Here is a 108,025-nt window from a genome sequence, read left to right as displayed (position 1 = left end):
TGTGATATTGCTTACTTGTAAAAATTATTAAGCATAATTAAGAATACTGGCCGACATGATAAAATCTAGATGAAACTATAACGTACCTAGGATATTTATCATAAAACCAAGATTTTTCATTCCTAACAGTACTTACAGTCTGAAGACGTTTAATTCCCATGAATTAATCAAACTCAGACCCATCTAAGGTCCGGCACTGGACACAAACATAATCCAATTCCATATCTGACCACACGTTCAGTTCGTGTTCAGACATGATGTATCGAATTCGCCTGCCTTCGATCAGATTGTTTATAATAGTAGAGTGTAACCATTGTTCTATACGGCCTCGTCCTCTTACAGTTATTCGGATAAAATAGATCGGACGCTAGCATTTCAATTTGGGTAATACACATATTTATATTCTGAAATTAATAAAACAGTTTGTATTATTGCCTTACAATATAACTTTGTTACTGCATGACTATAATTGGTAACTAACTAATGTAAATCGAACATTGTTTAATAGTATCCCATTGCTGTTTCATAAGGATGAAGTAAATTAGTTTTCACCCATTTTGTAGAATAGTTTCGTCTAGGGTATCACGTGACTTGTCTGTATATAAACAGTGGTTTCTCTGCATAAGGATGATTTCGAAGTTGGTTCTCAAAGCGTACACATCGAACAATACTAGGTAAACAACTGTAGCTTTTCTGTCTACTGAGTAATTCCACATTGTGGTCGGAAAAGTGACAGAACTAGTTGTTAGCTTGTCTGCTGAGTAAACCAAGGTGGAAAAGCGACAGTCTAAATCTAATACTAACAGTTTAGGCTTTGACGTTCGTCTACGCATAGTTTTAGACTAGTCTCATCCATAGTCTCAGACCAGTTTCATGCATAGTTTTAGACTAGTATCATCCGTAGTCTCAAACCAGTTTCATCCATAGCCTCAGACTAGTTTCATGCATAGTTTTAGACAAGTATCATCCGTAGTCTCAAACCAGTTTCATCCATAGCCTCAGACCAGTTTCATGCATAGTTTTAGACTAGTATCATCCGTAGTCTCAAACCAGTTTCATCCATAGTCTCAGACCAGTTTTATGCATAGTTTTAGACTAGTATCATCCGTAGTCTCAAACCAGTTTCATCCATAGTATCAGACTAGGCTCATAAATAGTTTCAGACCAGTTTCATCCATAGTTTCAGACTAGTTTCATCCATAGTTTTAGACCAGTTTCATCCATTGTCCCAGACCAGGCTCATCCATAGTTTCAGACTTGTCTCATCCATAGTTTCAAACCAGTCTCATCCATAGTTTCAGACTAGTCTCATCCATAGTTTCAAACCAGTCTCATCCATAGTTTCAGACTAGTCTCATCCATAGTTTCAAACCAGGCCCATCCATAGTCTCAGACCAGGCTCGTCCGTTGTTCTTATTAGCTTGTTATATTGTCCCGGTTTTGTTGATTTCTACTGTGATTTATTATATGCACCAATCATTGTTCCAAATCCTTTGTTTCTAATCACACTGGTAAAGCAGCCAGGCGAAAATATTATATATCCTTTGCCAGCGTGAATTTCAGTCTGGTTTAAGTCACCTTGCACGTTACAATGTTTTGGTATTTAATATGAAACCAAGATCTACATGTAGCACAATACAGACAAAACTCTGAACATTTTCCTTTACAGGTACCACACGGGTATCTAAAAACACGAGCCTTACTTAAGCCGGCCATATCTATTGCACAATATTATCTTTAATTTTACACGGACAAAAGTTTTTAAAGCAGTTTAGTTAAGCACTTTGTTCTCTCAAGTCTGGTGTATATTGTAGTAGTAGTATATCAGAGTTTATTGACAGGTCTTACACGCCCCTTCACGAGGTCTTTGAAGTCCGACCTGCCCCTGTGACCTTTCAGGGGAAAAAGATTATTTAAGAGCCAAAGTAGGTCAAATTTACCCCGGCTTCTCGGGTTTTCGCCAAAGATATAATTTAGAAAATAAACCAGTGCACGGTGGCATTTAGCAGATGGCACTTTTATTGCCATGTGGTGAAAGGGACCCCAGTGGTCAGCTCTGGCTAATATCCCTTATACCCTTGAAGTTATGAAAGTAGGAACTGCTCAAGTCCGGGAGGGGGGTTGCTTAAAATCTCAAATAAAATGTACGATTCACTAACCTTATTTACTCAAACCGATAAGTGTGACAAACAGCTGGCGATCTCTATAAAACTCTTTAAAAAATTGGAAAAAATCTCGGTTTGTTACGGGGAAAATGATTGGTTGAAAATTATTCCAAACAAACAAATGTAACAGCAGGCATAAATATATACCAACAGTCATAATTTGTCACCGCTGTGACAAAATTGTTACCGCAGTGACAAAATAGATATCAACGCGGAGACAAAAAATTTACCGCAGTGACAAGCAGTGACAAACTGTATATATATATATATATATATATATATATATATATATATATATATATATATATATATATATATATATATATATATATATATATATATATATATATATATACTCTTAGCTGTTGGCGTATTTGTACTTTTGACACAAATGGTACGGCACATATTGCTATCATGGTCATTATTATCACGTTTTATCATAATGAATATTACAATCAGGGCAATTTTAACCGGAATTTTTAATATGTCAATATGAAATTGTGTGCTTCATTTAATATTTTTACTCAGGTTTAAGAATTTGGAGCGGAAAACACAATTTCTGTTTTCCTGTCTTTTTTTTGGAGCGGAAAACACAATTTCTGTTTTCCCGTCTTTTTTTGGACAGGTAATGTCACCTTAGTGCCACCGTAAGTACTGCATATGAAATATAAAAAATCATTGTCGTTCTTACTGTTTTGAATTGGTTTAATAAACGCTGCACTTGGTCCATTGTAAAATAATTGCGTCAACAAGCTTTTTAAAATTTTAGCGTTTATTTATTTTTTTTACATATGTTTCTATTTCTGATACAGAAATTACACTGACAACACGTTGCTGTCAACCGAAGCATAAGTAGGCACTTTATGGTTATGAACACGGTATATTGTGTTCAATATTCGTTGTTTGTGATTCTAAATTAAAAATGGATACTTCTCATACACACCCTTCTTTTTTCGTTATCCTCATCTTCGTCACCATCATAATTATCATCAGAACATCGACATCATCATCAACAACAGCAATAACAACGACGAACACACCACCCGTCATTATTATCATTATTAAGAACAACACTATCACCGTTATTTGCTTCATTGTCTTCAACATCAAAGGTGTATCGTCATGATCATCTTTAGCGTAATCATGTTACTATCATGTTATCAGCACTATCAGGATATAAGTCAGTAACTAGACATGAGAATACCCTCGCTTTCCATGATCACATGGTTTTGTTCGATGATTGCAATAATGATAACCTGAGGATGAGAAAAATTCTGCTGACTGAACTCATCCTAATTATGAAGGTTATGATGATTGTGGTGGTGACGATGTGAAATGACAATGCTGTTCAGTCTAAAATAATAATGAGTATGGTTATTTTGATGGTGAATAATGATTTAGAATCATGCCATTTACCAAAATGACGATAAAAACGGCGATGATCATGATATTCCAGGCACAACCAATGTTTGTATCGTATACATCGTGCCACTCCAACGAATAATAGTGTTTACCCAAAAGCGAACGCTATTTGCTTTTGAAAACCGAAATTGTGTTTACGCCGTAGTGCGTTTCTAGAGTGATCTGTCTAAACAAAATAGAGAACAACTGTTTTGTTTGATGACATAAGATGATGAAAATAAAAATATTTATTAGAAATACGACATTTGAGCATAATAGATAAACAAGTGGGTAATCGATATGTAATCGAAATTGTTATGATGAGTATGTTTTCAAAACAAGAGTTACAGAAGTAAATAATGTCATAATAAAACAAATTAGATTAAAATCGATAAAGAACAAAAATGTACAAACAATTATTAAACTTAATATTTTTACATTTATTTAAACTCCGTTGTAGCGCCATACTTCTCTAAATATTTTCTTAAAAGTAACTGGTTTGACGTTCTTCGTAGGGTCGTAACCTCAAGAAAGATATCAAGAACGTTTAGAGATTGTATTTATGGATATGTTAATAGCTGCTGCAAAAAAATAACAACAACAACAACTTATTAGGGTTGTGTATTTTACATTCGAATGAAATTAACTTATTCAGAAAATCCCTTTGCGTATAAAATAACAGTTTTTTTTAAAGATTCATTTAACAAGTTTGTTAAGTAACAGATTATCGAATACAAACTTGAATTATATTCCTTATTTCCATTTGAGAGTGACTCATTGTCCTTTTTAGAAAATTTAAATGACGTGGTGTATTTTCTGTCGATCGTTAATATATGTATGTGTATCATTTTGGAATTAAATATAAATTATAATGCATGTGAGATATTATATCTTTTTTTTCAAAGGAAGCAATTGCGATTTTCTTTTTTTTACAAATTGTATGTAGTTTCATTTACCACATGCGGGTGACCCTTTCAAATGTTCCAGTTTTAATTTTTTGTTTACGTTGCAAGTATTCGTCGTTTGTCATATTACACATCCGTTCAGTTGTTACATGCGCATTGTAAACTGCAAGTTACATAATTATCATGAAATGCGTCTTAAAAGCGATAGTTTGGAATCAAGCTTTTAACATGCATTATTAACATGAGCTTCCAGTTTAAATCTTGTTTAAAGTTTGTTTCCAGACTATCACCTTTACAAAAGTGTTATAATGAGGATTTTTTTCATGAATATATTAATATTACTATCACGAAGGAATTTGATAATAAACCCCGATATTAAAACTACTTCGAAATCCTACCAAAGGTTTATTTTGAACAGATTTAGCAAGATTCTGTTTATGTTCAAACCTTTATTTGTAACACTTTTTAAACAAATCTTGATTTTGAACATTTCTGCCAGGCGAAGAAAATCAACAAGGTGGTTAAGACCCCACCCCGCCCACCCACAAAAGGAGTATTTTAATGCCGGAAAAAGCAGTCAAAAATATGACCCCAAATTGGAGAGCATGAATACAGAAATGTTAACCCAGGGCCGTTAGCCGACATAACTGATTTATTACCAAATAATTCATATATGCATATGTATTGCAAGCCCTTCCCCAATCGTAAGGACTTAGGTCAGCTCTTCTATCAATCAGTGAAGTATGCATAGTCGGGTACTTCATCCTCTTCGAGCTTTGAAACATGTAACATGTCTTAACAAGCAACGTTACAGTGGATGAGCTATGGTTCATTTTTGTAACAAGTGTCTGCAATTACAGAAGGCAATACGTTGGCAATCGGACACACTTTACGTTAATTACCTTTTGTATAATTGGAAATGCCAAATAAAGATAAATATCTGCAAGAGACAGAAACCGCAAACGCGTTTTCTGATATACTCCTAGCCTTGGATAACCGGTATTTCGCCTTTGTCACTTCAAAATGGCTGTCTATTTGGAAACCATATGTACTTATCTTGCGTATTTGCAACGAATTCCGATGCAATATAGATTATGACAGCTCTACTTTAACCATAGCTTGAAAATACAGAATGATAATAAATTGCCAGTATTGATTGCAGAAAGGAGGGGATGTTAATATTGGGTTGTGCATGGAATTACAAATGTAGTAAAATAAACAAGAAAGCATACTCAACGCACAGGTCGCAAAAGAAGAAATTGTAGTCTCAATCGACAATAGTCAACATAATCATGCCGAAGAAGCTCATATACAAATTATGTAATGTAATAAAAGGAACTAGAGCTTTTAGGTTTAATGTTTAATGTTTCTTAAGGGGTTAATACCTATGTTAACATACTCCTCATATTTTGCATGGGTTCTCTGACTACAGAGATAGTGTTCAGTACTGCATGTGTGAGTATTCTGTACCAGACACCAGGTGGCAAATAGTTGCAACTTATTTTATTCCTGGATCTCATGACTCTGTTCCACTGACGTGTTGCTTGTGGAGGAGTTGTCGGAAATTCTCGTATATGTTATCAACCGTGAGCTGATCGTCAACGCTAGATTAGTTCATTCTCCTGTGATGAACTCTCCATTCTCCATCCACGGTCGTTTCCAGATTTGACGCGCTCTATAATCCCGGAATCAGAAAAACTGATGGATGTTTGTAGTTGGAACAAATCTTGCTGGGCCTTAGCAGCCACAAACTGCAACATAAGGCGTTGTATGTCTCCAATTTAGACAAAACAATAACTTATACTAAGCCTGCTCTTTTTATATGGGCTAATTGAAATATCTCCGCAAAGCTCAAGAGGTTCTTAATTATTACCAAGAAACGTATATGCATTGTGATGCGTTGAAATTTGAATTGAATTAGAAACATACACAAATGTTCGCTACATTTCATAATAGTTCGTAAATTACATAGATTCGTTAAAGGATCGTTCTCGGTCATTTGCTACAAAGATAATCTGATTTCGTTATTCTAAATCATTATTCACCATCAAACTAGCCATACTCATTATTATTTTAGACTGAACAGCATTGTCATTTGACATCGTCACCACCACAATCATCATAACCTTCATAATTAGGATGAGTTCAGTAAGCAGAATTTTTCTCATCCTCAGATTATCATTATTGCAATCATCGAACAATACCATGTGATCATGGAAAGCGAGGGAATTCTCATGTCTAGTTACTGACTTATATCCTGATAGTGATGATAACATGATAGTAACATGATTACGCTAAAGATGATCATGACGATACACTTTTGATGTTGAAGACAATGAAGCAAATAACGGTGATAGTGTTGTTCTTAATAATGATATTAATCATGGGTGGTGTGTTCGTCGATGTTATTACTGTTGTTGATGATGATGTCGATGTTCTGATGGTAATGATGATGGTGACGAAGATGAAGATAACGAAAAAAGAAGGGTGTGTATGAGAAGTATCCATTTTTAATTTAGAATCACAAACAACGAATATTGAACACAATATACTGTGTTCATAACCATAAAGTGACTACTTATGTTTCGGTTGACAGCAACGTGTTGTCAGTGTAATGTCTGTATCAGAAATAGAAACATATGGAAAAAAAACGCTAAAATTTCAAAAAGCTTGTTGACGCAATTATTTTACAATGGACCAGGTGCAGCGTTTATTAAACCAATTCAATAAAGTAAGAACAATGATTTTTAATATTTCATAATGCAGTACTTACGGTGGCACTAGGGTGACATTACCTGTCAAAAAAAAAGAAAAGAAAACAGAAATTGTGTTTTCCGCTCAAAAAAAATAAATACAGGAAAACAGAAATTGTGTTTTCTGTTCCAAGAACAAATAAAAAAGACGGGAAAACAGAAATTGTATTTTCCGCTCCAAACAAGACAGGAAAATGTTTTCCGTTCAAAAAAAAAGACAAGAAAACAGAAATTGTGTTTTCTTCTCCAAAAATAAAAAAGACAGGAAAACAGAAATTGTGTTTTCCTGTCTTTTTTGAGCCGAAAACACCATCGCTATATTGTGCGCACAAGATAATGGGCCAATCACAGACGCGGATTATATGGAGCCATTAATCAGCCAATGAAAACGTCCTAAAGGCAAGGCTCTGATATAACATAACATACTACTACTACTTCTACTACTACTACTACTACTACCACTACTACTACTTCTACTACTACTACTACTACTACTACTACTACTACTACTACTACTACTACTACTACTACTACTACTACTACTACTATCGCTACTGCTGTTACTGCTCCTCCTCCTCCTCCTACTACTACTACTGCTACTGCTGCTGTTGCTAGTAGTAGTAGTTGTAGTAGTAGTGATAGTAGTAGTAGAAGTAGTAGTAGTAGTAGTAGTAGTAGTAGTAGTAGTAGTAGTAGTAGTACTAGTAGTAGTAGTAGTAGTAGTAGTAGTAGTAGTAATAGTAGTAGTAGTAGTAGTAGTAGTAGTAATAGTAGTAGTAGTAGTAGAAGTAGTAGTAGTAGTAGTAGTAGTAGTAGTAGTAGTAGTAGTAGTAGTAGTAGTAGTAGTAGTAGTAGTAACAGTAGTAGTAGTCGTAGTCGTCGTCGTCGTCCGTCGCTCGTCGTCCCGTCGGTCGTCCATCGGTCGTCCCTCGTCCGTCCGTCGGTCGTCGTCCATATGTCGATCGTCGATCGGTGGTCCATAGGTCGTCGTCCCTCCGTCAGCCGTCCATCGGTCGTCCCTCGTCCGTCAGTCGTCCATCGGTCATCCATCGGTCGTCCCTTGTCCAACCATCGGTCGTCCCTCGTCCAACTGTCGGTTGTCTTCGTCTGTCCGTCGGTCGGCCGGCCGTCGTCGGTCGTCCTCGTCGTCGTAGAAGTGGTGATCGTCGTAGTAGTAGAAGTAGTAGAAGTAGTAGTAGTAGTAGTAGTAGTAGTAGTAGTAGTAGTAGTAGTAGTAGTAGTAGAAGTAGTAGTAGAAGTAGTAGTAGTAGTAGTAGTAGTAGTAGTAGTAGTAGTAGTAGGAGTAGTATCAGTAGTAGTAGTAGAAGTAGAAGTAGTAGTAGTAGTAGTAGTAGTAGTAGTAGTAGTAGTAGTAGTAGTAGTATTTGTAGTAGTAGTAGTAATAGTAGAAGTAGTAGTAGTAGTAGTAGCAGTAGCAGTAGTAGTAGTAGTAGTAGTAGTAGTAGTAGTAGTAGTAGTAGTAGTAGAAGTAGTAGTAGTGGTAGTAGTAGTAGAAGTAGTAGTAGTAGTAGTAGACTAGTAGTAGTAGTAGTAGTAGTAGTTGTAGAAGTAGTAGTAGTAGTAGTAGTAGTAGTAGTAGTAGCAGCAGCAGCAGCAGCAACAACAGCAGCAGTAGTAGTAGTAGTAATAGTAGTACTTAAAGTAGTATGTTATGTTATATCAGAGCCTTGCTTTTAGGACGTTTTCATTGGCGTATTAATTTTAGGGAACAAGATAATATCTTGTTCCCTCGATATAATCCGCGTCTGTGATTGGCTTATTATCTTGTGCGCACAATATAGCGATTGTGTTTTCCGCTCCAAAAAAAAGACAGCAAAACACAATTTCTGTTTTCCTGTCTTTTTTTGGAGCGGAAAACACAATTTATGTTTTCCTGTCTTTTTTGGAGCGGAAAACACAATTTCTGTTTTCCTGTCTTTTTTTTTGAGCGAAAAACACAATTGCTGTTTTCCCGTCTTTTTTATTTGTTTTTGAAGCAGAAAACACAATTTCTGTTTTCCTGTCTTTTTTGGAGCGGAAAACACAATTTCTGTTTTCCTGTCTTTTTTTGTTGACAGGTGAGGTCACCTTAGTGCCACCGTAAGTACTTGTAATATTATTATTATTTTAAATAGACATTAATCAGTGGCATATTTATTTACACAAAATATAGACGACAAGTTCTTGCACATTTCATGTAGAATGTATGACAGATACACGTAAGATGCATTTCTTTGGTATATAATTTGATTATCACAACGAGACAGTTTAACTTCAATCCTTGTAAAACAATTGAGCATAGACTAACACTTTTAAGTCTTTTGCACGTTTTAAGTTTACTGCTCTAAATACTTTTGTTAAATTCAGACTATATAAATTCTTATGTATGAGTACAATGGCCATAGATCGTGAACATATATCAAAACCCAATCGTCTTGATGTTCGTGTTAATACTAGCAACACCATGGTTTGTATTGCATTAATAATGGATAGATATGGCCTGTGTCTGATTTTATTTCACCTAGCAATTCACCTAATGTTTTACAGTAAGTGAACAGCACATTAAAGGGAGATTATACGATTTTTATATGTGTTAAATTATTATATATTGATAAAAAATATGTTTCAAAAACACAAAATAGGCACGAAAAATTATACATTGAAGACGAATTTCATAAAATGCAGCAAAGACAAATTAGCGCCCGAGCCGATTGTGACGAAGATATTTCGTACATATTTTCCTACAATAACCGAAGCATTCGTCTTTTTATTAGGATCGGAGTTAGTGTACGTGTGTCGAATGAATAGATGTCGTTGAAGGAAATTGAAATGATCCGTTAAAGTAAATTTAGATTCACATCGTACATACATGATATACATGCTGGCGAATTCGACTGTTCAGACATTATCGATTTCAGAATTAAATATCTGGCTTATGTCGCATTTTTCAACACATGTTCTTCTAAACTTTATTTTTAATTTTCATGGAAATATATGTATAATAAGTTTTTTTTACACATTTTATATACAGTAATTTCAGAAATATTTGACAAAATCGTATAATCTCCCTTTAACCGAATGAATGTCTGTCTTTAAAGGGATATTCAACAATTAAATTTACGAAAACTTCATTTTTATCAACTGTTAATACAGACAAAATAATAAATTTAAATTACATGTATATAAAATACATTTACTGTGTGAATATTGTAAAATTTAACTTTTTTTGCAAAGCGTTCGAGTGTTTATGTGGATTTTGTTGAATATTTCTAAAATACCGGCTTAATTGTACTGGTGCTTATGCAGCTGAAATTCCCCCTCATTTTTATTTTAAGTCCTTCATTATCGCAATAAACGATATCGATAGTATAATAATGATCGAGAAACACTATTCAAAGGGTGTAGAATGTGCTTGGTATACGTGAAATGTATTTAACTATGATTATTTTTTCCAATGTTATATTAAACTTTTTTTTTATACGTACACAGATGTGACTGATTAAATTCTTAATAACTATCAGTGCTGTCAAAAGTGTGTATTTTTCCGTTATTTATCATTTACTCTCATACCAAAGGTATGGGTGTGTTGGTTTGTGATATTTTTCTTGAACGATTGAACGGTTAAGAGGTGTGTTGAATAACCATAAGACAAAGCACTATAAAAGTCGAAGCACATTAAACTATTTAAATTTTGTGTTAATTTTGATTTCACGGTGTATTTACATTTAACCTATACAGTAGATGTTGTTGTCATGGGCCACTTCTTAAATTAACTCACAAGATGAAACTCCTAACGAACGAACGAATGTTTTTGCGGACACTTACAGGTGGCTGACATGCTAAAGCTATACAAGTTAACAGGGGAAGATTTAAATTGCGTCTGTTTTAAGGCGTCTGGGATTGACGACAGTTACCACACCGCAGCCACTGCACGTCGACACGCGCAGGAATTCTCAAACAGCTCAGACCGGAATATCTTCGACGTTGTCACGTGGTACTGAAATGTTACCAATGTACTTCTCACAAAGTCACGGCATGTTCGTATGTGTGGAGCGTGCCCACACAGGTGCAATAATAACACGGTGAGGGCAACTAATGACACATATAAAAATTACTATTCTCATACGAGTGTTACCGGAATCTTGGCATATCTAATATGCTATTCTTAATCGCGAGAGTGTTCAACTTTACAGGTTTACTTCATGAGTATAACGAAATTAGTATAAAGAGACATTTAATCAACATTTCGAGGGACATATGCACAGCCAATACGGCATTATATTTTCGAAAGTTGTATCATCTGTTAAAATTAAAAAATACTTATTAGGTGATTGCGAAACACATAGGTCTTCTTTTTGTAATCGCTCAATAACAACAAACTTGAGCAATATAAACATGTATATATAAATGTTTTGAAGGCGCATGAAAATCGGCAGTCGTAGTTATACAATTTCGAGATTTGATATATCGTACAAGAACGTGCACGCCCATTGTTGAACCCGTTCCTGATGGTCATTGCCATTGATTGAGGGCCCGTTTATTTTGGCATGAGGAAGCATTTTAGGAGAGGAAAACGTTTTATGTTTTCTTTTGGCATCGCATTATGTTTTATTTAATCAGTACATCAATCTATCAGTAAAACTCAATAAATTTATGCGAGAAAAGTGAACATGTCAAACTTACATTGATCTTTATTTGAATTATTTGACGATTTTTCTAGGAATTATCTTGGTTGCGCTTTATTTATTTTTAATGGATTTATAATTTCTTGCTTGCTGTGTACAATCGATATTTGCTCTTGCGTATGAATTTACCCTAAAATGAATGTCCGATCTCTGCATAGTATACTATTTTCTCCCGCGATTGTGACTCATATGTTGATTATGTAACACTTAAAAGAATCTAAACAATCTTTCTATTTTGAAATAGTTTAATGCAAAGCATGTTCTAATGAACTTCTTTATCACCAAGATGATTGCGTTTGAAAAATTATTATCATGAAAAGCAATTAGACGCTTTTTGGGGTATTTTCTGTATCATAATTTACCATAATTTCTGTACCATTATAATACTCTTACGAAAATAAAGAAAGTGAAAGAAAGTGAGGAAAACAAACAATATTATTTTAAAATATTATCTCGAAATAATTATACCGTAAATAATGTTATTTTATTTATTGAATTTACGGAAATTACGTTTGATGGCAGTTTTAATTTAATTCTCATTGCACCTTATTTGAACCTAATATAAGTGCGTTTATGTTCTTGTTGTTGCTTTAAGCATATTATTGCATAATTATTAAAGACGAGAAAAACATTCGACATCTATTAATTATTCTGTGTTTTTTGTATATGTTTGAGAAAGTTTTCTAGCATTACCACAATCAATCATCCCAATTGTATAACAATGTATGATTTTGAGTAGTATAATCATGATGTACATACATAATGCATACAACCAGATATTTATTGAGAAAAACAAATACAAAGATTGGTTAGTGTTCTGATTTGATTCATTTGAACTCACAAAAGGCTTGAAATAAAGTGGTGCAAATGCATTCAATAAAATCGCAGGCAACAATTTACGTGTTCAATAAGTTTAAACTAAAGTACTAAGTCGCGCATCATGCTGACGTTAAACTATTCTGTCTGACTGCTGATGATGTTTAGCACTTAAGACGGAGACACTTTAAAACGACTTCAATCTTTGAATGTGCAGATGCATCATTTATTAAAATTCGCTATATCTTGTCGGAATTTAATTAATCGTAAACCATACAATATTACAACACAATTTAACATGGATAAATTATGTGAAGCATATTTTCTTGTAAATATTTAAAGACATGCGAGATGAGCATATTTCTGTCTTGATATAATTAAGAAATTTGAAAAGCATTTTTTTATTTTATAAAAAAAGAACTCAAATTAAATTTATTTCAGTAATTTTATATCTGGCGTATGCCATAAACCAAAACCGTGTTCGTAATAGCACCACATTACCTTTTAATTTCAACAGAGCTAACGAAAAACATTTTTGTTTCCACGACAACAGTGTATGCGTAACCTTATTTCTTAAAGTTAAATATACCCTATATTTGACATGTATGACAGTATTAATCCGATTATTGCAAGGAGTTTGCAGCACAAACACCTTCGCGAGAAAAATGAAGTTGCCTAAAAATTACGTCCATGCTTCAAACGTTAACGAAACGTACGTCATATACCGTATATTATTCACACGGCAACGACCATTACGCGCTTCATACGTCACATACCGTATATTCTTCATACGGCAACAACAATTACGCGCTTCATACTGCACATACCGTATATTCTTCATACGGCAACAACAATTACGCGCTTCATACGTCACATACCGTATATTCTTCATACGGCAACAAAAAAACGCGCTTCATACTGCACCTACCGTATATTCTTTATACGTACACAACCAGAATGAGCTTGTTGCTTCCATAGCCAATACGTGCTTCATTCGTCCGCAAACAAAACGTGCTTTAAATGTCCTCAACCAGTATTGGCTTTAAACACAGCGTGTACGTGATATTTAAATGAAAACAATGTGCATTTGCTTCATATGTATATCACCCGTACGTGCTTGAAATGTGTACAGCTTGCACGTGCTTCAAGTGTAAACAACCTGTACGTGCTTTAGATGTACACGACTCGTACGTTCTTAAAATGTCCACAACCTGTACGTACTTCAATTGTACACAAAATGTACGTGATTTAAACCAACAAAATCTGTTCGTGCTTCAAATGTATACCAGCCGTACGTGCTTCAAATGTGCTTTTTTTTAAGGTTATTGTGTAGACAAAAAACGACAAATGGATAGACGTACAGACTGACGGACTGACAGACAGACGAACTGAATCCATTCCATTCAATTTTACAGTTTCTCATCTCTATCCGATTCCTGGTTTTTGATATTCATACTTTCTACAGCTTTAGTTAAATTTTGAAACAAACATTGTGTATTCTTCTTATTGTCTAGGTTTATGTTCTTCTTTCAAGACCTACCTTCGCAATGTGTTTTTTCGGACGCTTACAGGTGGCTGACATGCTAACGCTAAACAAGTTAACAGGGGAAGATTTTAATTGCGTCTGTTTTGAGGCGTCTGGTATTGACGACAGTTGCCACACCGCAGCCACTGCACGTCGGCACGCGCAGGAATTCACAAACAAATCAGACCGGAATATCTTCGACGTTGTCACGTGCTTCTGGTATGTTACCAATGTACTTCTCACAAAGTCTCGACATTGTCGTATGTGTGGAGCGTGTCTGGTGCAATAATAACACGGTTAGGGCAACTAATGACACATATGAAAATTACTATTCTCATACGAGTGTTATCCGAATCTTGGCATATCTATAAATATGCTAATCTTAATCGCGAGAGTGTTCAACTTCACATGTTTACTTCATGAGTATAATGAAATTAGTATAAAGAGACATTTTAACAACATTTCGAGGGGCATATCCACAGCCAATACGGCATTATATTTTCAAAACATCTTTTAAAATTAAAAATACTTATTAGATTATTGCGAAACACATAGGTCTTCTTTTTGGAAACGCTCACTAACAACAAACTTGAGAAAAATATTCATGTATATATAAATGTTTTCAATGCGCATGAAAATCGAAAGTCGTAGTTATAAAATTTCGATACTTACCATTTCGTACAAGAACGCGCTCGCCCATTGTTGAAACCGCTCCTGATGGTTGTATATTGCCATTGATTGAGGGCGCTATTTATTTAGGCATGAGTTCGAATCTCACAGGAAGCATTTGAGGAGAGGAAAACGTTTTATGTTTTCTTTTGGCATCGTATTATGTTTTAATTAATCAGTACATCACTCTATCATTAAAACTCAATCAATTACTGCGAGGAAAGCCTAATTTCAAACTTTAATAGATCTTTATATGAAGTATTTGACGTTTTTCTAATAAGAAATAGTAATAAGAATAATCTTGGATACGCTTTATTTATTTTTAATGGTTTGATAATGTCTTGCTGGTTGGGATGTTAATTCTGCAGGCAAGTTAATTAAATTCGGAGATTCATCAAAGTATAAACACTAAATCATCAATATATATAGCGGAGTACCTCAACATGTCCGATACGGTGTCCATCTATCAAACACGCATGCGCCGTTTCCCCGCTTACAAAAGTCAAATGAGTGACAGTATTAAACGACGATACTGAACTAAGAGACGTTATGACTACCCCCTAGTATTCCATATGTCCGCATCCGTATCCGCATCCGTATCCGCAAAATCATAATACGGACGCTATATTCCATTTATCCGCATACGTCGAACGTATCTTTCTCTTTTTTGAAAAAGAAATATGGATGAAACTGAACATTATAATTGAGATAATTATGAAGGACAAGCGTGAATTTAAGTAGATATAAGGTACAAATCATCATTCTGATTGTTAAAGAATACAAATGGTCAATACCTGACACATGTTCGTCTAGTGTCTTGGCTATGCTTTTCCAAACATTTGAAGTGAAATCAGAGTCACGATATGCAGAACTGCGTTGGTTGTATAATTCCGGGTAATTTTTCACGAATACGATTAGTTTTTCAGTTGATTTATGAGATAACAGCTTCCTTCATTGTGCTAAATGCCGTCCGTATATACTATGAGCCTTGTTCTGAGAAAAATTGGCATAATGCATGTGCGAAGAGTGTCATCCCAGATTAGCCTGTGCAGTCCGCACAGGCTAATCAGGGACGATACTTTCCGCCTAAACTTGATTTTCGGTAAGGAGGGATTCTCTTGAAACTAAAATACCATAAAAGCGTTAAGTGTCGTCCCTGATTAGCCTGTGCGGACTGCACGGGCTAATCTGTACAACACTTTACGCACATGCATTAAGCCACTGATGCGAGATATACAGTGTAAACGCTCTCAGACTGAATAATTACGTGATAACACTCAAGGCGGAAGAGTATAACTAGACAGACTAAATGTCTATAATTCAGTAACATGGCCAGTTTAACCAAACATTCTAACAATACATATAGCAACAGTATGACATTACTTACTACTTTGAATGATGAACTACGTTACAGATTGATTGTAACGAATACAGAAAAATAACTACACTTTTGATGGTCTAAATGCCATACAGAATAGATTGCAAAAGAGTTGCCAGTGAATTTGCAGACGAACTTCCTATCACCAAGTAAGTAAATATTTTTGAAAGGCCAAATTTCTATTCGTATAACGCGGACATACTTAAGATGATATCGTATTGAAGGATTACATAACTTGACTAATTAACTGACTTTTATAAACTTAGGTGACAATGACAAACATCTTAAAGTGAAACTATTTCGATATTGGTTACTTGGTCGATAAGGGAGGGTGGCAGGCCTAATGCGGCTATTCTTAGGTGTCAGTCTTTGAATTATCTCCTAACCTTCATTACCAGTCCCCAATATCGACCTGCTCTCTTCAGTGTACTGTCTATGTTTCGCTATTGGAATTTGCTTATAGCGCAACGATCAGTCTCAAGTGATGCTCATTGTGTTTACATGATGATCAAATCGTTCAAACTAATGGATAAAGGATGCTTGATTATTAAGGAAACTGGCTGTTGGTATCGCTAGCTATCTTGTGGTGGCTGTAGTCTTCAAATACTCGATTTCTTCACGATAAAATCAATGCTTGAAATTCAATCCAGATATAGTACTACTCGGTTAGCATGGTGATAAAAACGCGATAATTTGAAGAGGTTTGCTAAAATTTGCGGGATTACTTGAGTAATGTGAAAGATATCCACAGGCCTTTCGCAGCCTAATCCGTATATGGAATCAGCTATCTGGATACGAGACAGGGAGCGACAACATTCGCATAACCAGGTGGTAACTGTTCTCGCGTCTGTGTTGAATATGGACTAAAATTTTGATAGGATATTATAGGATATATTTATGATGTTCGACTTCCCGTTGGAAGTTTTACGGGACTGGTACCTCCGCCTGGTGCTGTTACAGCTCCTCGTGCGATTTCCTGTCGGACACTCGAGCTTTTATCAGTGCCCGACCATGTGCAAGTGTGAAGCTGCGCAAAAGGAACCCCCTGGGGTATACGTAGATTGCACGGCAAAGAACCTCACCAGAGTGCCGCCAGGGCTCGGACCCGACACCATCAAACTGTGAGTATCCCAGCATACTGCGCAGCTTTGTTGTTATAAAACAACACCAACGTTAAAGGAAACACATGATAAAGTAGTACAACCTATAGCCATCCTAATTCATACGGTTTTCTTTTTTGTGTTAATACATTCGTACGCAAACATGCATTGGCATTAATCAAATGCGAGTATTTTACTTTCTTTTAAAATACTATTCTATTATGTGTTCTTTAATAGGCCATATATCAAATCAATCGATAAAGCTCGCGTAAATTTGACAGTTCCCATTGAGGACTACGATTGTTTCTTCCCTGACACGTCTCATGGGCATTCGGGTGTAAAATGTTTCTTGAAATTTGAATGTTAAAGAGAGTATGCACGATTTTGTCAAATATTTATGAATTTATATAATATATGTTTAAAAAAAAATATATTATACATATATTTCAATATAAATTAAAATAAAAGTTAAGAAGAACATCTGTCGAAAAATGCGAAATAAGCGGGATATTTAATTCTGAAATCGAAAATGTCTGTACAGTCAAATTCGTCAGCATGTATATCATGCATGAACGATATGAATATAAATTTAGTTTTACGGATCATTTTAATTTCATGCAACGATATCTATTCATACTACACAATAACACTAACTCCGATCCAAATAAAAAGACGAATGCTTCGGTTATTGTAGGAAAATATGTACGAAATATCTTCTTCGCAATCGGATCGGGGCGCTTATTTGTCTTTGCTGCAATGAAATTCGTCTTCAATATTTATTTTTTCTTGCCTATTTTGTGTTATTGTAACATATTTTTATCAATATATTACAATTTAACACAGATACAAATCGTGTATATTCTCTTTAAAGTAATGATTCTTAGCACTGGTACATGTCAATGACGCCTAGCTTGTTTTCTACTTGTGAATAGATTACAGCGAACATAGCTTTTATTTCTTTTACGTAATGAAAATAATTTTTCAAAGAAGCTTAATACTTTCTTAGTCGTTTTATACTACATTTTGGCTTTTCCGTTCACTTTCCATTTAGGACGGTTATCTTACTACTAAATAAATATTGAACATTTTTTTTTAAATCTGTACTTTTATGATGACAAAAATTAAATTTCACATGAAGTACGTATGTACCTTTTCACTTTTCACATGCAGATCAACGACCTACAACAAAAAGATCGATATGGGCGGCTAAGACATTTCTGAGTTGCACCTTTTTACCTCCTAATTCTAATTATCGGGAAAGTTTAACAGCAAATCTATAAAGCAATAAATACGGAGCATCAAAGTTGCGAGATTTAACTAAAAATTGTGACACAAGTAAAACAATATTACGCGTGTTCACGTGTTGCTTTACTCATTGTACATTGTGTTTATTCAATAACTAAATGTGCAACACTCTGACAGAACTTAAAATGTTATATAAGGTGACTGATCTACTGTCTCGAATTTTATTGAATACTAGTACATAGGAAAGTAGTTTGAAAAACCCTCTGCGCGTATTACGCGTTTGGTAATGCACAGATTTCGACCGTCTGATCTTGAAAACGAACGTGAAAAAAATACAAACAAATGCAAATTTTGTGTAGACTTTTATTGAAATCTGAGAATTAAATCAGCGTATCTGGATAATTTGTTTAATTTTCAATCTAACAACAATTTACTTTGTCGGGTATTGGGTGAATGTAAGCGGAACAAACCATTTTCTGAAAACGTCATTCCCCGCGTTATATGAATAAAAAGCCAAATAAACCAAACGAACATTAACGTCACCTTAAATAACCTAAATGTTCCGGATGCTTTAGCTATTCATAGTAAAACATAAGGAACGAAAACTAAAATAAATTGTATCATAATAACCAGAATCATAAATGTTCTGTATATATACATGTAATATATAAACAGATGTGTCGCTTGAGCACAGTATGACAATTGTGATAATAAAAATGGTAAGAATACTTGAAGTTACTCAGAATTATGGTTAATGATTTGTTGAAGAACTTAAGTTGTGGGATAACAATTTAAGAGTAATCTTTAGAAGAGTGAATATATCTGAAAAACACTTTGTCATGGATCGCACAAATAGCTAGGGATTTCTCAACACCGCCTCCTCGACTCATCATAAATTCACTTTTCTGAACAAATATATTTTGAAAGGTGTGCGACATTTATCGTTGAGGTTGCTACATATAACGAACGTACACTTGATTGCAACAGGTAGCGTTTCTCTAGGAGTTGTGTGACATTAATGCTTGGGTTAGACTTGTGGGGTCAGCCATTCAACGTGAAGTGCATCCTCAAGGGTCGACGCGACATTATCTGTTCTTGCATGGCCAACCATCATATCCACTATTTTAACCGATTTTATTTTGTTTAAAATATGGACAAATGAATACAACATTTTTTTACACCATCAAATGTGAAAATTGATAGTATATCCTGTTGCCGGTTTGATCTTATCTATTAAAGATTTAGCCGGTTTTACTTATATAAGACCAAATTAACTTTTAGTTACGTTCACTTTTTCGATGAAAGGTTACGCATGCGCAAATAAATTAATTGTTTTGTTTTTAACTATGATATGGAAAGTTTGATGTCAAGGTTGATGATGTGATAGATCACTACACATTTTTAATAACTTGATGACACGTTAAGGTTACGCATGCCCAACTAAATTCCTTCCTTGTTGCATTTAAACTAAGCAGTATTTGATGTCAATGCTGTCTGTACGATATATCATTATACATGGTTAGTAAGATTAGGCCGTTCACGTTTTTAAAATGTCATAAAAATAATTGGTATACGTTGTAACTGTACCAAAGCAATCTCTTGCACGACGGTTACATTACATTCACCGTACATATATGTGAATGTATGTGAGAGCAAGGAACGACAATTCTGCATGGAGATTGATACCAGAAAGGGTAATCACGGCATAGTCAAGATGGCGACATCCGCGCCGAGGCATGTATTTTTCGCCGTGTTAACCTATAAGTACTTGTATTTTTTTTTTAATGACACTCACTCTCCAGCCATATCAGCATGACAGTTACTAGCGTTAATTTAGAATTAATATCCGCACTTCATCATCGACCTAATTACAGCTTCACGAAGAAAATTCGCGGGGAGTTAAAGTCGAGACAGCTTATTTTAATACGAAATAAACCTTAATCAAGGTTTAACTGATATGGCTGGAAAGTGAACGCATTTTAAAAATTAAACAAAAGTACTTAAGGATATAAAACGGCGAAAAATAGCTGTATCGGCATGGACGTCGCCATATTGACTATCACGTTATTACCTCCTCTGTGTACATTCTTATTGCTTAGATGTAGATCTTTAATTTGCTACCAAACTACATGTATATCATTTAAAATACATCATGCATCCAACTATTAATGTTTATTATAAACCTGGAAGCATGTTTCATATCTCTCTGGACTTCCAATTAGACGCATGTTTAACCTTTTTGTTGTTCCAATCTTGTGTTTCTCAACCAACATTACTGTTGCCAATAGATACATTCTTAATGGGAGAAACAGTTTTTATAAATTTTGGTCAAGCAAACGAAATAATAAACTAGAACACAGCTATGTGAACAGTGTTGTGTCGATAAGAATAATGTAGGTTATATTACACTAATTCCGATTCCCATAGGGTCCCATTATAAAACTGACAACTTTCACAGCATTTTTCTTGCCTTTTCGACGTATCAATTTTTCCGAACCTGGTATCGTTTTAAAGATGGATCTGTCCTCTTCCAATAATTGCAATCAAAAACATACCGTCTCGCAACTTCTAAGAAAGTAAATCGCTGTCGAATGAACCCACCGTAGAAAAACGTGTTTCGGAATCCTAATTTCGACAAAAGCCCCACACAATAGAAAACACACCCTCAAAAGTCCATCTTTTAAGTTAGCTTCCAATCCAACGCATCAAAGTACTCCAGACACATACAGGATATTACAAATAATCACAAAAGACATGTCTCACATTGTTAAATGGCTTATATTCAAGAAGAGAAAAGGAACTCTTTAGAAATAGGCACTACTTTCGAATGGACCACGGAGGGATACACAATGATTTAGTGTAATGTAACCTGTATATGAATTACCTCTGTACGCATGCGCAATATCAATATCGATACTCTCGTAATGTACGATTCTTATTCGAAAAAGGGCATTTTTTAAAGATGTACATATATTTATGGGAATGGCCTTCGATATTTTACAAGGAACTTCATGACAATAAAGAATATAGAAAGGGAACTTCTTTGTTAACACAACTTTACGAACTTCATATTAATTTCGTTTGTTCAATGCACGCGTTGACAGAGCTTTATGGTTCTTTGCATACATTTATGATTGGCTTCATACATACTAAGTGCATGTAACGTTGAAGTGAACCTGTCTTGCGGCAAAACGCACTTTCAACTTCTAATATCATAACAGATACCACGCCAGAAAAGCACTCTTTTTAAGTATGCATAAATGTACATTTCAATATACCTGATACCATAAACAAGTAAGTATCAAAATGCTTGTATCATAGGCTCCCAGCTGACCGCATATTGTCGTCGCGTTTAAACATGTTAATACATTTTAATCATTTGTTCGCTAGTGCGTCAATAGATGGCATTGTAGTACCGCAGTTTGGTGTCAACCCAACTTCGGTTTCAAAAACCATACTGCTTTTGCATTTTGGTAAACATCATACTACGTTGAAGTGGAACATTTAGATACACAGAGTGAAACAAAACGCACTTTGGTAATGCCATGGAATATACACATTTCGTTCCATCATTATCATCATCATCATAATCATCATTATCATCATCATCATAATCATCATTATCATCATCATCATCAACATCATCATCATCTTCATCATCATCATCTTCATCATAATCATAATCGATTTTGATAACATGATACTGATATGATGATGTAAATGCCGACCTTGATCACGAAGACAGTATAAAGAATAGCGGGGATAGTTGTGCTGTTAATGATGCTGATTGTCGGAGTTTTGGTTTTGTTGTTGAGGATGATCAGGAGGATTAGGATGATGACTGAATGGTAACATTGTGTGGAGGAGGATTAGGATGATGATTGAATGGTAACATTATTTGGAGGAGGATTAAGTACAACTGCAATCCAATCATATTTTTGTGGTCGCAAACAGCAATCATTGCACATAATGCACGGTGTTCAATACTGCAGTCTAGTTGACACCAAAGTGGATTGCGGTAACGTACTTTGAAGTTGGACACCAATGATAAATGAAACCTAAACGCAACAATTGAGATAGGCTTGTTGACAAACTTAATGTAAAAGGTAGTATGTGCGGCGGATAATTAATGCATTCATTGTCCTGATCACTGAATAGCGGCAAAATTGGGAGCTAATCATGCCTCCCTGGCAGGAAAGTGAGACCAAATTAATGACTTCCCACCTAGAAGAGGAATGTCATATTCGCTGTTTGTAATATTACACCAGTATTATTCGTAATATAAAGGATACATTCTAATATAAAAAAATGTTTAGTTTTAAAAACAGATACTATAAACATGTTTTCCCTGACAGAAAGAAAGAAACAACTATTTTAATATTCCTGGTTTATACATAATCCGACAAATTGAAACATTGATGCAATCTATCATGCACTGATAAAGTCTCACCGGAATAATTGTTCTGCCTGTGAACTTTCGCTGTACAGAACGTAATATGTTATTGACATAACAATGGTAACGTATCTTGAATCCATGTTTCGCTATTTTCTTCGTGCAGACTATGCACTGTTCAGTTGCGGGTGTTTTTTCACTTTGTTTAGGCGAAAATCACTTTATACTATTTTCTCGTATGTGCGACAACATAATATGGCTTCTATAAGAACCGGCGTACTGGTTGATGCACGCGCATCTCACCTAGGCGACCCGGGTTCAATCCTCGTTCCAGTAGGTATGTGAGTTTGATTCGTTGTCACTTTACCGGACAGATGGATATTTTCCTATGGGTTTTCCGTCTTCTCCTCGCAACGTGTGACAAAAACAATGGAACAATTTTCAGTTGAAACAGTTTGAAATCCTAGCTATGTTCGTGCCAACGTTCGTGAGTTAAGTTAACTAGAAAATGGTTCTATGATCACTCCGGGTCTACACACAATGCAGCCTCAGGACCACGAGGACATAATAAACTTCGAAATGCACTCACTCACATATTAGAACACCAGGTAATAAATCTACGCTGTAAGCACGCATTTCCTCACCTCAGAGGGGATTTACGTGGCTATAGAAATGGTTACATGAGTCTTCAATGTAGTACAGATGTGCACTGTCAGCCTTAACGCTTCCAGTGCGAACTAAATCACTTTAATCATGATTGATTGTGCGCAACCTATTACTTAATAAAGCTACCGACTGAGGTACCCTTCTCCGGATGATAACACAGTTGATGTTCATTTAAAATATATTAGTTATCAGATATACCGCACATGGGATTTTATAAAGAAATCCATTTTACCCACCCGTTGTATCATTTTAAGTAAACGTTAATATTTGTTTGCGATTCTTATCAAAATTCACATATTTCATGTTTTGCCCCAGACCTTATTTATTGGTCTGTTCCGAAATAGATGCGCTTTTATCGGTTTTGCATTCGAATGTATTTGTCGTTATCAGCACGACGGTGGGGCCACATTAACCGACCTAAATGGATTGAGAACATCCTGTCCGCTTATAGAGGTACCGGTAATCGACAGTTATTTACACGAAAACAAAATTGATAAATAACCCATCTAAAATAGAACTTATATTCCACATTTCCGTATGTCATAAAATATCTAAAATTGAAAATTGTTTTGAGGTCAGGTAATGCGGATCTTTCTCACCGTATCATATGGTTGTTTTAATTATTGACTCATCAGGCGAGCAACTGTTTAGATATTTTCGTTTGAAATTAAATATAAAAATACACCGCATTAATTGTTATACAGAACCATAGTATCAATGTCACATAATTCATGCGCACCGGTTGCTAACGACCATTTTCTAGATAAGCCGAATGCCTTGTTTTCAATTATTCAACGATTTTGTTTTATTTTGTTCGGAAAAATATCAGATGAAATATTATGAAACGGTGTTGATAAGATTTATGTAAATCGGACAGTCGGTATCCAGATAGATAAAATGGAGGAATTTCATTGACGCAATTTCCAACGCGGAAATGTTGTTTTGTCAAGTGCAGAAATATGGTTTTGACAAGTGCGAGTGGAAGCTTCAATGTGTAGAATAGCCAAAATTACCAAAAGCCCCCTTACAGAAAATTATTTATTTCAGGAAGTGAAAATGTCATATAAACAATATCAAGTATGCATTGTATCACGTGTACCGGTATATGTAAACTAATAGGGAATATTGCTATTTGTGTAACTTAACGAAATCACCGTTTAAAATCGCTTTTCATGTGAGAAACAAGTGACAACTATTTTATACTACTATTTTAATAAATACTTATCGATGCCACCGATTTGTTTTTCTGCACGTTCAATTATAATGATTGTAAATGTCCCATAAACATTTTTTATATTATTAATATCACTTTTACAAGTAATAACATAGGAGATTTCGGTACCCGCTCGTCAATAGAAAGCGTCTACAACTAAAGCGAAATTTCAGTTATACAGCGCTATTCAAGTCAAATTCATGTGGACAAAATGTTTCGTTAGTATTTTCGTTAATAAAATGGGTAAATACCAGTGTAGAGGTGTTAATGTATTACTACCATTACACGTAATGATAGGTTAGAATTCGGTAGGCGCACAGATATTTGGGAGCGTGTTCAAAGTACCGAAATACCCGTTATACAGTGGAACCCCTCTTAACCGGACATCCCCGGGACCGAGAGGAAATTCCGGTTTAGAGAGGATTCCGGTTTAGAGGGGACATTGAATATTTTACTTTCAGAAGATCAATTACATAGTCTAATTGGGAGAAAACAACACTTTCAGCAAATTGTAATAGTTTATTTACATATAATATTCATTCATACTTCATCATATATAACAATACATGTCACTTAATCTGTTGTTTCGAAAGCACAACATAAATCAAACAGTGCACCCTGAAAAACAAACAATGGTATATTTATGCATTTGTTAGTTTAATTTAGTTCCTTATTACTCTGAAAAACATGTCAAGAACGCCCTGTATTTTCAAACATCTACCACGCATAATAGTCTTCTCCACCTTGTTTATCATAGCCTGAATGGCTTTCTACATCAAAAACAAAACACACTAAAGAACTCTTTGTTTGTTATCAGTAATTATAATCAGTATTCCCACCTCTATTGATCGATATGTACATCACAGAACAAGTATCTTTAAATTGTTTTGCGATATTTACAGTTTGCAAATTTTTCGATCACCTTTATCAATTTCACGCGTCTTTAATCCTTCTCAACTTGTTGACACTAGGTCTGAGGTGCGATAAACCAACACTGAGCGGTTTAGAGAGGTACAATTACGTATGGAATAACCTAATTTTGATCCAAAGAATGACCGGTATTCGGAATTGAGGGGATTCCGGTCTTGAGGAGATATTTTACGCATATTTTTATAGGAAAAAATTTGGGACCGGACAATTTGTACAAACGGTACCATTTCAGCAATTTAGCAATTTCTAATTTCCAATCGAGCTGAATATATGCATGACTGCGTTTGTGTGTTTAATCAGAATGACGTGACACTTATTGCACTTGATTGCATCAATGGTCGGTGTTCAACAGCAATCCTACCATGTGTATTATCAACTGGTAGTTCTTGCGTTACACAATTTTTGTTTAGAACGACTGCAAGGATAAAGCTGACGACTATCGGCATAATATATAAATTGTATATTTTTTATAGAAGACGAAATTGCAATATCTCAAGTGAAACGAATACATAAAACTCAGAAAGATTAATATGTCCTCCAGCGTTCCGGCCAGACGTCTCGACGCCATGGTCTGAACTTGCTGATGCCGTAGAGTTGGTCTTACTTAGACTGTCAAGTTTCTAAATTGTTCGACTTTGTCAGAAATGGATATGATTTCATTTTAGTTGTCCCTTTAAGGTGTTCTTGGTTGAACTTCAAACTGCATTGACAAAAGCAAATAATGTTCACTTATAACAATGAGCATGAAAAAAGAAAACAATTAAAATGAGCAGATTAGTGAATGAAACGGCCATTTAGTCAATCAACGCTGAATTTTTAGTACATCATACATTTGCCCTGTTGGTGCAAAAAGGTACCATGTGCCTTCTAATTGCAATGTCACACAGTACCAGTGTGCACCTAGGGGGTGATATTTTTTATGAATGTTATTCAAATACTGATTTTTGCCCTTCGTTAAGAATGATTTTTTGCATTATATACTAAAACTTCAATACCCAAAGGTTTGTTATTTGGCATGTAATATGTTATAGTAGCCTTCTGCTATATTTATTCAAATCGTGCCACTTAGGTCTAAACTTGTCACAAACTGGAGTGTAAATTACTATAAGGTTTATATAAATATAGTTAATAATCTAAAAATTCTTCTTTTCTGAACCGGCAAGGTTATGTTTATAATTACTTGTTGTATGACATCAATTGGTGGTCGTAAACTTAGGTTTCTGAAGTCACACCCATGTGGTCGAACTTAGACCCACCCAAGAGTTTACTTTGTAAAAACTTTTTGTTTGAGGATTAAACAGTAAAACGTTGTTATAATATTGTCTAAGACCATATAAAATCTGTGTCAAACAGTGTAAAAAAACGATATAAAAGCCGCAGTTATAATACAAACATTACAAAATTTGAACATACTATTTAAGTTTCTTCATGTTTCAGATTATCCACCTATGCCTTTTTGATTATTATGACATTTAACAGATTATTTTGAGTCGCTGTATAATTATCTGTCTTACTAATGCAAATGGGGTCCCTTCAGCTTGTTGGCATGTTAAAATACACGTTTATGGCATTCAATAATATAATGGAAACGTTCTCGTAAGCTGCTAATAATTCTATGAATATTGAGGCGTCATTAACCCATATATGCCTAGCGTCTCGAAAGAAGGCCTTGGCAAACAGCGTAGGCCCAGATGAGACGCCGCATGATGCGGCGTCTCATCAGGGTCTGCGCTGTTTGCTCAAATGAATTTCTGTAAGTAATATTTTAAATATAGAAATAAATATACTAGACATACCTAATTTTGGAAATGAATTGATCCAATTAAGAAGGATGGGAGAGTCCACTAGGCATAAATGGGTAAAAGTTTGCAGCGAAGCATACAATGATACATTACTGAATAACAACACAGTGTAACGTAACAGTTAACACGACACTGATGGAGTTCTTGCTTGATTTTTCTAGTTGCTTTGCTTTTTTACCAGACGATTCATTATCATGTCTGCGCGTATTACAAAAAACGATTCAAATAAGTAAACTAATAGTCTTTCCAGAAATTCTTCACAACTGGTGTTCTATATGATGTAAAGATGGTGGTGAAATCCTTTTTATTTACATTTCTCTTTCTCATGCTTTTTTGTTGTAAAATCTGTCCTGTATTGACCCAACGTAGATCAGGTGATAGAAATTAACAGTAATCTTTTTCCCTTTTTATGTATTTTCGTACATTAACTCCTCGCTAAACTTTCAATGGTTGACTTGTGATTATCTGCGCGCGATGCTGTAGTTTCTTGATATACTCTTTTACTGTAAGATTGTTAGATGCGGTTATACGTATTCAATGGTTTCTTATACTTATTGTACCAAGCAGGATTTATGTTTATCACGAAATGAACGTTCTATGAAAATGTATATTGTGGAATGAATGTGAGCCTTTTCTCAAATTACGACATTAAATTGTCTACTGCCATCATTCTAAGAAACAACGTGGACGATAACTAAACTAGATACGATTGAAAGAAGATCGAAAGTGACAATTACATGAGAATTTAACGTCTCTACGAAAGCATGGTTATGATAATATATTGTTTTAAATCTAAAAGCGCATTTGACAAATGGAAGTTCGTCCTCCCTACAAATAAGTGCACCCTAATTATTTATATTTCTGTTATTTATTCCATTCATTATTTGTTGAGAAAACATATGGGAAGGCTTATAACTCGAGTGATATATGTAGAGGAAAGCATTGAGTCATTAACAAGGATACCATTCATTTTGCTACGCATCAGTGTGGTCTGCAATTGTTTTGTTATCACTTTAGTAAATTTTTTCAAGATATCTTAAAATTCCTATAAGAACACTTTTCCATTGGTGACATTGACTGTGCTTGCGATTAAAGTAAGCGGGAGATATATTGTGTTCGCGTTCATTAAAACGTATCAATGGAAGCTATGAAGTGTCAGGAGTCATTGAGTGTCTTCGTCGGCATTCAAGTCTCCTTATCAAGATCATCGTATTTAGCACATCCCTTTCATATTTATATAGCATGTTATAATTTAAGTTGCACTTCTTTACGAAAATTCGAAACACTGATATGCACCATTTCGATAAATGTACCATTTATGATTTGCCTTAGCGTTTTAGACGTATATTACTGTAAGAGTGTTCCCTGCCGACCAACCTAACTTTACGATACATATTTATGATCGTCTAATGTGAATACAGTGTATCAACGTATTGACAGTCTCACCATATGTTGCGATTGCATTTTTCATCGTAAAAACACACATTACTTGACTCATTTTCTAGTTCGTAGTTAAAACTAGGTAATCGTTTTCTTACAGACGAAAATACTTAAAGGTGGAAAGAAGCAACATCTTTCTGTTCTGTCAATAGCAATATTATTCGTGGTGATTGCATTTTTCCACAAGTGATTTGTATTGGAAAGATTGGCATAAACTTACCCAATTACATTCTAAACTTTGGAAAATACGAAACAAAGTAAAAGTTACTTTACTCAAACGTGCTCATTTGTGTAACTTGCATATTGATTCGAGTGTTTCCGACAATTACGAATCTTCGATTACAAATGAATTGAGCAGCAAAAGGAGGCCAAATTTCTTTCTTTGCAAAGGCGTACGTTTGGATTCTGAAACAACAAGCTATCAATTATGTGAACGCTTACTATTATCCTAATAAACGAGTAAAGCAACCTATTTTCAGTGATTTAATAAGTGTTGGTATACAATTTTTATAGTATGTTTTCATCGCGCTATAATAGGACACGAATTTAATCAACACTTACTTCCCCGTGTATTAAAAATTAAATGCCACTTGGTACACATGTTTCTTATTCTGTGAAAACTGGGCATAATACATGTGCGTACAGTGTCGTCCCAGATTAGCCTGTGCAGTCCGCACAGGCTAATCAGGGACGACACTTTCCGCCTAAATGGCATTTTTCGTTTAAAGAAAGTCCCTTTTTACCGAAAATCTAGTTTAAGCGGAATGTGTCGTCCCTGATAAGCATGTGCGGACTGCACAAGCTAATCTGGGACGACACTTTCCGCACATGCATCATGCACAGTTTTCTCAGAACAAGACACACAAATACGTGTTGTATCAACATTTTTGAAGCGATATTTCCCGCGCTGTAACCGGTTTCTTACTTTAAGATCATACCTTAAAGGATACTTAATTTGTAATCAAGTATAATGCACAGATGACAATGTTGATTACGAGACGATGTTTCACGCACGAATCAAGTCTTCTCCTATATTCACTGCCATTCTAATTGGTAAAAGGTCATAATAAAGTGCCTTCTTGCTGTATGTCCGATCTTTTAATGCTATGTGAAGCTTAAAGAGGATTATATTACTTAAGAGTTTTATTTTCTCGTTATTTCCAAAAAGCATGATACTCTTAAATTTAGCGGAATATTTTTGTTGTATCAAGCTTTTAATAAGCATGTGTGTTAATTGCTCTTAATGAATCTTAGGACTAAGATAAGAAATTGGCCTCTATTTTTGTTTCCAATAACAGCTCGTACATAAGATAATTTTGGCTATCACAAATACATTGTTTTTCCCAATAATATCTTATTTCTGAAGTATATATTGCCTTTTGTTACCAACACAGACTTGAAATAGCCCATGACAAACAGGATTTCATGAAATAGCCCATGAGAAACGAGATCTCATGTCGATACTTCATAACTGAAACTTGTGGCGCCCCCGTCAGACCTCCCGGCACCGGAGTGGGCACAAACCTGTCACGAGCCTGATTCATAGGCACCGGAATATTATAGATGGTCATATGAATGCTGTCCAATTTCCGACTTGTCTAAATTTGCCATACTGGGAAATTACTTCTTTCCTATTTATCATATCAAAACGTCTTCCTAGCTTGCTTAGCAAATGAAGTTGTGTTGGAAAAAGTTTCCCCATTTTTGGGTATACTTATTATCCTATTATATCAGGAATTTGTTCTCAAAGGATTTGCACCCCTTCTTGACCCGTGTTTTATGGGATTTCGCCTTTAAGTGATAGGATTTATTCATTGTGGATTTCTAGCCGGAAATGATTCAACATTTAATATTATGTGAGATAACACAGATATTATCCAAGTGAGCTGCATCCACTTGCTAAAAAACTTAAAAATAAGCGAATGACCGTCAACTTAAGTTGTAATTTCAAATCGAATCAAAGATTAAAATTATAATAAATAATGTGTAAATTGGTATAGTTTTCAAAGGTAATTTTTTTGTTGGTTCTTTTATGTAAAGCAATATTTATTTTGATAATAAGCTAAGTAAATTATGTTTGTCAAGTAATAATCATAAGCATTTAGCATGGAATATATTCGTTTCAACAAGAACTTCTCTTACTTATGTCAATTTCAATAGTTCAGTACCCCTACTTATGTACATGGTGTCAAGGAACACCATGGGTTCACGTTTATATACATGGCTTCATACATTAGTCCATTGTCCGAAGTACTATAGGAACTTCCGTGCGATGTTGTGAGCCTTTGTGTAAGGTCATTAATGGACTGAGAAATTAGCACATTAGCAATTATAATGCTCTAAATCAACCTACATGGTGTTCATTGGTTAAAAACACTATACAAAATACTTTATTATATATGTTTGTAAAACAAAACACCTTTATTTTAAACAGTTTTGTTTCACAAGGTAATTGATTCTCCTGTCTAAGTGTCTAACGGAAAGCTATAAACGCGGCGGAATTAATTGCTTAACCAGAAAGTCTTGAACAAGGTTGTAAGCTATGATGTGAAGTCGCTTGCAAAACTATGCAAAGCAATGTTATGTATCCTACTTTCTTTTTCTGTTCTTTTCTTATATAATTACCTGACACGAAATGTACGACAAAAAAGCTATGAACATAATTTCACAACTAATAACTGTCTACGGGTAATTTAATATTTAACTCCTCTTTGAACATGTACCAGTATATGGTTGTGCTCTAAAAGATATTATTAACGTCTGATTGCGATATTAAAGATCATAAAAATAATATTTGATTTGGTAAGATATGGGTAAATGTGGTTAACCCATTTATGCCATCAGGGTCTGCGCTGTTTGCTCAAAGGAATTTCTGTAAGAAATATTCTAAATATAGAAATAAATATACTAGACATCCCTAATTTTGGAAATAAATTGATCCAATTAATAAGGATGGGAGAGTCCATTAGGCATAAATGGGTATAGATCTCTTGCGGTTAATGATCTAAAACATCGTTAGGAACATGTATTGCAACAAACCTTGAAATAAATGTCAAATGGAAATGGTATATTAAATATGGTGTGTTGCTGAAAAAGCTGTGTCTTAAATGTATATTCTATAATGTCTTTTGCAATTATACTAAGAAATAGCATGCTTAAACGAATCGCTAATATCAATTTCAACAAGGCATTACAGTTGTGATAACTTAAGGTAAATAGCGAAGCAGACAGCATCTGCTTGACAAGCATTAACACTATTGATCTCATTTGACATTTCCGTGTTTGTCCTCCATAACAACGGGTGCATTCTGTCACAACTCTCTGGACGATCTAAACTGTCATGAACCACCACATGCCGGTTCAGTATATCTATAAAGCACATAGATCTTAAATCAATCTTCTTTCTCTGCATGAACATGTTTCATCGGCGAAAGTAAGCCGAGACACGGTGAGAATCGCGAAGAATGAAATGTCTTTTTTCGGTGTCTTTAATTGTTGGGAAATTTTCCATTGCTGACCTAATTTTCTTGGGCGTTTATTTGTTCGTAAACATTACATCGCACACCCTATGCCATATTTTCTCTCTTTTCTCTCTTATATGCATTCAGTAAGTCTACTATATACATTCAATGATCAAACGATAAACATTCAGTTAGCCAGCGATATGCATTCAGTTAGCCTACGATATACGTTCAGTAAGCATACGATATACATTCAGTGATCAAACGATATATATTCAGTAAGCCTACGATATACATTCAGTGATCAAACTATATACATTCAGTTAGCCTACGATATACATTCAGTAAGCCTACGATATACATTCAGTGATCAAACGATATACATTCAGTTAGCCTACGATATACATTCAGTTAGCCTACGATATGCATTCAGTGATCAGACGATATACATTCAGTTAGCCTACGATATACATTCAGTTAGCCTACGATATGCATTCAGTAAGCCTACGATATAGATTGAGTTAGCCTACTATATACATTCAGTAAGCCTACGATATACATTCAGTAAGCCTACGATATACGTTCAGTTAGCCTACGATATACATTCAGTTAGCATTGGACATGTACTCAGTATTGAGTTAGCCTACGATATACATTCAGTGAGCCTAGGAGATGCGTTCAGTTAGCCTACGATATACATTCAATGAGCGTAGTTGAGTTACATTCATTTAGCCTTTTCGATATACATTTGGTAAGCTTAGTCGTAAAGTGACCCACATAGTTTTATTACGTGCGAAACAAAGCCCTTATGAGACTGTAAATATATTTTTAGAGACTGTTGGTGGAAGTCCGTTGTTTTTAAAGAAACCGTATTTTGGTTTTACCTTCTGTTTCAGCCGTTGGCAAACGTTTAAATGACACTTGTTTGTATGGCATAATGTAAAATAGAAAGCACCAAATAAAAAGCGTTGTTTTCATCGATTCAATTCCTAAGAGTGGTGTCCTAGAGACAACGGAAAAAGAAGGTTGTTGTGATGTTCGCAATTTAACGACTTATAGTACAATTGCAAAGTGAACGATGGAAAGTAATGGCTACCGGCTTCCATAATAAACGAGTTGTATTTAGCGAGGCGCGTTCTACGAAAAAGCGCACAAAAAGAGAGCAATTTTGCAAGACTTACAGTTCCATTAGTGAACTCAAGAGGAAATAGAAAAGGTAGGCAACATAATGTTTCAACGACTAGCGCCACAAAGTAATCGCGTATGAGCGATTCATTTCTTTCCAGCGATCAACCCGTCATTCGAACACAAAAGACGAAGAAATAAAATTGAGGGAAGGCATCTTTCCCTATTATTCAGAGTTCTTAATAAAATAACTTCAATTTACGTAACTCTCATCCCTGATAAGGGCTTACATGGTTCTGATAAAAAATATTCATAGAGGGGAGGCAGCTTGATTTAAGGTTCGAATTATGTGGCTTATAAAAATACTTAACGCCATGTTGTGTTTTCTGTGAGATATTATATTCCAGAATGTCGTGACAGACTCTGTCAATTGGTAGGTAGAACTAACTGTTAAACAAGATCTCAATCGAAACAATAAGTAATTTAGTGTCGCGAATAAAAGCAAGGCTGTATCAAATTGAATCCACGATATACATGCAAATTTATCGTTCATTTAGTTCATTCAGTAAACATCCTTATTTGGACATATATACCCGTCAGAGAGTATTAAGGACCGATTAAATTTGAATAATTAATGAGGATAATGATGACAAACATTCACGTGGCAAAAACAATAAGACGAACGAAATATATATTGTCGTATAAACTGCAATAGAAATTCCGACGGACATTTTTCCGAATGTATCATTGCAGTTAATATGCTTTCGGTTTATGAGCACGATTCATAGACGCTATGCAAGTCGGAGCATGACAACAAAATCAAACCATACGCTTGACATTCACTTGGTCAACATGCTGTTGGAACTATGAAGGGAGCATACTTCGAAAAGCATGATTATCTTAATGTTTTTTAATCCACGTTTCATGTAAATATATATCTTCGTTGTTCGTGTATAAGTCATAATATATGTGCGTGTATGTGCATAATTCGTAACGAATCGGACGTTAATTATCAGAAATGTATAAACAATCATTTCCTTTTTTTCCTTTGATAATCCGTGTATTGGATTGTTTTGATTTTAACGAACACATTGTTATTTCTGAAGAATATCTTGTTTATGAATAATACATTTTCTTTTATGACCACAACGGAAATGAAATACTCCAAAGAAACGAGATCTGATGTTGATACAATTTAGCGTTCTGGTTAGACCTTCCTTCATATTATTATGCTCCAATTCAACAAGATTGATTATGTAATAAAATAAAATAGACATGTCGATAAAGCCTCTGGAAATATTGTAAATATTAATATAATATCAATTATGGTAATAATAACTATTTTACAAGGCACACATTTGCACAAATTTGCAAAGTGTCAACATTCCCAATAGATCCCACATAAAGTGTCGTAAATCCAGTTTAGCTTATTTTCTATGACATTGGAAGGGGCAATATCAAAACCATATTTTTAATGCCACAAAAGCACTGTAGATTTTCAGGCAAGTGATTTCTGAACATGTCAGCCCCAATTAATAACCCGATGAGTTTGTAAAATGCAAAGTCAAAATAGATCATTTGATTTGAGTGCGCGTTTATTCTATTTATATTCTTAAAGCTTAAGCAGAAAGGATATATTATGTACGTTCAGTTCATGCTTTAAGTACATATATTGCAAAATATAGCTTCCATGATAAATTAATCCGGTTCATGCTATATATTTCATCATGTAGCTTCGAGGATATATTTCTCAATGTAGGCTTTGTATTTATTTAATTACACAGCCTCCATGACAGATTATCCCAGGCCATGCTATATATTTTCCCTCCTATATCGTCGATGTTAAATTATTATAGTTCATACTCTATTTATTAAACCCTATAGATTCCAGGATATATTATTCCAGGCTATGGGATATACGCATTCAATCATATGGATTCGAGGATAAACATGTATAAGCCAAGTTAACTCGACCAAATTGCAATACAAAGTTAATATCCTTTACATTCATAGAGTTTTAATGTGAATATTGGCCAATTATAATGTTGTTATTCGGGTTGAAATGTACCAACATAGGGTTCATAAGCTTTAGATGTGTCTATATTTCTGAACAACCCCATAGTAAAAAATATCAGTTTACAGAAGCGGGATAGAATTCTGTGTTCATTCCTTGTTTTACTTGATAATTTATTCTTACGTGAAGTGATTTATGGAAGAAAATAAACGCGTTAGAACTAATTGGCTAATCATTATTTCTTGAAAACTGCTGAAGGCGATGATGTTAATATGTCACATAAAAGTACGTTCTGAAACGTTGTAAAATCTATTTACATATTGTCCGTATCTCTTTGTATTAGATTGTGTATATTAACTCCTCTTTCAATTAGTGTAAGCGTTTACTAAAAAACATGTCATTGTCTGATTGCGTGTGGTTCTAAAGGTTACTGTAAGTGTAATAGTGCATGGTATTTTAAGATACGGGTAAACGCGGTTAATGATCTCCGACACTTATATGTCAACAGTAAAAACAATCATAAAGTATACATTTCATATTATACATGCACAACGACGCGAATTAAAAATACCTTTAAATTGAAAAAAATCAGTTTAACAACGTATTATTTCTTTTTTTTTAAAAGAACACGATATCATTGTGAACCATCTCCCCAAGGGCGCTACTCAATGCGCCCCCCCTCCCCCCCCCCTCCCCGTCACGAAATTGTGGAAAATGTCAACTGACCGTAACCAGACACACGCCTCTTTATCTCTATAAAAAAATCTCAGTATGGGCGTCTTTTATCAGCGCCATGTTAAGTCACAGCACAGAGGCAAATCAAAACGCCGACGGCATTGGAAGAATAATGGGCAAGAAACAGGGAAGTGTTTGCTGAAGTACATGTCAAAGGAACAATTGACTGAATGAAAATCTAAATAGATATACAAACAATATTTTTTTTAAGAATAACTACAAATAAATAAAACAAGAAGTGATGAAATAATGTAATCCATACAATATATATAGGAAAATCAGAAACACGTATCAACGGAGTTTGTTCGAGCAAGTGAATGCCCGGATTATATTTCTGATTGGTTGGACATTTATTTATGCTCTTGTATTTTTTTAATTTGGAGTAGAAAAGTTCCCTTAAGGTTTGTCCGTTGTTTGTTTACTTAAAAGATGAAGTCAATATTTCTCATAACTTGTACATGCTCCTTTAAACTTTTTTTACCAGGTTGTAAATAACGTTATCATTATATCGTCATCTTTTACGAGACTGATCGACATTCATTTGGAAGCTGAGGTCAAAGTTGTACCTTTGTTTTGCTTTTTTTCTTTGGTTTCGTTTGCTTATGCTGTTACGATACTTTCCTTTTCATTTAAACAGAAAGGAACCATTTGTTGTAGTTGTGTTGTTGTTGTTATTTTTAACGAAAACGTTACTTACGCAAAATAGTTTATGGAAACTGAATTTCGGAGCACACGCACTAAGGATTTCCATCCTTATTCAAATTAATCAAATACTTTCAAATTATATGCAAAATATTTGCCGATTGATATCAAAATACTTTAATTTGACCACCCTCTCTCGCCGCCCAAAATCGCAAGGTAAATGTTTGCCGTCACATAGTTAAAAGATGTTAAAGTCATCAAAAATTCGCCAGTCTTCTTCAAGAAACAAGACAATTATTTATCCGTTAAAACATATTTCATTGAATTCATGTTTTACGGGAATTGTTGACAAAATTTCGCTTTAAAAATGTCATTTAATATGCTTTTAATATATAATGTTTTTAATAGTCTTAGCTAATTTGAATATGTAAAGCTGAAAGAAAAACTTGCGGTCGCCAGGAGCGTATGCTCGCAGATCTACATTTGCGCCACGCAAATTTGTATCGTATGCGTCGAAACTTAACACCTATAGTTAACATTATATATTTCTGCCCATGCTATATTATGTATGTCGATTTCGGCATCCGCGAAATTGACTTCAATAATTTTCAAATACTTACCGAACATTCCAATAGATGATCTTTAAATTTAAGTCAGTGTATAAAACAGTCACGCAAAATATTTACTCCATCTGTTCAATGAATAACTACGGAAAGTTCTGTAGGAGACTATTTTCTTTACATAAAACCAGGCGCTTTCATAAACGTCCTGCATATCAGAAACAATGGTAACATCGGCGCATGTTTGCCGGCATCCGAGCATGTTCGGACCGCAAACATCCAAAGTGACTGCGATACGTGTTTCTTATTTCCAACTAAAAAATATGTTGACATACTGTCAACAGCTAAAAAAATCTTTATCTCAATGCTGTCAATATTTCTAAATTTATATTGGAGTTTACTCGTTTAAGAGTATCTTCGCACAGACTTGAAGTCGAAGCAGGGCGATGCCATAAAGCCTGAAAAGACACCAAATGAATCTATGATTACAGTAAATGTAAACACTGTAACATTCTCAAAGACACGGCCGTTAGTCACGAGAGCCACCTCTTTTTTGAGATGCATTAATAAATGGGCCAGTGCTACTTCCGAGGTGGCGCTCAGGCCCGGCTGTTTTGAAATTTAACGGATAATTGTACAGGGTGATAAGGTTTTATATGTTTGTCAACACATTTCGCATTATTTTTAAAAATCTGCCAATGTAGTGAGACTCAGCGATTCTAAATTCATCAAAAGAATTGTAGATACATACAAGCACTACCCATTTCGGAAACGTGAGGACATTTTTAGGTTGTGGCATGGTAGAAGTCGTAAAAGCAAATCGATGTCTTTTCCTGTGTGACGAGCAAATTCCCAGCTGATTTTAAAGCAGCTTAACTGAGAACTGCATTGTATTATCAATAGTTTCTTTCCATAATATTACTGTCTATTTGGAGTCATAGCAATGTAAGCTATATGTAAACACATTCTTAGAACATTCCAGTTAACTTCAATAAGATACGACACTACAATATGCATATTGTATACCTACCTTAAATAAGTACGTTAAGGTGAACAGTGTTATAAATATATATGTACATGTTAAAAAAGCTGTTTATTTTCAATATGCATGTCGTTAGAGTTGCAAATTCTTTTAATTGTTAATGTTAAATTTATTTTGCTAAAATGATACATTTATATGCCTTTATGTCATTGACCACTGTTGACTACATTGTGTCTTATATGTATGTGCTCTCATGGTCTTCAAGCCTAGTGTATTCTGGAAAAAAATTGTATTTAAAACCATATGATGCAGCTCAAAAATCTAGTTGGAATCACAACGCGTCTTTTGTTTAGCGTTTTCAGCCTCGTGACGCTCGAGAAACACATCATTATAATTATGTTGCATTGTGTCATAAATGAAAAAAGTTAAATGTTATTAGTTGGTTCAACGTTCACAATCATCTGACATTTGAAGAACTAAACATGAATGATTTATAGCTGTATGTTTATATCTTACCGACTTCTAAAGTTATAATGCATGTCATTAATCGCCCGTAATGTCCCAACGTTATCAGCCTCTGTCTCTCTCACATAACGCTCAGTGCCATATCCGGTACAGTCATGTCTAGGAGGCTTACTAATGAATGCGTCCATACTGCGTCTCGGTCAGACATCTTGATGGTTTGAATAATCCAGACATACTTTGCTGGCTTACGCACGAGCTCTGCAGCAGTCTAATTCGCCTTGTTTTCAATGATAACGATAGGTCTTGTAAAGTTTGTGCTCAAATATAGTGCCAAGAGCAATTATTCTCATATGGTTGGTACGATCCATGGTCTGAAAAACGTCGTGTGTGCTATGTAATATTAGTTATCAGTCATCGTAGTAGCGCGAGATGGCATTCGTATAAAAAAGAAATACGCGCCTCCCACTGTCTTTTACAAGGCTCGGGGTACCGTCGGCTCCACCGGACACTTTCTGACTTTCATGCATTGGGATGAGACATGTCGTTTAATATTATAATGTTTATCATAATAGTATTTTTGTTACGAATTTTTTTTCTGATTGTTTTCAGAGGCCTTAGTATGAACAACATCAGCCAGCTACCGGATCGTGCCTTCTCACACCTACCGCGTCTTGAGCTGCTGTAAGTACCCCTATTTTTCTTTCATTACGATGATGCTAGTAACAAATGCTCTCATAAACCTGCTGTAAGAAAACACTTTTTTCATTACGAAGATATAAGTACTACATATCCACATTTAGTCGTTATAAGTACTACATATCCTCATTTAGTTGCTATCAGAACAACATATCCGAATTAAGTTGATATAAGTACTACATATTCACATTTAGTTGCTTTCAGGACTACCTATTTACATTATGTTGCTATAAGTACTAAATATCCACATGTATTTGCTATAAGAACTACCTATCCACATGAAGTTGCTATAAGAACTACCTATTCACATTAAGTTGCTATAAGAACTAACTTTTTACATTTAGTTGGTATAAGAACTACCTTTTTACATTTAGTTGCTATAAGAACTATCCATCCACATTTAGTTGCTATAAGAACTACCTTCCCACATTTAGTTGCTATAAGAATTACCTATCCAAATTTAGTTGCAATAAGAACTATCCATTCACATTTAGTTGCAATAAGAACTATACATCCACATTAAGTTGCTATAAGAACTACCTATAAACATTTAGTTGCAATTAGAACTATCCATCCACATTTAGTTGCTATAAGAACTACCTATCAACATTTAGTTTCAATAAGAACTATCCATCCACATTTAGTTAGTTAGTTTAAACCTATTTATTTTAGCTCGATTGCATCGAAAGCCTAAGGCTTATATAAACGCTCTCGAGTCCGTTTCCTGGGCCTAGAACCAGTACTTGGTGTCTTTGGGGGAGATCTAAAGAACGCTCCCGCGGTGGGGATCGAACCCGTGACCTCCCGGTCGCTAGGCGGACACCATATCCATTACACCACGGCGACCCACATTTAGTTGCTATAAGAACTACCTATCCGCATTTAGTTGCAATAAGAACTATCCATCCACATTAAGTTTTTTTAAGAACTACTTATCCTCATTTAGTTGCAATAAGAACTATCATCCACATGTAGTTGCTATATGAACTACCTATCAACATTAAGTTGCAATAAGAACTATCCATCAACATTTAGTTGCTATAAGAACTACCTATCCACATTTAGTTGCGATAAGAATTATCTATTCACATTTAGTTGCTAGAAGAACTACCTATCCACATTTAGTTGCGATAAGAATTATCTATTCACATTTAGTTGCTATAAGAACTACCTATCAACATTCAGTTGCGATATAAACTTCATATCCACATTTAGCTGCTATAGGAGCAATCTGTCAACATTTAGTTGCGATATGAACTGCCTATCAACATTAAGTTGCTATAAGACATACATATCCACATTAAGCTGCTTTGAGTAAACACTCAAATAAATTAGCTGATGTTATTCCTCAATCCTTCATTGGGATGATTCAAGTACCAACTCCCCTGTTTAAAGTGTGACATTATTCAAAAGTTTGATAATGTGATTGTCACCGATGAAGAAACCAAATCCATCTACATTTTAAATATTATAATTTTAAATAATTGTATTTCTCTATATATCATAATTAATAAAATACTTACGAGTGTGTGTTTTTTCTATAACCTTAGTAACAACATTCCCAAAATATAACTGAACACAACAATTACTGAAAATGCTTGATCTCTGATAAATACGCCTGTACGTATAATGGTTGATAAATACCATAACGGGCGAACAAAGTAAGCATATAATAATGCATCAACTCTGTCAGCAAATTGCATGCAGAGCACGTGACTGTAAGAGCGCATTATATGATTGGATATTTGTTAGTATGGTATACAACAACGGATTTACGTGCGCGTGGAGATTCGACTGCGGTTCCTTTGAAAGGACGAGGAGGTAGGTCGGCCCTTTTTTTATCTGTACCTTAATAGTAATGTGAATTTAATTTTTTACATTATCCTCCTTTTTAACAAGAAGAGAAATCGATTGATTTTAGTATGTATACAATGCTTAAGCCTATTTATTTTAATCGATATTTTCACAATATTTTTTTATTCGAGGTAACTGCAATTTTCTAGCGCATGTTGTGTGTTCCGATGCCTCAATTGGTTATTAGTATTGGTTGTGTCTAAAATGTGATTTTAATTTCATCTTTACGAATAGTTGTACATTTACGTAAGTCGACATAGTAGTTTGAAAAAGAATAACGTTTTTGCATCCACTGTCAAGAACGCAGATCGAGGACGCGAGTTTCACCCATTTAAGCGTTTTATTGCAGCATGCTGGAGAACAACAAGTTGACGGAAATCCCGCGGGGCGCTTTTGATGGCCTCCACAAGCTCTATTATCTGTGAGTACCTTGCGAGTAGCGCTGACTACTGATTGATATATGTTTGTTCACTCTGGGTATCTGTGAGTGCAATGAGATATCTGTGAGTACACTTCGATTATATGTGATGACACTGTGGGTATTTGTGAGTACATTAGGAGCATCTGTGAGTACCCTGTGAGTATTTGTGAGTACAATGCAACTATCTGTGAATACTTTTCGCATGTATATTACTTCCAAGCTAGTTTATTTGAACAGTATGCGAATATCTGTGATAATCATGCGAATATCTGTGAGTACACTTCAAATATCTGCACGAACTCTGTGAATATATTTGAGTACACAGCGAGTATATGTGAGTACACTGCGAGTGTCTCTGAGTGCACATCAAGTATATGTGAGTACACTGCGACTGTCTGTGATTGAACATAAAGTTTACGTGAGTACACTGCGAGTGTCTGTGGTTACACAGCAAGTATATGTGAGTACAATGTTAGTGTCTGTGAGTACACAGCAAGTATATGTAAGTACACTGTGAGTGTCGGTGAGAAATTAGCAAGTATATGTGAGTACACTGCGAGTGTCGGTGTGTGCATAGCAAGTATATGTGAGTACACTGCAAATTTCTGTGGGTACACAGCAAGTATATGTGAGTACACTGCAAGTGTTTGTAAGTGCACAGCAAGTATATGTGAGTACACTGCGAGTGTCTGTGAGTACACAGCAAGTATTATGTGAGTACACTGTGAATATCTGTGAGTGCATAGCAAGTATATGTGAGTACATTGCGAGTGTCTGTGAGTACACAGCTAGTATATGTGAGTACCCTTCGAGTGTCTATGAGTTAACGACAAGTATATGTGAGTACATCGCGAGTGTCTGTGAGTTCACAGCAAGTATATGTGAGTACACTTCGAGTGTATGTGAGTGCATAGCAAGAATATGTGAGTCCACTGCGAGTGTCTGTGAGAACACAGAATGTATATGTGAGTACACTGTGAGTCGCTGTGAGTGCACAGCAAGTATATGTGAGTACACTGCGAGTGTCTGTGAGTACACAGCATGTATATGCGAGTACACTTCGAGTGTCTGTGTGTGCATAGCAAGTATATGTGAGTGCACGGCGAGTGTCTGTGAGTACACAGCAAGTATATGTGCGTACACTGTGAGTATCTGTGAGTGCACATCAAGTATATGTGAGTACACTGCGAGTGCCTGTGAGGACACAGCAAGTATATGTGAGTACACTGCGAGTGTATGTGAGTACACAGCAAGTATATGTGAGTACATCTTGAGTGTCTGTGAGTTCACAGCAAGTATATGTGAGTACATCGCGAGTGTCTGTGAGTGCACATCAAGTATATGTGAGTACACCTCGAGTGTATGTGAATGCTTAGCAAGTATATGTAAGTACACTGTGAGTGTCTGTGAGAACACAGCATGTATATGTGAGTACACTGCGAGTGTCTGTGAGTACACAGCAAGTATATGTGAGTACACTGCGAGTGTCTGTGAGTGCACATCAAGTATATGTGAGTACACTGTGCATGTCTGTGAGTGCATATAAAGTTTACGTGAGTACACTGCGAGTGTCTGTGAGAACACAATAAATATATGTGAGTACACTGTGAGTGTCTGTGAGTACACAGCAAGTATGTGTGAGTACACTGCGAGTGTCTGTGAGTACACAGCAAGTATATTTGAGTACACTCTGAGTGTCGGTGAGTACACATCAAGTATATGTGAGTACACTGCGAGTGTCAGTGTGTGCATAGCAAGTATATGTGAGTACACTGTGAGTGTCGGTGAGTACACAGCAAGTATATGTGAGTACACTGTGAGTGTCGGTGAGTACACAGCAAGTATATGTGAGTACACTGTGAGTGTCTGTGAGTACATAGCAAGTATATATGAGCACACTGCGAGTGACTGTGAGTGCACATAAAATATATGTAAGTACGCTGTGAGTGTCTGTGAGTGCACATAAAGTATACGTGAGTACACTGCGAGTGCTGTGAGTGCGCATAAAGTTTACGTGAGTACACTCTGAGTGTCTGTGAGTACACAGCAAGTATATGTGAGTACACTGCGAGTGTCTGTGAGTACACAGCATGTATATGGGAGTACACCTCGAGTGTCTGTGAGCACACAGCAAGTAAATGTGAGTTCACTGCGAGTATCTGTTATTGCACATCAAGTGTATGTGAGTATACTGTGAGTGTCTGTGGGTACACAAGCAAGTATATGTGAGTACACCTCGAGTGTCTGTGAGTGCACAGTAAGTATAGATGAGTACACTGCGAGTGTCTGTCAGTGCACAGCAAGAATATGTTAGTACACCTCGAGTGTCTGTGAATGCACAGCAAGTTTATGTGAGTACACTGCGAGTGTCTAAGAACACAGCAAGTATATGTGGGTACACTGTGAGTGTCTGTGAGAACGCAGCAAGTAGATGTGAGTACACTGTGAGTGTCTGTGAGTACACAGTTAGGATATGTGGGTACACTGCGAGTTTTTGTGAGTGCACATCAAGTATATTTGGGTCTACCTCGAGTCTCTGTTAGTGCAAAGATGGTATATGTGAATACACTGCGAGTGTCTGTTTTCAATCGAGAATCTGTAAGTAACCTTTGGAGTATATGTGATTTAAATCGAAGAATCTGTTAATACAGTGGCTGTCAGTACCATGCGAGTGTCTGTAAGTATCTTTCGAGTATCTGTGTATACCGTGCGATTATCTTTGAGTACGCAGCGAGTATTTTTGAGTATTCTATCGGTCTATATAAGTTCCTATCGCGATTGTCCGTGAATATGTCTTCAAGCATAAACGTGCATACTGCTAATATCTATAAATACATTGCCAGTATCCGAAGAGTACCGTGCGAGTTTGCTCTGTGACTATACAATTAGTATCTCGTGAGTATCTGTGAATACAACATTAATATAAATGTGAACACAGTGAGTATCTGTGAGTACAACATGAGTAGTCAATGAGAAAACAGTGAGTATACGTGAGTAAAACATGAGTATCAGTGTGAACATAGTGAGTATCTGTGAGTAAAACATGAGTATCAATGAGATAACGGTGAGTGTCTGTGAGTACAACATGAGTATCAATGATAAAACAGTGAGTGTCTGTGAGTAAAATCCAGTATATGTTTGTGCCATGGGAATATCTGTATCTGTCGTATATCTGTTTGAAAAATTGGCACATCTGTTAGTAAACGTTGCATATCTGTGAGTACATATCACATGTATGTGAGTACCTGTATTACATATGTGAGTTCCGGTCTCATATCTGTGAGTACATATCACATGTATGTGAGTACCTGTATTACATATGTGAGTTCCGGTCTCATATCTGTGAGTACATATCACATGTATGTGAGTACCTGTATTACATATGTGAGTTCCGGTCTCATATCTGTGAGTACATATCACATGTATGTGAGTACCTGTATTACATATGTGAGTTCCGGTCTCATATCTGTGAGTACATATCACATGTATGTGAGTACCTGTATTACATATGTGAGTTCCGGTCTCATATCTGTGAGTACATATCACATGTATGTGAGTACCTGTATTACATATATGAGTTCCGGTCTCATATCTGTGAGTACATATCACATGTATGTGAGTACCTGTATTACATATGTGAGTTCCGGTCTCATATCTGTGAGTACATATCACATGTATGTGAGTACCTGTATTACATATGTGAGTTCCGGTCTCATATCTGTGAGTACATATCACATGTATGTGAGTACCTGTATTACATATGTGAGTTCCGGTCTCATATCTGTGAGTACATATCACATGTATGTGAGTACCTGTATTACATATGTGAGTTCCGGTCTCATATCTGTGAGTACATATCACATGTATGTGAGTACCTGTATTACATATGTGAGTTCCGGTCTCATATCTGTGAGTACATATCACATGTATGTGAGTACCTGTATTACATATGTGAGTTCCGGTCTCATATCTGTGAGTACATATCACATGTATGTGAGTACCTGTATTACATATGTGAGTTCCGGTCTCATATCTGTGAGTACACGGCGAGCACCTTTGAGATTCCATCGAGCATATTAAAATGCACTGCGAGATTTTGTAATTACCAAACGATTATGTGTGATCACTCTTCGTTTGCGGTGAGCTAAAACAGTGGAAGTTAAAGGTTAAATCTCGTTCGTTTACAGTGATGTCTCATTACAGCACATTCCAAGGAAACAAGCTTAGGTCGTTTCCAATGAGTGCTCTCCGGCAGCTTACAGCCCTGCAAACCCTGTACGTACCCAGCATTGCGAACGGTGATTTATTTCAAAGCTTAATCATGAAAGTGGTTATAACATAACATGAAATTGAGATACATGTTGTATTTCAATATATTTTATTCATACATTTTTTCACTTGAAAAGGATCGTTATACTTTGATTTTTGACGTATGTGTTCATACTAAAATATTGGTTGAAAAAATATAACGATTCTTTTTGCTTGCGAATGCGCCACTTTATACCGCTATCCATTGTTTCCCATATATATAAAAAAATCATAATGAAAATGCATTCTTATTATAAACATGTTTAAACTAAAATGTTAACGTTTTCATTGACTACTTTTAAAATTAGCAATCGTTCGGCCATTTTGGGGCGGAATCGCGTCAAATAAGTGGGCCCCTTTAAGAATGTATTAACATCTTGACCAAAGCATTTCTTTCTAATAATAAAACATGAACTCTTTTAACAAATATGGTGTGAAATGACAACTCAAGTCATTTCCGACGTAAAATACCACGTAAAATAAGCAACATATATCGGATGGGCTCGGGTTCGATTCCTACCATTGGAGTGTCCTTAAGATCTCCTATCAAAGACACAACGTAATGGTTTTACTTTGTACATTTGGTGTCTGATTTATCCTTATGCTGGCGACGCAATCTAACTTATACATGTATATGACAACTAAACCAACAAGCGTCACATTTGTCACCAACATTGTTGTATCTCAGATACCTGGACAACAACGAGATCACGCACGTGCCTGACAACAGCTTCAAGACACTTGGCAACCTAAGGCAACTCCGGCTGGACTTCAATTTGCTCAAGGAAATACCGTCTGCTGCACTCAACAAGGCGCATGCTCTCCGTGCACTGTAAGAAGTCGCTTTATATGATGCAAAATAATCTAAATCAGTTTAATAATAGCTATGATTTTGATGGGGAAGGTATACTTCATCATCCAGTCTATACCTAGCGCCTCAAGGTGATCGAAATAGGTCATGTGCTTTGTAAAGTAGTAACTCGAATCAATCATTGTCAGACAATGTCTTGCGTTTCTGTCTGCACAAATTTACTTTCCAAGTAATTGTATCCATTTAAACCGGTCGATTTCATAACAACGTTTGATTTAAAATAAAGAAAAACGATTAAGGGCTGCTTTATTAGGTTATTATACCAAGGCGTTGACCGATAGTCTGAGGACGTTATTTATTCTTTCATGAGAGTATTTACACCTGCTCGCAAAACTGTAGTGAACGATACCCTGTTTTCTCATTAAAAATAGCAAGCTAATCTGTTACATATCAATACCGCTTTCTAGAGACATTTTTTGTATGCTGCTCCCATACAAAGAGTCCTATATCAGATTTTCTACAAAGCAGTCCTGTCATAGACAAACGCTATTATGATTCTAAGTCACACAATAGTCAAAGAACATACATCAGATTGTACTATGCACGTATTTGAGTCGTGTTCTGAGAAAACTGGGCATAACGCATGCGCGTAAAGTAATCATGGACGACACTTTCCGTTTTATGACGTGTTTCGTTTAAATGAAGTTTCTTCTTAGAAAAAATCCATTTTAGGCGGAACATGCACATGCATTATTCCCAGTTTTCTGAGAGTGCGTCTCATTTAAACACTTTTAAAGCGTATGTATGTGTAGAGTGTACTTTGTAGGGATCTGGAGCACAACCAGATAGAGACAGTGGCCAATCACTCCTTCGTCAACCTCACCAATCTGGGAGTCCTGTATGGGCAATTGATGTTGTCACAGTGTCGCATGTCGGAACCAGCATAGCGTGTTGTATGACATCAGCGTTTCACTCATAATGCACCGTGTGTATACGCTCATAGCATTTGTGTTGAACAACGTCGCATGTCGTTACAGTGTGTCATAGTTGTTGTATTGACACCAGCGCTGTAAATGTATTAGAAGTGAATTATTTTAGACATAACATGCTTTTTAATCATGGCGAAAACTCTTCAATTTAGTGTTATGGTTGTGTTGTTTTTAACATGAACGTTGTAACGTATGTTGATGTTGTAATAGTATGTACTGTGTTGTATTAATTCAGCTTTACATTTATTTCGTATCATGTGTTACGACGTGTTTTCGACATATACAAACTCGCATGTTTGATTTACATCTGTTGTACTATATATTTCCTCGCAACCATGTCGGTTAATTGGATGGCTTTAGATAACACTCGGCGCCCCTGGCGTACGATTTTATATCCAAAGCTATGCTATACTTTTGTTAAATTCAACAAAAATGTGGAATTTTCAATTGATAATATATGTGCACGTCTTATAACTCCAACTCGGTCTGTTCGTGTATGTAGTTGCAGTCCATGTTCACTTTTATTGTATAATACATTATTAACTTGAAATAAAACCATCTCACCACACAATAAAACAATATTATTTCGTTGAGAGACATCTTCTAAAGTGCTTTATTATGAACAAAGACAAGAAAAGCTCTATATTAAAATCAAAAAATAATATGGCGTATAATACAATAAAGAACCTAAATATTTTTAAACGATAAACGTATTTTTACAAAATTACATTATTATTGTTATCCAATGCGTATACCACCTGATTACGAAAAAAGTATTTTCTGAATAACGGAAATGCATATTCTGGATGACAAAAATGGTTATGCTCGATAATGAAAAGATACATTCTAAAAATAAAACAGGTAGCCATTTGCAGGATAACGAAATGAATATTTTGGAAAACGAACAGTTATATTCTGGAAAATGAAACTGTATATTATTGATAACGAACACGTATGTTAAGAAAAGGTCTAACTCCAGCTGCCTTATTTTACAATTTCACGTCATTGGTCAGATAGTACCGTGATAAATGGACACAAGACACATTTATATCTACCCGAAATGCCTGTCGTACACTGAAGCCATCTTGTCTCGTTGCAGTTTGTTGTCCCACAACCGGATCCGAAGCGTAGAGCCGCGGGCCTTTGATGGGCTTCCCGTCCTCTACCTTCTGTAGGTGCCGCCAAAGCTCGCGTATTAACTTAACCCAGTTATGCCTATCGTCTAGAAAAAGGCCTTGGCAAACAGCGTAGACCCAGATGAGACTCCGCATGATGCGGGGTCTCATCAGGGTCTGCGCTGTTTGCTTAAAGGAATTTTTGTAAGAAATATTCTAAATATAGAAATATATACTAGACATCCCTAATTTTGGGAATAAATTGATCCAATTTAGAAGGATGGGAGAGTCCACTGGGCATAAATGGGTTAAATACAAGCATATTATTCTCATGATATTAACGTATACGTTATTTGGCTTCAGTCTTTTATTAATGTCCAGTCGAACATACGCACTGGTCGTTATCTGTTTACATGACCGATCACGTCTGTGTTTCAGGGAAATCAGTAACAATGAGCTGACGGAAATTCCGAAAGGAATCGACGCGCTGCCGGATCTGGTGGATCTGTAAGTGATTTATACTGCTCTCTTGGGTCTTTGGCATAGAAACAATTAGGCGGCAATTGGCATCTTCGTTGATTTTGTGTTATCAGATAATTCTCACATTTCCAAATATGTCTGTTGTCTTTTAATCCCGTTTGGTTTAACAAGTTCAACATCACACCATAGCGGCAAACACAAGTTCCCAAGTGTTCTGATGTGATTGTAGTCAAATACAAATGTAGTTCCAATTCATTTCGTAAAAAACCTTAATGAAACTATTATTTGTTGTATTCAATGAAGCTGTTATATTATTATAACATGTAAAATACAGTTGAATATAGAAGTAGGCCTACTTTGAATTGTACTCTATTGTTCAATCTATAGTTTGGCTTAAATTTTATATTTTATGTCCTCACAAACAAAAAAATGTTATTCTATCTATAACTTCCGAGTCGAAAAGTTAAGTTGTTTTCAGAAAATGAAACGACTTTTACATTGTTTAACCGTACGACTTTTACATTGTTTAACCGTACGACTTTTACATTGTTTAACCGTACGACTTTTACATTGTTTAACCGTACGACTTTTACATTGTTTAACCGTACGTTTAATCATCAGAGTAATAGCCCAACAAATTGCTCAATTTGTCACATATTTCCCGTTTTGTTTTCAAAATTGACCTTCGAACTTTAAAAGTTACTTTACCATTTGAGGCAAATGGAGACGGAGTTTTGGACGTTTGTCTTATGATGGTTGTCATACGTGCCAAGTGATCATAGAATCCATCAATATATTGCAAGCATATGCGGGAACTAGAATTTGTAGATTTGACGTGCGACATCTACGTGTGACTTTGACCTTTGTGCCGGTAAACATTTTTATCCTGTCACATGCCTTATCAGCCTGATTACCAGGTAACCTAATAACCCAAAAGTTATTAGGCTAGTTGACCACGTGACATTGAATATCCGCCAGTCGCTCTCCGGTGACGTGGTCATATCATGTGGTATTAAAAATATAGCGTGACGTAAGGAAATCTATACAAGGTCAAACAAGTATGGAACACCACTTGGGCTTTATGTACGAATGGTGTAAATGTGACATGATAAATAGAATAATAGGTTGGTGACATGATAAATAGAATAATAGGTTAGTGACATGATAAATATAATAATAGGTTGGTTTCGGCTCACCCGATAAATTCCTCTGACTTGCCAGATAACCATTCTCCATCCACGTCACCAACCTATTATTCTCTATATGCCAAGTTGTTTTAAAATACATCAATGTTTTGCAATGTTATGGCTGAGGCAGGTATTTGAAGCTGTTTTATTGTCTGAATGTAATATTGGCCTATATGTGTGGGTTTGACATTTGTGGAATTATGCGGTGCTATACGCTTAAAGAATTATCAAGCAGATTTATGGCAAAATTGACTTTTAAGGTTTACTTTGACTTTTGAAGTGCCATGAAGTCAAGTACGATTCCTTACACAAAACTACCGGAATAATGTTATCATTCAAGATTCATTTTGTGGTAATTTTCTTTCCTGGATTTCCTTTTCGTGCAGCTTTTAAAAGGTCTACTCACAGCCTTATTTGCGCTAATCTTAATTAGAGGACGTAATGTTTCACTCATTCTATTTTGGATCTATATTTGTTTATATAAAGGTTTTTAGTAAAATATATTATATTATCTATAATGAGTTTTAATTATGTGGATTTTTCATGTATGGATAAACACGTTTCAAAATTTTATTTTTTGTTTAAGTACGCACAAAAACATATATTTGTCGAATAAATGCGCTATGGTGAGAACTCGTTCATCGTTGATCATTTACACTACCACATGCTGCGAGTGTTCGTGCTATTTCAGTTTATATTCTGATTGCAATCTTTAGTCGTTTTATGAAGTCCTGTTAGCAAACGGCGCCTTTCAATACAACACGGAGGATGGTGTAGCAATAAACATTTTCAGAAGCAACTGGTTCTAATTCCGACAGTAACCTTAATGTACTTAAAGCTAGATATTCCGCTGTTTGCTACAGGGAGATTGCAAACAACCGTATCTCTACCATTGCGGACAGCTTGTTCCGATCCAACCGGCGGCTGGAGTTCCTAAAGCTCAACGACAACCCGCTTCAGACCGTAGGCAGCGGCGCCTTCAGCGGCATGCCCCACCTCCGGCAACTGTAAGTGGCCACCCCGGGCAAGGAACTTTGTGTTGTGGATTGCGGGAGTAAACCAATAATTCTGAACCTGGGTTATATATAGTTTACTTTTCGTGTAGCTCTTAGCTTATTATAAATGCTGAGTATCTATTATTTACGGAATTTATTTATTTCTCGCTGGTTCCATTTTAAATTGTTTCAGTTCATAACATAGCATTATAGAATGTCAAATTGATGTGGCGTCTAAAACACTCGTTGTCACATCAGTATAGGTACATATTAATTCTGCCATCTGTCCTTTGTCTACATCTTTTGTGTCATGTGCAGGGAATTATCGGAGGTACGCGGGATAAGTGAATTCCCGAACCTGACCGGAAGTGCGGGGCTCAAGAAGGTCATCCTGGACCGCGCCTCCATCGGGCGTCTCCCAGAGAACTTGTGTGAACACGTGCCTCTGCTCAACGTCTTGTAAGACCTTTTTCTTTAACAGTCTAACACATACACATGTGGACTGAGGTAATACTTACTCGGTGCAAAAAGTCAATCAGCTCATGGAATGTTCTGGCGAATATTTAGGAAAAGCGGAACATGCCTTCCGGCGTGAATATCAATTTGTGTGCACGTTATGTTTGCAATCACTGAATCGTAAGTCGTAGGTCATGCGAAAGGCAACTGTGTCATAGATTTAATGGCATTTATTCTGAGTAAATACATCGATTGTAAAACGCATTTTTCTCTTATTAGTTATATGCATGTTTCTTTTAATTATTATTTGATCAGCTTTTTATGTCCGTGTCGAACAATGTAACCTTTCCATGAATGTCATGAAAACGATTCGACTGTCGCAACATTTTTATATCCGTGTCGAACAATGTAACCTTTCCATGAATGTCATGAAAACGATTCGACTGTCGCAACCGGAAACGATTGGCGCATGAACTAAACAGAAGCCATGGCATCAAGATGTAATTTTAAATCAGAATAGCGTCTTGCGGAAGTGCGATTTTAACGCATCAGGGGAGAATGGAACACATGTCAGTTTAATTCCTGTTTTAAAAGATCCTTTATCGTGATTGATGTACGTACATGTACTTTGTACATCGGGCGGAATCGGTTCTTCTCTTCATTATTAACTTATACAAAATCGACGTGTCCGTATATCATTATGACATTTACGTGTCCGTAAAACATAACATAGTATCGAAGTAACTTTTACCCATAATATTGCATCGACATGTCCGTAAAGCATCACATGGAATCGACGTATCTGTAAAACATTATATGACATGTTGGTGTTCGTTAAACAGATTACGAGATCGCTGTGTCCCCAGGACATAATATGCCATCGAGGTGTCCGTTAAATATTATATTACTTAAAGTTGTCCGTAAAACATCAAATGATAAAACGTCTCCTTAAAACATTACATGAAATCGATGATTTTCGTTCAATATTTTGCTTTTTAAGACATTGGTAGAAAATATTTTATATTTTAAATGATGTCGTGTAAGAGAGAGTGAGAAATGAATGTTTGGACCAGGTCCTCAGATAATTCTGTACATTAAAATGCGCAAACCGTTATTACTGAGGCAGACAAATCCGTAAATCGTACAATCTAAGAAAGTCAACACAAAGCTCCGAGTTTTATTTTCGCGATAACTCTGATTTTTCTTTTTTTATGAATTGCCATGTCGCATTTTATTAACATTATGATCTGTCATGCCTTGCAACACGCTAAGTGCAAATTATATTAAACATGATACTAAATAGATGCGTTTCTCACGCAAGAATATTTTAGTTACACATATCAAGTAACGGCAGACGCAATTAAGCTTCTTCAAAGTGCAACCAAGTGATGGGAAGAAGAAAAAAGGTGCCCGGAAGTTGAAGTGGGTTGGTAGCAAATAGAACCACGCAGTAAGATAAGTCATATCATATACAATCATATAGTGTAACATGATAAAGTTGTCATAAAGAGCAATATGCAGTTGTTATTTCGGAACATTAATGAACTGGCAGACATTTCGTTCCATACAATATATGTATTGGCCTATATGTTGTTATGATATGTAAATGTTCCTTGTCAATGTTTTGGCGTTTTCCAATAAAATCAACGTATTTAATAATATAACTATAATATAACTATTTATATAATCAACTGCTTTGGACTATGATAAATTATAAGTTGAAAGTGAGAAAAGTATATAACGTGTTTGTAACGCAAAATGTTTGAGAGAAAGAAATCCATAAGAAGTAGTTGTACGTCCAAGTGACTTTCTGAGTTTAATCTACGAATAAATCCTTTTGCCTTGTTGCTAAACTATTCTAAACAAGTGCATTTCTTTGCGTAATGTACTGTCAGAAAAGTAGCATGCACCCCGAAAATTAAATCTACTTGCCCAAGTTGTCTCCCAGTTTAAAGATGTTCCCGAATTGTTCAATCGATTTTCGCTGAACTTAATTAAATACCACAGGACATGCATTAGAAAGGTCGATTCCGTACCCTTATCTCAGAAGAAAGAAAGTCCAATGCCCTAAGCCACATGATGTAGTCCGAATTTGCTTTCGAATATAGCAGCGGACAATCAACAATTTGTAAAGCACTTTGCATTTCATGCTAAAAACAAATTATGATTATCATTGGACAAACAATATGCGTTAAGAAGCATTAGAAGTGAATTGTTTGTGTAGCAAATGCAAGAAACAAACACTCAAGTAATTCATATGTAAGTAATTAACACAATCATTTCATGTACTGGCGGATAAACCATCCCATAATATTTATGTTCTAAGCGTTATTTTTGTCACACACGTATATTTTTATTATTATTATTATTATTATTATTATTATTATTATTATTGATTTAATAAAATGTGTTCAAGACAATCCAGCGGAAAACTATTGATTCGCAAGTCTGTGAAATATACGACACTGCCTTATCGCTAAGAGATCATTTCTATACTTCCATAATCGTGTACGTAACATTTAGCACATAACACCGTGCAATCAAATTTCAATGGTTACGTGCAGAGAATCTTGAAACGTATTGATCGCCGTTCATACTTCGAGGCAGGTTAATTTATGTCGCATTTACTGTTACATAGTACTGCTCTTGTGTTCATAATCTTGTTTCCCCATCAATATTATCATAATAAATTCCCCTAAATTATTTCACAGTTTCGCAACATGGCGTGCGTGTTGTTTTTATTTGCATTGGTCGGTTATGTTTCAGCGACGTACATGCCAACTTTATCCGGGATATTCCACCCATGACTGGATGCAGTGAGCTTACGCAGCTGTACGTATGCACAAGTATATGGCAAGCGGTTCGACGCATAATCCCAAGAAACTAGGTTTCTCATGAAACCAAGGTTCTCATTTGAAAACTTGGGTTCTTAAAGCCATGTGCAATCTTCAAGCGAGAACCTAGGTTCTCATTCTGAGAACCTAGGTTCTCATGCGAAACCTAGTTTCTTGGGATTATGCGTCGAACCGCTTGCCATACAATTACCCTTATTTACCTCCTTTACGCCCTCTGTTTTAAACGCCTCGCTATTCTAAACCATTTATGCCTAGCGTCTAGAAAAAAGGCCTTGGCACACAGGGCAAACCCAGATGAGGCGTCTCATAAGGGCCTGCGCTGTTTGCTTAAAGGAATTTCTGTAAGAAGTATTCTAAATATAGAAATAAATATATAAGACATCCCTAATTTTGGAAATAAATTGATACAGTTTAGAAGAATGGGAGAGTTCACTAGGTATAACTGGGTTAAACATTACCGATTAGTCGCGGTTAGTGCATCATCAACACCTGCGTGTTACAGGAACTTTGGCAACAATGACATATCGAGCATCGAAAACCGGCCTTTTGATGGTCTTCAGGCCCTGAAGGATCTGATCCTGTCCAACAACAAGATCACCTACATCTCCGCGGAAGCCTTCGCCAGTCTCGTCAGTCTAGAGTACCTGTAAGTATGCGCCCATAAGACCCCCGTACATGTAAGTCCTGAGCAGTTGTAATAACCATAGGTGGTTAGCGTGTGGCTATGATATTAATTAGTAAAATCATCGTTTTGAATGAAAAAATCAAATTATAACGAAAAATGAACTCCTCTGAAAAAAATCACTATCAAATATATGTTTTAGAATACAATGTATGTATGTTCGAGCACATAAGTCTCTAGAACCTGTATGTACGAGCACACAAGTCTCTATAACCTGTATGTACGAGCACATAAGGCTCTAGAACCTGTATGTATGAGCACATAAGTCTCTAGAACATGTACGCACGAGCACATAAGGATCTAGATCCTGTATGAACGAATAAATAAGGCTCTAGATCATGTATGAACGAGCACATAAGTCTATAACCTGTATGAACGAGCACATAAGTCTCTATAACCTGTATGTACGAGAACATAAGTCTCTAGAACCTGTATAAACGAGCACATAAATCTCTATAACCTGTATGTACGAGCACATAAGGCTCTAGAACCTGTATGTACGAGCACATACGTCTCTAGAACCTGTATGAACGAGCAAATAAGTCTCTAGAACCTGTATGTACGAGAACATAAGCCTCTAGAACCTGTATGAAAGAGCACATAAGTCTAAAGTCTCTAGAACCTGTATGAAAGAGCACATACGTCTAAAGTCTCTAGAACCTGTATGAAAGAGCACATACGTCTCTATAATCTGTATGTACGAGCACATAAGGCTCTAGAACCTGTATGTTCGAGCACATACGTCTCTAGAACCTGTATGAACGAGCACATAAGTCTCTAGAACCTGTATGTACGAGCACATACGTCTCTAAAATCTGTATGAACGAGCACATAATGCTCTAGAACCTGTATGTACGAGCACATATGGCTCTTGATTTTGTAAGAACGAGCACATAAGGCTCTAGAACCTGTATGAAAGAGCAAATAAGTCTCTAGAACCTGTATGAAAGAACACGTAAGTCTCTAGAACCTGTATGAACGAGCACATAATGCTAGAGTACCTGAATTAACGAACCAACGTTCTTGATTATCTGTACGTATCTATACATATAAGGTCGTCAGTCTAGATTTCTATAATAATGAGTTCGCAAATCTTAAAAGTACATGTAGTTATAATGTATCGCCAATCTGGAATATATAAGTACGAGCTTTGAGTAAAGCTAGTTTGATATTCTGGAGTAAAAGTATTTTTGATATTTGTATGTGAAAACTCACTAGTCAGGAATATGTGTAAATCCGAGCTCGCGAATCCTATATGAAAGTGAGAGCGTGTCAGTCTTGAGCAAAGATAAGTGCGGAATCATTAATCTAGAGTATTAGAAATTAAAAGCTAGTCTGTCGAGATTATTGAAAAGTACGAGGTCACCAGTCAGGAGCTGGAGTATTGCCTGTCAAGGATATTGTTAAGTAAAAGCCTGCCAGCCGGAATTATAGGCTAGAAAGAGATCGCTAGTCTGCCTCGGTACGAGTTTGCATTTCTATTTTTCTAAAGCCATGTAGACAAAATGTGAGTCCCTAGTATTACCGCTGAGTGATGCATACATATTAAATGACATATCTACTATCGATTATTATTAATATAACAGTCTAATATACAAGATAAGTATTGATGCAAAGCATCAAAGGGCGTCGGGAATTTCAGTGTAAAAGGCACTCAATGAAGTTACATGGAACGATTTTTTTCGGCATAGCTCTATAACGTCACTTTTGACCTTAGGTGACCTTTAATCATCATTCATAAAAATGCCCGCGGCTAGACACAGATGAATACACTTCATTTAGTCCATTGGCTGATTTGAGAAACCCACTATAACATTGGAAACATTACCGCGTCTTTCTAGCACTGTTGTACTGCGTGTTCAGCATTAAACAATTTTATCTCTAATGAAAAGGCATGATAGGTAGAACAGTTTTACTCAACTGTTCACATCAATACAGTTTGTGCGCACACCTTCTTACAAGCAACACACTATTTCATGAAATATACGGGTAAATGCGTGTTCAGCATGAATTTACTTTATCTCTTATAAAAAGGCATGAGAGATAGAACAGTTTCACACGCAATTAACCACATCAACACAGTTTACATTTAGAAGATTGTCAGCGACATAGCGTTTGTACTTAAAGGCTGTGTTTTCATATTTAATTATTACTACCGTATTGCATTTTGTGATCACGTATAGTTTAGATCATATAAATATTGTTGTTTCCTATTCTGATTTTAGTTTTGATCAAAATATGTTAATTGTTTTCGAAACACCTAAAACATGTAAAAGTATAAAGCTTTGAACAATCCGTCGTTCCAGCAGTGAAATTGTTACCCCACTTTAATGCATAGCATTCCATCTCGCAAGGTATACAGTTCAGTTCGCGGTCAGTTCAAGACTCATAACATAAACTCTATCGCATAAATCCGGTGAACAATATCTTAACTGCAGATATTCGGCGATATAATTACGGTATGTCAATAAAAGACTTTTTTTAATAATTCCATGATTAAATTTTAATTAATTAAATAAGAATTATTGCACCATAGCGATCAATTTGTTATGCATGAGCGCGATGATTCAAGATACTATTTACAAAAGAATCAGAACTATGTCCGAAAACCCACTTCAACATGTCTGTTCTAAAAACGCGCGCATTAATATTTCAAATATGTACGGTTGATTGGTATGTGGCCATTGACTCGTATATTTTCATTTAATTTTCATTCTTCTTGTGTTTTTCTGTTATATATATATGTTGCTATGATAGTGGAACAAAGAAGTTTTGTTTTTATACTAAACCAGAAAGTTTCACCGGTTCGCGTATTTGCCCAGTCCCTGTGATATTTTATTATTGCCCAGTCCCTGTGATCAGTTATTAATTAAAAGAATTAGCTTTGCATTATTTTGGCAATAAGTGTTGTAGCAAATGTAATAGGCACAAATGCAGTACTTATTTAAACTAATTTACACAAAAAATCTTCACTATGCAAGATATTATGACAACAAAAATATATAAATTGATCCGTAAAATAACTTTTCCTCCCATAAGCGAAAAGAAACGTATTACATACTAGTCGCCGCACTTCAGTGCGACGCCAATAAAAGTGTGCATGTATGTATTGTTGCAATTAAACGTTTTACTAGTTTGTATAACTGTATACAATCTATAACTATGTATACTATATATAACTATATTTTTTATAATCACAAACTTATAATTTGTAACCACTTTACTTGGGTCCGCTTGCGCTTGTGGCCCTCTGGATGTATTGATTCATGAAACTAAAACTTAAAGAAAAAATAAAGTACCGTAACGAACGGTAAGTTAATGTCCGCAGAGGAAGCAATTTTAATCAATTGAAGCGTAATTCACGAAGTATACTGCTATGATTTCAAAACGTGCAAGAACAAAACCAAGCGCAAATATAGGACATAATTCAGGTAACAAATCATCAAAAGAGTTAAAGAGTTATACCCTACCTTGGTATAACTTTATCAGGAGACATGGAATGGAAAACCTACATAACAAATATTACGAAGCGAACCAACTCCACTCTTGGATTCCTCAGAAGAAACCTCAGACACTGCCCTAAAACTGCCGTAGAAACGCCTACCTAGCACTTGTCCGGTCTAAACTTAAATACGCCAGTGTCATATGGGATCTATTCCACCAAACAGACATTGATCGCCTAGAGCGTATCCAGCGTTCTGCCGCAAGGTTCATCACCAGGGACTACCGCTCCAGACAGCCGGGCTGTGTCACAGACATGCTTCAAAATGTGGACCTCCCACCACTCCAAGACCGACGTTGACCCCACAGGCTGACACTCTTGTACAAGTTGTGAAAGTCATGTACAAGCCATCCCAGTTGAACACTACCTTAAGCTACAAAGGCCTAAACGTACAATCGGGGCTAAGAAATACGAGGACTATATACATCAGAACATCGTGTGCAATCAAGTGAACAATAACTCTCAGTGCTTTCGACTAATTCCAGCAACAACTTATACCTTTAAAAACTCTTTCATTGTTAGAACTGTGCCTGAGTGGAATACACTTAGTGACGATATTGTGAATTCTCAAACTATAGAAACGTTCAAAACCAGTGTATTCCAACAATGATACTATTTATAGTATCATTTTTATCATTTGTATATAATACCAAATAGTGTTGACCCAATATATTGTTTGAACATGAAACATTGTATAGTCCTTTAAGTTGTTCGATATAACGTGACAACTGGTCAGAAGGTATATTTCAGGTCATATGAGCACGAAGAGACACGATACATGTGCTTCAAAATAGCCCAAACATTTAAATCGAGATACATAATCGAACATAAGAGTCATCACATTCATTTTGTGAACTTTTGTGATAGAAAATTACCAGAACATGTTTATCTTCTCTTTATATACAATCTCATACTATAAGTAATATAGTGGAAGTGATAGCATATGCATGTAAAGCATATTGTTTGTTACTTGCCACTTTCTATCCTATTATATTTTTTTTCAATTTCAAATTATACTCAAATTAGGGCAATTTGTTTTGGCCATCATGACACTGTTGTGATAATGTATATTTGTGCATATCGTCATAAAAATGTATTATACGTACAATAAACAAATTGACATCAAGGCATGTGTAAGAATAATGTTGGTGCTTCTGTCTACATTGAATCTATACAAGTATAATACGACACGTTGCTTCCTCATTAAATACGTTTTGATCATTTGGATTTCCTCAATACATTTACTTGGCCATGGAAATGCAACTTTGTACGATGACCAAGGATGTGTCTATCTTAACCCATGTATGCCTAGTGGACTTCTAAATTGGATCAATTTATTTTCAAAATTAGGGATGTCTAGTATATTTATTTCTATATTAAGAATAATTTTTACATAAATTCCTTTAAGCAAACAGCGCAGACCCTACGCTGTTTGCCATGGCCTTTTTCTAGACGCTAGGCATAAATAGGTTAATATATCAAACCGTATCATCAATAATGAGGCTCTGAACTAAGTCTAGTCCCGTTTCTGTTGTCAGAGACCTATCCTACAACAAGATCGGGCACATCAACACGGAGGCCTTCGCCAACCTGAACTCTCTCATCGATCTGTAAGTACGATGGCTTGACACCCTCTGAGAGAAAAGGCACTTCCAGTAAATAAGTTAACGCCTTTAAGACACAAGACACCAACACCAACTGTAACTTTAAAACAATAAATAGATATTGTCTAAGTGTGTTTATTAATATGGATAGTGTCTGAATGTGTGTATAAATATGGATAGTGTCTGAATGTATATATAAATATAGATAGAGTCTGAATGCGTATGTATATATGGATAGTGTCAGAAGTTGTATATAAATAAGAATAGTGTCTGAAAATATAAATATGGATAGTTTCTGAATGTGCGTATAAATATGGATAGTGTCTGAATGTGTGTATAAAAGTGTCTGAAAATATACATATGGATAGTGTCTGAATGTGTGTATAGATATGAATAGTGTCTGAATACGTATATAAATATGGATAGTGTCTGAATGCGTATATACATCTGGATAATGGCCCCGTTTCATAAACGTTCGTACGCACGGTTTCTTACGTAAGTATACTTACGAAGTCCGTAAGAAAATTCAAGCGTTTCACAAAAAAATACTTTCGCAACCACCTGCTACGAATTCGTAAGTTCCAACGTTAAAGTTACGCATGGTCTAGGCTGTCGTAGCGTTCGCAAATATGGCCGCCTTAGCTATTTCACGTCTTCACAAATTTTCCAAAATAAAAAAAAAAGATTTTAAGCGCATTTTCGACAAAAGAAGCGTGACTTTTCTCTTGAAACTGACAAAATCGGTAAATTGTAATAAATTTATCTTTCTGAAGTACATTATAGAGAGCACAGTTGTTTCCCTTGTTTGCCAAATCGCGACGATAAAACAAGGTCAAATGTAAACAAAGTTGAATGGATTTTTGTTTTAAATTACCTCTGGCCATGCTTTGTACTACGGGATAAGCATTGTGTAAATACAGAAGAGAGGATTGTTACAGAAGTAAATTGTATATGAAAGTTTAATTAGATCTATGTCAAACTGGAATGTATGAAGCAAACTGGAAATTGGAATACATGGTCATGGATGATGCAAGACACTTGCATGTTTATTGGATCAACCACTTTTGGCACTAACGACTTAACAGAGTGTAACAAAATCAATGAGTTTCCTTCTAGGATTGAATTTACTGGAAGGTTATCTTTGATTCTGTTTGATGCGTCACTGAATTATTGTAAATGGAATGTCCAAAACAGGAGAAGCAGAACAAAGGTTTTCCCTTTGTAAATAAGGTATTTTTTTTATTATTTTATTTACAAAATTGTATTGTTTGGGAAGTATTAAATGTTTGGATCTGGATACATAGAAGATACCAAAACATTATCTGGCTTTTACTCAACTGTGGACATCTCTTGAGTCTGTTTCCTGGGTAGAACTAGTACATACATGCCAGACAGCTAATGATAATAATCCAAATTATGATATCACAACTAAACATCTTTTTACCATATTTATAAAGGCTTCAAAATCATGTTTCAAATGAACAACAATAATAGATTTTTAGTTATTAGTTGATATCCAAGCGGAAACAAACTTTTTTGATTTTCGGTGATAATTTTCAATGTTCGATGAACGATGTGTTTGATTCAGATCAACTTTTTTTGCCAACTGGTCTGCAAGTATCTTAAAGAAGGTAAATATATGTTTTGTTCCCTATAAAAATAGACCTTTAGTTAACATGCATAGATTGCTTTACCAACATCCAACTGAAATATTTTTGGAAATGGTTATTATTTTCAGAAAAAAACCCTACTAAATTCAGTTTAAAAAACAACAATCTCTTTAATTATGACTAGTGTATTTATATTGTTTTATAATTTATGGCATAATTGAAAAGTACATCCATGTGACTATTTTGAGTTAATTTGGTGTTCAAAATGTAGAAAAATAACAATGGTATCATTTAAATAAATTGGTTGCCATGGAAGCAAATGTACTACACAACACAAAATTGTATATTTTCATATGTTATTATTTTTATTTGAACAAGTCAGTGCATTTTAATCTTACAAAAATTACATTTACTTATAATAAGTAACTCAAAAAAGTAATTAAATGTTAGAAAACATAAAAATCTCAGAATTGCTTTTCATAATTTGAGATACAATAAAGAAGGGCTTTGCACGTTTTACGGCCTTATTGTTTAACAAGTACTTACCCGTAATCTCATTTACTATTGAAATGGTATTAGGCATTCCATTGATCACAAAACTAAGAATAAAGATCAAAAGGAATTGTGCACAGATAGTAAAACTGACCATTTTCCAAATTTAAGGAACAGATACAAAATAAAAAAGAATACATGTACTGTAAATCAGGGAGCAAAATGCCACTAATGATGTAGACTCAAACTGAAAATACAGCTTTTTTATGAGTATTCATCATGTGTAATGGATACAATTAAACAGGGTGATGATTGGATAATTTTTAATGATTCTGTTTTTTCTGTTATATTTTGTTATTTCACATGGGTCACATATATCAAGTATAAAATGAATGCTTAAATATAAAATTCAAGATGGCCGAGTGTTATAGGTTAAATAATTTAAGGACCCCCATGGATACCAATATTTTTCTGGTGTTTTTATCTCTTCTAAAATTCTATTTTGAGGTTAAAATCTAGCAATTTAAGGCTTCTACTGACATACTTAAAAAAAATGCCTGAATCTGTGAACAATTCCCTTTAAGGTTAAAACCCTTTGGATGTCAGCTTATGTTTTTTTTTATTACCATTACATTCAACATAAAAAAACATAGTTAAGGTGTTAAATAGGTCAAACACTAAATAAAATGCATCACTTAAACACTGATTTCTCTTAAGTTTATACAATTATTTCTATAATAAAACTGTGTTTGTGTTTAAAAATAATTCTAAATTATTTTAGTTTTACACTTCAAATAAAATTCCAGCATGTACATGAAAATGTTTTCTAATTATAATAATTCAGGTTTGAATTTCCATTGTTAGAATAAATATTCACAGATGTTCTCCATTAAAACAGTACATTGTGATCTTAATCTCCAACCAGCTGTAGCACTTTATGTCCACATAGTGAAGAGACATACACAGTTACAGCAAATTCTTTGACTGAGTCCACATCAACATTTCTGTAAATAAAAAGTACCAGTGCAAAAAATCAAAAATGTAATCCTACTAATGTATCTTAAAATAATTTGGAATAACACAAAACTGACAGTCATGGTTGAAACTCTTATGGCTGGTAATCATCAGGATACACCAAACTTTAGCATGTACAAGTTTCTTTAATCATTAAGATATGTTATGAAATCTTTATCTCAAATGGATTCCCTTCACATCGGAATTCTTAATTTAAACTTGTCAATAAAATTAACTTAACATTTAAACTTTTTTTTTTTTTACTTTTGTAGTGTTCCGATGCATATGTTTTAGTAAAACCAAAGTTACAAAGAATCATTTAAAGGAGTAAGAATTATAACAGTCACTATATGCAAAACATAAGTTCTTACAAGCAGTTGAACAATCTGTTGCCAAAGTGATCATCCCTTCTTTCACCCGCCAGGATGCATCTGTGCAAGTAGTTGGGTCCTTTCCCTGGTGATTCATATAATTCATGAAGTATCTGTTCACCTAAAACACAAACTTCTTTAATAACAAATATCCATAATTAAATTTAAACACGGTATTAAATTACAAAAAATGACTGACATGCATGATTTTATGAAAAAAATAATACTGTTTAACTCACATAATTAGATAGAATTTCATTTTTTTAGCAGGATTGTAGTATATTTACCCGACATATGAAACATAAAAATCTTACTTTTTACAAAATATTTTTTAAATCAGAAAATATGTCTTACCAAAGCAGAATTATACTTTTATTGAATTTAATTTATTATTGTCCAAATTACAACACACAAAGTAAATAACAGCTTATCTTAAGTGGATTTTGTCAATTGTTTAGTCTTATCTCAACAGAAGGGACTGTTAAATAATAAATAGAAATTTAAACATTACTTAAAAGTTTAACAGATGTAAATGACTTTTTTTATTCATGTTACATGTAAGTTTTGACAAAAATAGCTCAAACTTACACATATCTTTAATAATATTACAATCTGACATATAAACAAAGTAAGTATTAAACCTTTAATGCCATACCATCTCAATTTAAAACAATAACACACCTGCAAATTTAGCCAGTATTAATTTAACTTCCAAAACAAAACATTTGCTGTCAATGTTAAAGGGACTTGTTCACACTCTATCAAAATGAGAATGTTTCAACTTTTTGTCACATATTTAAGAAATAAATGAACAATATACATCAGTGTGCGAAATAACACTAATGCCGCAGACTTTTACTGAAAATACACTTTCGTTTACTAAAAATCATCGTTAGAAATTGATAAAATTATAAAGCGTCTCATACGCGAAACAATTTTAAATTTTTGATTTCTTGTGTCATCGTTATATTTTGTAACAACACGCAGATGGTTTTACAAAGTATAAAATAAATGTCAACCCATGTGAAGACGGTTTGTCAGGTCCGCACATAATGTAGTTGTAAAGACTCAATGACGACCAGAACATGAACTCTGAATTACACAAACCCACATGTGAAGACGGATTGCTGAGCGGTTTCGGCGCTTGGCTTTTACTACATGGGTCAGTGGTTCGAGCCCCGGTGTGATAAACTTTTATTTCTGTTTGTTTTCTTTTTACTTTTATTCTTGTTTTTATATTGGAGCTATAATTTGTTACATTACAAAGATTGCTTACATAAAGTATAAATAGTACACCTGAGCGTACTATATCAGTACGGACAGCCAAGTGGTTGGTGCTAGACTTTTACTCCAGGTGTCAGTGGTTCAAGCCCTGGTGTGGATTACATTTTTTTCTTTCTTTAATTTTATCATTGGTTTATACTGGACTGGAACTATTTAGTTCCGATGTTTACATTTATCAATTAAAAGCATTTCATGACTACCTTCAAAACATGCCAAACTTTGTGAACAAGTCCCTTTAGCAAAGGCGATTTTTACCATGGTGTCATGTAGATTCGTCATCTTACCTGATGCGGAATATCAACTCCTTAATTTAGAAATCCTCCATGTCAATCAATAGCAGTTTGTTCCATTGTTAATCAGCGCAAATCTATCCAACTTTGACAGTAAATTTCAACATCATTGTTACTCTACGCTCGTTTAACCCCAATGAGTATTTCAATTTCAACAACAAAGCAATTGTTACACTCAACAAACTTTAAAAACGCTGTTTACATTATAAGCGATAACTTCGCGAGGGGCCAGTGCCTTTTTCGTCTGAACTAGTTACCAAGATCACAAGTTATATATGTTTCAGTTCAACTGAATGAATTTCAACTAATCAAGTGCAGTTATTTAACGTCACACAAAAACACGTTTAGCGTCATAAAACGTCGACCTCATTTGAAATCATTTCTGCTGACGACTTTACATTTATTTATTTTAAAAGAGAAAAATAAATGTATACATAACAATTAGTTTTATTGCTTTTCTACTAGTTCTCGTAGTGTTTATTATAATCTGACAGATGGCGCCAAATGTTAGTTTTACGTCTTTTAAAACCTTCAATTAAAGAGCGCAGACTGGTTTTACGTTAGTAAGATTCGTAAGAATTCTTAAGTCTGCGAACGCGTTTATGAAACGTTCGTAGGAATTGGCGTAAGAACGTCCGTACGTAAAAATCGCAGAATTCTTACGAAAAACTTAAGAATTGTTTATGAAACGGGGCCAATGTCTTTATGTGTATATAAATATGGATAGTGTCTATATGTGTATAGTATAGTGTATTGATTCATTTTTATCATTATTCAAAGTTTTTTTCTGTTGCATATTCACTTCACCACAACCATAATTAGCAGCAGCAACAACAGCAACAACAACAAGCAAGCACATTATGATCTTCATAATTTATTTCGTGATCAACATAAGGATCTTCGTATATATGGTAATATATTCTTATTCCAAAGATAAGTTTTTTTAAACCTACCATCGAAACTGGTAAATTCTTATTATTTTAAACCCAATATCCTGCCACGACATAGAAACCTCGCCGAGAACCAATTCCCCACGCTGCCGACAGCCGGTCTTCAGAAACTGCAATACCTGAAAACGTACCACAACCGCTACCTGGAGACGCCGCCGTCCGCAGAGGCGATTCCTAACATCCTGCACATTGTCGCCGCCTACGCCTACCATTGCTGCGCCTTCCGCCGAGTTCAGCAGGTGAGTTTATTACTGGGACTAAACGGCTTACTTTATGATTTTACCAAATAAAATAAGCCAATTTTACTTTTTGGTCAGTTCACGACCGATTGTGTGAATTAATAGTATTATGTATGTATTTAATATATAACCTGTTTAGAGATAACACAAAATATTCAAGAGGCATTTCGATCTCTTGTTTATGAAAAATAAATTAAATCTTGCTTGCTTAATATTTTCTTAAAAGTTAGAAATCATTTGCTGAAATATATGTCGTATTAAAAGTAAGATCGTACAATAATACATTTATACAATTCATTTCATTGGTCATGATGTATCAATGATTAGCATGACTCGCTGAACACATAGATATAACTGTATGGACGAGGTTATTAGTCAGTGGTCATGTTAGCCATGTTTATTTCAGGAGCAAGTATACCGGAAGGACTTCATGCTCGACCAAACGGTCACGTGGCTGAGAGACCCAAACGGCAGCGCGCTCTGGCCCGAAAGTGAGAACTTTGGTCCAATTGAGTTGTGATCGCGCTTAATTAAATGCACATAGCTACATATCTATAATAAATACACGTATATACATTTGCATTAGCATGTATAGGTAACGTTCTTTTTATTGTTGCAATTTACTTTACAACACTTCAAGTCGCACAGCATCTACCTTAAGTAATATGAACATAGTTGATTCAGTATGTTACGTTTGTAACAGTGTGCACAGTATTATAAACATCTGACATTAAGTAGATTAGACGCAGTACATCGGTATATTTTTTCACAATGTTCAGCAAACAACCTCAGTGACCCGAACTTCCCGCTGTACTTGGACTACGAGGACGAGGACGACGCGCTGTTTAACGACTCGCTGCTTCCCAACGAAACGGCGTTCTCCACCTCCATCGACACAGAGATCCGCGTGAAACCCGTCGTCGAGTGCTCACCGGAACCCGGTAGGAAGCCCTGAGCGGCATACACTAGTTATCAAACATTAAATTCAGTATTAAACGGTTGCATTTCCGACTATGCAATTAATTTATAATCTTATTTTTCAAGTTAATGTACTTTGTATAACAAAATAAAATGTGTCTAAATGGAAATTCACACCGGGTCTCAATTATCTAATCGATGATTCTGTTGCTGCTGTGCCGGTTGCCGACAGACCCGTTCCAGCCGTGTGACGACCTGTTTGGCTGGTGGTCGCTGCGCTGCGGCATCTGGATCGTCTTCCTGCTGGCGGTGATTGGCAACGGCACGGTGCTGTTCGTGTCGCTGTTCAGCAAGTCCAAGATGGACGTTACCCGCTTCCTTATCTGCAACCTGGCCTTCTCGGACCTATGTATGGGTGTCTACCTTGGATTCCTGGCCATCGTTGACGCATCCACACTTGGTAAGACGTGTGAAGCCCTCTAACAGGACTTTCTCTAGTGCCAAACAAGTTTCGCTGCCACCAATAACCACACACAACTTTTGTCACCGTAACAACGAAATAATATAATTATCTACAAGACAACGACTGCCAACAACTGTTTTCGCTTCATCTGATTCTATAGGCACAACAAATCAACACTATTACTACTTTCACCACAAATTAAAACATAATTATTATATGCTTCAATATTTTATAAAAAGCTAAATAATAAATATTCAACCATACAGGATATCTTTGTCGGCTCAGGAACTACTAAAAAAACGCCTGGTACTCTTAAACTACAAAGTAAGAGTACAAAAAAAACTTTTCAAAAATTACCCAGGAGTATGACCGACTGCCTTGAAGCTGGTCGACAACGATAAATGCTCTATTATATAAGTTTTTTGAACTCATGTCAATTGTCTTACTAAAATGTGGTCGTGCCTTGTCTCTGTAACGGTCAATATCGCTGTGCAGGTGAGTTCGAAAAGTACGCGGTGCGGTGGCAGAGCAGTGGTGGCTGCCTGGTGGCGGGTTTCCTGGGTGTGTTTTCCAGCGAGCTGAGCGTCTTCACGCTTGTCGTCATCACCGTGGAACGCTTCTACGCCATCTCACACGCCATGCAGCTCGGCAAACGGGTGCGTCTCGGACACGCAGGTGAGAACCATGTAGCCTCTGATTCATTACACGCGTAGAAATATATTTCCATTCTAATAACTGCATCATTAAATATACATGTTCACTTCACGCATTTCACTCTTTCATTGATGTAATAAGTGCCGTATTGTGACGCGTCTTTCTGACTTTTGGCATGAGTTACGCAAACGTGGAATAATACGAATGTCAACGTTAATTTTTGAAACACCTGCATCTGCATGAACACAAAAGTTCAAAGCCTATAGAATGGTACATGCAAACTGCTTTTTAATATCGCACAACTTGCGTCAAGACGGCCTGTATTTCCCTCTGTGTTTCAGTTGTACTTGGGTCAAGACGGCCTGTATTTCCCTCTGTGTTTTAGCTGTACTTTGGTCAATACGGCCTGTATTTCTCTCTGTGTTTTAGCTGTACTTGGGTCAAGGCGGCCTGTATTTCCCTCTGTATTTCAGCTAAACTTGGGTAAAGACGGTCTGTATTTCCCTCTGTATTTCAGCTGTACTTACGTCAAGACAGTCTGTATTTCCCTATGTATTTCAGCTGTACTTGAGTCAAGACGGCCTGTATTTCCCGCTGTATTTCAGCTGTACTTGGGTCAAGACATTCTGTATTTCCCTATGTATTTCAGCTGTACTTGGGTCAAGGCGGCCTGTATTTCCCTCTGTATTTCAGCTGTACTTGTGTCAAGAAAGTATGTATTTCCCTCTGTATTTCAGCTGTACTGATGAGTAGCGGGTGGATATTCTGCATTTGTATCGCAAGTCTGCCACTGTTTGAAATCAGCGATTTTAGAAAATTTGCCATCTGCCTTCCATTCGAAACGGAAAGTCAAATTTCACTAGGTATGTGCGTTCATATCAAGTCCAAACTGTTTTGACCCTATAGAAAACGACGGTCATTATGTTAGTATGTCGGACGACCAAACTTTGTAAGATTCTTGATTTATTGTTAAGTGCGTCATTACTTGAAGATTTGTAGAAGGTCCTTGTCTGGTCTGAATTCGGGGGACCTGTCTTAAGTGCTCAAATCAAATGGAGCACAATATTTAAAAGAACTACTGTCTAATATGCAGCTATACATCCCTATGTAACTAAACATATGACGGAATCCTTTGATTACCTGTATGTTGTTCATTTGATTAGAAGATCGGTTCACATTTAACCACCTTTGCTTTTACCGTTTTCATTTTGTATCGAACAGTCATATATCGACTTAAACTACTACGGATTTTTTTTCTCTTATGTTACTTACCATTCTTGTAATTTTGTTCAGATATTGATTGGGACGCACACAGGGTTACAAACATGGCAAACAGAAGATGTATTACTAGATAATTTCTATATGTGGATAACTATACGTAATAAATTGCACTTGCTGTAAGGATTAAACATTAATATATTGATACATTGCAGCATTGTAAAGCCCGACTTATGATGCAGTTGTTGTTTCAGGTTACGTGTGCTTCATCATGATTTTCAACGCCATCTCGTTCGTGGTGATTCTCGTCTGCTACGCTTACATGTTCATGTCCATCCGCGCCGCGCACTCGTGGAATGCCAAAGACACTGTTGTGGCAAAGCGCATGGCGCTACTCGTATTCACAGACTTCTTTTGTTGGGCCCCGATCATATTCTTCTCTGTGACCGCAGCTTTCGGATGGACGGCGGCCGGAATTAGTCTTGACGAAGCGAAGGTCTTGACAATTTTCGTTCTTCCGCTAAATAGCTGCGCCAATCCTTTCTTGTACGCCTTTTTCACTAGACAATTCAAACGAGACTGTGTAAAACTGTGCAAACGAATAGAAGAGTCCAGTTATTCTAGACACGCCTCCAGCAGTGGTAATGGAAGATCTTCGGCGCTTCTTAATCGTCAGCAGCGGACAAACACTTGTGTGAGACAGCAAAGGGGATGTAACGACAAGGCCAATATAGCGAGCACATCTGGCGAGGCATCGACGAGCTCCAACAACGCGTCGGACGACTCAGATCTGACGCTGCGGAAGGTTCGTCTGACTGCGGAAGAGAAGCAGATAGTCCGCTATGTTCGCTCGCCCGACATGTCGCTGAAATTGCAGCCACTTCAACTGCGTGAGAATGCTTCCCAACAACTGAAAACCGGTCAGCCATCTACCCCAAGGAACACCAGTCAGAAAAATGCACAATCACCAAAGGAAAATCCTGTTGAAGAGGATCAAGATTCGTGGCCAGATATAATCGTACACACAAAGGAAGGCAATGCCTTTCTGAAAACTACAGCAGACGACGCACCATCCAAATCCTTGAGAAGACGCGTCTGCGGCAGCTCCAAATCCGGTTATAGTGAATGTCTAGAAACGTCCGCCAGGTGCGCAGGGCGACTGTGTAACCACACACTAGTCACCTTGCATCATCAAAAGGTGTCACTGCCCAGTCGGTCTGTAGAATCTCAGACGGAAGAAGTCAAAGCTGCCGTTGTGAAACCCGCGACAATTATACCAAGCGTACACGACAATCTGCTGTGTGAAGAAAAGATTCATGTCAGAAAAAAGTTCGAAGCAGACAGAAGTAAGGAAATAGGACTTAATGCGACACATTTTGTCAAAAGTAAAGGTGAACAATCGAACCTGATTAAATGTGACAATACAGTGAGTCATGCTGATGCGACCACACAAACTGACAAGCATGTTCTCCCGCTCATTCCACAGTTGAAGGGTTTGCATAGGGCAACGGCAAAACAAGAAAAAGATAGGCACATTATAGAGTGGCGGAAAACCTCGCAGTTGTCATTTCTTTGGAAACATTCTGGTACATTCGATGTGATGTGTCCAAAACAAAAGTCCAACAGTTTGGTCGAGCTCACTCGGCCAGTGTCCGTCGAGGCAACCACGTCCACAAAGCGGCATAGCCTTACTTCGAAACAGGAAGGATACATACTGTTGAAGAACTCAAGCAGAGATTCGGCATATGAAGACGATGACCAGTATGTGTTTTATGACCACAAACCGACGAGCGTTAAAAATCAAGCGGACAATAGACGCAAACAACGGAACGATATGCTATATAAGAATGCAGTATACAGAGACAATGAAGACTCGAGTATGGCGGTCCCGGGTTCTGGTGCGGGACAGGAGGGCGAGTGTGAGACGTCGCTGTGCATTCCGCAGCACCGGAACAGCTGTGATATCGAAAGCGGCATCAGCTCCAGCTCGTGATGGCCCCAGTTCCGCCAGGTCACCAAGGTCAATAGGGCGAGCCCCGACACTTCACCAAGGTCAATAAAACGAGCCCCGACACTTCGCTAAGCTCAATAGTGCGAGCCCCAACACTTGACCTAGCTCAATTGTGCGAGCCCCGAAAGGTCACCAAGCTCAATGGTGCGAAATAACGGCATTTATATTTCTTCAATTAAAACTATAATGCGTGGCATAAACAACTTTCGAATACATTCACGAATAATGCGTATAAAAACGTATGCACGTACACGAAAACATGCACAACGGCATAAATACGAGTATTAACAGCCTGAAGTGTTTAAAAGAGCAATGTGCGCGTACGCCTTATTTAAGACACTTTGTTTTATCTATGTTTATGACAATTGCAAAACATGTGGAGTATTGTTATTTCATTCAAAATGTTGCTTCTTTTATCGTGAATTTTAAAGTTGAAAGTTTGAATTAGGAATCTCATTTGTTATATACTTAACTTGACATATGGAATGCGTTCTGTTGTTAACGTGTTTCTTTATTATTTTTTTTCATGTTCTATTAATGTCTACTTATGTTGATGTTATTTCATCCTAATATCCATCCTAATATTGAACTCCAGTGTTGAGAAAGATTTTGCTCACTTAGATTTATTCGTATAAACTGACAATGAACTGATAATTGCGTATTCACTGCAACATGGAAATCGACTTGACATTTGCCGAATTGAATAAAGTGAATGCATGGTGTTTCATCATCTGCTCTTGAAAATAAACATTTTATCAAAATTTCTACGTTAAATATGTACATAAATTTGCTAAAATTAACACTTGATTAGGGATGTTCATATGACAACGTGATGGGTATTGTTGGAGAAACTTCATACTAAGATCTATATATCTTTTATAAAAAGTTCTACGTTAAAAAGGGTATATAAATTTGCTAAACATAACACTTGCTTCCGGCATGTTTATATGATTATGTGATGGGTATTGTCGGAGAGACTTCCTACTAAGAGCGTCCTTAACAATATATGAGTCGTGTTCTGAGAAAACTGGGCTTAATGCATGTGCGTAAAGTGTCAACCCATATTAGCCTGTGCAGTCCGCACAGGCTAATCAGGGACGACACTTTCCGCCTAAATTGGATTTTGGTAAGAAGACACTTCATTTAAACTAAAAAAAGTCATAAAAGAGGAGAGCGTTGTCCCTGATTAGCCTGTGCGGACTGGACAAGCTAATCTGGACGACACTTTACGCACATGCATTAAGCCCAGTTTTCTCAGAACACGACTCATATCAGGCCCGTACCCAGGCCATGGGCCCAGGGGCTCGGGCCCCCCCAGCTGGCTGTCGAACTATGATTTTTTTTTTAATAATCGGCCCACTGCAATTTTTTCTCTCGTGCAAGGGCCCACAGTACACATTCCCTCAAAACAAAAGAGCAGCTGTGTTTTATTGTCTCTGATAAACAAGGGGATTAACGCTCGCCAATCGAGATAAGCCTCTAGGCAATGTTTTCTTATCGCCTTGTACCCACATCCCCGATCAGTCCCCCATTGTGATCATGAATGCTTCATCTATCGATGGTTGACATGCATTTTGATACGTGCAGCGAATGGAAGCAACTGCCACAGGAGTTCGTAGACTATGGTCTGATAATTGCCGACGCAAGTTATTTTCCTTCTTTGAGAAGGCCCTAGACGTATTTTCCCTTCTAAAGTTTAATTTTTTTTTTAAACATTTTATTGGGAGTTTTTAGGTCCCAATATATACTTTTTGCATTGAGAATAGGGCCCTGAATTTGAACCGGAACGAAAACACTGACAAAGGTATTAAACATAGTATTTATAGTATAGTATTTATAATTTTTGAAAGGAAATCCCTGAAAAAGACTACGATGAGATAGTTAACATGTTTGTTTAAAAGAAAAACATATTCATAAATTTTCCGAGCAACAGATAAGAATTTGGCAGAATTCAGTATTTAATATAATTGAGTACCGAGAATTGAGTAATATCAACCTATTAATGGCTCATTGGTAAAATCAAAGCGCTGAAGGCACTGAAGATGTTCGCTATTGCATAATTTAACACGCAATTCATTTTTCAAAATCAATCGCAAGTTTGAAATGAACACACGCCATTCAACTTTAAAAAGTGTGTGTCATAGCGCACGGGTCGAGTTTTGTGTGCACTTTTTATCATCCTTATTATTTCATAGAAATAACTAAGACAAAATAAAAACAGCATGCTTTTTTGGAAGTTCTGAAAGCAAAGAAAGTATGATGAAAATGGTAATGAGAACTTAATATAAAGAAAATTTGCAGTCACCATCATATTAAAGGAATATTTTTTCTAATATCGAATGACTATCTCACCAAGAATATAAATTCATAATGAAAGTTCCGTGTACAAAACTTTTGATTTTTGACACCATATACAAATTCAAAATATACAATAATCTTCGTATCTTGTATATGGAGGAATAAAAGTATATAAACATTGCTGTTTATGCTTTACTTGTTACCCGAGCAGTTCACACGGTGTCAACAACGCTAACATAAACATAGGTATAGAGCACTAATGCGCTTTTAGGCGAATCTGTTTCAGTTTTCATCTTAGTGACTTTAACACAACGCCAACAGACACGCATGAATATTTTCGAATATTTAATAAGCTGATTCGAGATACAACCTCTGAATTTTTGCTACATCACTGCGTATGTGCTCAATTCAAAGGATGTAGCACTGTTCAGTGTAAGGAATTCCGGACTACTCTCTGTATGCTCAAACGACACAAATTGTGGCCCTGTTACAATTACGCGTTACAATCCATCTCGCAGAATTTCAATTTCGCCTCCAAGATGAGAAAACAATCATTAGCGAAATAGTATAGTGTCACGATAAGAGAAAATCGTTTAATTATCATACCACAATGTTTGCCGTACTTGGTCAGCACGTCTGGAAATCATTCCTTAATGCGTCGATAGGCTGCCATTATTAACAAGTTTGCTATTTTGAATTCAATTTTGTATCAAAAAGCATTGTTTTTAAATGTGGGATTTTCAATTCGCAATGAGATTTGTAATGACCCTCGTCATGCGAAAATGGGTCTTATTCCATATGCGCCCATCATATAAATAGCCCACTCAGCTATCCCTCCTTCTGGTAAGGAGAAACATAACATATTGAGTGATTTTAAAGCGAACAGCGTCGCCTATGGCCTGACTGCGCAAGAGCACATGTTGGGTTTAACAAACGCTTGCCGAAACGCATAAGACCCATTTTCGCATGACGGCGCTATTGACGTGTGATTTAAATGTGACGAAAGAAAACTGCGTTTAAATCAAATATAAACATACGATATATTTCGATAATGAAGAAAGATACTCGTAACAAGGCATATGAGGACACATATGAAGTGCTCTCCCGTAGTATATTTTTTATTTACTCACACTAATGTGTGGTTTGACAATGCTAACACACATTTCATGCGGTGAATATGCAGCCTACAAGTGAAAAACACAACACAATAGTTTAACTTTTGTTTAATTGTATTCAATTATTTAGAAAAGTAAATTGCTAACTTTATTTCAAAGTCGGCGTATACGCCGACTACATTTTTAAAAGACATGTATTGTTATAAATACATTTAATATAATATATTTAGTTGTTTTCGGTTTAAGCGATTATAAAGCATTTTCGAGGTTGCCTATAGTATGCCTGAGTAATTGATGAACTCATATCCAACTGTCAATGTATTGAGAACTGTGAATATAAACAAGCTAACCCTTCTACTAAGCTTCTACTTTTGCGTTGCAAACACCCGTAAATACAAAAGATCGCCGCTATGTGTTGAGAACCAAGAACGCTTTCCAGAAATACCCGATGTAGTAGCTTCAACGAGGTTATGAAACAGGTCATTCGTATTATTATTATAAATTATTTGTTATATTCGGGTTAAGCGATTATGATTTTTTTTAGTCTATCGTATCGCTGAAGTTATTGTTGAACTTATGTTCAACGTTTTATAAATTGAGAATATAAATAAGCGTCAACTTTTTCCCAAATCTCTCAATTTACGACCTGTACTACGTCATTGAGTTGTATGTGAGAGCGTAACCTATTGCGTTGTTATCGCCCGTAAACTTTCCTTTGTTTATCGACAGGCGCATCTATTAATAGCCTCATATCATGAATGCCAAAACACCCGCGAAAAAGAACCACGTGACCAAATAGGACGCTAAACGCAAATACCATGCGACTACGACTTTAATTATGTAAGAACGCTCCGCAATTCCTCTGAAGCCGGGGCCTTGTGATTGCTTTTACGTAAAGAATTGACTTCTAACTGAAGTAAGCAAAGGAAACGCAGCACCTAATTGACCCATTCCTTCTATGTGCGAAGGCAGATTGAATTTTACTAATGTATGGTTTGCCTATTATAACACACATTATAATGCGGTAAATATGCGACTAAAAGTAAAAAACACTATAATTAAACTTTTGTTTTTAATTAAGTTATTTAGAAACCAAAATTCCAAACCTTATTTCAAAACAGCAAGACTACATTTTTTAGAGAATATTCTTGTTATATTTAAATGTTTTTTAACAGTTTCAGCGATAATGAATCATTTTTATGTTGTCTATCGTATCCCGGTAATAATTGTTGAACTCGTGGTCAACGTGTTATTAATTGAGACCTGTGAATATAAACAAGCGTAACCTTATACTAGTGCGTAATTCTCACCCGGACTCCCCTTTGTTTATCGCCAGCCTCAGATTTATGAATGAGATGAGCGAAAATACTACGTCACGCAGACGCAGCAGAAAGTGGACTATTTTAATCATTCATAAACAATCTCCTCCGCGACACGTGCAATACGATCATTGTTTTTTTTATTCTTTTCTATAAAACACCATTCGAAACTATTGCATTTAACACGATATTAATATAATGTTTCCATTTGTGAATAAACATAATTGGAGAACTCAAACCTCTTGCATAAATTATACAACTCTTTCTTCGCGCGTAGTGTAAGCGGGAATTGGGCTAATCATACCCAGGCCGTATCGACCTGAATTTTACATCAAGCACATTAGACGGTCGCTAAAGCGACCATCTAAAAATGAAAAATGAATCAACAAATCGATCTCATTATATAAGTTAACCTGATCCAGTGTAGACAAAATATTGTATAGTTAAATTATCACTTTCCTTGAATTTGTTTGAAAACAGTAAAATATGTTAAATTGATTATTTAAGACTTTCATTATTTCCCCCAAAAATTAGGCGTTTCGCGCAATTTTTTTCCTCAAAAAATCTTCTTCTTACCCAAAAAAATCAGATTAAAAAAAACTGTGACGTTATTGATTTGTGAAAAAAATGGTGGAAGCAATACGAGAGTTGATGTGGATAATCGTCAGTTTAAACTTGTAAGTTTCGGAAATCTAAAGCTTTTAATTCACACCAATGTTTAAAGCTTAAGACTTCCGCAATGTGCTGATTTACTTGTTATATTCCATAAATTCATATCACAAAATACGTTTTTATAAGCATTAAAATTCACCTTGCAAAGTGCCAAATTAAAAAAAGTATATATATAGGGATGGGGGGATCCCTCCCAAACTCTCCCCGGTTGGGCCCCCCCCCCAGTAAAAAAATCCTGGGTACGGCCCTGCATATGATATTATTTGCATGGCTTATCGTTAAGGAGGGTAGCTAACACCAAGAAATAAATTACACATGTGTACGTCGTCCTCTAACGTAGTGCATATCATTGACGAACACATGTATCATTTATAAATGAATATACTGGATAAGTATACAAGCATGAAGCTCCGAGTACACCTTACGTTTACTTTTATGTTTGTGATTTTCATGTCTACAAGTACACACCGTATTACGCGTCACGTCGATGGCAGAATGTTCCGTCGATGACAGATAGCTTTACTCAACCGCGTACAACAGGTAGGTTACAAATTCGTTCAATATAATTATATAAAGCAAGTAAGGCCAAATTGTTGCTACGAACATATTGTCCATTGACTGAGGACGCCACCAGGTAATTTTGGACTCGTAGTTCAAGTTTATAAAGAAATGTGAACGAGTTAAAAGTGACAGTTTCCGAAAAATCATGAAAAATGACTGATTTTTGTTGAAAATATCTCAAATTTGAAATAAATGATATGATTTCTTGTTATACACATACGCATTTATCTCTTAGAGATATGTAAGCCAAATATCCGCCCTTTGAGTTGTTTAATGAACATGTTACAAGCGTCCAAACTGACCCCGTCGAAAAAAAATTGGTGCCGTAGTTGGCAGATATGTATTTTAAATGATGCCGCTGATGGCAGAAACGCTGTAGAAAATGCTAACTTAGATGACAGATTGTCAAAATAACTATTTCGTTTATTTTTCTCTTCTTTTTGTACTTTTATACACAATTGAGAAGCGAAACTGTCCTTTGTAATATATTCTCAAGAAAAGAAGGTTATGTATGCTGTAGGTGTATGAATATTCTGATCAATAAACTTGATTGTGATACCTATATAATATATATAACGAGGCTATAATATAATATAATGAGGGTGTATTTTTGTAGAAAACCGTCACCATGAAGAGGTTCAGGTGTTATTACTGTGACTCTTGAGTTTGATGTCCACAAAGACACTGTACACCACCTCATAGAACACCACGAATCTTAACCATTAAGTACAGGGAGCTGGAACTGAATGAGAAAATGGGTCGTCACGGCTACAGAACAAAGGATTATGACCATATGTTAAAAATATATGTGACCATACATCACAGTGGCATACACTGTATTTGATATTTATTATAATGATGCGGTATGAACTTTAAATGTTTACTAGTGCCTTATTTATCATAACAAGTGTCCGTGTTGAATCATGATTTCGTATATACGCAATTAATCCAAATGGCTATGTTCGTCGACATAATAATGTTTACCTCTTTTAAGATTTTCAGAACAATCTTTATAAGATTTTTTGAGTTTTAAGAAATCTTTTTGTTTATTATCAAATGTTTAATTGTTTTTCATTGTTAATGTTCTTTTGAAGCTAGTCACACTGTTTTAAACTCCGACAAGTCATATTAGTATACCAGTAAGTCCTGTAGGTCCGTGCATTATAACCATTACAATTTTTAAGTGAAAACAAAACACATAATCTGATTAAAAATTTAATGATAACAATTGTATTTCTAAGATGATAATTATCTAATATTGCTTTTATTGAACAAGTACGTTTAAAAATATAAATACAAGTCAAACGTATTTTGATGGAGATGGTAAGTCATCTAGAGGTTTTGTTTTGTATGTTTTACTTGTAACTTATACGTATGATTATGTTATTTTTTGCATCGGGCGTTTCTTGTTAAGTCGTCTGGAAAGTCAGCTATAGAGGTAAAACTAAAAGTTTTGGACTCGAAAACACGCTGATAAAAATTAAAAAATTCTCAATGTATCTATATCGGTGGGTTTCCATATGACTAAAGACGAGACGCTCAATGCAACGTATAGTAAAATAATTCGTTGAAGTAACAATTTAGATGTACAATCTCTCTCACATTATACGTTTTCACAGACATGCCATTCTAACACAAACAACGATGTCTCTAACAACATACACGTAATTTTATATCTCAGAATTTTAAAGTCGCAGTATACGTTATATAGGAAAAATGACGAACCCGATAGTGTATGATATGTAACAATAATGTTAAACTGTCCATATTCGACGTTTGTTTTGAGAATAATGTAACACAGTTGTAGCAGGGAGATTGCAGATTTTATGTTTTTGTTTACATGTTTTTACTGTTACAGTTCTAAATAAAGTTTTATCAGATGAATTGTGATGTGTTGTTGAATATCTTTAAGACCTTTGCGGATATGGGCTAAAATCTTGGATTCATCGCATGCATGAAATTGTCTCACGCCCCTTTGTCCATGCGCAAGTTGATCTGGAGCCGATATCTGTCCTTTCTTTCGTTTCTGCTTCTTGCGATTTCTTTCTGTAGTGTCAAAGAAGTGGTCTCTGAAAATTTAAATAAGCTTTTCTATATAACAGGTATGGACAGTTACATGATAGCGATACATAGTTTATATTTTAATATCACTAAATATGATTCCAACTATTATTAAATATACATGTACTTATTCATTGTCATTGTTACATATCTTAGAACATATTAAGACGGAACATTCTGCCGGATAAATATCATAATCCTTTGTTCAGTAGCCTTGACGACACGTTTTCTCATTCAGTTCCAGCTCCCTGTACTTAATGGTTAAAGATTCGTGGTGTTCTATGAGGTTGTGTACAGTGTCTTTGTGGACATCAAACTCAGAGTCACAGTAATAACACCTGAACCTCTTCATGGTGACGGTTTTCTACAAAAAAACACCCTCATTATATTATATTATAGCATCATTATATATATTATATAGGTATCATAATCAATTTTATTGAACATAATATTCATACACTTACTGCATACATAACTTTCTTTTCTTAAGAATATATTACAAAGGACAGTTTCGCTTCTCAATTGTGTATAAAAGTACAAAAAGAAGAGAGAAATAAATAAAATAATTATTTTGACAATCTGTCATCTACGTTAGCATTTTCTACAGCGTTTCTGCCATCAGCGGCATCATTTAAAATACATATCTGCCAACTACGGCACCAATATTTTTTCGACGGGGTCAGTTTGGACGCCTGTAACATGTTCATTAAACAACTCAAAGGGCGGATATTTGACTCACGTATCCTTAAGGGATAAATGCGTAAGTATATAACACGAAATCAAGTCATTTATTTAAAACTTCAGATATTTTTAACAAAAAGCAGTCATGTTCAATGATTTTTCGGAAACTGTCACTTTTAACTCGTTCACATTTCTTTAAAAACTTGAACTACGAGTCCAAAATTACCTGGTGGCGTCCTCAGTCAATGGACAATATGTTCGTAGCAACGATTTTGGCCTTACTTGCTTTATATAATTATATCGAACGAATTTGTAACCTACCTGTTGTACGCGGTCGAGTAAAGCTATCTGTCATCGACGGAACATTCTGCCATCGACGTGACGCGTAATACGGTGTGAAGTAGTTCGAATTAGATGACTGAGCTATAATCTCTATTGTCATGATCAATCTTATGGAAGAAAATATCCGCCAGTCCATGCATAATGTTAAATGACATTCTCATTTTAACTACTAGCATATGCTTTGTAATATATGGTAGTTGCATTTTGCCTAGTGACATTTGCGATGCCAACACTTCATCTCATTGTCACAAATTGATAAGTTTATAATTACTTCATGTATATCTTTTACTTCGTGTGTGTTATTGACAACTGCAGTTAAACTTTTGGTATTTGTATTAGTGATCTTTTCACGGTTTGGTTAATTGACAAAATTGAAAAAAGTTGTTTCAGATTCGCAAATTTTCGGTTTAGTTATGATATTTGTGAGGAAACAGTATTACTGAACATTTACCATGGTCTAATATAGCCATTATATGCATCTTTTGACGATTTAAAAACCTAAAAATTATAAAAAGTTATGACTGAATATTTAGCTTACAATAAATAGGCATTTAGAATCTGTATGCTCCTAAAATTAAAGGCATGTGAATATTGAAAGAAAACAAATACAATTGACCTTTGCTCTGGAAAAATTGGGTTTAATGCATGTTCCTTAAGTGTTGTCGCAGATTAACTTGTTCAGTCCGCACAGGCTAATCAGGGAAGACACTTTCTGGTTTTATGAGATTTTTTCGTTTAAAGAAAGTATTTTGAAAAAGAAAATCCAGTGTAGGCCGAAAGTTTTGTCCCAGATAAGCATGTGTGGACCACATAAGCTAATCTGGGACGACACTTCACACACACGCATAAAGCCAATTTCCACAGAACGCGGCTCAATTTGACGGAATACAAGGTCTACTAAACCTAGGCTGTTCACTGCAAACAAATTATCACTAATGTCTAAATGTCAGCACAACAAAATAGAATGGCAAGAAATGGTTACTAAAAAACTACACCATTGAAATCAAGCAAGAACAAAGCTGCTTACCAATCTACAAGATGTGTGATAAAGATGCTTGTAAAGTAATGTGAAATAAATCAATTTCTCTTATATTATGTTGAGCTTAAGCATGCCAAATGCACAAATGGCAAACAACAAATTGCTGCATGATTGCATAAACAGTTCAATTGTTCCAACTAGCAGAATGTTTTTTATTAAGATTGGCCTTATTTGTTGTAAATCTTACTAAAACACCACTTCGGATATTGGATACAGAGTAGCCAAAATGCTTAGCATTAAAACATATAGCACACTATATTATCATTATCAGAACATTTAGACTGGTCCCTAAAGGTTTTTCTTAAACTGCTTGTAGCTCCAGTTAATCTGATTCACCTCTGTACTGGTGTCTCTCCCGGGTCTCATCTAGCTCCTTCAACAGGTGGTCATTAGTTATAACCATGGACCTGCATTTACAGTAGGGAAGTGAATGCAACACGTTTGTCATGTTTAGGTTGAACTCTGTTAATATATAGCTTGACTTATGCAAGAGCTTTGGCCTTATTAAGAAACGTTAAGTATATGCAATTGTATAACTGATAACTTATTATAGTTATTATCCTTGGATTTAAGGACAAAAAAACATGTTCATTCTAAAACTGATACCAGCACTGATACCGGTATAGCCTTTGCAGTTTGAACCTGACTCAACTCGATACACATGTTTATTTGCATACAGTACTTATATGTGACGTGTTGTGGAATCTGATTTTCTGTGTTGCAGCGAAGTATTTACCCAATTGGAAAAAGGACAGGTACACTTGGGAATTTTTTTATTATTCAAAAGTGTTTGAAATATCCTAAACTATTGAACTCAAACCATAAATCTATTTAGAGTTAGCTGCTAAAAGCATTTTTCCTCATCATTAATTACGTAGGGGGTTTCCAGAACAAATTGAAAGTACAGGAAGGTCTTGTAAAAAATAATTAGGAAGTATCAATAATAAATGACTTCTGTAAGTTTGCACTGTAAAATAAGATGTATATGCATGAATATTATGAAACAATAGAAATCTTTACATTAACAAGTGATGTGTTTGTCAGAAACACAATGACCCCTACTGCGCCGCTTTGAAGCCATATATTTGACCTTTGACCTTCAAGGATGACATTGACCTGTCACCACTCACAATGTGCAGCTCCATGAGATACACATGCATGCCAAATATCAAGTTGCTATCTTCAATATTGCAAAAGTTATTGCAAAAGTTTAACCAAGGTTTAAGTTTGTGACAGACACATACAATAACAGACATACACATACAATGACAGACAGGCAGGCTTAAAACAATATACCCCCGATCATTCGATCTGGTGGCATAAAAAAGAATTAGTGTGGTATAGATTGTAGTTGCAAAATATCTAGCACATGCCTCTTTAATGATGCCTACCTGATTACACCTGGGTGTAATAGTCCAGTGCTGGCACTGCTACAGTTCCTGTATTTGCATGTCCATGCCTCCTTCTTTTACAGTCGGGTGCAAAAATTGCATTTGCAGCACTAGTGCTACTGACAGAGGTTACTGGTGCAGGTGCTGGTCAAGTGTACTCATGTCACTTGTGTTGACAGGGCCATCAATCTATCAAATCTGCCGCCGAATTTCGGCTGCAGTCCCCCACCTGAAGAGTATATTTTTTCCCCTAAAACTGATTTTTCCCCCTAAGAAAATATAAAACAAGAGCACCGCCTTGCGGGTGCAGACCGCTCATCTATTTTCTTTTTAAAGGTGAAGGGACTCTCAATTTAAATTACAAAGGAGTGAGAGGTGGAGTGAAGACGGGTGTATAGAGGGTGTGTGTGGACATTTATTACATTATCTTCCAATTATGCGGGAAAAAAATGCAAAAAAAAAATATTCGGGGGGGGGGGGTTCTTGGGTGCGATGGTTGGACGGTATTTCAAAAATAAAATAATTAAAATAAATATTTGTGTTTTTTAACCGTTTCAAACAAAAAATTGGGGGGGGGGGGGGTGGAGTGGGAGGAAGTATAGTGTGATGGTGTGGTGGTCATTTGTGAGATTATCTTAAAAAAAAATAAGGGGGGGAGGGGGAGGGCACGGGAGATGGTTTGGGTGGAGTCTATTGTGGTATGTCAGGTAAGAGTAGTTTTGTCAAAGTATCAATCAAATCTAATCATAAATAAAGAAGTTATGGAAATTTTAGCAAAATTGAATAATTTTACCTTGAGAATCGAGGTCATTCAAAGGTCAAGGTAAAATTCAACCTGCCAGGTACAGTAACCTCATGATAGCATGAAAGTATTTGAAGTTTGAAAGCAAAAGCCTTGATACTTTAGAAGTAAAGTGGATCGAAACACAAAATTTAACCATATATTCAAAGTTACTAAGTCAAAAAAGGGCCATAATTCCGTAAAAATGACAACCAGGGTTATGCAACTTGTCCTTTTACTGTCCCCTTATGATAGTTTGCGAGTGTTCCAAGTATGAAAGCAATATCTATGATACTTTAGGGGTAAAGTGGACCAAAACACAAAACTTAACCAAATTTTCAATTTTCTAAGTATAAAGGGCCCATAATTCCCGTCCAAATGCCAGTCAGAGTTACATAACTTTGCCTGCACAGTCCCCTTATGATAGTTAATAAGTGTTGCAAGTATGAAAGCAATAGCTTTGATACTGTAGGAATAAAGTGGAACTTAACACAAAACTTAAACAAATTTTCAATTTTCTAAGTATAAAAAGGGCACATAATTCTGTCAAAATGCCAGTCAGAGTTACATAACTTTGCCTGCACAGTCCCCTTATGATAGTTAGTAAGTGTTGCAAGTATGAAAGCAATAGCTTTGATACTTGAGGAATAAAATGGACCTAAACACAAAACTTAACCTGTCAAAATGCACGCCAGAGTTATCTAACTTTGCCTGCCCAGTCCCCTCATGATAGTAAGTAAGTGTACCAAGTTTGAATGCAATAGCATTGATACTTTCTGAGAAAAGTGGACATAAACGCAAAACTTAACCGGACGCCGACGCCAACGTCGACGCCGACGCTAACGCCGACGCCGACGCCAAGGTGATGACAATAGCTCATTTATTTTTTTCAAAAAATAGATGAGCTAAAAAATCAACAACAAAAAATCGCTGATTTAAAGTTGAAAATTGACTCCAATATATCACGGTCCGCTATATCGCTTTGTCCAATATAGTCCTAACGAAAAAGAAGTCTTGTTTCCGGATACCCGACGATCCTGTTTTTTAACCGCTGACTCAAAAGTTTTTTCTGTTACAAAATCCGCATCCGAATTTAATGTCCGAAATCTACGCAACTGCGGAAAGCGTCTGGATCCTTCAGAACTGTTTTTTTATATAAATTTTTTGTTTCATTGACATTTATTCTAATCAATAAATGCTTTATTTAAAATGCATTCTTCAGTTTTCAAAGAATATTTATTTGTACAGTAATTTACAGATAAAGGCAAAAGCTTTCTCTGTTCCAAATTCCGCGTCCGAATTTTTTATGTCCGAAAATTACGCAACTGCAGAAAACCGTCTTAATCGTTCAGAACTATAATTTTGTTAATGTTTTGTTTCATTTACATTTATTCTAGTCAACAAATGCTTTATTCAAAATGCAGTCTTTAGTTTTAAAAGAATATTTATTTGTACAATAATTTACAGAGAAATACAATCTGGATCAAACATCTTCTTATTAAGAACTAGATCTGAAAGTTAGTACTATGTCGTCATGCATTTCACACTGCTGATACCTGAAAATAATGACATTCTCATTGAGTTAAATATTCAATTAAGTGTTGTGGTATGAAAAAAACGCGTACCTACCGACACACATTTAAATAAGATAACTAATATAGTCATTAGATTGAGTAAAAGTCCACCTTTCTGTCCTATAGACAGTCACATATAGAAATATATGTATATAACAGTTAAACACAGTTATTGTGTTTTTTTTAATTCCCCCATTTACAAAAAATCCCCCCTCCCTAGGGCTGCGGACCCCTTCCTCCAAAGTAGTGTGAGGGCGCTGGTTGACATTCAACAAATCTGCTGCCTGCCTTAAAAGAGCATCTGCTCTTTGCTGTTGGCTCTTATCTGCAAATGTATTCATTTACATTATTTTTATTTATAAAAAGCAAGTCACCATTATGTAGTATAATGATAGATTATAGAGATAATAACTGTTACTTAGTCAGATATTACACTTGCTGATCTAAGTTTCTATACTTTTTCACAGAAATATGATCTTATCTGCTTTGATCATCTAAGTACCATCTTATAGAAATCTCCCCCCCCCCTTATCCTAAATGTACTAACATCTTGATGTGTTTGTTCGTATGGTGTTTATGCCCGTGTATTTAACTTACATTAAGGTAAAGATTTACTTAATTATGCTTCAGGGGTTTCACCAGTACTAGGCTAGGGCTCTGCCGTCTCGCCAGAGGAAACTCCCATGAAAAAATTAAGCATGTGAGGATCATACCCAGGACCCCTGAGTTTCAAATCGTTAACATTAACTGGGTCACTGAGCTACACATTAAAGATGCAAAGAAAAAATAAGATCTATCTACCATTTAAGTCTTTAAAAGAAAAATCTTCATTTAATGTGTCTGTTTGAGCCACCTATTATTAACTGTTCAACCCGTACTGTGGTCAACTCAAACTCATTTTGGTCCACTTACACCTGTTGTTTGGTCTGGTACCTATCCAAAGTCATCTCGTACCAAATATACAGAAATAGGTGTAAGATGGTCAACATATATTGATTATAGCATAAAACAGTATCAGAAATATAAACATTTGAAATGAAAAAGAGAAACCATTAAATTCCAGAAAACATAATTATTTTTGTTCGTTAATGAGGTAACTGTGCATACTTATTTTCTCACATTGCTTTCCATTTTAATTAGCTCTGTCTATAAATGGATTTCCATGCCGTGTTGGGGATAAATTAGGAAAAATATATTAAAATGAATAATTTGAATAAAATACAATTTTACCAACCTATGTACGATTTTATTTGATAAAGACAGTGTTACGAAGATATGCGATGAAAACAGTATGAAATTAATAGTTAAATTCAAACAAGCCAATAGTTAGACGTTTTGATCATCGTAACCCACCTTCGTTACAATGATACTCTGCCGTATGGGACGTTTGACGTGTTAATGAAAACAAGATAACGTCCATTAACTTCAAATAGACCTTAATCACAAACCAAATGACAACTCAACGTTCGAAATGGGGATTACAATTGTATGCAATTGTCCATTAACTTCAAATAGACCTTAATCACAAACCAAATGACAACTCAACGTTCGAAATGGGGATTGCAATCGTGTGCAATTTACTTAATAAACAAGTAGCCTTTACCTGAATAAGAACAGTTGAAAATACGTTCGAAAGGTCATAATACACTAAATAGTTTCCCTATATAATTCAATGTAAAAGCGACAACTTTGAGCGAAAATAAATGCAACATTTTGCACATAGAGACCCCCATAACCATACCTTTTCTTAAAGGCAATTCTAAGCGGAATCGATTTATGCAATAAAAAAGATATGTACAAAGCAAGAAAGAACTTGACACAAATCAAAATCGACTGTTTTTGCAACTTTTTTTTCGGCCGTTTCTTAGTGGAATGTAACCTTTTCTAGTGCAATGGTAAAAACTATAGTCTTCAAGTGTATCATATTTCAGGGATTCAGTAGTGAACACCTATTCATGCCCTACCATTATCTCCGCAAGATAACACCCGAATAATGGTAAAAAGTGTAAAACATGCCTTCCTGTCAACTATGATATGTTTTTAGAGAGTACAGCCCTACATGAAGCAATCATTTAGTGTATTGTAACCGAAACGACGCGGTAGAGTAATTCATCTGGTAGATGTATAATACAACACCGTTCTAAATATAAACCTTTTACGAAAACTACCGACAACTACCGAAAACTACAGAAAACTCTGGTTCTCCGTCGACTGTATGAATTCAGTATTACTAATGCATTCGTCTTAATGCATTCGGCATTCGGCTTACGTCATGTGAGCAGCTGCCTTGTGCTTATTCATTTCGTTTAGTAGAATTTACAACAAGTGCCCTTTTCTAGCAATAGTAAGTGTTGAAATGATAATAGTTCAGCAACAAGAAGATAGCCTCATGAACAATTTAACAGAAATATTTCAATTGTCATTAACTCGAAAGAATACATGACTAACATACATCGAGTAAACATTAAAAAGAAATATGCAAGAGGCATTTTACTAACTGATAGAAAACAAGCATTAAGACGCAGGGAAGACGCAGTTATTTTCTAACAAATAAAATAAAGCAAAATGCAATTGTCATTTAGCAGTATGCAATTGTCATTTAGCAATATGTAATTGACATTTGGCAACATGAATTGACTGGCAGATATTCCCTTCTATACAATCTGACCCATAAACAAATTGTTCTGTCGCTTTCCTTCGCCTTAAGATGGCCTAAGTACGGAATACCGTTAGGACCATCGTGGTTACACATTAAAATCCAGAGGGTGAGAATGCGAGAAAGCGAGAGTACGATGACGAGTGTGCCACAATACGATGACGACAGTTCGACAATACGATGGCGAGAATGCGAGAACGCGATAGCGAGAATGCGAGAACATGATAGTACGATGGCGACAATGCGACAGTGCGATGACGACAGTGCGACAATACGATGGCGACAGTGCGATAGTACGATGGCGACAATGCGAGAACGCGAGAGTACGATGACGAGAATGCGACAATACGATGACGACAGTGCGACAATACGATGGTGAGAATGCGAGAACACGATGGCAGTTAGAGAGATGTAAAGGTAACGATGAACTACAAAGTGTTAATGCTTTAACTGATTTTTGTGACAGCTCCCGCGCTAATTGGCTAATTGATTGATGCATCAACTGGACTAATTGATGTGAACAGCTTTATTAGTTTATTTAAGTCTCATCAGCATATAGATAGATGTTTATAGATATATACACACACAACATGCAATAAAACATAAGCATAATAATAAAATGCTGCCACTCGAAAGTGAAAGTCTCGAGTTATAAGAGACTAGAGTAATATATCAGCACAAGAATCATCATATGAGTCGCGTTCTGAGAAAACTGTGCATAATGCATGTGCTAAAAGTGTCGTCCCAGATTAGCCTGTGCAGTCCGACTGGCTAATCAGGGACGACACTTAACGCTTTAATGACATTTTTCGTTTTAATGAAATCTCTTCTTAGCAAAAATCTAATATAGGCGGAAAGTGTCGTCCCTTACTAGCCTGTGCGGACTGCACAGACTAATCTGGAACGACACTTAACGCACATGCATTATACTCAGTTTTCTTAGAACATGGTTTATGGTGAAATGAAAGGGAGCTTACCCCCGAATTCAAATTACAGAAACTGTAACATGAACTACAGAGTTACCTCTCTTCCAAATACCATTCAATTACTCTCTACAAAAACTGGAGATCAGTTAAAACAGCTTTGTACAATCTTAGAGTTATGAGACTAAGTCACATATGGCACAGTACAGTTAAAGACTATATTACATATTAAATTTTTGATTGCCCCCACTGACTTCACGTTGAAATTTGCTATAATAAATTAACCATAAAATACTAAAGGCGTAAAAAAGTACTTTGTCTTACAAAGTCATACATCGCCTATGGTCAGACCATCTACGAATAGAGTATAGAATGTACAATATTCGGTAAAGGGAAATTCAGCTTATTCTTTGCAAATTGCCTTTTACACAAATATATACCTTTTGGTCCAGTTACAAATACAAATGTTAAGGTCAGTGATCGGTCAGTAACTCATCACTAAAAAGCTAGAAATTGATATCGATCAACGCCTGTATGCTGATGACACAGTCCTGCTTTGAGATATATAAAACACAAACAATAAATATTTAAAAAAAAAGATGGCATTGAGTTTGGTTTGTGTTGGTGACAGACAACCAGGTATACAAATGAGATCAAATATCACGAATGTCTTTTTGTGCAGTTTTTAGCTGAATCCGACCCACATCTATCACGGAGAAAAGTACCAGATTTCTTGGTTAATTATATGGACCGTGTCTGTGAAAAAGGGCTCTAAATTATGTGCTTATATTAGTCTGTGCAGTCCGCACAGGCTAATCAGGGACGATAATTTCCGCATTTATAATATTTTTCGTTTAAAGAAAGTCTCTTCTTAGCAAAAATCAAGTTAAGGCGGAAAGTGTCGTCCCTGATTAGCCTGTGTGGACTGATTTACGAACATGCATTAAACCCCCTTTTTCGCAGAGCGCGGCTCGTATACTTTTAATAATATACATCTATCGATTAAACACAGAAATACAAACTTGTTTACATGGAGACTTGCACGTGTATGAGACGATGATTTCCATCATTTATTGTATAGACACGGCGACGATAAACATTAATTACATAATCCATAAAAATGATTTAAACAGCATGCGATGTGCCAAAAACACATCTTATAAACTGTAATAACAATGTGCGCAATAAACTTTAAAGATAAATGTAATTAAATAATTGCGAATAAAAGATAAACGTGTGGTACATGTTAAGCGTTAGTTTTGTGTGTTTTTTGTATTAAACTTCTTGTAATTATCTTTAATTGTCTATTGTGAACTCTCATGTTCACAATTAATTGATTTTTTAAGCCGTGAGTCCGAATACCACTGCAACCATGTTTCGCTTAATTAATATTGTCATTATATTGCTTTTTTAGCTACGCGGCTTCATAATGACCCAGGGTAGGTAAATTACTTTCGGACGGTAGCAAAATGCTGAGCATGGATTTGTTTCAGTTTTAATACAGCCTACGAACTAAATGTATTGATTCGGCGTACTTAAATATTACGTGAATAAATAATTTAAGTATAATGTTTTAATGTATAATGTTTCGACCGTATATTTTAACTTCAGTGCTCGTCTATTTCCACAACTATACAATTTAAAAACTCGGTAAGTTTCGGTCTCGCTGACCTCAATCAGTCTAACAATGTTTATACCACGCGTTTCAAAAATCGATAAAAGGATCGATCCGAGATCGCTGTTCTTGATTTTAACCATACAGTGTTGGTTATTTTCGACCGTCACTATGTAAAGGAGCGTTGCGAAAAGCGCTTTAGTACTAGTGGTCTGTAAATTAACAAGAGGTCGGGTGATTCTTCAGTCATATAAATAGACGCACACAATGTACATGTAACTATAGCGGTCTGAAAAGTGGCGTGATATGGTGACGACGTGGTCGATCTAAAGGCTTAACGCGGAGAGTGTCGAATAAGAACAAGTTGATATTTATAAGGTTCGCGTAGGCTGTAGCAGTTGTGTTGTTGTTTCCAACTAAGTAAACATTCGTTTCGTTCTGGTTACAACTAGTTAAAAGGATTGAGTGCATGTATCGTAGTGAGTTATTTTTTATGTGCCGGCTCATGTTTTAATAGATTGTTGAGCTTACTCGTACGGATATTAAGAGTCGTGTTTGTATGAGCGTTTGTTTTAATTGTTATACTTGTTAGAAGTATATAGTATAATATATAGTATATGCTTGTTCGTTAATGCTGTTGACTCTGACAGTTGTTCAGGTAACCAGCCTACGTTACATCAAATTTAACTTGTTTATTTTAATTTTCCATTACTTTATAAAAGACCGATCGATCGTTTCGTTTTGGTGTCGACTCTTAACTTTTTTGCTATTATTCAATGCTGTGTTTTCCTCAATTTATTTTCTACATTCGATAATAATTGAAGAATTACACTTTACTTATAATTTATAAACAAAATATGTAAAAAAAAAGACTGTCGAGCTTTCTGTCAATCAACATTTTGGAGATGTTCGTGTACACAATCGACTATTTTGCCTCTATATGATAAAACTGTCTCGCCTTGCACACATTCATATGGAAAAACGCACAATACAGATGCGATACTTAAACATGTAATATTCATGCTGAATAACAGTATTGAAGTCATAATGATTGCAGCAAAATCAAATATCGGTAAACTTTGTATTGATAAATCATTCTTACGCTATTTGCGGTTTCACTAACCCAGATAACGACCGACTAGTTTATAGGTTTAAACTTGACCATTTGTACTAGATTATATACAACAGTTCAAACTTCACAGAGCACGATTATAAATCGCGTACCCGGTGCACGTTGCCTTAAGAGCAAGCGTATATGTCTCACTTCTCGTTGAACCGCCAAGTTTGTTAACTCAAACGACTTTCATAGGATTTTAACCGTCTGATTACAGTTGTTTAAACAACAAGCTTGTAAGTTTTCCATTTTAACTCAGCGGTCTTGCTTACAACTGGATATTTCTAAGTTCTAACATAATTTTAATAATCTATGTATGCTTGCAAGTTCGCACGGGTTGGTACTTATTGTTTTTTTATTTTTATTTTCCCCAAAGATTGAGTTTACTCAGGACACTTACTCGAGAGCGTTTAAATAAGACCAAGTCTTTTAGAGCAGTTGAGCTATAATACATCTTTCTTGTAGTGATCGATTGACATCAATTGGATATGGCCTTCCCAGTTCGCGTGGAGAGCCCCGGGGTTCGGTACAGCCCAGAATACCTGGAGGCGGACTACACGTACACAAACACAGCCGTCCGCAGGGACGCCAAGGGCGCCTACATAGCTACGCCCGTCAACACCAAGTACACGTTCAGAACGCAGCGAAAGGTGAGAAAACGTGGTCACTGTCGCTGACATATCACGGTATGCTCTTTTGTATATTATATACATATAAATATACGAGCTATCGTCCTGTAAACGTTTAGAAAAGCATACTCTTATTCCACATAAGCGACTTTCCGAGTATTATGGGTCTTCATGATCAAATATATGCCTACAATTTACTTCCTCAGAAAAAGCTTTAGTATTTCGCCGCTTGTAGACAGACAACAGAATAAGCTCTGTGTAGAAGCCTTCAAATAGCCCAAGCAAGTTTGGTGACCTTTCTAATGGGTACATAACACGGTGCCCTTTTCCGTCTGTACTTATGTATATACACGTCTTTCTACAGGTACCCAAGCTAGGTGTGATGCTGGTAGGGCTGGGCGGAAACAACGGCAGCACTGTCACCGCCGCCATCCTCGCCAACAAGCACCGCCTGTCCTGGCACACCAAGGAAGGACTCCAACACGCAAACTATCTTGGTACAACGTGTTTTCTTTATTCTATCAGTAGCAAAGTAGCTAAAGCAAAATATCTGCCATTGTTTTTCGTTTTAATGCGGGTCCATTATAGAAACCCATTCCAAATGGAAAAAAATATACATTGTTCTCACATTGGATTAAAAATTGTCAATCAAAGGTTTAAAAAAGTATTTTTAATAACTTGCCAAATTGACCTTATCTCTCATCCAGCGCTATTGGTTTAACATTAGTAACTACTTAGTGAACACAATTTATACATCTATTTTAAAGCATGTGATAGCAAAACAACAGCACTAACTTTCCAATTTTAGTCAAAACAATATGATTTTTTTGCCAATTCCAAATGGACATGGCCACTTTCCCAGAACTGAGGAAATACACGGTCTTTTTTCTCATTTATTTTACCATGTCTGACATATACATGTACAGCATTTACATGTTCATACATAACACATTGGTAATATAACATATATTGATCACTCGTTCATAATTTTTTAGATTTTCAAAAGAGTAAAACAATATACAGTGCATTCATTCATATAGTTCACACACATACAACATTCATTGTCAGTATTAATCATTTCATGAGAGGCAGTAAAAGGCATGCACTCAGGCGAATTCACACTCGCTGTTACATACACACGCACACACACCTGCGCGCACGTACATGCATGCACGTTCGCACTTACATACATACAAACCATACATATTTTTGTTTAAATGGTCCAAGAAAAATTATCAAGTAATTTAAAAGCATTTACAAAACATAGATAAAAATACACGGTCTGGTAAGCATTAGTAAGTAGGTAAATGGGGCGATCTGGTCAACACTAGTAAGTATGTAAATGGGGCAACCTGGTCAACACTAGTAAGTATGTAAATGGGGCCATCTGGTCAACACAAGTAAGTAGGTAAATGGGGCGATCTGGTCAACACTCGTAAGTATGTAAATGGGGCAATCTGGTCAACACTAGTAAGTAGGTGAATGGGGCAATCTGGTCAACACTAGTAAGTAGGTAAACGGGGCAATCTGGTCAACACTAGTAAGTAGGTAAATGGGGCATTCTGGTAAACACTTGTAAGTAGGTAAATGGGGCAATCTGGTCAACACTAGTAAGTATGTAAGTGGGGCAATCTGGTCAACACTAGTAAGAAGGTAAATGGGGCGATCTGGTCAACACTAGTAAGTATGTAAATGGGGCAATCTGGTCAACACTAGTAAGTAGGTAAATGGGGCAATCTGGTCAACACTAGTAAGTAGGTAAATGGGGCAATCTGGTCAACACTAGTAAGTAGATAAATGATGTTATCTGGTCAACACTAGTAAGACTCGATTGGTCATTGTCGGCTCGGGTACTACTTACTTGTTCCCCGGGTACTCTTAAGTATACGTACATGTTCCCCGGGTACTGTAAATATACTTTTTACTTCGGATTTTTAAAAAAATTAATTATGTTCACATTTATGTCAATTTTCTGTAAAATTGCATCTATATTATCGGAACCCATACACAACAAGCATGTTGATGCAGTTTAAAAAAAGAGAAGTTTTTTTAAGGGGCCGTCCAACAGATTTTGGCATGTATTGAAGCTTGTCATTAAATGCTTTATATTGATAAATTTAAACATTTGAACTAAAATTATCCTGTAAAAAACAAGAATACAATTTAAAAAAGGAAAAAAGTAAACGTCAACAGGGCTCGAACCACTGACCCCTGGAGTCCTGGAGTAAAAAGCATCCCGCCTAGACCACTCAACCATCCACGCTCATGTTTTCAACGGATGTATTTTATAGCTATATAAGCAATCCTCGTAGTTTCCCAAAATATCGTTTCGCGTCGATACGACGCTTTATCTGTTGGACGGCCCCTTTAAGATAAACAATATCGTTTTACGGTTATCGGTAGCGCGTTTTACGACATTGGATTTTGGGCGGGAATACAACTCGGGTACAGTATAATATTGACCGGGTACGTTTAAGCATATTAACCGTACCCGTGGTACATGTAAGTAGTACCCGAGCCGACAATGGTCAATCGAACACTAGTAAGTTGTTAATTCAGGTTTTCTGGTCAACACTAGTAAGTAAGTTGGAACATGATCTTGTCAACTAGTCAGTTGGTAAATCAGGTTTTCTGGTCAACACTAAAAAGTAGGTAAATGAGGTTATCAACTTAACTATAGTAAGAAGGTAATATGGGCTTTTGGTGAACACTTGTAACTAAATGTAAATTAGGTTATCTGTTCGAAACTAGTAAGTAGGTAAATGAGGTTGTTTAGTGAACAGTTGTCGTCGTGTATATAGTCCGTTGTAGTCAATCCTTATATTTAGACAAACGTGTAGTTTATGTTGCATAATAACATAATATTATATTATATGAGTCGCGTTCTGAGGAAACTGGGCTAAATGCATGTGCGTAAAGTGTCGTCCCAGATTAGCCTGTGCAGACCGCACAGGCTAATCAGGGACGACACATTCCGCTTTTATGGTATTTTTAGTTTCAAGGAAGTCCCTTCTAACCGAAAATCAGTTTAAGGCGGAAAGTGTCGTCCCGAATAAGCATGTGCGGACCGCACAGGCTAATCTGGGATGACACTTTACCCACATGCATTAAGCCAAGTTTTCTCAGAACGCGTCTCATATAGTTTTCGAAACTGATATCGAAAGAAGTAAACAGCAGATTTGTGTGTTAGGTTATTCGTTTGATTTATATATTTTCACATTTAATCTTAAAAATAAATGAAACACGCGCTTTCAGGTTCGATCACACAAGCGAGCACAGTGTGCCTCGGTACCGGACCGGAAGGAGAGGTCTACGTGCCACTCAAGAGTATGCTGCCTATGGTCGACCCGGATGACATTATTATCGACGGTATGCACACACTCGTAGTTATCAAATGGCAAACAAATGCACGAAGTAGAATAACAATTGAAATGATCTTATGGTGTTGAATGAAGAATCGAACATCACTCTTGGTACATAGTAAACAATGGTTTTGTAAAAGTTTATAAACAAAATAATAAGTGTGTATTGCATAATCTTACTAGCATTTGCGAATTTAACTCCCATGGGCTACTGAAAACTTTTTTTCTGTATTTTGGGGCATTGCAGGCTGGGATATATCATCTCTGAACCTAGCTGACGCCATGGAGCGGGCTCAGGTGATCGACTATAACCTGCAGGTACAACTGCGTCCGTATCTAGAAGGCATTAAGCCGCGGCCCTCCGTCTACTTTCCGGACTTCATAGCCGCCAACCAGGCGGATCGCGCCGACAACGTGCTCAAGGGTACCAAACAGGAGCTTCTGACGGCAATCCGGCGCGACATCCGGGATTTCAAGGACAAGAGCGGCGTCGACAAGGTGATTCTGCTGTGGACCGCAAATACAGAGCGCTTTAGTGACGTCATATTTGAAGTGAACGGCACAGCTGAAAACCTTCTCAACAGTATCAAGAATAACGAGAGCGAGGTCTCACCATCCACATTGTTCGCCGTTGCGTCCATACTAGAAGGGGTGGGTAGTTTATTAAATGCCACTTTACTATGTACATTTTAGCCTTGTTCTGGGACAACTTGGCTTAATGTCTGTGCGCAAAGTGTCATCCCAGATTAGCCTGTGCAGTCCAAACAGGCTAATTAGGGACGACACTTTCTGCCTTAACTGTATGTTCGTGTAGAAGAGACTTCCTTTCAACGAAAAATATCATAAAAGCGGAAAGTGTCGTCCCTGATTAGCCTGTGCCGACTGCATAGGCTAATCTGGGATGACACTTTACGCACATGCATTAAGTCCAATTTTTTTCAGAACGCGACTCATTTGGTTAACAGACATAAGCTCAAGTACCTTGAAACAAGATCACCAGTTCTTAATTATGAGAGGTTTTAATGATGTTACAGTACATAATTATGTTACTGAGATTCATAAACATTATTTGATACTATGTTACAGATCACTTATATCAATGGATCGCCCCAGAACACATTCGTCCCAGGCGTGATAGACCTTGCACAAAAACGAAAGGTGTTTATAGCCGGTGACGACTTTAAGTCTGGTCAGACAAAGCTCAAGTCGGTGCTGGTGGACTTCCTGGTGAGTGCGGGGATCAAGCCCGTGTCCATAGTCAGCTACAATCACCTCGGCAACAACGACGGCAAAAATCTCAGCGCCCCACAGACTTTCCGGTCAAAGGAGGTACGTTGGCTTACTGTTTTTGTTAAATTTGTGTCTATACAACTCTTAACGTGTAATCTCTAAAGGTTGTATCTGTTAAACATTCATTAAAAGCTGCGTCCGTCCTTTTCAGATATCCAAGAGCAATGTGGTTGATGACATGGTCGATTCGAACTCTATCCTGTATCCAGACGGCCGGCGGCCGGACCACTGCGTCGTGATCAAATACGTGCCGTATGTTGGCGACAGCAAGCGCGCCATGGACGAGTACACGTCAGAGATAATGATGGGCGGCACGAACACTCTGGTGATCCACAACACGTGCGAGGATTCGTTGCTAGCCAGTCCACTTATATTAGACCTCGTCATCCTTGCGGAGCTCTTCGAGCGCGTCCAGTACAAAACGGACGCTGACGACGAATTCCGGAATTTCAACGTGGTTATGTCGATACTGAACTATTTGTGTAAAGCGCCGCTCGTTCCTAAGGGAACCCCCGTCGTTAACTCGCTGTTCCGACAGAGGAGCTGTATAGAGAACGTGCTGCGGGCGTGCGTAGGCCTGGCTCCGATCAACCACATGCTGCTGGAATACAAACATGCGCGCATCGAGAATCCCCTGCCAGAAAAACGCTCGGAAGCGGCGGCAGAGAAAGTGAAGCCGGCAATTAACGGAGTCATCGACACGAAAGGGGCCACCGGGGTCCAAGGACATAGTAGACGATCTTCTGACGAAGCGGAACTTTAAAACACATAACTCGTACATGAGTTAGGGTTTCCAATTTTTATAAATCTCTTCTATCATTGCAGATACCTGCGCATTCCACTGATCGTAGTTGAAAACCTAACATTTAAGTCGCAAATATTGTTTGTGTTAATCAATACCATAAAGTTCAAAATGCTATTTAGATGTTCGTTAACTTGAATGCGTTTAATGTATTTATTATGCAGTATGTAACATGTGTCGTATTATGAATGCCCAACGCAGTCATTTGCAATACTTTAGCAATAAAACCTTTAAACAATTATTTGTGTCCAACCAAGCAATAGCAATAAACGTTTCTTGTAGTATATAAGTTCAACGCCTTTTGATTGAACATAAAGCATAATCAAAATGTAATGCATAATAATATATTCGATACAAATAACAAATATAGTTAAAAAGGTAAAAACAATCAGGTCAAATTCACAATAAGGTTGCACGTAAATAACAAACATGACACCTTGCTCGGCCCTTCGATGGCTTAAGGCCCTTGTTTCGGCGTACTAGTAACTGTCCGCCAATAATGTCCTCTTGAGGGCACAGAAGTTGGGGGGGGGGGGACAAGAATGTTTTTATATAAAATTTCAAATGGTCATAACACTGTGAAAAATCATCCGACCTGAACCCGCTGATAATATGCACATCTCCTCTTGGTAGTTAAGCTTCCCATAAAGTTTCATTGAATTCCGGTCATTAGTTGCTGAGAAATAGCCCGTACAAGAATTGCACTATATGTACAGTTAATGGAAAATTTCAAAGGACCATAACTCTGTGAAAATTCATCCGACCAGAACCCGCTGATAATATGCACATCTCTTGGTGGAAAAGCTTCCCATAAAGTTTCATTGAATTCCGATCATTAGTTGCTGAGAAATAGCCCGGACAAGAATTGCACTATATGTACAGTTAATGGAAAATTTCGAAGGGCCATAACTCTGTGAAAAATCATCCGACCAGAACCCTCTGATAGTATGCACATCTCCTCTTGGTAGTGAAGCTTCCCATAAGGTTTCATTGAATTCCGGTCATTAGTAATACAGCCGAACAAAATTGATTTTAATTCTGCATCGGCGCATTTGAAGGCATGAATCATTGTGTTTTTAAATGATGTAAACTGATAAAATAATTTACATTGTTTTGTATTCTAGACATTTAAAATGACATTCAAACATTTTAAAGTATTATGTTTTATAAATAAACAAGCACTCTAGCAGTGCAATCGAGCAATCTGCTTAAATCTGCTTAAATACAGTACACATGCACAGGTCAGTGCGCAGTCAGTCTGGAAATCTTCATTTCAACGCTATCGCTTAAAATTGCTTAACCGACACAAGAACTATTTATAAACAATAAATATTGTTACAAAGGTATTCGGCGTATGCAGATATTATCATACTCCAAAATAATCGAATGTAAATAAGGTTAAAACATACATATTTAAACCAATATAAGAAGTAACAAGAGCAGCGCCTTGCGGGTGCAAACCGCTCATCTACTTCTCTTTTAAAGGTGAAGGGACCTATCTCAATACTTCAATCACAAAGAAGGGAGGGGTGGGGTGGAGAGGGATGTATAGTGTGGGTGTGTAGTCATTAACTACATTATATTCCAAAAATAGGAGAAAAAAAGTGCAAAAATGCAAAAAAAAAAATAAATAAATAATTGGGGGGGGGGGGGTATTCTTGGGTGGGATGGTTGGACGGTATTTCAAACATAAAATAATATATAAAAAAATGTTTTTTAATCACGTTTAAAAAAATGGGGGGCGGTGGGGGTATAGTGTGAGGGTGTAGTCATTTATTAGATGATCTTTACAAAAAATGAAAAAAAAAATGAAAAAAATTGGGGGGGGGGATTCTGGGGTGGGGGTCTATTGGTGTATGTCAGGTAAGAGTTGTTATGTCAAAGTATCAATCAAATCTAATCATAAATAAAGAAGTTATGGCAATTTTAGCAAAATTGAATGATTTGACCTTGATAATCAAAGTCATTCAAAGGTCAAGGTAAAATTCAACTTGCCTGGTACAGTACCCTCATGATAGCATGAAAGTATAAATTTGAAGTTTAAAAGAAATAGCCTTGATACTTTAGAAGTAAAGTGGATCTAAACACAACATTTAATCATATATTCAAAGTTACTAAGTCAAAAAAGGGCCATAATTCCGTCAAAATGACAACCAGAGTTATACAACTTGTCCTGTACTGTCCCCTTATGATAGTTTGCGAGTGTTCCAAGTATGAAAGCAATATCTATGATACTTTAGGAGTACAGTGGACCAAAACAAAAAACTTAAATTAAATTTAAAATTAATTCTGTCAAAATGCCAGTCGGAGTTATATAACTTTGCCTGTACAGTCCCCTTAAGATAGTTAGTAAGTGTTGCAAGTATGAAAGCAATAGCTTTGATACTTTAGGAATAAAGTGGACCTATACACAACTTTACCAAATTTTCAATTTTCTAGTATAAAAAGGGCACATAATTCTGTCAAAATGCCAGTCAGAGTTACATAACTTTGCCTGCACAGTCCCCATATGATGGTTAGTAAGTGTTGCAAATATGAAAGCAATAGCTTTGATACTAAAGGAATAAAATGGACCTAAACACAAAACTTATAAAATTTTCAATTTTCTAAGTCTAAAAAGGGCACATAATTCTGTCAAAAAACATACCAGAGTTATCTAACTTTGCCTGCCCAGTCCCCTCATGATAGTAAATAAATGTACCAAGTTTGAATGCAATAGCACTGATGCTTTCTGAGAAACGTGGATCTAAACACAAAACTTAACCGGACGCCGACGCCGACGCCAAGGTGATGACAATAGCTCATTTTTTTATTTATTTTTTTTTTCAAAAAATAGATGAGCTAAAAATGGTTACATGTGCATTAAAAACCATAACTACAGTTAAGTTATGAAATTTCACGTTCCTCACAAATCACTTTATCCGGGTACATGTTATAGGACACTTCATAAGACTCTTTAAAAGCAAAATAAAGATATCATGTTTGGCTTATGTAATAAATAATTCTTACATTTTGTCAAAATTATTAAGCAAGATAACAGTGATATATGATACTACAAATATAAAGCATTAAACAATTTATATTTGTTAAAGGCGCGAGAATAAATATTTGAAATATGTATGGATGATACGTGTGAAGCCGACGACCTCTATTTTCACATAACTATTTTCTTTATCTATAGATAAATGATAAAAAATGCATACATTATGTAGGAATAAATCACCACAACTAGCCTTACTTTATTAATTGAAATGCTTGAGATGGCCACTAGTGCAGAACAAAAATATCCTCGAACATGTATAATTCAACACAATTCTCTTGATATCATTGATTTTACGATCTTTAAACAACAAAAACAAACTTCAATACGGTTTCTCAATGTTACGATATATTAATGGTTTATACATGTATATGATATATACAGAGTCCCTTAAAGCTGCTTTACATCGCATACATATGGGCTAGATTTTCACATGTTTTTAATTTCGAGCATAAACTCGGTGCAACGTTTACATAACAATTCGCGCGGAATAGTACCAATTTTTTATAACAATACTCATTGTGTAAATAGTTATTGAATGAGTAAAATCACTCTTTAAAACATACATTGTACCAAAATATTTGACATTATTGGTGTGAAAGACATTAAATGCGACAGTGACGTTCATTCATAATTTCAAACCACGACAGTGTTCCATGGTGAAATGTCAACAAAAACTATACATGTATGTTGAAATATAAAATTGCGCATGATTGTGGCAGAATTTAATAATAACTTTTAGACATGGGGGTTAGGTTGCTTAGATTAAACGCTCAAGAAAGTGTTCGGTCCATTTATAAACTTGCCCGTTACGGAGCCGCCATGACAGCAACCGGTGTCAAGACCTGTAACGAATGGCTCTTCCTGCAACTTCCGGCGGGCGTCATGGCCAAAGTACACGTGCTCCGGACCGCGCCAAGTTTTGATCCAAGGAATACCGTCAGCGTGTGAGTTAGTAACAGTAAAGGTTCCTTCATCGTCGATTACGATGTTTCTAATATATGTAAGATCGTTCAGCATTTGAAGCTCCAATGAACGGCAAGGGATGAGTCCTGCATGTACAACAAGAGCGTCTAGCGAAGGCAGTGAAATCGTGTTGGAAGCTCATTCAGAAATTTGTAATCATGATCGTTTAAATCTTTCACCCATGAATACTTTTCTGGAAGGATATAGTTTGGATTCTCGCGGTAGAGTCGAGCTTGTCTAATAGCGCTCTCGTCGTGGTTTCCTCTGACAGCGTACACCTGTCCAGGCAGTCCGCTCACCTTACGTACCACAGCTACACTGTCAGGTCCGTGGTTCACAAGGTCCCCAACTAATATGAACATTATATTTGGTGCCACCTCTGTAGCTGTTCTCATGAGTTCTTGAAGCTCATCATAACAGCCGTGCACGTCGCCAATTACAATCAAAGCGCTGAAGGCACTGAAGATGTTCGCTATTGCATAATTTAACACGCAATTCATTTTTTAAAATCAATCGCAAGTTTAAAATGAACACACGCCATTCAACTTTATAATGTGTGTGTCACAGCGCACGGGTCGAATTGTGTGTGCACTTTTTATCATCCTTATTATTTCATAGAAATAACTAAGACGAAATAAAAACAACATGCTTTTTGGAAGTTCTTAAAGCATAGAAAGTATGATGAAAATGGTTATGAGAACTTAATATAAAGAAAATTTGCAGTCACCATCATATTAAAGGAATATTTTTCTAATATCAAATGACTATCTCACCAAGAATATAAATTCATAATGAAAGTTCCGTGTACAAAACTTTTGATTTTTGACACCATATACAAATTCAAAATATACAATAATTTTCGTATCTTGTATATGGAGGAATAAAAGTATATAAACATTGCTGTTTATGCTTTACTTGTTACCCGAGCAGTTCACACGGTGTCAACAACGCTAACATAACATAGGTATAGAGCACTAATGCGCTTTTAGGCGTAGCTGTTTTAGTTTTCATCTTAGTGACTTTTACATAACGCCAACAGACACGCATGAATATTTTCGAATATTTAATAAGCTGATTCGAGATACAACCTCTGAATTTTTGCTACATCACTGCGTATGTGCTCAATTCAAAGGATGTAGCACTGTTCAGTGTAAGGAATTCCGGACTTCTCTCTGTATGCTTAAACGACACAAATTGTGGCCCTGTTACAATTACACGTTACAATCCATCTCGCAGAATTTCACTTTCGCCTCCAAGATGAGAAAACAATCATTAGCGAAATAGTATAGTGTCATGATAAGAGAAAATCGTTAAATTATCATACCACAATGTTTGCCGTACTTGGTCAGCACGTCTGGAAATCATTCCTTAATGTGTGGATAGGCTGCCATTATTAACAAGTTTGCTATTTTGAATTCAATTTTGTATCAAAAAGCATTGTTCTTAAATGTGGCATTTTCAATTCGCAATGAGATTTGTAATGACCCTCGTCATGCGAAAAATGGGTCTTATTCCATATGCGCCCATCATATAAATAGCCCACTCAGCTATCCCTCCTTCTGGTAAGGAGAAACATAACATATTGAGTGATTTTAAAGCAAACAGCACATGACTGCGCAAAAGCACATGTTGGGTTTAACAAACGCTTGCCGAAACGCATAAGACCCATTTTCGCATGACGGCGCTATTGACGTGTGATTTAAATGTGTCGAAAGAAAACTGCGTTTAAATCAAATATAAACATACGATATATTTCGATAGTGAAGAAAGATAGTCATAACAAGGCATATGAGGACACACATGAAGTGCTCTCCCGTAGTATATTTATTATTTACTCACATTAATGTGTGGTTTGACAATGCTAACACACATTTCATGCGGTGAATATGCAGCTTACAAGTGAAAAACACAACACAATAGTTTAACTTTTGTTTAATTGTATGTAATTATTAAGAAAATTAAATTGCTAACTTTATTTCAAAGTCAGCGTATACGCCGACTACATTTTTAAAAGACATTTATTGTTATAAGTATATGTAATATATTTAATATAATATATTTAGTTGTTTTCGGTTTTAGCGATTATAAAGCATTTTCGAGGTTGCCTATAGTATGCCTGTAGTAATTGATGAACTCATATCCAACTGTCTATGTGTTGAGAACTGTGAATATAAACAAGCTAAACCTTCTACTAACCTTCTACTTTTGCGTTGCTAGCACCCGTAAATACAAAAGATCGCCGCTATCTGTTCAGAACCAAAGAACGTTTTTAGAAATACCCGCTGTAGTATCATGAACGAGGTTATGAAACAGGTCATTCGAATTATTATTATAAATGGTTTGTAATATTCGGGTTTAGCGATTATGAAACATTTTTTTGTTTTTGTCTATCGTATCGCTGAAGTTATTGTTGAACTTATGTTCAACGTTATAAATTGAGAATATAAATAAGCGTCAACTTTTTCCCGAATCTCTCAATTTACGACCTGTACTACGTAATTGAGTTGTATGTTATAACCCGTAAACTTTCCTTTGTTTATCGGCAGGCGCATCTATTAATAGCCTCATATCATGAATGTCAAAACACCCGTGAAAAAAGAAAAAGAAAGAAAAAAGAACCACGTGACCAAATAGGACGCTAAACGCAAATACCATGCGACTACGACTTTAATTATCGCTCCGCAATTCCTTTGAAGCCGGAGCCTTGTGGTTGCTATTACGTAAAGAATTGACCTCTAACTGAAGTAAGCAAAGGAAACGCAGCACCCAATTCACCCATTCCTTCTATGTGCGAAGGCAGATTGAATTTTACTAATGTATGGTTTGCCTATTATAACACACGTTATAATGCGGTAAATATGCGACTAACAAGTAAAAAACACTATAATTAAACTTTTGTTTTGAATTAAGTTATTTAGAAACCAAAATTCCAAACCTTATTTCAAAACAGCAAGACTACATTTTTTAGAGAATATTCTTGTTATATTTAAATGTTTTTTTTAACAGTTTCAGCGATAATGAAACATTTTTTTATGATGTCTATCGTATCCCTGTAATAATTGTTGAACTCGTGGTCAACGTATTATTAATTGAGACCTGTGAATATAAACAAACGTAACCTTATACTAGTGCGTTATTCTCACCCGGACTCCCCTTTGTTTATCGCCAGCCGCAGAGTTATGAATGAGCTGAGCGAAAATACTACGTCACGCAGACGCAGCAGAAAGTGGACTATTTTAATCATTCATAAACAATCTCCTTCGCGACACGTACAATACGATCATTGTTTATTGATTCTTTTCTATAAAACACCGTTCAAAAGTATTGAATGTAACACGATATTAATATAATGTTTCCATTTGTGAAATCACATAATTGGAGAACTCAAACCTCTTGCATAAATTATACAACTCTTTCTTGCGCGATCACGCAAGCGGGTATTTGGTTAATCATACCTAGGCCGTATCGACCTGAATTTCACATCAAGCACTTTAGACGGTCGCTAAAGCGACCATCTAAAAACCGACCGCCCAGCAATATCGTCTGCAGACAGCTCTATATGGCAGCGTGGAGGTAACGGATTATTCTGTAAATTTCCTCGCACAGGTGCTGATTGTTTGATAAAAAACGACCATATGGTGTTTATAATAGCAGCCATTGTGAAATTGGGGCCGACTGTACCACAGTTCACCAGAGAGGGATCTTGTTCAATACATGAAGACCGAAAATAAAAAAAAAAACACTTAACACGCGTCGATAACGTAAACATCAAGGACATTCCAATTATGTCTATCACTTAAAAATTTACAGGCATTATAACCAGTTTAATATCTGAAAGAGTTGCGAGCAAACCCTCAGGAAAACGGTTATTATAGTGCAATTTTAAGTCCAAGGCCCATTACTTCGCCAAATACATGTGACTGGAACGAATTTCACACTTTATCTTTAGGTCATATAGGTACACTCGCATACAAAACATCAATGTAGCGGATCCGTGGTCTAGTGGTAACACACTGGCTTCACAATCCAGAGATCGCTGGTTCGATCCCCCGCTGCACCTAACCTACTAACTCGTCTTTCGCATGAGACGTTAAACCGAGGTGCAGTGTACTAGGTGCTATACACCGGGCACTAAAAGACCCAGGGTCACCTCTGGAACGGGGTGTCTCCTGTATCTTGCACTATCCCCCGTAACCAACTAACACGTCTTTCTGGGGGCGATGGCCATATGGGAGACAATCCCGGTGCACTCGATAAAAAAGAAAAACAACAACCAAACATCAGCTCAATATCTGATACAGCTCCGTAAAAAAACTACGGAAAACGGTTATAATAGAAAAAGTTTCAAGGTCCAATCTTATGTCACAGTTGCTTAAAATGTTGATGGTTTATCTGTTTTGATGGTGGTGAAAGTATACTGTGTTGTAAATGATCAAGATTTTATTAGGAATTAACTTTGAAACTTTAGAGGTGACTTAAATCACGGACTCTAGATTACACGGATAAGAAACGGGACCGTTACGCCAAATATCTTGTTGTGTCTAAGTCACGTGACCGTGTCGTAACTATCGATCTTTTATCGAAGCGCCGAGATTATACATTTGATGTACCCACTCACGTCTTTTGTTAAATTATAATTTCATTTCTAGGCCGATTTTGACAAATTATATATCATTAGAAAGCTTACGTAACGTAGTTTTCAGATATGTAAATATATATTAAGTTTTCTTCTGATTTCGGCAGCACGGCGAGTTATTACTTAAACTTTTGCAAATATCATACCGTTTTGGAGTTTTAGAATCTAGATTTACGGTTGACATGTTCGTACTTTATACCGATTTGTAGCGTTTATATTTGGAGTTCAGTTTAAAAAATAACATCTTGCTTAGGAGAATAGAATTCTGTATATGATAGAAAAAAAATGGTTTAAAAATGAAAGCAAGTAAGGAATGAAGGCGGAAAAAAGTAGTGCGCGGTCCTAACGAACCGAACTGATGCTAGGGTCTTGGCGATTATGCTTTTGTTTAGATACCGGCCATTGAATTTCCTTTGCCATGATTATATTATATTTTTTTATGGAATATATTGAAATATTCTGTTCTACGAGACATATCAATAAAGCTAATTATTAATGAAGCTTAATAAATTAACGATTTCAGCTCTTGATTATAACACAGAAAGGGATGTTAATTTTATGATGAAACAGCGTATATAGCGGACCCTCTTGATATTTTTCGGCTTTGCATATTTCAAAT

At 36.0% G+C, this 108,025-nt stretch overlaps 2 protein-coding genes and 2 long non-coding RNA genes across 12 annotated transcripts; 3 read left to right on the top strand and 1 right to left on the bottom strand.

Annotated features, from left to right (window-relative positions):
- Window positions 1-340: 340 nt before the first annotated feature.
- On the top strand, window positions 341-11,251 carry LOC127866474 (uncharacterized). The gene is made up of 3 exons (XR_008043016.1): window positions 341-384; window positions 9,303-9,324; window positions 11,115-11,251. It is a non-coding gene; the product is annotated as an uncharacterized LOC127866474 (long non-coding RNA).
- Window positions 11,252-17,035: 5,784 nt separating this feature from the next.
- LOC127838347 (lutropin-choriogonadotropic hormone receptor-like) lies at window positions 17,036-73,261 on the top strand. The gene is made up of 16 exons (XM_052366051.1): window positions 17,036-17,418; window positions 39,680-39,751; window positions 49,249-49,320; window positions 49,703-49,771; window positions 51,795-51,938; window positions 52,245-52,385; window positions 55,149-55,214; window positions 55,740-55,883; window positions 60,960-61,031; window positions 67,095-67,275; window positions 67,682-67,766; window positions 68,055-68,216; window positions 68,426-68,653; window positions 69,152-69,331; window positions 70,048-70,173; window positions 70,783-73,261. Exons 1-16 carry the CDS (start codon window positions 17,195-17,197, stop codon window positions 72,519-72,521), a joined length of 3,705 nt encoding a protein of 1,234 aa, XP_052222011.1. The 5' UTR covers window positions 17,036-17,194; the 3' UTR covers window positions 72,522-73,261.
- Window positions 63,023-66,198, bottom strand: LOC127838355 (uncharacterized). 4 transcript variants are annotated; one of them, XR_008029782.1, is made up of 3 exons: window positions 66,081-66,198; window positions 64,513-64,633; window positions 63,023-64,131 (listed from the first exon to the last, which is right to left on the bottom strand). It is a non-coding gene; the product is annotated as an uncharacterized LOC127838355 (long non-coding RNA). The 4 variants fall into 4 exon arrangements; XR_008029784.1 differs by lacking the exon at window positions 66,081-66,198 and adding an exon at window positions 65,194-66,039; XR_008029781.1 differs by lacking the exon at window positions 66,081-66,198 and adding an exon at window positions 65,168-66,037.
- An 18,480-nt stretch (window positions 73,262-91,741) lies between the features above and the next one.
- Window positions 91,742-99,005, top strand: LOC127838320 (uncharacterized). Of its 6 annotated transcripts, none has more exons than XM_052366017.1 (7): window positions 91,742-91,987; window positions 93,147-93,331; window positions 93,675-93,807; window positions 96,566-96,679; window positions 96,920-97,323; window positions 97,759-98,001; window positions 98,114-99,005. In XM_052366017.1, the coding sequence occupies exons 2-7, from the start codon at window positions 93,170-93,172 to the stop codon at window positions 98,723-98,725; spliced, it is 1,668 nt and encodes a 555-aa protein (XP_052221977.1). In that variant the 5' UTR covers window positions 91,742-91,987; window positions 93,147-93,169; the 3' UTR covers window positions 98,726-99,005. The 6 variants fall into 6 exon arrangements, with proteins under 6 accessions (XP_052221977.1, XP_052221967.1, XP_052221956.1 ...); XM_052366007.1 differs by having other exon boundaries at window positions 91,743-91,945; XM_052365996.1 differs by having other exon boundaries at window positions 91,743-92,046.
- The last annotated feature ends 9,020 nt before the right edge of the window (window positions 99,006-108,025 follow it).

This window comes from Dreissena polymorpha, chromosome 1, assembly GCF_020536995.1.
Source record: "Dreissena polymorpha isolate Duluth1 chromosome 1, UMN_Dpol_1.0, whole genome shotgun sequence".
Classification (NCBI taxonomy): Eukaryota; Metazoa; Mollusca; class Bivalvia; order Myida; family Dreissenidae; genus Dreissena; species Dreissena polymorpha.
The sequence above is the reverse complement of the archived record's forward strand: the minus strand, read 5'-3'. Positions and strand labels throughout refer to the sequence as shown.

What these genes read in the sequence shown, in the direction of transcription:
- LOC127838347 (XM_052366051.1), top strand. Translation starts at nt 17,195, where the DNA reads ATGATGTTCGACTTCCCGTTGGAAGTTTTACGGGACTGGTACCTCCGC. An exon ending in GGACCCGACACCATCAAACT is followed by an intron (nt 17,419 to 39,679) that starts GTGAGTATCCCA and finishes GATTGTTTTCAG; the next exon opens with AGGCCTTAGTATGAACAACA. An exon ending in CTGCCGGATCTGGTGGATCT is followed by an intron (nt 49,772 to 51,794) that starts GTAAGTGATTTA and finishes TGTTTGCTACAG; the next exon opens with GGAGATTGCAAACAACCGTA.
- LOC127838320 (XM_052366017.1), top strand. Translation starts at nt 93,170, where the DNA reads ATGGCCTTCCCAGTTCGCGTGGAGAGCCCCGGGGTTCGGTACAGCCCA. An exon ending in TTGCGTCCATACTAGAAGGG is followed by an intron (nt 97,324 to 97,758) that starts GTGGGTAGTTTA and finishes ACTATGTTACAG; the next exon opens with ATCACTTATATCAATGGATC. An exon ending in AGACTTTCCGGTCAAAGGAG is followed by an intron (nt 98,002 to 98,113) that starts GTACGTTGGCTT and finishes CGTCCTTTTCAG; the next exon opens with ATATCCAAGAGCAATGTGGT.